Genomic DNA, 144,179 nt, shown 5'->3' on the forward strand with positions numbered 1-144,179 from the left:
ATATGTGGTGCTGATTTTTTTGTGAGCAAATTCATTATTTTTGTGGGTTTTGAAAGGAGCAGAGGGATGAACATGGATCTATTTCCTTATCATTTAGCGTTTATATTTTTTTTATTTAGTTTTTAATGTAAAAATATTAGTTTTAAAATACATAACATTCAAACAATAAGGATAAATAAGTTTTAAAGGACTCTCCTTTTGTAAAGTTTTTTGAGTTTCTTTGTTGCTCTTCTTTGTTAAGCTTTAGTGCTGCTCTATCTTGTTCTCTTTTTAAGGCTTTTTGAAGTTTAAGTATGGTACTTATTTTTTAGAACTTCGAAGCCTTTTTTTGGGTTCTCATATGGTGCATCCAATAGCTGCATCAATTCTATAGAATGGTCGACAATTAGAGATTGTTGATCATCCCTATTCTCCACTTGTTATTTGTGCATAATATATGGAATGTTCCCAAGTCCACTTGTTGTTTGTGCATAGTATATAAATCTCTCAATATTCCAAAATCCACTTGGACCCCATTGAGTAACATGATCATGCTGTATGGGCGAAATCAAGTTACTAGAGTTGTGTATACAACTTGTGGTACATAAAGATTTACAAGAAATTCTCAAATATTTCATAACAGGTTTCTAAGCATTAACCATCATGGGCAATACTGGAGATGATAGGGGGCTTCAAGTACTACCATAGTTGGAGGTGACAATATGATTGATGTGGAGCCTATTGATTTAGTCATACCCATATCATTCTTCAATGTGGATGGGATGAATCTGATAAGGAGGATTTTAGGGATAAGGGTTATGAGGAAATGAACAAGGTTGGGACCAGGAGGATAGTTCGTCTGAAGAGGTCATTCCTGTTTGTGATCTACAAGCCAAAACCTTACCCCATGGAGAAGAACCAGTTTTAGCCATGAAGTTTTTATCTGAGTATGCTGCATATATCTTCTACAATGGTTATGCTTGTCGCCAAGGCTTTAGTATCCGCTGGAGTAGGCCAAAGAAAGATAAAAACAAGAACCTTTGTATGCGAGACTATGTGTGCTCAAAGGAAGGCTATGTAATCCAAGGTATAAAGGAAACAAATGCTCTCGTCCAATAACCAGGGAAGGATACCAAGCAATGTTAAGGGTGCAAAAGGTGGGGAATCAAAAGTGGGTTATAACTAAATTTGTTGAGCTACACTCCCATAAGTTCACATCCCCCTCAAAAGTACACCTTTTGCGATCACATCGATGCATCTCATTCACAACCATGAATTTGATTAAATCACTTGGTTCTGCGAGGGTTGGTGTACACAATATTATGCAAATATTAACAGAGCATGTGAGTGGGGCAAAAGTTCTAGGCTTCACTCAAACAAACATCCAAAACCTTATCCATAGCACCTGAAGAAAGGCAAGTGTCAAGGGGAGAGATGGAGAGGCTCTTTTGGCCTACTTTCATGAGCGTGTTGAATCAAACCCAATGTTATTTTATAGAATACAACTAGACGAGCAAGGCCAAGTGTGGAATGTGTTATCGATTGATTCGTGCTCACAGATCTCATACAAGCATTGTGGTGATGTAGTCATCTTTGACACAACATACACAACAAATGCATATCATATGCCTTTTGCCCCCATTATTGGGGCTAACCACCATAATAACAATAGTGTTTTTGGGTGTGCATTGGTTAGCCATGAGACAATAGAGTCCTTTGTTTGGCTCTTTAAAAACTGGTTAGAAGCTATAGAAGGACATGCACCAAGATGCATCATTACTGACCAAGATGCATACATGGTTTCTGCTAATGAGGAAGTTTTTCCAGAGACATGCCATCGATTGTGTAGGTGGCACATATCATGAAAATTTCCAAAAAAGTTGGGGCATGTGGAGTGTAAACACCCAGGATTCTTGCATGAGCTTTGTAGAGTTACCGATTACAATGAGACAATTACTGATTTCGAGGAATGTTGTTCGAAAATGGTAATGAATGGTTAGATACCCTGTATGGATGCCGTCCTCAGTGGATTGATATCTATATACCAGATGTTTTTAGTGCTGGTGCATGATCTAGTCAAAGAAGTGAGTCCATGAATAGTTTCATTAAACAATATGTGAATTTACATACCAACTTTTCATCATTTGTAAAGCAGTGCCAAAAGGCCATTGATGTCCTATATGAGAAAGAGAATTGCATGGCAATCATGGCATTCCAGATATGAAGACAACATTCCCATATGAAAAGCAAGCAGCAAAAATGTATGTCAGAGGTATAATTAAGAAATTCATAGATGAGATTATGAAGGTACCTCCCATGGTTGTAGAGGCTATTGTAGTTGAGGGGCCACTAATGACATACAAGGTATATATGTATGGAGTCAATTGGCCACAGTATACTGTGCTATGCAATGCATAAAAAATGAAAGCAAATTGTAATTGTCACCTATATGAGCATGCTGGTTTTCTTTTGCTCATGTTTTAAAGGTTTTCTATTCTCCCAATATAATGCACATTCCCCCCATTACATCAGGAAGTGATGGACTAAGGAAGTTAACAAGGAGATTGTATTGAATAGTGATGGTGTTCATACTACGTTTGACTACAAAGAGTCTCAAATAGCACGCTATAATAATTTAAGTAGAATTTCTTTTAAAATTGTGGCAAGTGAGTCAAATAGTGAAAGACTTGGACATTCACAAGAAATGCTCTAACGGTGCTTTATCAAATGGTGGAAAGGAAGACATTGGAGTTTGAAAATGACGTTACAAATTGAACAACCGCAGCCCAAACCACAAGCTCCAATTACCAAAAAAAAAACTGTCATAATTAACAAAATCGATTGATATTATTTTGTTTTTAATTAACAAACTACAACCCAAACCACAAGCACCAATTACCCAAAAAAAGGACAAATTTTGATAAACAAACCACAAGCACTAATTACCCAGATAAAAACTTTCTTAATTAACCAAATCAATTATATTATTTTGTTTTTGATGAACAAACCACAGCCCAAACCACAACACAAATTGAAGCAAATATTGATAGAACATGAAGGAACCACAACACAAACTGAAATTTTGTCTTTTGATGAAACAACCACAGCCCAAATTCAAGCAACTATTGACAGAACACAAATATTGACGGAGTAAATATTGACAGAACAAAAAGGAACCACAACCCAAATTGAAACAAACCTCTTAAGCATCGCTCATACTATTTCGACCTGCAACATCGAGCAGTAGTCCACCCATCTCTCTCAAAACTAGCGACGCCATCCATTTGCAAGCCTAACTCTCCTTTATTGAAGCTGCAATAGTCCACCCATCTCCCTCAAAACTAGAGATGTTCTCCATTTGCAACTCCATTATTGCAGTGGCAGTAGCCCACTCCATCTCTCTCAAAACTAGTGATAATTAGCAATACCCTCCATTTGCAAATCTAACCCTCCATTATTGAAGCGATTGAGAGAGAGACTTGAATTGAAGCGATTGACAGAGGGGTAGGGTTCTTGCGGCTTCCTTCATTTGACAGAGGGGTAGGTTCCTGCGGCTTCCTTTCATTTGACAAAAGGTTTGGTTCCTACAACTTCCTTTTATTATTGGAAGAGCATGAAGCTTTTGATAAAAGGTCAGGGTTACTACTGGTAAGGATTGACTGTTAGGGTTACCGCGGGTAGGGTTAGAGAGACACTTAAAGAGAGAGAGTATGGTGCGAGACTAGCGTACCGAAAAAAAAAGGGAAGGGTTACCAGCTGAGAGTTGGTTCTTAAGTTTACACCTAATTTTGTGACATGGGAACAAGTGTTATCGTAGCCATTCCTTTAGATCCGACAGCCAGAAAGCAACAATCACATATTTTTCTATATGGGTGGGGTCACATAGAAGGTCACCGATTTGTGATCAACCCTTTTGGTAAGAATGAAGTCAAAGATTTCATCATGAGGCTCGGTAGTACTACTGCCAAGTCTCCAGTCCATTCTCAAAACCCATATGATTAGTATGATTACAAGCCAGTTCAAGTGAAATTTCATATAAAAACAAGAAATGTATAAATAAAATAAAGCTCTAAGAACTGGTGGAAACTAGGGGATCTTTAGACCTAGGTCAGCAATACCCACCAATTTTGGACCTACTCAATGTATTTTAAAGGGAAATTATCACAAATATACTTAAATTTTAGCTTAATTGAAAAAAAAACCCAAGTTTCATAAACCTCGTCTACACCCTTTTTCCTCATTTTCGATTTTTTTTTATCAAAATAACCTTCACGGTAGTCATTTTATAGTAATACATATTGCAAGTTATACAGTAATTCAAATACCTTAATAACTTGAAGTAATATTATGGTACTTTAAGTACCGTAATACTTAACGTTATTTTTATGACATTCTTTTTACCGTAAGAAGTTGAAGTTTTATTACGACACTCAAAGTGCCGTAATACTTTCACACTCTATATACCTTAACCCGAATCAATTTTTTCCTTTGCGGTTATGATTCTACTGTTATCGGGCTCTCAACCTTTATGGCTCTCAACCTCAAGATTTGTGACGTTCATTGTCTGACGGTCTCTCTCCCTCAATTCCGTCATCTCATCAGATGTTTGAGGTAAGAATCTTTCTCCAAATTTATATTGTATCTTTATTTTTTGATTCCACATTTCGAGCCTACCGTGTGATGATCGATTGTATTGTTTTTATATTTTAATCTTCTTTTCTTTGAACTTGTTCAGCATTGTGCTTTTTTTTTTTTTTTTTTTTTTTTGTACTTTATTCTAATTTTCTCGTATTCATTTATGCAATGGTTGAGGATTTATATCTTCATCATTTGAGACAACCAAATTCGGGATATGTACTCACACCTAGGGCTTAAGCTCTTTTGTGCATTTTGTGTAGTAATGAATGTGATTAAACCTACTTGATTCACTTGTACCAAAAGAGTCTAGTCAGCTGTTCGTTAAAAATTGTGATTAAACCTAATTGATTCACACATATAATCTTTTTTATCTGTTAATAAGTATAATATTCCTATTCCAACTTTTGGACCAATGATATTCAGTAGAGCAATCGACTCATCCAATTCATAAATTGAATAAAATGAGTGATATAATAATTGAAATGTGAGTCCCAATTTGAATGTGAATCATGATATAGTAACAACTTCAATGAGTTCTGCATTTTCAAATCATGTTTATTAAAAAGATGTTGCATATCAATATAGTTCTTCTAAATTGGACCCAAAGAAAATTTAAATGTTAAACAACATTGTGGCTAAAATTTGATCAGGTGTGCAAGCATGCAAAATTGTTGCCTGTCCTTGATCAGGTGTCTGATAGACTAATAGTTCTTTTTTATAGTGTTCTTTTACTTTGAATGTCATTGGTCAGGTGTCTGATAGGCTAATAGCAGTCTATTTACCATGAGTTTGTTGTTTATGATGGCTTTTTGAACAGGGATCATGGTAGAAGATGCACTCCTCCCTGGAGGTACTAAGATTCCTACATTGTTGAATATATAGAGAGAATATATATCACAAAAGATCAGGGAAGGAGATGTATGCATAACTGTTTCCAATTACATTCTTTGTCTATCATGTTAGCTAATCAATTTATTTATTTTAGTATCTGAAATTACAAATTTCATTTCAGGATTAGGAAAATCCCCTCAGGATTGATGAGAAGCTCAATGCAGCTTATTTTCGACCTTTAACAAACAATGATTAAAATGATTTGGTCCGAAGATCAGGATTGTATCATTTGACCATAGTATCGATGACTCACCGCAACCGTAGCACATTGTCTACTATTATCAAGAGGTGGCGCGTAGAGACGAACACCGAGCACTTCAATATAGACATCGAAGAGATGATACCTACTCTTGAAGATGCATGAAAAATTATTTGGTTAAAGATGACTGGTGTAGCAGTAACTTTGAGAAGAGTGGAGAACTACGAGGATTATATAATCTGCATGATATGACAGCTGCCACTTGGTCGTAACCATTATATTATCTGGCTGACATGGTTGAGGAACACTTTTAAGCTGCTGCTAAATAACTATAACCACAACACCCTTTTACGATACGCCTGTGCCTACCTCTTATATCTAGTGGACTGCACAATCTTTGTGAATTCCACATATGGTACGATGCCTACATTATGTTTACAGTTTTTTGAGGATATGGAAGTAGCTGGTCAGTATGCATGGGGTGCAACTGCCCTAGCTTTTTTGTTTCAAATCTTGTCAAAATTTGTTCGTCTTGGTCATCAACACCTAAGTGGATCAGCCACTCTTTTACTAATAATGCTAGTTTATTAATGTTTTGATATTTTTTTAAAGTTTGATAGATATTTTTTCTTGTAATTTTTACTTTTTATACATGCATTTTAGTGCTGAGCGTACGAGCATTTCAAGCGTACGAGAATGGGATAACGCTCACAAATTTCATTTTGTGGGGGGACATGAGATTGATAACGCGCAGATAAATGATGTTAGTATAAAATAGTTAGCATTGATTTTGTTTATTTATATTTTAATTAAGTTTTGGTGAAGGTTATTTTACTGAATTTTTTTTTTTTTTTGTCATAGGTCATATGGACCCCATATGATGATTATCCTGACCCTATAGAGGAAATTAAAGAGGATAGAGATTATGGGCTTATTGTCTGTCAGACTGCTTTATGTGGTACATACCTCATATGTGGACACATTTGTGAGGGGTGCATGCCAAATCATGTGCTTCGGCAGTTTGGATTTCACCAAGGGATATAAGTAGATCCCTTGCAGTGGGAGATGAGGGAGAGAAGGGGGAAGATGACTGACAATTGGGCAGATGAGTTTCGAAGTGAAATTGATATATGGACAAACAAGTTAGATTATATTTGTTAAGGAGATGAAGATATATTCAATAACACATAATAATACATCGAGTGGTACAGACTAAGGACTAGGCCGCTAATCCATAATCCATTTAGGAAACATCCCTCCAAATATACACCTCAAGGTTATATTATAATGACGAATATAAAATGGCAATACTATTTGATAGCTGTTGTTGTTTTATTTGGAACATTTTAATTTTAGAAGTCTCAATAATCTATTTTCATATTTCATATGACTTGATGTAGCCTAGGGACATCAATCATGCGTCATGCTGCCCAACCTGTACGTGAAGGTTATAATTCAAGAAATTGAGGCCTAGTTGGGGAAGCATTAGAATTGCTGAAAATTTATGACCTAAAAGCTATAGGGGATGAGGATGCATATAAAGAATTGGAGTTGGATGATGAGATGGAAGATAACATACCACCAATATGGCTTCCTTCTCGACTAAATGAGGAGCCAAGTAATATACAACCCATCCCCATACCAGTTCAACCAAATGAGCTTAGATGACAGTTATATCCTCGTGTGGCAAAATGGGAGGAGAGCGGCAAGAGAGCAGCTCAAATATAGAATTGATATCCATGAGCATTACAGTACCCAAAAGACCCTAATGTTCTAAAACCCTCTTGAATAGTTGTGGTTGGAGCATTATGATCTTTTAGATACCATAATGCTCTACTTGTTACGGCAATTTTTTTACTGTAAATATGTCCATGAGCATTACGACACCCAAAAGACCTTAATGCTCCAAAACCCTCTGCAATGTTTTTGGAGTTTTGAGCATTACGGTCGAGTACCGTAATGCTCTAACACTTCTTTATGGTAAGTGAATTACCGTAATATTTATTACTATAATTCTTTTACGGTAAAGATATCCATGAGCATTATGGCATTATTTTCAATGTAATGCTCATGGGATATCTTTACGGTAAAAATAATACCAGAAAGAAATTAGTTCAATTTTATTTTTACATTTTTTTTTTAAAGAAAAGTTTGAACAATCACATACCACATTACATTAAGTCTTCTTTTATAAACAATCTCACATACCACACATTAAAATTGAACTTAATTGATCTAAACAACACATAAAATTGAATAAGCATGATTACATACTTTTTAAAAATTGAACAGGCACTCATCAAAATCAACTACTTTGGATATTTCATTAATTGAACCAAAAAATCATAACAGCATGCACTGACCTCTTTACAAATTCAGACACAAAATGACATATAAAAAAAGATGAATTGGCACTAATGGCCGCTTTACATTATTTCATATACTTGATTTACATGTCTTCCGGATATCGCCCACGACTCTACATCGGCTATGCTTAAGAGGCCTGATATCTTTGTATTATGTTTGCTTGCATTATTTCTTTAGCTGACCTGCAGTTCACCTTGCAACTAACGGCATTACTGTTGTATAGACAATCTTTGGTAATTCTAGTGCTTGATAGTGCATCACGCACTGGGTTGAAGGGAAGAGAATATGCTCTACGGTCCATTTCAATTATGAAATAAGCACCGCAAAACTCTGTAACATCTTAATGCCTATGATCTATAGCGGCGATCGCATGACTACACGGCAGCCCACTAATCTGCTACACCCGCAACTGCATGTATGTGTTGCTAGGTTAACAACATATTTTTTTTTGCATTGATCTCATATATATCATCATGTGCCCATATGAATGTATGAAGGACTCTGAACTTATCCCTCCTCATATCGATTACCTCTTGGGCTTCGTTGTAAACACGCCGCTCCATTTTAAGGACATGGCCATCTTATTTGAAAATTTTCCCATGAGCTTAATCCTTGGGTATTGAAGGAGTTTAATAAGAGGCTTCTTCCGAGCTTTTAATATCCACCGTTTATATGATTCAGAGATGTTCAATGTAAGATGATTGTATTTACACGCTCGAAAATATTTGTTTGCCTAATATTTCAGATGTTGTAACATGATCCAGTCATAGGCCTCAGTATTTGCACTCTTAATCTTTGTCATGTACTTATCGAAGTCTGATATAAACAATGCACATGCAGCTTTCCAATAAAGCTTTGTGAGCGTAGAATTTCTATAAGCCTTTTTGAAATTATCGGCAAGGTGCTTCATACCTTGTTCGCTGGTTGGGAATACTTTTTCAATTGCTGCTTGTAACCATTGTTGACGATCTGAGATAATAGTCATCGCTAGCAAATCAGGCCTCTCTCAAAACTGCTCATTGAGATGCTCTAAAACCCAAGTCCAACTTGGTGTATTTTCACTCTCAACCACTGCATATGCTATAGGAAATATATTTTCATTCGCATCTACCTCAAGTGCAGCCAATAATATTCTTTTGTATCTTCCCTTCGAAAATATCTCATCTAGTCCCATAAGTGGCTTACAACTATACATAAAACCATACAAACATCGACGATTGCCTATAAATGCATGCTCAAACCTATCATAGTCATTTGTTTGAATAACCGTTACAGTTTTAGGGTTAGTGATTCAGATTTTATGAAGGTACTTAGCAAGATCCTCGTATGCCTTCATGTGGGAACCCTTATTTATCTCTTGTGCAACCTCTTTGCCCCACCATGCTTGTTGGTAAGATAATATGATACCGTGATCATGTTGTATATTACTAACCATATCTCCAGGTGTCAGATTGGGCATATCATTCAAACGGTCTTTGATCTTGCTTGCCAGCTAATGGCTTCGGGCAAATGGCTGATGAACCCTACCTATTCCGTGGGCACATGAGTGCATATTTACAAACTTTTTCATCCTGAAGAAGTTTATTGTATTAACCCTCCAAGAACGCACTTGCCATGAATACCCATCTGCAGCACACCTTACCCATACACATCTATCCTTGCTTTTTGTAAACTTCATATTGAAATTTTTGATTTGGCATAATCAATAAGGTGATTACGACATTCATGTATGTCATTAAAATCCTGACCCTGTTGAAGTACAACTTCGTAACGGTTAATCCTGAGGGGGCTTTCTATTGAATCAATATCGTTGATATGCCTCTCGATTTCAAATCATGCTTATCTTCTACACCTATGCCAACAACACCTTCGCTGTGAACTACTTGCTTTGGTGGGGAAGTGCTGTCGAAAAAAAATTTTGGGACAAGTGAGAATTATCCTAACCCATAACAAAATATTGACAAATAAAAAAAATAATGAATTTCATTGCAAACTTTTTACATGACCAATCTTGATGGATCATTCTTAGGCACGGTTGGTGGTCGATATTCAGTACAGTTTGACTCAATAGGTCTGTTTGATACGTACATAGCGATGGGAGAAGACCCATCCATCATATTTGCAATATCGTCATCATCTCAATACGTATCATATTACTGTTACTTGGTAACCCTGGGTCAATATACCTAATAGTCATGGTACTAGGGGCATAATTTGATACTTTTAATAAGTGATCCTTTACTTGGTCAAATGATGGGATCCCCCTAAAAAATATAACATTTATGTCCCCACCGTCATAAAAAATACATCCATCATTAGATTTCCTCTTGCAAAAACTACCAAAATGTAAAATGATTTTCACTCAGTAGTCACCCATTGTTGCGTACAAGCTCAATCACTTCATAAAAATTTCATATGGAAATAAATATAAAATACTATTGAAAAGTTTCAAAATACTTACATCAAATGAGGAGGTTGCATTATAGAGGGACATTAGATTGCAATACAGATGCCACAATATAAATAAAATTACCATGACCAACCCAACTACATCAAGTACTATAGAAAAACAATATTTTGATGGCCAACCATTAAATAAATCTAAAACTTATTTATGCAACAATATAAATACATCTAAAATTTATTTATACAATATTTTAATAAAAAAATTACAATGGCTAACCCAACTACATCAAGTAATATAGAAAACAACATAATATTTTGATGGCATACCTATAAAATAGTGTTGGTGTGTATATTTGATGCTCACGAATTGAGAAATAGCTCTAAGAGACCTCGTTCAAAGATTGATAAATAATAGATGAGAGGATAGATAATGGATGAGAGAGATAGAAAATAGATGAGAGAGAGAGAGAGAGAGAGAGAGAGAGAGAGAGAGAGAGAGAGAGAGAGAGAGAGAGAGAGGGCTAAGGAAGAAGAAAATGTTTAAAGAAATCGTGAAAATAGGGTTTTATGATAAAATTTGTCAAAAAACATTTGTACCGTATAATCTATGAAAAGTATTACGGTAGTTTGAGTACCGTAATTGGAGATATAACGACATTAAAAGTGCCGTATAAGCAAATTACGGTTAAAGTACCGTATAAAACATGCTAAACATTACGGTATTTTTATTACCGTATAAAATTTGCTAATCATTACGGTACTTAAATTATTATAATGTTCTTCATGATAAAACGACTACCTTTAAGGTTATTTTCGTAAAAAAAAAAAAAACGAAAATGACAAAAAATGGTGTAGACAAGGTTTATGAAAGTTGGGGGTTTGTTTTCAATTAAACTAAAATATAGGTATATTTGTGATAATTTCCCTATTTTAGAAGGAAAAAGCTACTAAAAGGACACACTTATAATGAATAGTAATATATGTGTAATCCCAACCGTGAGATCTTATTGTATGCTTAAAAATACATATCACCATTAGAATTTTAATTTTTTTTTATACAAATTGGATCGAGATGAAATTTTGGATGCATATACTTGACACCACCGCGCATCATATAAAAATATTAAAATATATTTTCAAGAATTTAAAATGACCAAATTACTCCCATCATTTTTAGGGGAATTTTGGTCATTATAAATTTTTAAAATATTTATTGTATGTTTTTATTGTGTACCTTATTTTTAAGAACACAAGCTTAAAATTTCACTTAAAGAAAAGCTTAAAATTTAAATTGTGACATGAATTTCAACTATCAGATCTAATTCTAGAATTCCACCTATACTAATATTAATTGTAAATGCCACCTTTTGGTAGTTTTTTTTTCCTTTCTAAAATATTGATAAAAGATAATCACAAAAATATGGATACCACGTGGGTGTATATCCCACTGAAGAGAGAAAAGATGGAGCTTTCTCCCATCCAATTCCATTATTATTCCCCTTAAGCAAGAGAACTGCTTCATCTCCACCGTCCACTATTGAGAATAGAATAGGGAGATTGCATGTAATCTACCGGTAACATAACACTTGAAACACAGCATACAATACCTAAACATTAATGGAATTATTTCTTAATCTTACTCCTTTCCCATTTAACGTTCCAACAAGATTTTATGCTCCCACACGAGCATATTGTTCATCCACCATCTAGTAAAATCCTATATAGGAGTATTCTGGGACCTCGGATATAATCTCCTCAATCTAGCGACTAACCTAAAAAAAAAAGGGAGACCATATTGCATGTATGCCTCAAAACATAATGTCCTAAGATGAACAAAGACCATACAACTTGTTGGTGAGAATTATATGAACCCCTTTAACTTGAATTTGCCACAAATGCCCCCCAATACTTTTTTATTCACACTATAGACGTCATTACCATTTTTCTTTGCACTGACATGCGCTGAATCTTTTAAGGTAAGCTCAACCTTGAGAAAAGTTCTTAGAGCCAAGGTCAGGCTGGCTCTATAAGAATTGAACTGGCCTTAAATTTAAAAATTTTTGTGTTTGACTAAGCGGGGTTTTTTTATCCAAAGTGACCTAAAATATTCACCCAAAGGTTGATGCAAAAACCTATCGCAAAGTTATGGTACGAATAAAAAACTATTAGGGGGTGTGCCTGTGTATGAAGCTCGGTGAAGGGAGGGTTTTATGTGATTTTCCCTTTTTCATTATCAATTTGGTAATTCTAAAGTGGATCTCGAATTCTTAGATGGGTAAGAGTGGCCATTTAGTATGTCGTAGGAAGAGAGAAGTTAAGCGGAGGATCTTTCAGGGCCATGGTTCAGAGAGAGAAGTTTATTATGAGGGACGGTCGGCTCATAAAAAGGGAGGAAAAAGTAACAGAGAGTAGCTACCCTTGTTTTGACAAAGCTTTTGCTGAAATTTGACAGAATAATTCTTTTTTAAGTCTCTAGTAAACAAAGCAAAGAAGAATGATTGAATAAGGCTAGGAATTTGGCTTGGGTCAACTTCTAACCTTGTCAAAAAAAGAAAAGAAAAGAAAAAGTTATTGAATAGGTCTTACCGAAATCCGTCATTTTATATCTCCAACCCTAACAAATGCTGTCTGCAAGCTTTTTGTGTAATACTTGAAAGGATATTATGATAAAGCACGGTGTGTATATTTTTCAAAAAATTCTTTATTTCTACACCGGCAAGGTCATTTACAGTGTTCAACTACAATTAAACCACTCTTAAAAACAAAAATAAAATCCATTCTCAATTGTTACCCCTTCAAATACTATTCTTTTATTCAATAAACAAAACTAGACTTTTATTACTTTATGGGAAAAGAAAATCAAAACGTAAATAAATATTTACAAAGGTAAAATTGTTGGAGATTACCTCAACCGGGCTTAATACACACCACGCCGAGTGTCCTCCTTGCAATGGTGCTCGGGATCTTTAATCGGTACGTTGATTTCTCTATTATGGCAAAAATCCACTCAATGGCTTAATCTTGATCAAGCTTCTTAGTTTGATTTTAGAGGGATGAGATATGTATATCAAGAGAGAGGGAGAGATCTACTAGCAAGAGGTTCACCCCTTTGCTACCCAAAAAAAAACACCACCTAAGCTTAAGCGTGCCACCCAAAGAGAATTCCCCAAAGAGAAAAAGACACCCAATACAACTTGGAGAGAGAGAGATAAAATTGGGGTGTTCCTCAAAATTGGGACACGACTATCTTTGGTAATCTTTCCAGAGAGAGCTAAATTTTGAGATAGAGAAAGAGAAAATCCATACATAATTTGTTAAAAGGGGAGACCTCCTTTTATAGATTTTCTATGCCATAGATTTTGCCTCAATCCGTAAGGTCAAATCTCAACTGTCGATTTAATGAGAGTTGTGAGGTGAGAGATTTGAGTCATCCATCTCTTTGATCTACCATCAAGATTCAAAGAGATGAGCTAGAGCCTTTTCCCCCTTTCCTAAATCAATTCCCATCAAATAAAGAAAACTTATATTTTAATATATCAAATACTTAATTATTGAATCGAGATTGTCATTAAATAAAAAAAACTTATATTTTAATATATCCAATCATTAATTATTGAATCAACCAATCTTGATTCAAAGACTTAATAAATATCTCAAATATTCAACATTATCATGACTATACCCAAAGATAAGCCAACAACAAGAGATAAACATTCTTCCCAAAAAGAATATATGAATGGGTAGGACGCGCCACCTATGTGGGCCCCACCTAATCCACATGTATGTAAACTTTGGACCCCATATTTTATGAAGGTCCGAGTAAAAAATATTTTATTTCATATTTAAAATTTTTTTAAATCTTATATTTTATTTAAAACATTGAAAATTTAATTTCACTTAATTTATAAATCCAAATGACAAAAATAAAATCTAATAAGATTCCAAAAAATTCAAATAAACATTCTAAAATCAGATAGCATAAAATTAATTATAATTAATTAATTTTGATGAGAATCGGATCCATTAGATCTAGAAAATTATCAATATATGGGAATACTCCATCTTCAACTGCGAATCACAATCCGCCTAGCTTTCTCAAACTAGCCCAACAATTCCCATGACCGACAGTCCACTGCAGGGGTTCATGATTAGACCACCAAAGTCAATTAATAGAGTAGAAGACACAATTCCAGTTTATAGATTTCAAGTTCTTCCCTAAAGACAAAAATCATGATCCTCCAGATCATGATGCAATCATGACTCTATGGTGCATAAGGTAATCTCTCGCACATGTACACGCTTCACCCTTATTGGTAAATTTCTAAACAACTATCTATGTACATGCGTATGATGATATAACGATGAGGTTTTAGCCATGTCTCTAAAGGCTATTCATCACACGTAAGAGCTACACAGTCACTTGACTTTTATCTGGACATACTTCGATATCATCAAGGGATAACCCACTAAACCCTTCTCGGTAGATCCATATGCCCAAGTATCTTGGGTTTTTTCAAACCTCGACTGGCCTAGCTCATCGAGTCTAATCCGAGTATCAGCAAATAACATTTGCCTAATATGGTCTACGAAAGAACCACACTCTCACTGAGTTTATGTTTCATTTATTAAATATATTTTACACAGTCTCTTATAAAGCCTTTAAAGACTACATAAACCCAACAACACTGGTCACAAATATGGGATTATTTCCATGGGCTAATCAGGTTTCATATGAACTGATGATCAAAAGTTTGAGGAACAATGATTGATTTTAGAAAATATAATGCATTGGAGATTTAATATACTATCTGCAGTTTGGATGGGCGCTAAGCATAGTCAAGTGGTGAGGCATCTCAACACCTAAGGATCTTCTGCAACTACTTTTTACAATCAAGACATTCATATTAAGCGAAAACACAATCCCGTCACCAAACAATTAATATGTCATTACATTGCAAAATAATGAAGGTCAACAACACAATTTAATAAAAAAAATGTTGAAAACATTCATTCACTTCATGGATGAAAAAGAACTATAAATGGTTACAACAGGCTACTGTGTTCTTCGCAAAGTCACTTGGTGTGACAGTAAAAGGCTCGGGTAGCCAGCACAAGTGCGAGGGTTCGAGTCTTGAGAGCGGCTACTTTGTGCATAAAAAGCGAAAAGTTAGAACTGTCTCTAGCTTACCCCTCTTGGGGCCCTGCGTAGGCGGGACCAGCACTGGGTTATGGCCCTTTTTTACAACAGGCTTACTATCTCCTTCGCAATAACTTCAAAACGTCTCCGACAAGATGCAGTGATCCTGTCACAAGAACCTGTGATGATAAAAGGAATTATTGATGATGCCATTACAATTCCCCATAGAGTGTAGACGTGTTAAACATTTCAAAAGGAACTTGCCCAGTTTTAATCATAATTAGCAATTCCTATAAATAACAAGCACCACACTCAAAGAGAAAAAGTGATTCTACTTGTTATGTACCTTTGGTTATAGAAAAGAATTTAAGCCCAATTGAGATATCATGTCTGGCAAGCATAAACAACAAATAATTCAAGGAGTAATTGAAAGAGTGAAAGCATATTTTTTACCTGAAGCCTGAGGTTAGGATCTCCTTTGACACATTTCCTCAACCACTCAAGTGCCACCGGTAGTGAAGGTATCACTGCACTAGAAGTGAGGTTGCTGCTTCTAAGATTGCAGTTCAGAGGATGATCCTCACCTATGAAATCATAAGATGGTGGAAGCAACTCTGGGTCACTCAACTTTGGATTCTCTTCAAAATTTGCATCTGTTTTTTATACATAAAATGAAGGGATCCATGAATTTAGTTCAATTAATTCCCAATTGATTGACCAGGGATGAATCTCAAATCGGTAAGAATTTAGGGAATTTAATCACCTGTTCCATGGATAATTCTCTCCCAGGTTTTTTGGAGTCTAAATTGCCATGATAAGTCCTTAGTCACATCAGAAGGTATTGCCGACATAGCAGAATCAACCTTACTATATGTTGATAAACTTGGCACCAAAAGAGCTTTGGAGAAGAGGACACCTGAACATGTCAAACCCTCACAATCGGGCAAGAATCTACATTAATCATGCACCATTCTTTCAATAAGAGCCACATCATAATATATTGTACAGAGAGATGTGATGCACACGCAGATGGGACTGAAAATAACCCTCAATATGCAGGATAACAATAAAGAATGCTTGCTGTATGTCTCCAAAAGGCAGTGTACCTTGTGCAGCACAAATTCTGACGAGTTGCGGAAGTAGGAGCTGAGGGTCTCTCACTTCCATGCAGTTAAACAAAAGAACCTAGCCAGAAAGGACAAGCATCGACGTGACCAGTTAACATATTTTACCTAACTATGCAAAGTACACCTTTGAAAATGGAAACTTGGCAATGAAGAACAAGAAGGTAGCAAGAAATGGCATATATATTAACCTGCTTTGAGATTTTATGAGATTTATCCAAATTGTTTGGCTCATGTTGATTGTTTAAATTTTGCCAACTACAATCAACATTGCCATCATTGCAAAGATATATATCCTCCCTTACAGCACGAGCGAACCACCTTGCACAAACTTCCATACTTTCAGGGCTATGTGCTCCATCCAAATAAAATATCAGGTCACCAAAAGAAGAGTTTTCATTCCCTTCACAAGATTGAACCAAGGGATAACGGAAAATCTGGGCACGGCCAGATAGACATGCCGTTGAAAGACCTCTTCTAAAGGCCTCTGGTAAGTAATTGGATTGGTCGTTCACCTGATTATTAGTCCAGAGAACATAAGAACAACATAGGAAGGTGTCAAACTTCAAAATAAATAAAATAAAATCAGCACAATAATGAGAAGAGGGGCTTCAATGGAACAGACAGTTGTGAATCCAAAGTCTTCAGAGTGTCCAGTTCTTTCAAGCCAACATTTACAAAGTGAAACAGCAAGTCCTGCATTGATTAATTGATGATCACCGGCCAACCCAAGCTTTAAACCACCTAACTTATTTAAGTCAAGTGAAGAAGCTACATGGAGGGGAATCTGCATCCAGGAACAAAAGTAGAATCATTTATCCAAGCTCTAATCCAAATTATGGTTGATGTTCAAACAAAAGATTAAATACAAACTAAATGAGATAACAAAAAAAAATTTAAAAGGAAAAAAAAAGACAAAAAGTAGCATTGCAAAAAGCTGCAAAACATCTATTCATGCTATGGATATTTTTAAAATTATTTAAAAGTTCAGTAATTCAACCCAGCTTACCATCAATTCTGAGGCCCTCTTTTGAAGAACATCCATTGCTTCTGAGGCTTGAATCACTGTAAATGCTGGCACACGAGGCTTCATGGATGGGAAACATATCGATAGTTTTCAGACTATAATAAACAACAAAAAATTGAAATGTTGATATGCATTTTTGCTAAGCAGAAAATTGCAGACTACTAGCTGCATTTACTCAAAAAGTTAATAATACTTTACCTTGAATATCCCTGCTTTTTCTGAAGCAATTTGTCCCAAGGTATTTCCTGCATAAAAATTCATTGATAGTTTTGGAAATAAATCCCCATTATGTGCCCTCTTAATATTTTCAAGGAATTTGAATTCACGGGAAAATTTTTTTTGTAGAATTTGTGGCTTTGTTAACCAATTATTGTGAGGTCGAGGAAATCTAATTAGTATAAATAAAAAGCATGCAACTTTCAAAAAATTGCAGATCTATTTATCCAACCTGAAATTTTGAACACAAATTATCATGGTATTTATCAGAGTCTGTGCGGAGCAAGTATCAGAGTGAGATTTGAGTGAAAAGAGTATTTTCTTTGCCTTTATCATTGCTTCTCAGGAGTGGCCGATCTGTGAAGGTCAGTTCCTAAGAAACCACTTCCCCCGTGTGTAACTCTGTTAGGCTAATCTCTCCTTATACACCTAAGTACATTTAATCGTCTCTCTACACACCAGACCAGTACACACACCCTTCTCTTTTTCTCTATTGAGTGTCTTCCTTAAGCAAATATTCTTGGGTCTTCCTCTCTATAAACCTTCTCATTTCACTTTGACTACTACTCCCACCTTGTCTTGTTCTCTGTGCATCTTCCTTGTGGGAAGCGAGAGGTTTGTGAAAGCAGCAACTTCTTTTCCCTCTCATGGGAAATTAGTGCAGGAATCACCCCTTCCCCTTTCCCTTTATCGGTTAATTTGGAGCCACGCTACATACCATATTTTGATCCCTTGTCCAACCTCCCATCCAACCACTCCCTTCACCTCCTCACTCTCTACTATTACTCGGCTTGCATAGGCCGCTTTTTCTTCTCAATCTTGTGAATTTCCTCACCTTTTTGTCACTCTACAGTACTCAACCACAATGCACCTCTCCCTCGTAACCATGGGTTTGTCCCCCAGCCTACTGATTATAAGAAGTGCAGTAATTGGCTTTTCACAGATAATTGCATTGTGACGTGGATCATGAATTCAGTTGAGCACAAAAAAGAGTGCAACCTCACATATCAGCTCGTTGCAGAAGTCAGCCCGTTACAGAAGCTTTGTGGGATTACTTAAAGAATATTCACTCGATATCCCTATTTGGTCTATCAACTTGGTAAAGCACTTACAATCATAAGTAGGCTCCACGTAGGGTTGTAAAAGGGTCAAGGCAGGTCCAAGTCACCCTGACTAGGATTAGACTTCATTAGGTCCTAGTTAGACTCAGACCTGATCCGACATGTCGAGTAGGGTCCAATTGTATATAAATATGTATAATTTATCATATAAATAATATTATATAAGGGGGTGGTTTGCATAAGGTTGCAACCTTAAACAATCTAATTAAGGCACACCTCTAAATTTTAATTTTGATATAAAAAATTCTTAGGATGGCTTGAGAATCTATTTTCATTTCTAATTATAAAAATTTAAACTCTAAATGGTTCAAATCAAGTAGATTTATAAACAGATGAAAATCTTGAAAATTGACAGTCCAGATAATGTGTTGCAAGATACACTATTTTGCTGACTCGAAATCTTTTTTTCTTTTCATATTCATACATCTCGATGTCGAGACTTTTCATGTTCATATATCTCGATGTCGAGATGATCAATTAGAGGGTTTTTCAACATCCAGAGAACCTTTTATGATGGATTTTTTAGCTACATCTTGAATTCTACATTTTAAGGTTGCAACCTTCTACAAACTTTTTCCTATATATAAATGTATACGGATATGTATTGGGTTGCCTCAAGTCGTATTGGCCCTGACCCAAGCCCAACTGGACTTGATAAGGTTAGGGATGGACCCAGACCAAACTAGGTCAAATGGACATAGGGTCCATAACCAAGTTGGGCCGGCCCGACCCGTTTGATGCCCCTAGCTCCACATGCATGCTTTGAGGCTTCAAGCAATTCAACCTCACAAATCACCCTAGTGCCAAAGCAACATGGGATTACTTAAAGAAGATACACTCAAGATCCTTTTTGGTATCTCGACTTCGTAAGGCTCCCCATTGTTTAGGCACTTTCAAACTGCTGGTTCTTGCAGCTAGCTTCATTCAAAGCAAACACAATCGCTCCATGTTTGTTCCTAGAGAGAGGAAAAGAGAAGGAGGAAGGAGAGAGTGAGAAGACCTACAACAAGTAATGGCATTTGCATATTTTTAATATATGTTGAAACTTCATTTGCAGGAACAATTTCAAATAAGGACCTTGGGAATGTTCCTTATTTACTTGGGCTCGAGATCACTCGTTCTACACGCAATACGTACATCAGTCAACAAAACTACACACGTGATCTTGTTTCAAGTGCTAGATTGATTGATGCCAAGGTTGTTGATACTATCATGGATCTCAATGTCAAACTCTCTACTCATGTTGGATATATCCAGACTACAATGTATGCCAGGCATGTAGGCTCCCCTATTTAGCTCTCCACAACATGCTCCGATATGGCATATGTTGTCCATGTGGTGAGCCAGTTTGTTTCAAACCCTTAATGGTCCCCTCTCAATTGTTCACCATTGTGTATTCATTAGCTCATCATTGATCATGAAGAATATCAGGAAACAAGAAACTATATCCAATTCAAGCAATGAAGCTGAGTACTGCACTACAAACTCTGTTGCCATTGCCAATGAGGTAGTCTGGGCTTGTGCTCTTCTTAATGATTTTGTTATCAACACTTCCAATCCTACATCCTTTTACAAATATAATCAAAGAGACATCAAAATTGCGTCTAACTTGGTGCGTCATGAGTGAACAAAGGATATTGATGTGGATGGCCGTTATGCTTGTGATCGCTATCTTGGCGGTACTTTATCTCTCCATTACCTCTCTTCTACTAAACAGAAGGCTGATATTTTCACCAAACTGGTCACTCAAATGGGACATAATTTCTTGTGGACACGCTGATCTTTTAAACAGAAGGCTGATATTTTCACCAAACTGGTCACTCAAATGGGACATAATTTCTTGTGGACACGCTGATCTTTTGCTCATGCTAGAATCAGCTTGAGGGGGGTAATGATGTATAATTGTGTAATAATGAATAAATTCAGCTTGAGGGGGGTAATGATGTATAATTGTATATTATCAAATAAATACAATTGTCTTATATTGTCATTACATATCAGTGCAGGTTTTATTCTAACCTAGTAGGGTTCCATTATTTTTCTCAAAAGATATTTGATCGAAAGAGCATCTCCCTCCCTCCCTCCCTCCCTCCTCTCGTGCCTTCATAGCTAAACATCTCTCTCTCTCTTCATTTTTTATTTTTCTACGATTGTTTGTTGCAAAAAATGATTATTTTGTGGTAGCATGTGTCGCTTCTTTGGAGGACGCTTAAGTTCGAATCCCATGATTGGGACATTGCTCTTCAGAAATTTTCCTACTAAATATATGATGAGTTTTCAATATTATTGGTACGAGTTTCTGCTAGAAACTTGGTATGACTTTCAGTAATAATTGGTACGAATTCCATGGATAATTGGTAAGCATTTCTAGTAGATAGATATTGTTTCAATTTTTTTATATTTGTATGATAAGTACCCGAAATAGTTTTGTCCACCAGTAAATGACCCAGGTAACTATGGACAAGCCAAAAACCTGGCTTGGCGTTGATCTAGAGCTAACTTGCTATTTCCATGCGCAATAGTGCCGATCACCCCAGCTCAATAGACCATGACAAGAATGTAAAAGAGATCAGTATTTCTCCCATGAAACAAATGCTCTGCCCTCCCTCCCTCAAAGTCTCTTCAAGATCCCCTTAAAATGCTGATTTTCAGCTTTTGAATAAATGTTAATAAGAACTTGAGTTCTTATCAAGTGTTCTGAATTTTTTTTTATCATCATCATCACCATAGCCTTTTCCAAATTCATTGGGGTCGGCTACACGAATACTAGTCCGACAGTCTAATCTATCAAAGGTCATACCCTCAATGAGGCCATAAGTCTCCATATCTTTTTATGCTACTTCCAACCATGTCCTTTTGGACCTACCCCTTGCACTTTTCACTCCTTCCACTTGAACTAACTTGTACGTCCAACAAGTGTTATACTGAGTTAGTGCCACACATGGCCAGCCCACCTAAGTCTATTCTCTCTCATCTTATCGACTATTGATCCCGCACCTAAATTTTTTTGAATGGATTTATTTTGAATGCTATCCCTTCTTCTCTTGCCACTCATCCATCTCAACATCCTCATCTTCGCTACACTCATTCTATGAATATATTGTTTTTTGTCCGCCCAACATTCTGCCCCATAGAGCAAAGCTGGTCTCATACCGTCCTATAGAACTTGCCCTTCAACATTGTTGGTATGCGGTGATCACATAAAATTCCAGTTGCACATCTCCACTTTGCCCACCCAACTCTAATTCTGTGTGCGACATCTTCCTCAATCTTTCCATTTTCCTGTATTATCAGTCCAAGATATCGAAAGTGTGGTTTTTTTATACTTCCTGGCTGTCAATCTTAACTAGTTCCTCGTCTCTACTCCTATTATTACTAAACTTGCATTCCATATACTCTGTCTTAGTCCAACTAATTTTTTTTTTAAAAAAATTAAACTATGTTCTAGAATTTTTTTACGTCATCCAAAAAAAATGAAGTGAGTCCTAAAATAGATAGAAAGTCCAATTCATTAATAAATAAACAAATAAAGACGCTAGCTAAGGCCCATCCAAGTTCTTGGGCTGAAAGACCAAAACCAGCAGTAATTCCAGTAATATGGGCAGGAGATCATAAAATAAAGCTCCAAATTGCTCCTTTAGTTACATAAAAAAAACATGTTAATCTTTAAGAAAAGGGTTTAATTCAGGCCCAAAATGATCTTTTGGCTCTAAACAAGGATTTATATTAGTAAAACAGCCCAAGGGCCAAAGAACCATTCAAGTCATGCTAAATACCAAGGGGTGGTTCAGGCTTAGAGTTGACCATGTCAAGTGATTTTTGTGTGATTACCCCCAGCTGTCTTGACCAATAGGTTAGGTCAATAATTGAACCAGAACTATGGGGAAGACAATTTGCCAGTTTCTTGACTTGTATGGACTCATGCAAGTGAGTGGTTCATCAGTTCTTGAACAAGAGTGTTATCCTCTTTGCTCCTCTACACATTTTCTGAATGATTAGATTCATGCAATGGGTAGCACCAAGAATTAAAAGTGAATACATTAATGATCACTACAATACATGTTACTTAAATCTTACAATCACCGGAATTATCATTCCCCACTGCAACCTCTATATGACTTTCATCTATTACAGATAAAGCAAACCCCTAGCATCCAAGACTTTATCAAAAGTGTCAAGGATCAAACAACTGTGGTACATAGGGAAGTCACGTAACAAGTATCAATCCCGTGTTTCCACTTATTAACATAAAAAGCAAAATTCTTTGACTAATTTTTTAGCTTTCTTCTTTGTTAGGGGACAAGGTAAGCAATGGTTGATTTAAAAATGTATATGACTTTCATTTGTGGCTTTCCAAGCTAACACTATCATTCAAGTGGTTTGATGTGATCTAGTTATATACTGAATCAAGTTCTAATCTAAGGGTCACAAGTTTTATGATGGATCTGGTGACACACTGAAGTGAATCCTAGCCTATGGTTTGACATGTTTTTATGCTGAATCTCTGACAGGATGTAGATGCCGATGGCTAAATTGATAAGGACAACATTAAGCATGAACATAACTGGTTCCAGCACTGCCAAATCATGAGTTTTAACTTCAAATTATCAAGTGACTAGTAAATAAACTTGGACTCCTGTTGACTTTCAATGTTGCCCTTCAGGACCGGTCACATTACGTAAAGGAATGATAAAGGTAAAGGAAATATAAATGGGATGAAGGCATGAAAGAAACTTAAAAGGCCCACTTTTCAAGAAACATATAGAATAAAGTAAAGAAAGATCTTAATAGAAGCTTAATGAGCTATTCAACCATGCACCAGGATTCTCCCTGTATTTTACTTATTGGAAGCATAACAGGAATGGAGTAATTTACAAGTTTCAGAGTTTTAAGGATTCTCTGGATTTGGCTCATTGTTCATAAAATTTTGTTTTATTCATGAAATATCTTGATTTTGGAAGACAATGCGTTACTTATTCCTCACACGATTTTAAGAACCCACTGACACCATAGCAGGTCCCAAGCATGCTTTCTATACAGGTATTCTAGCTACTAACATGCATGAGCTAGCCAAAGTCATGTGAGTATAGTAAATAAGAAAAGCCAGCCATTGACTAGCCCAGGAGAAACAATGTTTGCAACTGATATGTCAGGTTTTATTCCATTCAGATGACTTGGCATATTTTATTTCCATCAAAGATTCATCAGCACTTAAAAACAATCATATCAAATAATTTGCGCATAGCTTTTCAGTTCTTCTACATTCCAGAAGTTATAGAAACTTATAATCATTTCCAAAGAAAACATATGCATTTCTGAACAAGCAAATAATACTTTTAGAGAAAAGAGGGTACCTAATATTTCCATATGATCCATTCCTAGAGAAGTTATCCCACAGACAATAGGTTCTTTGACCTGGAAAGTTGTTTCACTGAAATTAAATAATATTTTAAGTTTATTTATTAAAATGCTTTAGTTCCTAAACACGGACAGTGCACATTGTTTGAGAACCACTGCAAGTTCGATAACAAATTGAAAAGGGTTAAGACTGTTAAATGTGGGCATTGAAGAAAAGAACTCATCACTTGCATAATATAGGTCATACACACTTACCACATTAGTCGAGTCCAATCTTCCACCCAACCCCACCTCTAGGATTGCAACATCGACCTAAAACCCACAAAGCAAATGACTTAACATGGTTACACCATTACAGAGATTGCAACAAATCGACACAAAAGTCCTATTCCAGTATGACAAACAAGGAATTTGGACAAAATTCTACTGTTGAAGTCAATTGAGTTTCATGATGTTGGACTTTAGGGTTCCAATCTCATTGCTCATATATACAATTAGCATAGTTCTAATTCAAATAGGCAAGTAATTGACACTACAATTTATGCAATTCTAGCCGATGAACTTAAATATAATACAATTATGTCTACCACCTAGCAAACATCTGCTACAGTGACATGCTACAATTGTCATTTGAAGCTTTCCAAGAAGTTGCAAGACTGTCTTCAAGTGTTTGAACGCATTTTTCAGCACCTTGGTCCTTGATGCGGAATAAAGAAGAAGCAGGTCAATAAAGCCTACAAAACAGTGGAAATTTCGACAATCACAAAATGGCCCCAGAATTGGTCAAGATCTTCATCAGCACTCCAAAAGTCCACCTACCAAGTTTCATCACACTCCGACATGTCTAAGGCAGTGAACAAAAAGAAACAATTTTGGAAAAATTGGCCTCTAGCACCCTGAAATGGACCCTGTAACAAGAACTATATTTTTGGTGTGTCAAACAGTTGCGGGACCACCTCCATTGGATCCGGCACGGTCGAAAACCCCTATGTGTTTAGTTTCGGCTTAATCAGGCACACTCCAGAACAAAGTTATGGGTAAAATACCAAAAAGGGGTAGGCCGCACACTATTCCCGTGTAGCCACCCTGCATCAAAACACAATTAAAGGTGGTTGTTTTCACAATCACGGGCAATGACTTTCGGGGCCCATATCTTACTTGTTCCGAGTAGCGTGGCTCTCAAATTTTGTGAGCGTCTCGTCAAAACGAGTGTTTTGATATGTAGTACGCCCCTTAACGATGCCCGAGCAGGGAGAAAACCTAGAAAGAAGTTGCTGATCCGTGAAGAAAGTTTGCAAAGAATTCTGCAGCAGCACGCCTCACTCCGTCGACCAAATCACAACGCTTACATACCCGATCAACATGAAACCAATTGCATTAATTGCGTAAGCTCCGAAGCGATCTCTGATCCGAACCTTGCGTACGATGAACGGTTGGATTTCACACGCGAAGGCGTTGAAGCTGCTGTAAATTTTGGCCGCCAGACTTCAAGATTCCGGCTACAAACTCAAGACGACAACATCTTCATCTGAACACGAAATTGAGTTGTGCTTGTTGCAACGTCATCGTGATGGCATTCTTAGTGCAATTCAACGAAGAAACAGATGAAAAACATCAAAGAACGAGCGCACTATCGATCCGAAGTTTCAAGATTCATCCAAAATTCAAGTCTCATGATCATGGCTCAAAAACATGATTCATGGCTCGAAGTTGGTATCAAATCGATCGACATGCTGAGCCCTACAAGAAAACAATTATCTTTTGATTAAACGGCCATCAAAGCAACCCTGGATCAGTCATGGAAGATCACGCAAGTTCTCAAGCAGCACCAGGGACTGTTCTGAAATTCCACACATTGTTAAGCAAGGGCAAAACAGTCCTTTTGTACCCATATTTAGAAATTCTTTTAATTCAATTAAATTGTAATTATCTTCAATTCTAGAAAGTTTTTGGGCGTCCACCCATGTTTGGGCCCAATTCTATATAAACATGCAGAGCTTCATTGTTAAAGAACCTTTGGTTCATTTTTTCCATCATTCAATAAAATTTTCATTCTTGCTTAAGTTCGTGGGTGTATCCTTGAGAGAGAGAGAGGAAAAGGGCCGGTACCTCACGGTAAGGCAATTTTCTCTCTCCTCTATTCACTCTCGTCTCTCTCTTTCTCTCTTCTTTTCTCTCATCTCTATCTCTCCCTTCGTTTTCTTCTCTTTTTCTCTCTTCTCTCTCCTCTCATTTATCTCATGACTAAGATGATGGTCTAAGTCCCTTCCAAGGCGGCAGGCCTCATAGCCTGCACGAGCGGTAAGGACAGTCATTGCCTCTTTCTCTCTCTTCTCTTTCTTTCTCTTATTTGTCTCTCGTTCTCTCTCCTCTTTCACAGGCGGTGGAGGCGCATCACTGTCTGCAATTCACTTCTTTGTTCCCTTCTTTTCTTTCTCTTTTTACCCTTGCGATCCTGTATGACCACGAACTTCCTCTTCCCCCTTCCCTGTGGTCCCTCACGACCACAACTTTCTCCTCTCCCTTCTTGCGGTTCGGCATGACCACAATTTCTCTCTTTTCTTACTCCTTTATCCCCTGCACGTCCACCTACTCCATATGCACCCTCGGGTCTACCTCCTCTATCTTTTCTTGGTAGTCCCTTTCTATTTTTTATTTTTTTTGTCTACCTTCACATCATTTCCTTTTTGTGCACCCTCGTGTTCCTTTTTCTCTCTCATGCTTTGTGGTCCCGCGTGACCACTATTCCCCAAATCTTCATAACTTAGCGCCGTTTGTGCAATTTTCTTGCCATTGCTGCTCGTGTTAACCAATACATATTGTCGTTCGTGTTAACCAAAACCTATTGACGCCCGTGTTTTAATTTAATTTATCTCTATCTTCTTTATTTTATTTACCTTATTTTTCTCACCTCCTTCATTTTATTTCATTTTCTTTTATCTCATTTTATTTTATTTAATTTATTCAAGTTATTTTATCCTACTATCCCTTAACTCTATTTTTATTCATCTATTTTATTTTAATTATCTCATCTTATTTTCTTCCATCCCTTTTATTTTATTTTACTTCATTTTATTTATTTCACTTCACTTCATTCCATTTTAATCCTAATTCCATTTCCTAATTTTATTTTATCTTTATTTTTGTTTTAATTCATCTCTCTCATTTTTATTTCATCCTGTAACAAGGTGGGGACCTTGCCCCACTTGTCGGTACTTCTAATGTGTGTGTGTGTGTGCAGGAAAGGAGAAACAGGTCAAGGGAGGTGATTCCAAACCGACCATAGGCCAGGGGGGCATTCCAACATGATCTAAAAGGGCGCCTACGCGAGCCAGCCCGAGCGTGTCACGGACCCACGCGAGGTAAGTCCCGCCTCGCAACCCTAATTCCTCTCTCACCGGTTGGTAATACTTGCCCTTCTTCTTGTGCAAGGTTCCCGAAAGAGCGACCTCAAATCCCAAATTCTCTCGAAACCCGAGATACGTGCCGTCAGATCACCTAGATCCGGAGGGCGAGATCGAGACACCTAATCAGCTTGGCAACTCCACTGGGGCACCCTACCCCATCGTTAGATCGTTCTTGTTTGACCTTCCTTTCTTTTTATTCCTGCTCACTATACACATACCTTTTTTGGGGTTGCTTAACCCCTTCATCCGAGTCAGGGGTTTCGTGATCCCCGCACTCGGGAGTCTTCATTTTCCGCGAACCTTGTTCCAGACGTTTCTCCTGAGCATCGACCCTATGTCGCGCTCCCAGGTCGTCACCTAGATAGAGGTGAGGATGGACCTACAAGTCCCTCGCTCCCTACCTCCTTCCGCCAACGCACCTTGCATTGGTGGTGCGCACGCCACCACACACAGCATGCACCCTGCTACCAGCAACTCACTTGCCGGTCCCACTGCCCGGGGCAGCTCGAAGGCCACCCCTCCCTCTCCCGCGACTGACAGTTCAGCTGTCGTTGCTCGTGTGGGTCGCCACGAGGCTAGCCCCCCCATTCTTTATCACTTCGAGCCCCTGTAACAAGAGGCTCGACACCAAGAAGAGGTGGCTTTGAAGCCACTGCCTCCCACACACCCACGAAAGCTAGTGAACCATCCATGCTAGCCACACCTAGGGGCAACCCTCAGGTTACCTCAGGACACTGTCAGGGAGCAGGTCTTCTTGAACCTAACCTTGCACAACTTTTGCATGCACATTGCACCACTCGAGGCAACCCTCAGGTTACCTCGAGACACTGTCAAGGTCCGGGTCTTCTTGATCCTAACCCTGCACATCTTTCGCATGTACACTGCATCACTCTGGCCAACCCTCAAGTTACCTCGGGGCACTGTCAGGGTGCGATTCTTCCTTGACCTGGCCCTGTACACCCCTTGCATATGCACTGCACCGCTCGGGGCAGCCTTGTTGTTGCGTCTGCCCAAGCACACGAGGAGGAACCTATTGGTCTTTCCTCCCAGCACGTGTTTGCTCACTCTGTGAGGGATGGTCACACGGCCATTCCTTCATACGCACATGCTCGCGGCACCAGGCCTCTTAAGGCCGGACACGATACTCGAGCCATGGTTGACCTCCAGGTCACCCGAAGTCCTTCTGCAGAGGGCGCACACACGCCAATCCAAGCACACCTTTGCACAGTGCACACACGCACGGATCTAGCACTCCACTCAGTCCCAAGGGCAGTCACATGAATGGGTTGGAAGAACAGTTCGCCTTCGCTTGACGACAGTTCTACCCGAAAATGGGGCCGAGAGACCAAGACATTGAAAGCCCAGCTCAGGGACAAAGGAAAGAAAGTGATTGAAGATTTCCCTTCCAATGAGGAGAACCCATTCGCCCCTCTCATTCCCCTCGATGTGGATGATGCGAGGAAAGCATCAAATGAGGAGAACACCAAAACGGTTACTCGGGGCATAATGAAGCCGGTTATCTATGAAGATCCAAGCTTGACTCTAGGTGAAGCGAGCCTCCAAACGGGGCAAAGAGCCAGTCTGACCCCAGTGACCCCATAAATCCTGAGCCAGTTGAGGCATCACCTGATCAAGCTCCGGAGCCCCTTTCAAGTCGAGGCACCGAGAGCAAAGCCTTCTTCGAGCAAACTGAACTCGGAGCAGCTCATAGACCCGAGTCAGCTTCCCCTAGACTCCTGATGAGCCGGAAGGCACCGCCGCGAGGGTAACTCAAGTGAGACGGAAGCCGAACCCGCCGAGGGCGTTGCCCATGATCCCTTGGTGGTGGAAAGTTCAAACTATGAAGGGATTGGTCTTCTTCCCATAATGCAAGAGAATGATCCACCAGCACCTCCGAAAGTCTGCTTCAACATCCCAACTCCCCGAGATGAAACTGAAAAGAGAACCGATACTGTTGAGCTGCTTCAAAGGGCTGAAAAACTCATTGTTGAGATCGATCTCGTACACAAGAATGGGACTTTGCCATTGTCCATCCTTTCCCGGCCTTCATCGGGATTCGCCCTAGAATCTCGGAGAAGTGATGAACTCCCGTTTCCTCTGGATGGTTCTAATGATGTGGCCTCCCTCACCCTCTCTCATCCAGATGTTCTTACCTTTGATAATAGTTCGTCACTCTCATTCGAGGAAAGTCATTCCCTTGTACTGGATGGGATGAGTTGCACTTCCCCTACGGGCAACCCCACTGATATGGCTCCGCCATGCCCTGAAGGCACCATGATTCCCCGCAAAGCCAGCTACATGCTTCCCCCATGTCATGCGTGCTGCATGTGTGCTCTTGACGATGACAGTAAGGGCTCATCCTATGAGGGTTTCACATTCCTGTTAACTGATGAAGAGCTCAACTCTAATGGGGCGACATCCCTTGTCCTCATCCACTTAATGACTCCTACCTCTGACGAGACCTCGTCACTCTCATTCGAGGAAAATCATTCCCTAATAGAGGATGAGATGGTCAGCATTCCCTTCGCTGATCACCCCAAGGAAATAGTGCCTCCAGCTCCTGAAGACACCATGATTCTTTATGAGGCTGACCACATATGGGCTCCATGTCTTGAAAGTGTTGTGGCTCCATATGAGGACGATAGCATGTTCTTCCGATATCTTGAAAAATGCTCCCCCAATGATGATGATGTGACCTCATCGTCTTATGAGAGTTTCACATTCTCATTAGATGATGAGGATGCCTAAGCCTTCGAAAATGAAGTAGGCCTGAGGGAAGGCCCAATGACTCTCGCCAATGATGTTGTTGAAGCAGCAGCAGTCGAATTCAAGATTTTAAGCTCTGAGGCATGTAACGGGCAAAAAGAAGAAGAGTTCTCAAGTATGGCAGCTGTTGAACCTATAGTGATCGATGAAGTACTAAAATCCTATGAAGACGAGATTGCGCAACTCAATGCCACATTGAGGCGATTACGAGGCCGGCAAGAGGATTACTCCTTTGACAAGTGTAAGATCCCCAAGCTGCTTGAGTCTCTCCTACAGAAAGGATGATCGAGCTACCCGTGCCGAAAAAATCCAGGGAACTTGAAAGGGAAAGCAAGCTCAATTACTGCCAATATCATAGGAAACTTGGTCATAGCACTGAGGAGTGCCGGGCGACCAAGGACATCATCCAGAACTTCACAGACATGGGAAAATTGAACTTGGGTCTGACTCCACGCATGATCCAGTGCCACACAACGGTCTAGATGCACGACCCTAAACTGCATGGTCCAAACAATACAACCTTAAACTGTAGCAGAGGTCTAGTTGCACGACCTTAAACTGCATGGTCCTAGCTGTATGACTTTAAAACTGCATAGCCACGGTCTAAGCTATAAGACCCTAATTTATTATAGCACACGTCCTAGTGGCACGACGTTAAATTGCACAACATACAATCTCGAAGGCAAGACCTTAAAAATGCCCTCAAGTCTCGACGGATGACCTTAAAACACGCCAAATTGATGGTCACAGTGGCATGACCTTAAACACGATTCCGTAAAAAAAAAAAAAAAAAAAAAGAGAAAGAAGAAGAAGACAGACATGACGAAAACCCTCAAGGGCGTCATGGGTAAAAATATCGAAAAATAATGACGGACACGGTGTGCACCTTAAGGGCCACCATGGGTAAAATATTTTTTTAAAAAAAAAAAAAAAGAAAGAAAAAGAAGGGCATAGTGACAACTCGCAAGGAGAAAGAAAAAGAAGGGCATAGTGCCCGAAGGGGGTGCGGTGAAAACCCTTCGGGGCACTCACTCTCAAATGTTAGGCGTGTTGATCCTCCCCTAAGGGTCATTAGGAGTAACAATGTCAAACGTCCCTGCGGCAAGACGTTAAAACTGTGCAACATATAGTCCATTCGCACGACTATAAACTGCTTCCTGTTCCTACATGTCTCCATGGGGTTACCGCATGACATATCTCCTACTCATCCCCTACTATATCCTTCTTCACAAGCCCCCCGTGAAAGGATGTAACCCCTTCAAGGTGTCCTCCCTAATCAAGGTGTACCTCGATTGTGACGGTGAGGATTCGAAGCAAAGCATGCAACCGTCTCAACGATAAAGAGGCGTACTACAATTCCAACTGTGAGATTCCAAAGCATGCGATCGCCTCTACCAAAGCTATATTTTAAAAGAGGTGTACCACAGTTCCAACTGTGAGGCTTCGAAGCAGAACATGCAACCATCTCATAAACAAAGAGGCGTACCACAGTTCTAACAGTGAGATTCCAAAGCATGCGATTGCCTCTACCAAAGCTATATTTCAAAAGAGGTGTACCACAGCTCCGACTGTGAGGCTTCGAAGCAGAACATGCAACTGTGTCATCAACAGAGAGGTGTACCACAAAGCCAACTGTGAGATTCCAAAGCATGCGATCGCTACCAAAGCTATATTTCAAAGAGGCATACCACAGTTCCGACTGTGAGGCTTCGAAGCAGAGCATGCAACTGTCTCATCAATAAAGAGGCGCACCACCGTTCTAATTGTGAGATTCCAAAGCATGCAACCGTCTCATCAACAAAGAGGCGTACTGTAGTTCCGATCGTGTGACTTCATATCATTTCTCCTGATAAGGCTTTTCACCATCGAGCTCCCATTTCCCCAGCTGAAATACACCATTTGTGGCTCTTTAAGCCTCCATCGTGCACCCTAACTGAACATGACCCCACTTCTTGTCATGCGTGCGCTTATGTTAGACCTTGTTATAACTGAGCATATTCTACCACTATCCCCAGCGAAGTGGTACCCAGGTCGTTCAACCCAGGCCATAACTCTAATCCCTAGTAGGAGTCACACCCGTATTGCAGCCCATTATCCGCAGTGGAGTTCGGGTCATTTTTACCATTGCAATCCCATGAGGGTTTGCTTCCCACCTAGGTGGCCTATCCTCAAGGAGTCGGGTTACTTTCAATAAACTTATTCTCTATTGGTTCTATTTTTTCACCTTTAAGGGAGCCACATTTGTCCCATTATCCCCAACGAAGTCGGCTTTCCCATCTAAACTCCCTTGTTGGCCTTAACCATTTTATCCCCAGAGAGTCAGATTGTTGTCTACCAAAACCTATTCCCATGCAGCTTCACTTACATGGCGACCCATACTGTGGTCCATACAGCATGACCTTAAACTGCATAGCTTTGGTCCACACTGCATGACCTTAAACTGCATAGCTTTGGTCCGTGCTGCATGACCTTAAACTGCATAGCTTTGGTCCACGCTGCATGACCTTAAACTGCATAGCTTTGGTCCACATTGCATGACCTTAAACTACATAGCTTTGGTCCACGCTGCATGACCTAAACTGCATAGCATTGGTCCACGCTGCATGACCTTAAACTGCATAGCGTTGGTCCGTGCTGCATGACCTTAAACTGTACAGCTTTGGTCCACACTGCATGACCTTAAACTGTACAGCTTTGGTCCACGCTGCATGACCATAAACTGTAGTGTAGGCCTAGATGCACGACCCTAAATTGCACGGTCCAAACTATATGACCTTAAACTGTAGCGAAAGTCTAGTTGCATGACCTTAAACTGCATGGTCCTAGTTACATGACTTTAAACTGCATAGCCACGATCCAAGCTATACGACCCTAAACCATAATGCATGTCTTGGCCGCATGACGATAAACTGATTTGCACAAGTCTCGAAGGTATGACCATAAACTTGCCCCCACAAACGCGCACACACCTTTTACGTGCATCTTCACGCGCATCTTCCCTAACCGACCCGTTCATGTGCGCGCACCACCTTCAATACCTCCCCAATGAGTCCATTCATATCATCCTCCATCATTCCTCAGTGAGTCTCACCCGTGCTCACAAACGGCGAACCATCCCTCCACCCATACTCGTCGTAAGATAGGGGTCACCACGTCTCATGTGCCTTTCATGCATCATCCATATTTCATAGGTAGCCTTGTGCCATCTCCCCAAAAGTGAGCTAGAACCACTACCATACTCACTCCATGGCCTCCACAGACTGCCATTCATCACCATCACCGTCCAGCTGTATGACCTTAAACTAGAGTGCACATCCTGATCGCATGACGTTAAAAGGCTTCGCACAGGTCCCGAAGGCATGACCTTAAACACGCCTTCACAAAAAAAAATATAAACGGGTATGGTGTATACCTTAACAAGGGAACGCCATGAGTAAAAATGGCGAACGGGCATGGTCACGAAACCATGAGTAAAAGAGTTTCGTGAATAAAAGTCGAGCACAGTAAAACCCGAAAGGGCATCGTGAGTAAAAATGGAAGAATAAGGGTGGACATGGCCAAAGGTTATGGGTAAAAAAGCCCCAAATAAAAGGAAGTTGATAAAAACCGTCTCTACGGCGCCGCTTCCCAAGTTCAAGTGAAAATCTGTAAATGACGCTTAGACCAATAAACAGGTTGATGCAACATTCGCCTCAACAGGCAACTTCAGCACACACTCAAAAGAAAAAATCCCTGGCGTCGCAATACCAGGACTCAAAAAATACAAGTTTCAAAGAAAATATTCCAACAGTCTGAGTCTAGTTGCAAAAAGGACTCGAAGAACAGAAGATTTGCCAAGAAAGCAAGTCTCATGAAGAAGAACATTATTCCCAGGAGGTTACGAAACGCACTCCAAGATTCTGGAGACAACTTGAGAAGGCTAAGTCAGCCATGACTTTGGACCTACTATGTAACAACCTGCTAGCAGTGGGTAGGGGTTATACCCAAAGCTGGTCACATCGATAAACTGAGGTACCCTACTCGCCAAGGAACCAGCCATGACTTTGGACCTGCTGTGTAACGACCTGCTAGCAGTGGGTAGGGGTTATACCCAAAGCTGGTCACCTCGATAAACTGAGGTACCCTACTCGTCAAGGAATAACTGCTGCACGACGCAGACAAGGGCAGACCAAAAGCTCTTTTGTTGTCCATCCAAGATAAAGAAACTCATACCAAATGGGAACAATGCCCTTCGACACGGCACTCAATTGCCAGACGGGTCTGATTCTGACTGACGAGGTCCGTACAAAATCCTCAGCTTCAGAATCACAAACAGTCCACACAAAAGGTGAGGACTTCAATAAGATCCCTCAAAAAAGTCTCTTCTCCCCCTAAAGTCTCCACGGACGGACCTGCAAATAATGCATCCCTATGTCTGAGCAGCCTAGTTGCACCATTGTGTGAATCTCCTTGGCGTTCGCGTGGTCTTGTGGCTAGGAAGAAAAAAGTAATAAAGCCGTAGGAAATTTTCCGAATGTCGTCCCTCTCGCTTCTCTCGAAGAACAACATTCGGCGGGGCAAGTAGTTTGAACCCATTTATTAAGACCTTGGTCCCTAATGCGAAATAAAGAGGCAGCAAGTCAATAAAACCTACAAAACAGTGGAAATTTCAACAGTCTCATAATGGGCCCAGAATTGGTCAAGATCTTCATCAGCACTCCAAAACTCCACCTGTCAAGTTTCGTCGCATTCTGACATGTCTAGGGCAGTGAACAAAAAGAAACAATTTTGGAAAAATTGGCCTCTAGCACCCTGAAATAAACCCTGTAACTAGAGCTATATTTTGGTGTGTCAAACAGCTGTGGGACCACTGCCATTGGATCCGGCACGATCGAAAACCCTTATGGATCAAGTTTTGGCTTAATCAGGCACTCCAGGACAAAGTTATGGGTAAAATACCAAAAAGGGGTAGACCGCACACTATTCCCGTATGGCCACCCTGTACCAAAACACCATTAAAGGTGGTTGTTTTCACAATCAAGGGCAGTGACTTTCGGGGCCCATATCTTACTTGTTCCGAGTCGCATCGCGCTCAAATTTTGTGAGCGTGATCGTCTCGTCAAGACGAGCGTTTTGATATGTGGTACGCCCCGTGATGATGCCCGAGCAGGGAGAAAACTAGAAAGAAGTTGTTGATCCGTGAAGAAAGTTTGCAGAAAATTCAGCAGCAGCACGCCTTGCTCCGACGGCCAAACCACAACGCTCACATACTCGATCGACATGAAACCAATTGCATTATGTGCGTAAGGTCCGAGGCTCTCTCTGGTCAAAACCTCGAGTACGATGAACGGTTGGATTTCACACATGGAAGCATCGAAGCTGCTGTAAATTCCGGCAGGCGGACTTCAAGATTCCAACCAAAAACTCAAGACGAAAAAATCTTCATCTGGACACGAAATCGAGCTGCGTTTGTTGCAACGTGATCGGGACAGCATACTCAGCGCGATTCAGCGAAGAAACAGAAGAAAAACATAAAGGAACGAGCGCACTATCGATCCGAAATTTCAAGATTCATCCAAAATTCAAGTCTCATGAGCATGGCTCAAAAAAATGATTCATGGCTCGAAGTTAGTATCAAATCGATCGCCATGCCGAGCCCTAAAAGAAAACAATTATCTTTTGATTAAACTGGCATCAGAGTAACCCCGAATCAGTCATGGAAGATCACGCAAGTTCTCAAACAGCAGTAGGGACTGTTCTGGAATTCCACACATTGTTATGCAGGGGCAAAACAATCATTTTGCACCCATTTTTAGAATGTTTTTTAATTCAATTAAATTGTAATTATCTTCAATTCAAGGTAGTTTTTGGGCATCCACCCATATTGGGCCCAATTCTATATAAACATGCAGAGCTTCATTGTAAAAGAACCTTTGGTTCATTTCTTCCGTCATTCAATAAAATATTCATTCTTGCTTAAGTTCGTGGGTGTATCCTGGAGAGAGAGAGGAGAGAGAAGAAAAGGGAAAATACCCCTCAGTAAATCAATTTTCTTTCGCCTCTTCTTTTCTCTCTCATGTCTATCTCTTTCTCGCTCTTCTTTTCTCTCATCTCTATCTCTCCCTTCTCTTTTTCTCTCTCTTCTCATTCTTCTCATGATTGAGATGATGGTCTGAGTCCCTTCCCAGGCGACAGGCCTCGTAACCTGCACGAGCGGTAGGGACAATCATCGTCTTTGTCATCTCTTTCTCTTTCTCTCTCTTTTCTTTCTTTCTCTTTCTCTCTCTTCTCTTTCTTTCTCTTTCTCTCTATTCTCTTTCTTTCTCTCTCTTTTATCTTTCTCTCTCATTCTCTCTCCTTTCACAGAAGGCTGAGGCGTATCACCGTCTGTATTCACTTCTTTTTGCCCTTCTTCTCTTTCTCTTTTTACCCTTGTGGTCTTGTATAACTACGAACCTCCTCTTCCCCCTTCCCTGTGGTCCCTCATGACCATAACTTTCACCTCTCCCTCCTTACGGTCTGACATGACCACAATTTTTCTCTTTTCTTACTCCTTTATCCCCTGCACATCCACCTGCTCCATGTGCACCCTCGGGTCTACCTCCTCTATCTTTTCTTGGTGGTTCCTCATGACCATCTCCCTTTCTATTTGTTCTTTTTTGTTTTTTTGTGTACCTTCACATCATCCCCTTTTTGTGCACCCTCATGTCCCTTTTTCTCTCTCATGCTTCGTCGTCCCGCGTGCCCCAAATCTTCATAACTTAGCACCATTTGTGCAACTTTCTTCCCATTGCCGTCCGTGTTAACCAAAACCTATTGTCGCATGTGTTAACCAAAACCTATTGGCGCCCATGTTAGCCAAAATCTATTGTCGCCTGTGAAAACTCTATCCTATTGCCGCTTGTGAAAACTTTATCCTATCGCCGTCTCACCTCACCCCACTTCATTCTCTTCTACGTTTTCTCTTATTATCAACCTCACTTCTCTTTCATATATATAAAACGCAATGATTCCCTTTTTAATACTATTTTATGTTACCCTCTTCCAAGTGTCAAATCCTCCCTCTCTTCCTCTTAACCAAATCATTACCTTCTTTTTTATTATTATACTTCCTTCATCCCATTACAATAACCAACCCATTCATTTATTTTATTCCATTAAAACGTTCCCTCTCTCTCTTAACTAACTTATTAATCTTATTTTATTAGAACATTCTCTCTCTCTTAACTAATTAATTTATTTACCTTATTTTATTCAAACATTCTCCCTCTCTCTTTTAATGGTTTCATCCCATTTATTTTTATTTTTACTTTACCTTCCCTCATGTCACCCATTATACCTTGGTTCACGTTATCCAATTGCTTCATTTATTTTTACTTTATTATATTTATCTTATTCATTCATTCTATCTTCATTCATTTCTATTTACTTTATTTTATTTTATTTTATTCACTTTATCTCTTTTTATATTATTTCCATCACCCCAGTTTATTTTATTCATTTCATTTATTTTATTTACCTTACTTTATTTTAATTTATTCTTTTACCTTATTCTATTTGCCCCACTTATTTTATTTTAATTTATCTTTATCTTTTTTATTTTATTTACCTTATTTTTCTCACCTCGTTCATTTTATTTCATTTTATTTTATTTATTTTATTCAACTTATTTTATCCTACTATCCTTTACTCTATTGTTATTCATCTATTTTATTTTAATTATCTCATCTTATTTTCGTCCATCCCTTTTATTTTATTTTACTTCATTTTATTTATTTCACTTCACTAATCCTAATTCCATTTCTTAATTTTTATTTTATCTTTATTTTTCTTTTAATTCATCTCTCTTATTTTTATTCCATCCTGTGACAAGGTGGGGACCTTACCCCCTTTGTCGGTACTTCTAATGTGTGTGTGTGTGTTTGCAAGAAAGGAGAAACAGGTCAAAGGAGGAAATTCCAAACCGGCCATAGTGCAGGGGGGCATTCTAACGTGATCCAAGAGGGCGTCCACACGAGCTAGCTCGACCATGTCACGGACCCACGTGAGGTACGTTGCCTCACGACCCTAATTCCTCTCTCACCGGTTGGTAATACCTGCCCTTGCTCTTGAGCAAGGTTCCCGAGAGAGCAATCTCAAATCCCAGGATCTCTCGAACCCCGAGATACGTGCCGCCAGATCACCTAGATCCGGAGGGCGAGATCGAGGCACCTAACCATCAAGCTTTCAATCATTTATGCCATCAAAATGGGGCCAAATCACGTCAAAAATAAAGCAAAGAAAATCAAAGCTATCACATTGCTTTGAGCGTCATTCAACAAGACTAGCTATAGCCCAAATGGTTGTGGTTTTCTATACAAAAGTCAGACAAATTAGGTGGTGAGTTTCGTTTCACATGCTCCGAATGCTAGAAAGGAGAAAAATGAATTTCTAGGCTCCAAACACCCTCAGGGATGGGCACAAAAACTCGAAATTATGCATATTCACTTAGGGTTTTCCAGTTAGAAAGAATACAATTATTCTCGTTTTTAAGAACAATTGTTACCTTCCAATGGCCCTACCATTTCCCACCTACAATACACCGACGACACAATACTCTTTTCGGAAGCTTCGGCACAACAGGTGGATACCTTGCTCCGCTTCCTCAATTGCTTCCACTTTGCTATTGGTTTTAAGGTTAAAATATCCAAGTCTAAGATGATTGGGAATGCCTTAGACCCCCAAAATACCCAGGCCTTTGCTGACAGGTGGGGTTGTGAGACTGATTCTCTTCCTTCTACCTACCTTGGCCTGTCCCTGTGCTATAGGAAACCTAAGAAAAGCCAATGGAGCCACATCATAGAACAATTTGAATGAAATTTGGCCACTTGGAAGGGTCTATACCTTTCCCAGGCAAGCAGACTCACCCTCATCACGGCCACTCTTTCTAACATCCCTATCTTCCAGATGTCTCTCTTCCATACGCCCGCCTCGGTGGTTCAGCGTCTCGAACTCTTGATGTGCAACTTCCTGTGGTCAGGAGTTGGGGAATCGAAGAAATATCACCTCATATCTTGGAGTTTGGTTTGCAAGCCCAAAGCCTTGGGGGCCTTGGGGATTCATAGCCTCTAAAAGAACAATTTGGTGTTGTTGGGCAAATGGTGGAGGCTAGCAAACTAAAGGGGCCCAACTGTGGAACCATTTGTTAAGCCACAAATACTGCCTCTACTCCTCCTTGTGGTCACTTCTTGCTAGGGCTTTCCACTCTTCCTGGGGGGTTTGGAAATCCTTGCTCCGTTGTCTTCACCTTTTCAAAGCCTTTATTCGATTCCACCCTAGGGAGGGGACTAGAGTTAAGTTTTGGTCAGACCTCTGGATCGGTCACCTCTCTCTATTGCTTCGCTTTCCTAACCTTTTCAGCCTGGTTAGAAATCCTACTGCCTTGGTGGCCAATCTCATTGTGCCGGCAGGGAAATCCTGGGCTTGGAACCCCGGTAGACAACTCCGCAACGAAGAGGTTTCCGCTTTCTTGGAACTCACATCTCTCCTCCACTGCTTCTACTTTTCCTCCTGAGTGAGGATAGAATGATTTGGTCCTCGGCCCCCTGGGCAATCTTCTTTGTATCTCCTTTTTTTCACCGACTTTCTACCTCCTCAATTGTACCTCCCCCACGCCAATCCATCACCCCTAAAACCTGGATTCCTTTTATTCCTCTAAGGTTCCAGATCTTCAATGGGGTTGCCCTGTGGGAAAGAATTCTATATGTGGATCAACTCCAAAGGAGAGGCTTGCAAATCCCAAACCGATGCACAATGTGCTTGAGGGAGGAGGAAACAAAATAGCATATGGTCATTCACTACAGTTGTGCTAGTCAACTTTGGAAGGACTTGCTCCAACTGTTTGGCCGGTGGTGGGCGACGTTCGAATCAGCACCACAGCTCTTCTACCAAATGCTTTTCTTATCTTGGCCTAAATCAGGCGTTATGTTTTGGAAGGCAGCTGTCGTGGCTACCTTATCGATGATCTGGAAAGAATGTAACAACCGAATCTTAAAGGAAAAGCAGTCTCAGCGGTAGACCTTAAAGGAGATTATCAAATCCATGGCAATCTTCTAGGCCCAACGACAATTGTTTCTACCTCCTCTCCGCATCTACTACCTCAACTACACCACCACCTTCCTTCACCACAGGCTCAGACTTGTGTCCTGCTCTTCCCTCTGGAGAGCTCCAGACATCGGCCAGTCAAAAGTCCAAACTAAACTTTGATGGGTGCTCTCTGGGTAACCCCGGTCTGGAGGTCATAGTGGGCATCATCAGGAACCACAAAGGAGTCTCCCTTTTCTCCTTTGCCTCTCCCATCGGCCTTGTGGATTCCACCACGGCAGAAGCCCGGGAGCTTTTGAAAGGCCTCAAAAACTTGAATCACACTTGGCATTGTTGTGGACCTCACAAGAGGTTGCTCCTCCCTGGAGACTCACGGCAGTGTTTAACGAATTTTTGACATTTGATGGCATATGCAGGGCAAATGGAAGCATACCTGGAGAGAGACCAACCAAGTGGACGACGAACTGGCCAAGGAAGTTGCTTCCATGGTGATGTCCAAGCCTTTTCGCTGCTGTTTTTGCTTCATCATCCATCTTCTGTAATACGGCTCTTATGCTTTTATAGCATTTTTGCTATCTGCCACATCCTCGGTGGCTGTATAGCGCTCCCATTTTTTGGGAAGCTTTTTGTACCATGTGCTCTCTTTTACTTAATACAATGTTTACAATTAAAAAAAAAAAAAAAAAAAGAACAATTTTTACCTACTTGTGAACAAGAACTATAGAGAGACCTGTACTCAAAGAGAGAGAGAGAGAGAGAGAGAGAGTAATTTTGGATCTTCATCATGCAGTTTCCTCAAAAATTATCCCTACCTGAACTTTCAAAAATGTCCTCGCCTTACAGTGAGGGAGAGCACAAGGATTTGAACCCAAACCATGGGAAGCAATGGGTGGACTAACTGGAATAAGGGTTGCTATAAACTTCCTATAGGAAAATCACCAATAACTTCAAGAACATGTATTGAGGGAGAGCACATGGATTTGAACCCAAACCATGGGAAGCAATGGGTGGACTAATTGGAATAAGGGTTGCTATAAACTTCCTATAGGAAAATCACCAATAACTTCAAGAACATGTATTGTTGAGAGTCTCAATAGCATCAAAAAGGTAGTCCTAGCAGCTTGAGAATAAGTTCATCACAGAAGGATAGGGCTTCACTTCCAGAAGTTATCCCAACCATAAACCATCAAGCATACTAGATTTCAACAAACCAATGTGTCACTAATTAGTCTCTCTAATCATGTCTATCACATGAAAAGCGAGAGCCCATCATCAAATCCTATGAACCCTGTCACCTGCAACACTCATCAAACCTTGTTGGTGCCATCACCTACAGTGAGGCAAAGGGAATTAACTAATACCAAGAACAATGATAGAACAGAGCCCATCAGTGTATAAAAAAGCGTTAGGCAGGTCCTAGGCGGTCTGGGGCGTCCAAGCCGCCTAGCCCCTAGGCGGGTGACCAGAACCTGAGCGGTTGGCCAGTTCAAAAAAATATACCATTATACCAAATTACCAATATACAATATTCCAAATCCATGTTGAAAAAAGAAAAAAGATAGACATCGAGAAGAGAATTTTGATAATCCATATTGTTAAAATAGTAAACTGTAAAACCATACAAGTGTGTAGGATACAAAAGTCAACACTCAACACAACAGAAATATACAAAAATTTAGAAAATACACAGTCTAACAAAAGTCAACACTCATGACTCAACACAATAGTCAACCCTCAACACCAAGAGGCAACAGTCTTCAGTCGTCATCATCATTCATCATCATCATCATCATTAGAAGGAATATCAATACTGCAAGCCTCATCATATGCATCAAAGTCGAGGCCATCATCATCAGAGCCATCTCCCTCTTCAATATAATGCTCGTCCTCCTCTGTTTCTTCTGAATCTGCCTCTTCCTCTTCCGCTTCTACCTTCCTCTTACTAGTATGTGCAGTCTGTGCAGATGAGGCCCTAGGAGTCTTGGCTGCTCTACCATTTTCTTTGTGCTTCTTTGAACTCAAATATTGTATAATTTTCCTTTGAGAGCCTTAGGAACATTTTTACATGGGGCAACATCCCCCTTAATACTTGTTTTTTAAACCAGAAAATGCCCCCCATTAGTATCATTTTCACAATAATTACATTTAATACGATTTTTATCACTTGGATTCGGGTTATAACCATACTTCTAACCCGGATCACCACTCCGACTAGAACCTGGAAAAGATACTTCAATAGAACAAGGCTTACTTTCATCCTTTTCTGGTTCTTCTAAATTCAGAAGATGCCTAATCTCATCCCAAACTGCGTCAGGAACCTTTGTACAAGAAGCAACATTACCTCTAACACCAGCAAGGTGTTTTTTGAATCGGATAATACCCCTATTGGTATCTCTTTCACAAAAATTACACCTTATACAATTTTTATCATTTGGTTTTGGGTTGTACCCATACTTCCAACCCGGATCACTTCTTCTAGAAGTAGCAAAAATAGATCCATGACAAGGATTTTGTTCTTGTTTTTGTTTTACAGAGCTCATATATTGCTTAATCTCCTCTCTGATAGCTTCAGGAACATTTTTATAAGGGGCAACATCCCTCTTAATACCGACAAGATGTTTCTTAAACCGGTTTATGCCTCCTTTTGTATCTTTTTTACAAAAATTGCATCTAAAGCAATTTTTGTCATTTGGATTCGGATTGTATCCATATTTCCATCCCGGATCTTCACTCTGACTAAGCGATGCATCTAGGCCTTCTGGATCGCCTAGGCGCTGGGCAGTCCGTTTTTTTGAACAATGGAGCCCATAATGTGCTTCATCATCAATTCCAATGAGCCACGGTGAGTCCAACACTCCAAACCCATGACGAAAATCGAAATGAAGATAGGATAAAAAACCACTTAGCTGAAAAAATAAATATACAAAAATTTCAAACCACAAGTAGTGCACAACATGTTTTGGTTAAAAAATATAGATATCAGACTAACACAAACCGTTCGAAAATTCTTCACATAAACATTAACTTAACAGCTGCTACATAGAGAAACTAAATTTATGACAGGGCTAGCGTACCTCCCAATCAACAGTTTTCCCTTAGTTTCACGTGATAACACACTTGGATACAATTTTCTCCATTCTCCAAATGCCACCCGTTGTAAACCATAGTCACATATAAAATTCCAAATCGCCACAATTCAAGCCAAAGCTTCTCACCGAAAAGCATATTGCTGAGGCCCACCTCATACAAGCCACGAAGGTCGAAAAATATTTTCCACTGATATTAAGTAAGATCCTCACTGATTCTTTTTTGGGGCATGTGGCCTAGCTTGTGGGCCACCTTTGCCTACCCATTGTACTTAATCTCTCTCTTAATACTACAGTTAGCCGCTTCAAAAAAAAAAGTAAGATCCTCACTAAAATAGAACTAACGATGGAAACCTTGGTTGAAAGTTCCCTGGGTTTGGGATTGGCGTCCGTACAATGAACAAGAGAGGGAACGTGATCCTTAGGTTTATGGGAGCGAGTTTGACTGGCAAGAATCTAAGCTCCACTACACATTAAACGAGGCTGTCAAGTACAGCTAGTACAGATTTTCTTGGTTAAGGGATCGAGGTTTCCATTTGTCATATAATGGGGTTCTTCTTGTTCTCATATCAAGATTCTTCAAGTATAGGAATCAAGGTCCTCAGTTGATTGGCCCTAAGGTCCACAACTACCGTTGCTTAAGGGAACGAGTCCAATGTGTATGTCATCCTCTAGTTAAATAAATCTATAGCCCCATATCTATACATCACATGCTTAAATGCTACTTGATAAATGCTAAATACGTATATGTCCATAGTTCCTGCTCCAAAATCCAATATGTACATATGAGCGTATGACAACCTCTAAGTAAATAAATCCATAATGCCCTATTTCTTACTTGATGCATACATACTACTTGATGAAATATTAAATACTTTTAGGCACATTATTATATGGTATATGGTGCATAGTCCAAAATGTAATATGTATGACATCCTATGTTTAAATAAGTGCATCAAACCATATTTTTATGCAACACATGCCTATACGCTTGATAAATCTAAAGAGTATGGTCCTTAGTCCAAAATCTAATATGTATGGCATACCCTATTTACTTACATGCATATTACTAAAATTTGATACATCAGGTGCCTATATACTACTCGATAAATACTAAAAGTATATATCACTCTATTAGATAGTCCATAGTATACTTATGTACTCCATTCTTCTTATATATACACTCCAAATCCCACTAGAGCTATAACTTTAATAACATAGTCCCTCGGACCACCAAGATATTCTGTACACATAAATCTAAAAAATAATCTACAAGTACACAAATTGGATTTTTTCTATTATTTTAATCAACTACATACTTAGATCACCAACACGCACCCCCCAACCTTACCTGCCCAATTCCCCCTCCCTCTATGTTAACCCTTAGATCCAAAACCAGCCCGCACAGCTCCGTCACCATTAGTTTGTGGTCATCATTCTGATGAATCTAATCGTTCCTCCCAGCTCTCCCACGTTACAGGAATGTGCACTTGTGCTCTTTTCCTGTGTATTTTTGTGACTCTTGTGTGTGCATAAGAGAGAGAGAGAGAGAGAGATGAGTGTGTGTAGTAGAGAGAGAGAAAGGTGTGTGTGTGCACAGTAGTGAGAGTTGTGTGTGTGCGCACTAGAGAAAGAGAGAGAGTTGTGTGCAGTAGAGAGAGTTGTGTGCATAGTAGAGAGAGAGAGACTTGTGTGCAGTAGAGAGAGGAGTGCGCAGGGTGAGAGTAAGAGCGAGGGAGAGAGTGAGAGTGGAGAGATAGTGACAAGAAGAATGTTTTTTTTGTTGCTTTTCGTATATATTTTGTGATTTATGCCATAATCAGGTATTTGGATTGAAACACAAATTTTGCATGGGCTTCGTCGATGCATTGAATTTCTAAGATTTATGTGATAAATCTGGATTTAGGATCAGAATATGAATCTTGTGTTGGTTACTTTGTCTTGATTTGACATTTTATTGGATAATCTAGTATTTGATCAAAGCATGAATACTGAATTTGTTGCTCTATTATAAAATTTGTCATTTGCATGACTACTGAATTTGTTGCTCTGTTATAAAACTTGGTACTTATATAAAAGGGGAGGAGAGAAAGAGGAATAGGAATTGGGAGAGAGAGATGTAGGAATACTGTGGAACTGAATTCATGTGTTTTTTAAAGTAGATTCCACATATATAGAACCCAAGATTATAATGTACCAAAACCTTAGACCATGTTTGATCAAAGCGGGAATGTATTTCGAAATGGTACTGGAATCCACTAATGGTTGGAATGTGATCCCCTTTATTTGGGAGCGAGATCCCAAAATTGAAAAATGGGAGTCCCTACGAGATCCCTAGGAGGAACCGTGGGATTGAGGTCCCAGAGTGGGAACGCCATGCTACCCCCATGATTCCCTTAACTATGGTCCGTACATGGCAGGCAAAGGGATCGAGATGCCAAACTTTCAAGAAGTGCTTTGCTTATCTACATAGCAGCGAGTTTCTTACCAAATGGTATCACATTAGGCCGTTATTAGGATCGAGGTGCCTAAAGTTCACTTTTCCCTTATATTCTAATTTGGTAGCAATTTCCAATGAGCAATATATTTAACTTTTACCAAATTTACAAAATTCACACCTACCTACAACAGTTACCTGTGTATGCACACATCCTCATTTTTTGGCTTCACTCAATTGGAATAGATGGCTTCCACTCGCATATGGAATGATGATTATATTTAAGAATGTTGTGATACATTGTTTACAAAAAATGAAATACCGTGATAGGTAAGCTTTCCTTTGCAACACAAGGAAAAGGGAAAGATATTGCGGTATATGATTTTTCCCAATGGCTCTCCAAGTTACTCCATCACCCATAAGGCAACCCGATAGAAGTCCTTCGAGAGGAGGACATTAACTAGCCCCAAGGAAGTTAAGCGTAATGATTGTGACTTAACTTCTCAATATAACCGCAACACGACTAACTTTTGAATATCCTCCTCACCGACATTACACACAAGTCACATTTCAAAAGGCGTGCATAGTTGTGTATTGCAAATATGTAGGAAATCATGGTGTTCAGAAAGTTTTTAGGCCCACAAAAAATTGGAGATCCACATTCCATGATATATGAATCAAGAAACTTTGCCTGTGAAAATCACTCCCAAAGAATAGGATACTCAGTTCCAAGTTGGCGGAACCATGGTTCTACTTGATCATGGAACCATGATTTTTGGTATTGGGGATTTGGAACCCATTTACATGGAATTGAGTTCCCAAAATTGACAAATTGAGATCTCAATTATCAAGGAATCGAGTTTCCGTGCCTCGGAGCGTAGGATCGAGCTCCTAGAGCAAAAGCACACCCCTCCTTAGAATATCCTGGTAACTAAACATAATTTAGACATCCTTTTCACTTAATACAAATAGGGGGTCTCTGCAATGTGCCATGTATTTACATATATCGCTATAGGTGTTACAATACAGGCAAGTCAACAAGCATAGGAGTTATATTCATTATGCATGACTAGTACATCCCATTATGCATAATTGTTACAAAACTGTTACAGCAAGAAAATCATCAAATAAGCTAGGATATTAAACAAATTATCACTACATGTAGGTTTCAATAATGGGCATGAGGCTCATAATAATTATTGCAGCTTTCTTTAAATGGGCGTGGAGCCCGTAACAGTTACCACACTCCCCCTCAAGCTGGAGCACGTATATCATAGATGCCCAGCTTGTCCAAAGTATCCTTTAGTCGAACTTGATTAGAGGTTCTCAGATCGAACAAATGTAGTCCATATTGTCGTTGAAGAAACCTTTTTCTTACAAAGTGACTGTCGACTTCAATATGCTTGGCTCTTTCATGAAATACAAGATTTGAAGCAAAATAAATAGCAACTCGATTATCACAATATAGAGGAATTGGAGCTGATACATTAACACTCATCTCTCGAAGATGAGATGGAGCCAAATAATTTCACATGTAGCACTTGCCATTGCTCGATACTCGGCTTCCACTGAAGATGCAGCTACAACACTCTGCTTCTTACTCTTCCAGGTGACTAAATTACCACCCACTATCATAAACTAGCAACTAGTTGATCATTGATCAAGAAAACACCCAACACAATCTGCAAGACATAAACCTTGTACACCAAGGTGACCATGATCTATACAAAGTAGCCCTCTCCATGGGGCAGATTTCAAATAAAGTAAAATGCGATAAAAAATGTTCGAAAATTTGCCCGCTCGACCGCCTAGACCTTGTACACCAAAGTGACCATGATCTATACAAAGTAGCCCTCTCCAAGGGGCAGATTTCAAATAAAGTAAAATGCGAAAAAAAAAAGTTCGAAAATTTGCCCGCTCGATAGCCTAGTAGTCGCCTAGGCGGAAATTTTTTAAAACCGACTAGGCGCTAATTAGACGGCCTGCATCTAAGTGCTTAGTCGGGTAAGGCGCCGCCTAGGCGCTACAATCTAGATGCCCACCTAGGTGCCGCCTTGTGACAACTTGAACAAAAGGCGGAAAAGGGTCTCGATGAGGGTAAAAAAATGTCCTTTTCCCCCCCTAAGAAAGGGGAAAAGGATTTTGGGGGTATTGTAAACCCCCAAAACCAAAACCGTGCCTTTTAGGGAGAGAAAAACTTCCCAAAAACCACTCTTTTGTGATTTATCAAAAGATTGATAAATTCTTTATTTTTTCAATTACTTTCCAAAACAAAGGCAATAGTTCGTGGGTGGATTTGAAGCTTCTAGTGCTGATTTTGAGGCCTTTTGGGGACCCAATATACGATGTTTACACAGACATAGATTTGATTTTGATAATTTTAAAGCATTATAATATTTGAAAAAGGGTTTTGATTTGATTTTGCTACGAAATATTATGTTTTGAATCATGTGTTTTTATTTTACTTTTTTTTCTTTTACGGTGTATTTACATGTTTGTAGTTGAAAGATTTTTTTTTTTTATTAGTTGAATTTGTTTCTTATTTGGACGATAAAATTGGGCATATATCGTATTCTTTTATGAATAGTTGATTCTTTTTTTGTACAATGTGTGATGTTTCGATATTCTATTATTTTTGTTTTACTTTATTTCATAAATTATTGATTATGTGATATCTTAATGAGTTAAGCCTTATATGAAAGTGAAACTAAGATTTTATATATTCATTTACGTCTTCTTGTAAAGTAATATTAAGTCTTATTGTCTAAAACTAACATCTTAATAATATCATATATCTTAAATCCTTAATTATATCTTGAAACTAACGACTTCGTGTATTGTTTCCAGTCTAGACTTCTACTTTCCTGCAATGACATTTGGGATTTCAAGCATTTTAATGTCTTACAATCTCTTTGAGACGTGTCTGTAAATATGTTATGTGTGTGATTCTAATATTATATTTACATCTATTTCACGAGGTGTTTGGCGCTCTGAAATCGCCCTGAAAACTCCCTAAGACTTAAAACCCTTCCGTACGAACTCTTTTGTTTTTTTGGTTTAAGGGGGGAGGGGTTTCAATTTTTGTGAGGCTACCCTATTCCTGAGCGGGTGCCTAGGTGGCCAAGCACCCAAAACGCCTAGGCAGGAGCCTGCGCTTTCTTGAACACTGAAGATAAACAACCTCCAAGGGATGGGAGCATGGTGAGGCGATAAATTGACTTACCACGCTTATAACATATGCAATGTCTGGCCATGTAACAGCTAAATACATAAGTCTACCCACTAATCTTTGACATACACCAGGGTTACTCAGAGGCCTTGATTGTTGATCATAAAATTTGTGGTTAACCTCTATAGGAGATCCTACTCGTTTGGATCCAAAAATTCATGTGCTCTATTAATATAATGAACTTTGGAGAAATTTAAAGTTCCTTATTTATTTCATAGAAGTTTAAGATTAGGAACAACCCTATAACGCTACGGAGCCTTATTTAAATTCACATAAGGACCTTGTTGTTCAAGTAAATGGAGCTCGCTCCGATAAACTTTATCTCTCGCTCATCATTTTTCCTATTGCGCTCCCTAGGTTAAGAAGCTCAAAAGCTTGCGCTCGGGAACTTTGTTTGAAAATCAGAGGATCTCACTCTCAATGTTATAATAATTGATCCCATCCAATAGAGGAATTGGATCCCCAACACACATGGACCGTGTTCCCTACGTTTGAGGTGTACAAACATTGATCCCATAGGGATTTACAGGATAGTACCATCCCTGATGATCTTCCCAACAACTATATATAGGGCATATTGCCCCATGATTTGTATTGAGTGAAAAAGACATTTTTTTTATCTTGTGCTTGAATATTATTTTCTCTATCATCTCTCAATCTTAACATGGTATCAGAGTAGGGCTTGAAACCCCAATATATCCATTACTTCTGGTGACCCTAAAATCTTGTTTTTTATTCCTTCTTGGGTTTGAAGCTGTGGTGTATTAGTAGCCTCGTATTTACAGCAAGATCATCTCGCTTTTCTTTACCAATAAGTAAGTTTTTATCCCAAACTCCTATCTTTTTCAGCAGCCTCATGTTTCGACCAAATTCACATTTGAAATTAAGGAATTAGTACCATGAAAAAAAGTCTTAGGGTTTCAAGTTCGAAAGAGAAGGAAAATGTCATAAATCAAGCACGATATTTCCATTGGAAGCAGTAAAGCTAACCACCTACAATTGATGATCACTACAGTTAAGCTAGATAGGGCAAACTACTTAGAATGGCCCCAATCTACCAAAATGTTCATAGGAAACTGGAGAGAAATGACTTATATCATAGTATGACCTGATTCGTTCATTCCATGCAGCACGTATCAAGAGGGGGTTGCTGTTTCTTAAGACTGCAAAGGATATATGGGAGGCAATAGCCAAGACATACTCACAACGAGATGATATGGCTAGGATTAATCAATTGCATCATGAAATAACAAATTTGCAGCAAGGAGAAGTGACTGTGGAAGAGTACTTAGGGATACTAAGTTATAAGATGGAAGAAGTACACCAGTGTCAGCATATTAATCCCACTATTATAAGCCAAGTAACAAAGGATATTTGAGTGCTTAGCAAGCCTAGATCCTGACATTGAACTTCAGAGTACAAGTTATAAGAAAAGACAAATTGCAAATTGCCCTCTCTTGAATCAGTCTATAATAGTAGAAAGGCTATTGTAGAAGGACAAACCCAAGCATCCATCCGGAACAATCAGCCTTAGCAACAATCTTCGAGCAAGGAAAAGTAGGTACAAAAGGACCAAATCGTGCCTCACTCTCCTGCCAAAAAGGAGAAACTCAAATGCCCCCATTGTGGTAAGAGGAGAACACACCCAAGAGCACTGTTGGGACTTGCATCCACACTTGAGACCAGAACTAAGAAACTCAAGTGCCCATATTGTATCGAAGAGAGGAAATCTCAACAACACAACCCATTGTATCCGATCCAAGACATTAGACCATATAAGATTTACAGTAGTAGTTGACTGCTCTCAAGGTTTCACTCGACTCTAAGATACTGGTAGAGCAGCCAATACATTTGAAATTGCAAACCATGCCTCCAATTCCACCTCTTGTACATCCTAGATCATTGATTCAAGGGCTAGTGACCAGATGGCTGGTAAGAAATTGGTTTCTTGTCTTTTTCTCCTGCTTTTGGTGAAGTTAAGCTTGATGATGAATCCATGATCAGTGCCTTCTGGAGTGGTACATATAAACTTTAATCATCCTTGTCCTAACCCTCTGTAATACATGTGCCTTCTTTTCCTTCCAGTCCTCTTTCTTTTAACAGCCTGATGAAACAACTAAACTATAATGTCACATTCTGCCCCTCGCTTTGTGTTTTTCAGGACCTGAAAACGAGGAAGACGATTGGTGGCGGTCGTAAAGACAATAGGTTGTATCTGTTCAATACGAGAAGCACTTTTACTGCTCTCAGCTCTAAGTCTCGAAGTCATGAGCAAGTCCTCTTATGGCACACCCGCTTAGGCCACATGCCTTTGAAATCCTTATTGTTTCTATACAAGTTTGTTTCTTTGAATATTCCTCAGTTACAATGTGAGATCGGTCATTTGTCTAGACATTGTAGAACCTCTTTTCCTTCTAGTGAAAATAATAGTTCTAAGCCATTCCATCTTGTTCATTTTGACGTTTGGGGGCCTACTCCAGTAATTTCTATGTTTGGATATCAATCTTTTATCTCATTTATCGATGACTCTCGTTATACTTGGATTTATCTCATGAAAAGTAGCGATGAAGTACCTTCAATAGTTAAAAATTTCCAATGGTTCAGACCTAAGTAAAAATTATCTGTTCTGATATACGAGAGTAATTATACAATGGGTTAAAAATTTAATTTCTTGAACAAGGTATAGAAACTCAAACATCTTGTTCTTGTACACCACAACAGAATTTTATGGTAGAACGGAAAAATTGACACTTGTTAGAAGATGTGAATGGCACCTTAATAGAATGAAGGTTCCTAAGACATATTGGGATAAAACAGTTCTTACTGCTGCCTATATGCTCAATAAAATGCCTAAGCCTATTCTCGATGGTGTTTATCCATTCATATTTCTCCACCATGCATTTCCTATGCTTTCTCTTCTACCAAAAACATTTGGTTGTGTGTGCTTTGTGCATACCTTAGGGCCGGTTAGGAAAAAACTAGGACCAAAATCCACTATATGTGTGTTCATAGGATGTTTAATCTCTCAGAAAGGATATGAGTGTCACAATCCGGAAACTAAAAGAAAATGTCTCAAAGGATGTTACCTTCTTTGAGAATATAACTTATTCTTCTTTCCAAAGAAATTTGATATTCACTTTCACCTTCATTTTGTACATACCATGCTCTACTTCATATGTTCCTATCCCCACTAAAGTTGCAGATGCATTGGCTCATCCACAATGGAAAGTGGCCAAGATTGAGGAAATGATTGCCTTAGAGAAGCAACGAACTTGGGGATATAAATGATCAGTGAGAAGGACAACCTATGGTTGGATGTTGCTGGGTTTATACCCTATAGCACAAACCAAATAGTTCGATTAAGAGTTACAAAGCTTGTTTGGTGGCTAAGGATTTTACACAGTTATATGGGGTTGACTATAATAAGACTTCTGCTCCTGTAGAAAAATTGAAATCAGTTATCTATTGCAGTAAATAGGAAATGGTCACTCCAGCAATTAGACATGATGAATGCCTTTATTCATGGAGATTTGCAAGAGGAATATATGCGGCATTACCACTTGGATTTTATCCTTAAGGGGTCGTTTGGATACCTGGAAATATATTGTCTGTGAAATATATTACTGGCGTAATACATTACCTGCAAATGGATTGTTACTGTTTGGGTAGTATTTAGATGCAACTTGGGAAATACATGGCTACTGTTTGGCTATGTCTAAACGAAATATGGAAAATGCATTACCAACATTTTATCAGCACTTGCCTATAAACTATTATTTCTTTCTTCCTTTTTTGTCACAAAATTCCACTGAAATGCGGAATTTAAGTCATCATCACATCAATCCAAAAAGATTTTTTAATAATAACATCATCACCATTCCAAAAAGATTTTTTAATAATAACATCATCACCATTCCAAAAAGATTTTCTAATAATAACTTGTACTATTCTAAAATCATCATCACACAACTTCTTACTTATTGTGCATGCCTTTGGCACTTACATGGAATCACATGTCTTCTAACATGATTAGACTTTGCTTTCAACATGATAAGTCATTGGAATAACATGTTTTTATTGTGATAAGCCTTATTTTTATTTATATTTTTAGAAGTCTTTCAAATGTCTATCTATATAATTTCAAATAAGCAATAAATTTACAATACCAAATTAAAAATCTTTATGGTACAAGTTAAAAAATGAGAAGAAGTTTAATTTGTAAACTAGAAAGTTTGGTAATTGCAGTAGAAAATTTTGAGGTATTGGAGGAAACTAAAGAGGTATTTTATTTCAGTTGAGCTTTTACTAATCTCTTATGAGGATTATGCTGGGTGAAATTTTTTATTGTAATTGTATTGTGTAATTTCTTATGTTGGGTGAAATTTTTTATTATAATTGTGTTGTGTAATTTCTCATTGATTAGATATGTTAAGGAGAATGGATATGCTAAGGAGAGAGGGAGAATGGAAAAAATCTAGATGGGCTCTCTTTAAGTCCCTTATGCAAACCAGTTATTAGGGTTCAAGAGAGAGGGGACAGGCTTAGAGAGGGAGGGAGCACCTATGGAAACTGAGTAGGCGGGTTGGCATTTTATTAAGCTAGGATAGGGCAGAGAGACGTACACGAAAGATTTTTAAAAATTACCCATCAAGCGTGTAATAGATTTTTCATCTTTTACCACGCGTAATGTGTTTCATGATTTTTGGAGAAATCTCGAGTAATCTCTTTCTATTTCTTTACGATAATGTGCACCCAAACGGTGGAAATGTCATATTTCCTAGTAATCGATTGTCATGTAATAGATCTTCAGGAACCCTAACTGCCCATAAGGGGAGAAAGGAAAGGTCAATAAATTGAGAAAAGCTATATATGGGCTGAAACAATCACCTCAGGCTTTGTTTGAAAAATTTACTACGCCAATATGTATGTTTGGATTTCAAAAAAGTGTTTCAAATCATTCTGTATTTGTTAAAAGAGATTATTGTTCTACCACAATACTGGTAGGGTATGTGGATGATATAGTGCTCACAAGAAATATTGATCACAAGATTCATAAAGTGAAAGATTTCTTGGGGTTTTTTGACATCAAGGATCTATGTTCATTGAAATACTTCCTTGGAATAGAGGTGGCCACATCTAAACGAGGAATCTTTTGTCTCAAATAAAGTATACTTTTGATCTCTTCAATGGCGATAAGTCAATTCATTAAATAAATTATGATCCTTATAGTTTTAACTTTTAAGTACAAAACTTATATCATATTGCTACCATCTTTTTCTTTGAATGGCCATGTTCTAAGAAAATATAACCCAGAACTAATATATACATGAAATAATTTGCTTTTTATTATTGCTTACTAGTTAAGCAAAGGAAGATGGAGCATTTGTTTCGGAGGATGGTATATATATATATATATATATATATATATATATATATATATATATATATATATATATAGAGAGAGAGAGAGAGAGAGAGAGAGAGCAACAACCAAAAGTATAGCCTTGCAATCTATCATTATCAAGCTTTTGCTTTTACATCCACTAGTTGGTGGGATCTGGATGCCATAATGCTAATCATTGGAACAAATTATCTATGCATGTAAAAGCAAAACTATGTGTAAAGTGTAGAATATAAATTATCATAAAATATTATCGGAGGGACATATATATATATATATAAAGAGAAATGGTGGGATCTGGATGCAATAATGCTGATCCTTGAGTTCCAATGTAATGGAATCTAGATCTGACAACTCTTAGGATCGAGAACCCTATCACTCAGCAATTAGATCCTATACTAGCCAAGAACACAATAACATACTTAAATTATCATAGATTATTACTCGAGGGATATATACATATATATGAAAAAGCTAAGGTCAACCCACTAGCCGATGGAATCGTGTAAGCCCAACAGCCTAGATTCAATCTGAGCCAATCCGACGATCACGACTGCATTTCATAATATAATTTTAATATTTTTTATATAAATCCAAATAACATGAACTTTGGGACGTCCACTCTTCTCCACCGAGAAGCACCTAATAAAAATATCAAAAAAAGAATTCGTAAAAAATAAATTAACCAAAATAACCCTAAAACTTTTCAAGGGTATTTGGGTTTAATATTTTTATTAGATTCTACTATTTTTAAAGAATAGATGATCCAAATTTCGAGTGATTTGGATTTGTAGAAAAACTTAAAATTCAAATATGAAATATAATTGTGATCATTGGATTGGCCCAGATTTAATCTGGGCCATTGGGCTTACACTATTCCATCAACCCATGGGCTGACAGTAGCTTTTTCCATATATATATATATATATATATATATATATATATATGATTGGCCCAGATTTAATCTGGGCCATTGGGCTTACACTATTCCATCAACCCATGGGCTGACAGTAACTTTTTCCATATATATATATATATATATATATATATATATATATATATATGTATATATATAGATATATATACAGAGAGAGAGAGAGAGCGAGAGAGAGCAACGTCCAAAAGTATAGCCTTGCAATCTACTTTTCATTATCAAGCTTTTACATCCACTAGATGGTGGGATCTGGATGCAGTAATGCTGATCCTTGTGTTCCAATGTAATGGAATCTCGATCTAACGATTCTTAGGATCAAAAACCATATCACTCAAGAATTTGATCCTATAGTAGCCAGGAATACAAACACATACTTAAAGGAAACTCGTTCCCTTGAAAAAAGAAGCAACATCCAAAGGCCAAAAACCCAAGGTCTGAGAGATCCACTCTGGGCGCGATAGAATCGAGACCCTAGAAGGGATCGCCTATCAAAGTAGGCAATCCTGGTAACTATGGCACTATATATACACATATCCATATGGGAGTTACTATACAATTGGATCAACATGAATAGGAGTTACAACCATCACGCATGTCTGTTACATGACGATTACAACCCATTATGCATGAGTGTTATAGCAAGAAAATCACCCAAAAAAGTAGGATAGTACACACATTATTACCACATGCAGGTTTTTCATGATGGCCATGAGGCCCAAAACAACTATTGCAAGTTTCTTTAGTGGGCGTGGGTCCCACAACAGTCACTACACTTTATAATGACAATGATGAACAATTAGAGGAAACACCAATGCCAAATTAGAGGAAACACCAACCAAAATACTATGGTAAAAGCTGATCGTGGAGTCTATAAGATCCAAACATCTAATGTGGTAAATCCAGTTTCTCAATAACTATCTGGCTTGTCAAACTGGAATTAACTTGGCTGAGTCACCGAGTCAACTGGCAAGATATAGAAAACTAACCAAATGAAGGAAGATTCAAATGTTGTAGACAATGCTCTGCACATATAAAAATGCCAATGCAACGATCGAGGTTATATGTACTATCTGTGACAGGAAGAATAATATCAACTTGTGTATTTTCTTAAGCGTGCGCATTAGCCTTTCACCCTCCAGTCCACAACTACATCACTCAAATTAATCGCAGGAAAAAGTTCAAATGATACAAGTGAATGATCCACAGCATGGCAAAGCAAGAAAGAAAAACAAAGATCATGTGACAGTTCAAATACCAACTACATTTACAACAAAAAAGAACTTCTGATTAAATAGGAATGAAGAAGAAAAACTGCAATTGTTTCACCCTGAATTTTTGCAGTCTTATGATTTTTGGAATACTTAATGACAAATGAACTACTATAAAACAAAGCTAACAATGACTCTCATTTACATTCCCCACAGACAAACAGATTAACTACTCAGGCGTTAGATCAGTAAAATTAAACATAGTTACCTTTTCAGATGTAAATATCTTAAATGCCAAAACTGTAAGAAACTGGAAAAGTGGAGGCATCGGCAAATCCTCAGTTACGTTTTCCTATAAGAAATGAACATAATGTTAAAAACATTTAAAATCTGAGATATTTTATCCTGCTTGAAGGTTCAATGTTATCCAAATGTGACATCTTACATTCTTACTACATGAGAATCACATCATTCAGGTTTAAAACCCAAATTTTCGAGATCATACAAATAGTTTTTCCAATATTCTTAGAAGAGTTGAAAATAAAAATAATACCCATAAAGAACCTTCCATCTCAGAACTAAGACAAGAAATAAATGAGGTTCGTAATGAACTAATAAATCTGAAAAATAGAGTCCAGATTATAGAGTTAGCCTCTAATCAAATTGAAAATAGTCCTGTCAATACTGATGACGAACTAGAATTTAACAATATTATAAACGATTATAAGAATCCTATGCCTCTTAAGACAGAAGAATTTTCCCCTAAGGTAATTGATGAACCAGAATCTTCTAATACAACCCAAGATTGTAATTATGTTAGTCTTCTTGACAAAGTAATTACTCAGAAATGGTTTACCATGATAAAAATAATCGTCCATAAAGAATATAGTTTTCAAACTCTTGCTCTAATAGACTCAAGAGCAGATTTAAATTGCATAAATGAAGGTCTAGTCCCTACTAAATATTTTAGTAAAACCACGCAAGTCTTAAATAAGACAGATGGCAGTAAAATGGTTATAAACTATAAACTTTCAAATGCTGCGGTTTGCAATAATGGCAACTGCTTTGAGTTCCCCTTTATCATGGTAAAAAGATTAAGCCAATCTGTAATCCTGGGAACTCCATTTCTAAATATGCTTTACCCAATAAAAATTGATAATACCGGAATTGAAGCAAATATAGAAGGACATAATGTGAAATTTGAGTTCTTCGAGAAACCTAAAATTCGAGTAATCAGTAATATAAAAGAGAAAATTTCTAATAAAGAAAAGTTCTCATACTACCTTAAAGAAGAGGTAAAATATAAAACAATAGAAACCAAGCTCCTACTTCCTGAGAATAAAAGGGCGATAGAAAACCTAAGAAAAAATATTGAAAAGGAAATATGTGTTGAACTCCCAAATGCTTTTTGGAATAGGCAAAGGCATATTGTTTGCCTACCTTATGAAATTAATTTCCATGAAGAAAGAATTCCTACCAAAGCTAGACCAATTCAGATGAATCCCAGACTTTTGGAAATTTGTAAAAATGAAATTGCGGATTTACTTAAGAAAAAACATATTAGGAAAAGCTCTTCTCCTTGGAGCTGTTCAGCATTCTATGTAGAAAAAGCTTCTAAAATAAAACGAGGGGCTCCTCGATTGGTTATAAATTATAAGCCACTCAATAAGGCCTTAAGATGGATAAGGTATCGGATTCCTAATAAAAGAGATCTGTTGGATAGACTTGTTAATGTTTGTATTTTTTCTAAATTTGATCTAAAGTCTGGTTATTGGCAAATCCAAACTGCTGAAAAAGATCGATACAAAACTGATTTTAATGTTCCTTTTTGGCAATATGAATGGAATGTTATGGCTTTTGGACTAAAGAATGCCACTTCAGAGTTCCAGAATATTATGAATGACATCTTTAATCCTTATACTAAATTTATGATTGTTTATATTGATGATATCCTAGTATTCTCTGAAAATCTAAAACAGCATTTTAAACATTTAAATATTTTTGTCAAAGCAATCAAAGTGGCTGGTTTAGTAGTTTCTGCCAAAAAGATTAGTCTTTGTCAGACAAAGATAAGATTTCTAGGACACAATATCTTCCAAGGAAGAATAATCCCTATTGATAGAGCCATTGATTTTGCCAATAAATTCCCAGATATAATTAAAGACAAAACTGAGCTCCAGAGATTTCTTGCTTGTCTCAATTACATTGCTGATTTTTACAAAGATTTAGCTATTGATGCTAAACCATTATTTCAAAGATTAAAAAAGAATCCTCCTGAATGGACGGATGTGCATACTTCAACAGTACGAAAAATAAACATAAAGGCTAAAGAATTACCCTGTCTGACACTATCCGACCCTACTGCTTTCAAAATTATTGAATGTGATGCTTCGGAAAAAGGGTTAGGAGGGATTTTAAAACAAAAAATCTCTAATACTGAACAACTGGTTCGTTTCACTTCTCGAGCTTGGAATCCGACCCAGCAAAACTATTCCACTGTTAAAAAAGAGATCCTAGCTATTGTCCATTGTGTTACAAAATTTCAGAGCGATTTACTCAATCAAAAAATCCTAATTCGCACGAATTGTAAAGCTGCAAAAGACATACTCCTTAAAGATGTCAAAAACCTTGTCTCCAAACAAATTTTTGTTCAATGGCAAGGTATACTCTCTTCCTTTGAATTTGAGGTTGAACATATTAAAGGCACCACTAATTACCTTCCTGATTTTTTAATTCGTGAGTTTTTGCAGGGGGGACAAGAGGAGTTTACCAAAAAAGGGGAAAATGGAAATAGTTCCTATGCCAAGTAAAGTTGTGGCAACATCATCATCACCACCAATAACCCCAAAACAAATAGTCAAAAAACAAGCCCAAGATATCACATTTTCTCCTGAACCAATAGCTATAAATACACCAGGAGAAAAGAGTAGGTTCATAGAAACCTCTTTCATAGCCATTACTATAATAGAAGATAATCATAAAACCAAGGACCCAGGGAAATAGCTGCTACATATTTGAATAACCACCTACACCCGAATAAAGGAGACAAAAGCCGAGAATGGTATGAAACCATTCTCCTTGAAACGGGATTTATTACTTTAGTCTATTTTTATATGAAGAATACTAATATGATAGCATATTCCAAATTCCAAATAAGGAAAATAATTTCATACAAAGAATGGGGCACGGACCCCTTAAAACCTAAAAAATTGCAAAATGAAGGTTTCAATAATAAATATTATCAATATTTTGAATACATTAAAGCATGGCATGAGGTCTTTGCTTTTCAAAATAATATAAATTCCCATACATGGTTTATACAAATAAAAATACCAGTAATAGGAGATTTCCCAAATTGGTTCAAAAACTGGTTCCAATTATGGGGATCCGGAACAGAAATGCTGCCACCTAAGATTCAAGCTTCCCAAAGGAAATTCATAGATCACAATAATAATAATCCCAATATAGATCTCCATATGTATTTTATGGCTTTATACCAGATCCCATGGATCATGAAATGGTCCTACCATATATCAGATGACTATACAAATAACTGGAAATATATTCCTGAACTAGGCAGACAAATATATATAAAATGGTGGGACGTTTACGAAAATGAAGCCCTAACCCTTGATATAAAAAAAATGAGAAAGGTACCATTTTCATCCCCTGATACAGAAGTGAAATGGTGGACTATGTAAATAAGCTTCGCCAACAAAACCCTACTACAACCAGAGAAGAGCTCAAAAAGAAATTGCTACAGATTTTCGATGAGGAAGAAGAAGCCATGTCTACTTCAACTCAGAATGAAGACACTTATGAGCAAGAAAACAAAGATATGGATTTCGGAATATCACAGTAAATGATATCACAATACACAAGACGGAGCAACTGCAACCTAAAAGCACACGAGTCTTAAAATGCCGACAAAATAGTAAAAGCCAAAATAGTTATCAACAGCATCTTTTCACCTTTTCCTGTTCATACTGACAGCATCTTTTCACCTTTTCCTGTTCATACTGACAGCATCTTTTCACCTTTTCCTGTTCATACCAACAGAATCTATTCACCTTTCCCTGTTCACATCGACAACATCTTTCTCCACCAACACCTTTAAGTCCCATCCAGCATCACCGACACCTTTAGGTCCCATCCAGCATCACCGACACCTTTTAGTGTCATCCAGCACCAACAAAACTTGAAATGAAAAATGTGGCGTCCACAAGTTATAAAAGAAGGAAGGAGGCCATTCTTCAAGGCATCTGGAGTTTTCTCTCTCCGTAATCTTTCTGCAACTCTATTCTCTCTCTGAAATCTCTCTGCAACTCTACTCTCTCTGTAATCTCTTTGCAACTCTACTCTCTTTCTACTGTATATCTGGTGGTGTATCCAGCCAACCAGATCAAATTTCTATAAAAGGATAAGAGTGTTTGTGTATTAAAAATAGTAAGAGTGGGAGTGTTACATGTGTGATTGTAACTGGGACTCATTACCCAACTACTGTCCGGACGAGTGGAAGTTGTTTTCCAGTTTGTGGAAGTGTCATATGTAAGTCATTTGTTTCTCTTCTCATGTTATTTGTTCTTCTTCTCTCATGCACTTTAAAATAGTTATTTATATAAAATTCTGCCATGTTATTTATGTGAATTGGATCATCATTAATATATCGACTTCTTTGTGGGTTTCTGCTTAATAATATTTATCTTTGCAATACTGTCAATTTATCTTTAAAATTCCTTTTCATATATGTTTCCTCTGTTTGTTGTTATATTTTGCTTATGTGAGCCTTCGTGATACCAGAAGGCGCACATAGAATGCTGAACAGCTCCAAGGAGAAGAGCTTTTCCTAATAAGTTTTTTCTTAAGTAAATCCGCAATTTCATTTTTACAAATTTCCAAAAGTCTGGGATTCATCTGAATTGGTCTAGCTTTGGTAGGAATTCTTTCTTCATGGAAATTAATTTCATAAGGTAGGCAAACAATATGCCTTTGCCTATTCCAAAAAGCATTTGGGAGTTCAACACATATTTCCTTTTCAATATTTTTTCTTAGGTTTTCTATCGCCCTTTTATTCTCAGGAAGTAGGAGCTTGGTTTCTATTGTTTTATATTTTACCTCTTCTTTAAGGTAGTATGAGAACTTTTCTTTATTAGAAATTTTCTCTTTTATATTACTGATTACTCGAATTTTAGGTTTCTCGAAGAACTCAAATTTCACATTATGTCCTTCTATATTTGCTTCAATTCCGGTATTATCAATTTTTATTGGGTAAAGCATATTTAGAAATGGAGTTCCCAGGATTACAGACTGGCTTAATCCTTTTACCATGATAAAGGGGAACTCAAAGCAGTTGCCATTATTGCAAACCGCAGCATTTGAAAGTTTATAGTTTATAACCATTTTACTGCCATCTGCCGTATTTAAGACTTGCGTGGTTTTACTAAAATATTTAGTAGGGACTAGACCTTCATTTATGCAATTTAAATCTGCTCTTGAGTCTATTAGAGCAAGAGTTTGAAAACTATATTCTTTATGGACGATTACTTTTATCATGGTAAACCATTTCTGAGTAATTACTTTGTCAAGAAGACTAACATAATTACAATCTTGGGTTGTATTAGAAGATTCTGGTTCATCAATTACCTTAGGGGAAAATTCTTCTGTCTTAAGAGGCATAGGATTCTTATAATCGTTTATAATATTGTTAAATTCTAGTTCGTCATCAGTATTGACAGGACTATTTTCAATTTGATTAGAGGCTAACTCTATAATCTGGACTCTATTTTTCAGATTTATTAGTTCATTACGAACCTCATTTATTTCTTGTCTTAGTTCTGAGATGGAAGGTTCTTTATAGGTATTATTTTTATTTTCAACTCTTCTAAGAATATTGGCAAAACTATAATCTTCTTGAGTACGTACAAGAGGAGAAGAAGGTTTTTTATTTGTTTTAGCTATATTTAGATACTGGACCAAAGCTTCTCGCTTAGTCTCTGGATCAGTTATTTTATCGATTAGATCTATGATTAGGATTTGTTCTTTTGAAAGAGTATTACAAAAACATGTAGTATCAATATTATCAATGTCAGAGTCTAAACTGCTCAGAATCAATTCTTCGTCCTCTATTTCTCTTGTTAACATTTTTATATCTGGATCAAAAGAACTTTCAAAAGATTCTTCTTCAATTTGTAATATACTAAACAGTTGCTCTTTGATAAGGTCATCTATTTGTAAAGCATCTATTTTCTTCTTGATTCTACATTTATTTTTATAATGACCTACTTTTCCGCAATTATAGCAAATAGGAATTTTCCTCTTTCCATTGCTTTTAAAAGAGGTATTTTTGGGGGAAAACTTTTTAGAAAATCTTTCTTTTGTCGAAGGTTTATTGCACCTCACCTTATTGATATATTTTTTATTTTTGTATCTTTTTTTATCAGAATCTCTGGAAGATGGTAGAGTATTGAACCCAAACTGTTCGCAAAAATCTCCTAATTCTTTTCTTCCAGTCATTCTTTGTTTATCAGGCTGTCTTTTTAATTTTAGATCTGTACAGGGAGCAAGGCCTTATGCACAAATTTCTGCTGACAATTCTCCTAGTGTATATAAAGAGTATGGGATTATTCCTCCAGGTTTATTTTTTAGGCGTGTTTTGACTTTTTCAGCAAAAAGATGAGGTAAGCCAGATATGAATTTTTATTTCCAGTGATCGGACTTACTGTCTTTTCTAGAAAAAAATCGGGAGAAGAATACATCTTTGTACCACTTATGGGATCATGTTGGACACCTTAAATTAGAAAGCAGGTCTTCTGATCTAGCATCTAATAACGCAGTACTCCCTACAAAGTGGAGAGTAATTGTATATATTAAAGTATTGACTGCATCACTTTTAGTATTTATTATATCTAGACCCAATTCATTTTTAACTACCCATTGTTTAGTGGCAGTTAATATTTCATTTTTCGTATTTTCATCCATGTGGAAATCCCACCAACCTCTCAGCCATTCTGTGAATCCACAAATAATGGCTTTGGCTATTTCTTGGTCATGGTTTCCACTTATCTTACAGGCAGTAGCATACATGGTCATATGCTTCATAAGATCAAGAATCTGGTTTTCTGACATGCCATCAATATTACAATTTACAATGGATCTTCCAGAGTAAGATATAGAACTTGTAATTAAATCTTCTTCAAACTGGAGATCTACAGGGGTAGGCCTAGGATAGTACATTCTTGTTTGAGAAGTAGTCCTAAACTTTTTCCCACAGTCTATTCGATTTATTTCAAGACTTTCTGTTTTAAAAGCTTGTTCTATTTTATCAAGTTCATTATTAGGAAAGGGTTCTTGTTGCAGGACCATAGCTCCTTGGTCAGAGCTTGTCTTAGAAGTTACTCCCTTTTCTTTTATATTTAACTTTGCTAGTTTTCTAACTAGCTCATCTACTAATTCTTTATTATTATCCTTCTTTTTTATACCTTGAAGGCTGAACTGACTTTTATTAATAGTTGGAGGGGGTTTAAACAGTAAAGCCTGTTTACCTTCCGATTTCTTATGCTCCATAGGGTTTTCCCGTGGGCTACTTATTATATTTTCAATCCTAGTTGTCTGCCTTCCAATGGTTTGTAAGCAGATTAGTATAATTGTTCTGCTCAATTAGATGTGGAATGGCATCTATTTTATGTGTATGGTGATCCGTTTCTTTAGGAGAAATTTTATAAGGTGAAGCCTTAGCTTCGGGTTCATCTTCACATTTCCCTTTCATCTTAAGACTTCCTTCAGGGGGATGAATGGATTGTAATTCTTCCCCTTCAGTGGTATAAAAGGTTTGATACTGGTTCTCAACAGTTATGACCAAATTATGGGATTTTAATGTCTTTTTCCCTAAGAATATATCTTAACCATTCAAAAAACTTTATATTTCTCTTATGTTTTAATATGAATTTATTGAATTTATTATGCAACGCATCTAATAGGTTTGGGGGAATTCAGCCAGGTACCAATCCCGGATGTTCTTATTTTCATCAGACAGGAAGTCTTGTCTTATCCATTCTTTATCCATTTTAAATACTTTTTCTTCTATTTTTTCTTCTTAGAGAGTAAGGATATTGTAATCTAAGTCAGAAGGCGTTGGTTCTTTATCTGGGGAACTAGGTTCCTATATTCTATATACTGGTTGTTCGACTTGACTATTTGTTATAGTCAATCCTTCTACTACTGATCTCCTATGATTTTGCTCATGTTCTGACTATGGAACAGAAGAAGTAGAGCATGAAGGAATTCTAGAAGGGCCTTCAAAAATATTTATTCGAGTCCGTCTGTTTGAATTAAATTGTATTTCTACATCCCCATCTGGGTATTCTATTATTTGTTCGGGTTCTCGATTCACTGGGATTCTAGACTGTTGATTTTCACAGTGTAGAAACCATTTTTTAGGGAGTCTAATCTAAGACCAGGCCATAGACCTTGGTATAACAGTATTAGATTTTTTTCATATTAGTTTGGTATAACACCGTTTGCCCTTTAGTATCTATCTGAAGTGCATTTGAGCATAAAGTGTTCATCACTTTATAGCATATCTTATAAACTAGAGCAATATTTTGGGATCTTGAATCCATATCGAACCCTTGGGTTTTTATATTTAAGGTAAGAACTTTCAAGAGGTTCAGATCTGTCAAGGCTACCGAAAAATTGAGGAAACAATTGAAGTATATAGGACTGTTACAAAGACTTGATTCTACTATTCCAAGTAGAGAGTCTAAAAATTTATTATTTCGCTCGTCCCTTAGGCAAAGAAGGACCGAGTTATTTAAACCAATTCGAGTAAGAGGTTTTATAGCAATTTGGACAAGTCCTATATGCAAATATTTTTAACTCTTATTTTTGTGGTCTTGTATCATTCGATTTGAAAGAAGTTGGAAACTATTCTGCTCATTGGTGATAGAAATACTTTGTTCTACAGTTTTAATGGAAAAACTTGTTTTAAATTCAAAAGTTCCTTTGCCGTAACATTTGATGCTGGAACTTTAGGAATATTCCAATTCTGAATTTGTTTTTCTATATTATGTATAGTTATTTCTTCTCTATTTCTTACATGCAGTGCATTATTAGAAGAAGAAGTTGTCCTATTGGATAGAGTCCCAAGGAAATTTGCCATTTCTGATAATCTTTGATCACTGAGTCAGTCGGAAACAGTCCCTGTACCTTTCACGGCTCTTCCTGGCCTAACGATAGTTGGGGTCACGACGACTTTTGGTGTCAATTTAGTTATCTTTTGTGGAAAATTTTTCTTAGTTTCTATTCATTAGAGCAGTATTTTCTACAATTCACCACTGTAAGTCGAAGGCTCTGATACCAGAAGGCTCACATAAGCAAAATATAACAACAAACAGAGGAAACATAGATGAAAAGGAATTTTAAAGATAAATTGACAGTCTTGCAAAGATAAATATTATTAAGCAGAAACACACAAAGAAGTCGATATATTACTGATGATCCAATTCACATAAATAACATGCCAGAATTTTATATAAATAACTATTTTAAACTGCATGAGAGAAGAAAAACAAATAACATGAAAGAAGAAAAACAAATAACTTACATATGATACTTGCAGAAACTGGAAAACAACTTCCATATATATATATATATAGGAAAATGCTGAGGTTAGCCCATTAACTCATATCAACAAATGAACCCAACAGCCCAGATTGAATCTAGGTCAATTTGACGGTCATGACCTCATTGGTATTTTAATTTTAATTTTTTTTCTACAAATCCAAATTACATGAAATTTAAAATGTCCATTCTTTTCATTAATGCGCACCTGATAAAAATATAAAAAATAATAATTCGAAAAAAAAATTGAACAAAATACCCTTGGAAAATTTTGGCGGTATTTTGGTCAATTTATTTATTGAAGCTTTTTTTTATATATTTTTATTATATTCTCCAATTTGTAAAGAATGGACGTTTAAAATTTCATGTAATTTGGATTTGTAGAAAAAATTTAAAATTCAAATACGGAATGAGATCGTAACCGTCAATCTGGGCCATTGGGCTCATATGTTGATATGAGCTAGTGTGTATGTGTGTGTGTGTATATATATATATATATATATGGAAAAAGCGAAAAAACGAAAATGAATAGTGTTCGCCAAAACGAAAATGAATAGTGTTGGCACCGTCACGGACTCGTTACGTCCGTGGCGGTTTATTGAACGAAGCTGCAACGGACAGCAAATGGTCCGTGGCGGTTTCCATTGATTTTTCGAGCGCCACCAACATAGCCGTCACAGACATGCTATGTCTATGGCGGTCAAAAAATCCTTGCCGCCTGAAAAAAACAGACGACGATGGCGCTATGGACGAGATCACTATAGCATCTCCGCCCATAGGCATTGCGTAGATGCTTCTTATATATATATATATATATTCAACTATGTTGCATTTGAACTCCCGGTCTGCTCAAGTACCATTTTGAAGCACCAATACATTGAAACATTCAGCCCCAAAATCTTGATTTGAATTTCCATTCCATATTAATTTTTCATATTCCCCAATTTTCTTATGAATTTTGGTCGTCGTTCCAAACTGGTAAATATGGTACTCCATCCCAAGATCTCCTCATATTTTAGCATCCAATACCTCTACAAACGTCTCAAGCTAAGTTTAAGGAAGGAAGAAATGTAAAATAGACAACTGCATAGCCAAGGTAATGTAAGATCAAATTTTAGCAGCTTCCAAAGAGAAACAGCTTTGCCTAAATTGCAGAAGAATCGAAGCATGAAAGTTACCCAATCTGTCAAAGCACATAGAATTACCTTTAGTTTGCACCAACAACCCCAAAAGTACTGTAGAAACTTATCTTCAGATATATCCAACCTAAACAAATTGAGTAACAACATAATCAAAGCATCAACAGTCAGATGTTTGCTCTTCAAAATATTGACTAGCTAAAAAAGAACCAGTCAAGAAACAAAGGAAATGCCAAAACCCATCATTTTATCGAAAAAGCAAACATTATCATTGTGAAATAAGAGTAACAAGGTGGTGAGGAAAACGTAATTTACAGGAAAGCAATGCAAGAGAGCAGAACGATAATTGGAAACTGTCACTTTGGAAATGCATATGAGCATTATGAATGCATAATACAATGATGTTATGGTCGCATATTACAATGGTGTTACAAAAATGGAACTCAGTATTAATGCATATTGTTCTGATGTTACAAAAATAGAACTTATTGTTAAGAAATTTCAGAGATTCAAAGTTTACCACTTCCCATCAATAGCCTTGTTTTGCCTTCAATGAAAAGGGACCTCAAGATTATCTAAAATGTGGAGAAAACAATCCACCAAAAGTACAAAGAAGACATTAAGACTAAGCCAGAACCAGCACCAACAGGAAAAAAAAAATAAACAAAGAAAGAACACGATAACAATAATATTTGTGGAAAATGATCCTATAAATTTGTGAGGACCCGGACTTTTCTAGCACGTAAGAGGAAGCCTCCGTGCGTGCAAGAAGAATGCCGCCGTGCTGTAAGAGGAAGCCGCCATGCTTGCAAAAGGAATGCAGCCGTGTGTGTAAGAGGAAGCCGCCGTGCGTGCAAGAGGGATGTCGTCGTGCGTGTAAGAGGAAGCCGCCGTGTGTGCGAGGGATGCCGCCATGCGTGTAAGCCGCCGTGCATGCAAGTGATACTGCCGTGTGTGCGAGGGATACCGCCGTGCATGTAAGCCACCGTGCGTGCAAGTGATGCCGCCATGCGCGTTGCTGACGAGAGTGAATGAACTTCTATGAGTTCCACGTGGCACATGTACGCCACTTGTATGTCACAGTAAGCCACCTGGATGCCACTTGTAGCCTCTTGCATGCCACCTGCCTGCTGCCTCCCCCTCTTTGCATATATAAACCCCCTTCACACCCCTCTCAAGAGTTTTGCTCTCTCTCACAAACTCCCTTTCAAACACTTAGAACTTTAGGCTTGGCCATCCTTGGAAGCCTAGCATTTGAGGGGAGCCTATGTGGGGAACTTGGAGTTCTGTTGGATACATGTAAGTAGATCTGGCATCCATGACTTTGTTTGATTGCTTAGTATGAAATCTAAGTATGGATGTGAATGTAATGGTAAATGTGTGGGGGATGAATGTTAATGAAATTATGCTAGGTTGTGCCCTGTTTTTTCAGAACTGTGACTCCTATTGGTGTGATAGTTTGAGTCTTGAAGACATCTCTGTTGATTATCAAATTTTGTGGGGAAGTACCCCTTTGAGTCTATTTTAAGGGGGAAAAGACCCCATATCAATATCTATTTTAATTGGAAAGTTATGAGCCATTGCTAGAACATGCCAGAATCATGAAAAGAAATTCCAGAAACTTTGCATGTTTTTGTGCATGATTGTTCACTGACCAAATAGTGTTAGAATGAGCTCAAATCACTTTTGAATGAAAGATGAGTGAGTCTACTTTAAAAATAGTTTTGGAATCAAAACAAAATTCCCTACGCCCCTTTTTCTATGAAGATGTCACTGTTGTGAATGCAGGAACATTTCCAGGACTGTTACATGTTTTTGTGTAAGACCGTTTGCTGACCAATTCATGTCAGAATGAGCTGAAACCACTTCTAAATGAAAGATTTATGAATCTATTTTAAAAATGGTCTTGAAAGCATGATCGAATTCTCTGTGATTCGAAAGTTATGTTCGTTTTTCTACGAGGATACCACACTTGATTTTCTGCTGAATTTTCCATAACTATCACATGTTTTGTGTAGCATCGTTTACTTACCAAAATGCCTCAGAATGAGGCCAAACCACTTCTAAAAGACAGATGCGCGAGTCTATTTTCAAAATGGTTTTGGAACCATGATGAAATTCCCTATGGAGTGGAAGCTATGCTCATTTTTCTAAGAGACTGTTACATTGACATTTCTGCTCTGTCATGAAATTAGCGAATGCTTATGAAATATTGAATGTCCATGGTTGTAATAAGACATGCTTATGAAAATAGTGAATGCCTATGAAATATTGAATGAGTATGGTTGTAATAAGACATGCTAATGAAATTAGTGAATGCTTGTAAAATAGTGCATGCTTATGAAATATTGAATGTGCATGGTTGTAATAAAACATGCTTATGAAAATAGTGAATGCTTATGAAATATTGAATGAGCATGGTTGTAATAAGACATGCTTATGAAATTAGTGAATGCTTGTGAAATGGTGCATGCTTATCAAATATTGAATGTGCATGGTTGTAGTAAGAAATGCCTATGAAATAGTGAGTGAGCATGGTTGTAATAAGACATGCCACAGATGTGATATGAAGCACTATGCAATGCGTCATACATTGATAGTGTGATATGTTATGACTGAATGTGATTTGAGGCATTACGCAACGGGTCATCCATTGGTAGTGTAAGAAAGTTGTGCCGGCAGTTGAGAATCTTCCCTAACTCCCCATGATAGGACGGGAGTTAGGATTTGAATGTGAATAGTCGGGAGGGTCGCCCCCTCCCCCAAAATCTGTATGGACACTACGTCAATGGTCATCCATTGGTAGTGTAACGCTCTCGCGCTTGAAGGGCATAAGGAGAGGGTCGTGTCTTGCAAGGCCTCTACCTATCAAAAGCCCCAAAGCGCACTGGGGACTGTATGTGTGTGTGTGAAGCAATTACGAAATGGGTCATCCATTTATCATTGTCTTTCCTCCTAAAGAATAGTAGAAGTCTTAAGCCATGGAATTGGCTTGGCCTGATGGATAAGGCTTCTACTTTGGGAATAGGCAACTTTAGGATTGTGTGTAGTTAATATATGTTTGCCTGAATTTGTTGATCTGATAAACTGTTAGCTCATATGATATCTCATATCTGATTTGTGCTTGCTCTGCCATGAAAAAAAAATTTCTCACAACATGTTGAACTGTGATGCATGACCCCATATGGTATAACCTGCATGAATTCTGGGGATGGCTATGAATAACTATGTATAGGCAGGAATGCATGGTGCTTGATCTACTTACTAGGCTTCATAGCTCATCCCTTTGACTTTCTTCAATGTAGAGTGATTACTCGCAGTTTGAGGACGGATGGTTGGGTGACCGTGATTGGCGGTTGAAGACCCACACTTGACGAGAAGCTTCCCTTTTGATTGTAGGTGTTAGATGGCAGTTGGCCATACTATTGTTTTGTTGTAAAGCTTTGTATTCTGTTGTTGGGCCTTTAGTGCCCTGAGACATATTTGTAATAACTTGAAGCTCTTATGTACACATTGGTTTTAATTTGTTTGGCTTTGGTTATGGTTGTGACTGGAGTTTTTGTTTTCTTTCGTGGTTTGCTTCGATTCCTTCTTTTCAAAAGCGTTGAGCCCATTCCCACCTGAGTGGCATTCGCTACCTCTGATCACGGTTCCACACCCTGTTACCCTCCGGCAAGTACGGTATGGCTTCAGGGGGCAGGACTGTGACAAAATTGATGAAAACGATATCCAGAAGTTTGATTTATTATAAAGTGTACTATGATATATAGCTTGATAGAAATGCTATGATCATAAGCATTATCCCTGCCATAAAATGCATGGCCAGTGATGGAGAGACATCACAACCCTTAAGAACATGAAATGACCTAAGGGGCCACTCCCACTCTCCCTCCATTGTCCATCAATTAATTGGACAATGATAACTAGTATTGGAAAATTGGCATGTCCAGTCTCGTCTAAGTTACTCAGACTCAGGAGGCTGTCGAGTCTGGATCCAAACTCATGGGAACCAGTCAGATTTGAGTCCAAACCAAACAAATGGGAACCAGCCAAATCTGGCCAGTTCCCAATATTTTATTAATTTCATGTTTGGAGCCAGCGATTCTCTGACATGTGAGTCAAGCCTGTCAAACATGACTCGAGCTCGGGACTCTAGCAAGTCCGAACCAAAGTCTATGTAGTTTAACACTGGTGATAACACTATTACCACATATTTCTATAATCGCATTGATCATATACTATGCTTTCCCTTGGTTTCTTACTTTTTGATGAGAACTATCAGATTCATCTTCTTGAAGAGCATATTCAAGTTACCTTCCACATATACTTAATACTCAAAGTCCTTTTAGTGAATTGAGACTAGATAACACATTAGGTCATTGTGGCAGAACTGAAAGGAGTGGCAATGTAGAAGTACAAGTTGTAACTTAATACTCAAAGTCCTTTCAGTGAATTGAGACTAGATAACACATAAGGTCATTGTGGCCTAACTGAAAGAAGTGGCAATGTAGAAATACAAGTTGTAAATTCAAAAAATTATATTCTTTTATTTTATTAATTGCTGGAAATTCTACTTACATGTGCAACAATTATAATAAAATAGGCCTACTACAATCTAGGATCTTAATAACTTATTGCCAAAAATAAACCTTATTCAAACTGGATAAAACTTCAACAACTTTAGGAAATAAAATAAACAAGAACAGCAGTAAATAAAAACTAAAAATTAGTATGGGAAGACTTACTTTCGTCTAGGTTTACCCCCTTAGGGCTTAGAAGACCCCACACCCGATCACCTAATCAATGGCGCACTTTGATCCTAGAACCTGCTAAATCCACCAATTTGAACTGGGAAACAACTCTGGGACTCCCTCTCTAAATGTTATGGGGCAAACAAGGGTCACAATTAGGGTTTCACTAAGAACCTTTCTCTACCTAGGGTCATGCCCAAGTGGCACCTCCCAAATTTATAAGACAAAAGGGGTGGGAGTGTCCCCCTCCTTGACTCTTCTTTGAGGTGTGTGCCACCTGCTAGAGAGGAGAGAGAGAGAATGATATGGAGAGGAGAAAGAGAGAGGGGAAAGAGATCTGATGCGTGTAATAAGGGGGGGACATCCCCCCTAGCCCCTATTTATAGGCCTCTAGGGCTTAGGGAGTCCCATTCAGATTAGGAGTTCAACACTATCTAGGATTATTAAGCAATCTGTGAGGTGAGATAGAAGATTTAATTTGAGCCATCTCCAAGATCAGCCATCATGATCTAGAAAAAATCTTTAGGAACCTTATCCCTTGATATTTGACTTATATACACTTCTAATCAATCCAGAACTTTGACCAGTCAAACATAATCTTCTAGAATTCCTTTTCTCTCAAAAAGGGATAATAAAGAAGTCAAAACAATTCAAATTTGGTCAAAGATAAACTAGATACACTTAAAAGATGTTCTTGAAGAATATTTTTTAACCAAATATTTTCGCTAAGAAAATATTTCATCAAAACAATAAGATATTTCTTGAAAAAACACGTGCCATAAAATTTTGGGGCGTCCCATTATGAGGGACATGTGACACCCCCATGTGGGGCCTACACGTGTGGGGTTGGGCCCATAGCCTCTCCATGTCGGTCCCACATCATAAAACAAATATCCAATAGACCCTTGCAATCATTAAAATTTTAGAAATACCATTTTAGGGTTTTTTAATCAAATTAAAATATTTCCAAATTCTGAAAAAATCTAAAACTCACAATAACTTATTTTTAGCAAAAAACAATATTTCTGGAGTTTCACAAAATCTAAAACATAAAGAAATACAACTAAATAACAAATAAATATCGAGGCACTCCAACTGTGCCATGATATATGATCCACTATTGTCTTCTAAAACTAACCCAACGAGACCCATGACCCGTAGCCAAGTGCAAAGACTCATTATTGGCCCATCAAAGTTAGCCAATAAACAGTGAAACCATAGTCCCAGTATGTGAATTACAGGTTCCCAATGAAACCATAGTCCCAGTATGTGGATTACAGGTTCCCCCTTAAGAGCAAGTCAAATACACACATCACTATAGTGCAAGGGGACGCTCTCTCGATGCACATGTACACGTGCCCCTCTATATAAGTTTGCTTTTCAAAATGAGGTTGTAATACGTACATGCCGTGCGAGTTTTGTTGAGGATATGGCCCTTCCTCCATACAAAGAAGACCACACTCCTGATCTACAATCGTCTTTGGGCATCTCTCCACCCTCAACAAGGGATGAACCACAATAAACCCTCAACGAGTGCCACATGCCTAGGGGGTAAGGGTTTAGGATATGACCCTGGCCATAGACCACCCAACCCTAGGTCAATCAACCACAGTACACTCCCATTAAAGTACACAAATCACTATAAATAGTTTTATTTACAAGCTCTCTAGGCCTTTAAATGCCACAAACCCCAACATGAACAAGCCTTGCTCCATCAAAATGTACTCTGCAAAAAATCATTCTAATATTATAAACTATTGAGCATAATTGAAGCTTCAGCGAGAGGAACATTCAAGAAACTCAAGGGGCCAAATCCACACTAGAGAGAATGGCTAACATGTTTTGGGTTACTATCATGACCAACACAAAAGATCCTTAGTATCACCATCAATGTTATAGTTCTAGTTTACAAATTGTCAGTAACAAACTTGACTATCCTCCTAAATTCATGCTAAAGATTATCTCTACAAGCATAACAATTGGTGAATCTTGACTCCACACTTATTGAAACTAGTTTCTAGATTTATGGAAGTCTAAACACCCGCCCCCCCCCCGCCCCTCTTCTTTTTTTTTCCTTTTTGTTTTTTTATGAGAAGTGATGTTTAGGAGTTTTCAAGGCATCAACCTACTCGAGCTAGACACCCAATCTCAAGCTATAGTCATCATTTGTGGCATGAAATGACCAATAGAAACCAAAGTGGTGGTCCACGTTCTCTACTTTTTTTGAGTTGTATAACTTTCGGTCCACATTCTCTATTTAATTCTTCAAGTTGCATTGTATTGATCCAATGGAGAGATTGCAAATCCAAGATGTTATAAATATAATGTAAACATGCATGTACGGCATGTTGATCAATGAATGGCATTGAGACATGTATTGTTTTCCTTTCACTACCCTCTCAATTCCAAAGATGCAAGAATCTCGATTCCATATTGTTTGATTCCAACTAGTTCGGAAACTCGATTCGAAAGAGCTAGGAATCTTGATTCCATCCATGTACGAACGTCGATGCCAAAAATAGGCATCTTACAACGGGTGGCGATTCCACGCTTCCAATTCCTAATCGCTTCAAGTAACTATGGTGTGACTCTTAGGTTAAACCCTAAAGTGTAGTTGGGTATCTTCTAAACCACTATGTCTTAGAAGATTAAGTGAGCTAAATGCCCTCTAGAGGTCATCACCTTCTAGGAGGACATCTCAGAGGGATTCAGGCAAATGGGGATAGAAAACCTTGTGAGATAGTTTTCAAAGATCCTAGTTTCGGGCAAGATATTTTCATGATAGTCATAACTCATGCTCTACGAAACCTTGAGAAAGGTTATGGAATACCTCTAAATAATAAGGTGATTACAGGAATGTTAGGGTCATCGGGAGTAATTTGATAGAAATGGTCAAGAAGATAGTGAAACTATCTGTAATGAGCTCTTGAATCTAAAACCTTGCCATCTCAAGAAACAGTAACATGTAGCATCTGGAAGAGGCAGCATCTGCTCTGGGGATATAGGTCATATGAGAGATGGCCAGGTACATTGTAAATGTTTTATTCCACATGTTTTTGGAAGGTCCTTGCGCATGTGTGTTACTTTAGTGTTTTTAAATTCGACAAGTCAGGAAAAACAATGAGTTCTGGATATTGAAAGGTGCAGTTTGCAAGCATGTGTGTTACTTCTATTAGCAACTATTTCTGTTTAGTGAACCTAAATTGCAAATAAGGATATATTTGGGTAAATACTTTGTTTTATAATTAGGATATTCCAGGAATTAACATTTCTTTACATTGGAAACTAGATCGGAGAATACTTCCCATATGTGGCACCTAGATTTGACATGTGATTTGTGTCTCTATGGCTCGCACGGTTCGAGTTTTTTACCAGCATGGCCCCCCACTGGCCTTCGGTGCCATGTGGTTGGTAAATGGGCCAAAGATAGTGAATGGAGGCCATTAGATCTCCTAGTGGACGTGTGATCCAATTTGGTATCCTTAGGTGATTTGAATCCGTGGAATCTAAGGTGGCAGTTAGTCAAAATATTTTGGAAACCTAGTTGACTACAAAATTTGGAAAGTCAAACCTAGGTGGTTAGGAACTAGATCTAAGTTGGGATTGGGAAATCTTTTTCTGGTAGGAGTTACTTATGAAGAACCCAACTAGATCCAGAAGTCATATAAAATATCTAAAAGTAATCCACCTAGAGCTTGAAGAGCTCCAAGAGATAATGGTGCATCATCCACCTTTGATCCATGATGGTTGGGCAAGTATCAAATGACTTAGATTAGCCCTCAAACACCATGAATCCCCCAACAGAATTAGAAGACAATTTCCCATTATATTATCCATAGAATCCACTCTATAAATGGTATCCAGCCCTTTATCAATGAGTCTTTAGCTTTTAAAGAGAGTTCCAGATGAGGAAACCTAGGGTTAGGTCAAATGGGAGGTTGAGAAAATAAAAAGGGGGAATCCAAAAATTCAAATTTTTAGGTTGCGGGAGAGAAAACAAAGAGAACGGTGAAATGCATGTCGGTTAGAGTTAGGGTTCATGATCTTCAAAATCCTTGATCCAAGGGATAGAAGAAACCTACAACTTGCAACCCCATGATTTTTTCCGTCAACCACCACAGAGAAAATGTCTTCCCCCTACAAGATTTTGGTGAGTGGTGAGGAGAGAGAATGTCAGGCACACTCATGGGGGTCATGTGAAGAATTGAGTGTTCTTCAAATATGCTTTGTGTTAGAGATCTAGGGGTGAAGAAGTGCATGAAACCTAGAACACATACCTGCAACCATTTCACTCAAAACCAAGTGAAATGAAGGGAAGGGAGCTTGTATTCTAGAAGGTGTGTCATCGATCCAGGGATCCAGCGATTGTTTGAAGTCCTAGGGGGTGACCCTATGCAAAATATGGTTTGCTGATTTTCCTGCAGGATTGACTGGTTTTGGAGCACATGTTTGAGGACGTGGCAGCAACATTTTCTAGCAAAAATTATGTTTATTTTTTTTGTTTTTAGTCTAGTTTCTTGTATCGAAACATCAGAACAGGCATGTGTAAGACCAGGGTGCTACAGGGGCGTGAATAAAGAGTACACTTTCTGTTTTTTCTGAAAAGTATTAAAAGTTGCACCATGTCAGCTGGTCAAGCCACCCACAAATACAAATAAAAGAACTCAAATATAACAAAAATCAATCTGACTCCATGTAATACTCCATGGTTGAGCGAAGTCCATTGCAGTGGCATTCAGTTAGACATATCAGCCAAAATATAACTATTGAGAACATGTTTCAGTGAATGATACTGCAGTTAAATTCCTACCCATTGATACGGTATCTTTCCCTGACATCGATTAGGTGTGGCGAAGTGAAGAGCCCAGTTCGAAATCCACATTCTCGTAAAATAGCCTCTGAAAATGTACATGTCGAGCCCTAAATATATTTCACAAGAACGACAGCAATAATATGTTAGAGGAAGAGAAAGGGAAGATTGGCAAAAGGAGTAATGAGAGTAAAAGAATATAACTATCGAGGCGTGCTAAGACGGCATTATTTTTGCCAGGTGGGGCTAAAGCTGCCCTAAAGTGGCACCAGAATTGGGGGCATGCCAAATTTGCAGGGTGCAACTCCAAACAACAGAACCTTGCTTCTGGGCAAAATGCCATCTAAAGCAGGTTCTGGCTTTGGTGACAACCTACAGGACCCAAATGGCAGGTTCTTTTAATGCTGCAGGAATATCTAAACAGTGTGCAGGTCAATAATGAAGTCCTCAAGGCTTACATACAGGTTTTTATATAAGAAGCTAGTTTCTAAATCATATAAGCATCCATGCTATTCCATTTCTTGAGCCAGATGGGGATATTTATCACACATCCTTTCACTACTTATTTTATTAAAATTATTAAATTCACGGTTATCAATGTAACTTCATGTCTTCTATCATTAATTATTGTACTGTAAATTTTCAGAATATGCCATTTCATGAAAGCTCCTTTTTGTTCTCTTGTTTGTAAAAAAAAAATAATAATAATGAGTCTCAACAATAAAACAAAAGTACTTTGGCCAAGAAAAATCACAATGCTGCCACGGCAGAGCTAGCAATTGAATAACAATATAAAAAGTCTTAACCTATAGAACAATTAAACCTAAATCTGACCATCACAACCACATATTTGATCTGGCCAAATCAATAATTGTCCTAAAAACAGTCCAAAGAATTCTAAAGATCAGCAAATCTGACATGAAATGAGTGCATTCTATTTTGTCGCAATCAATTATCTCTGAAACAAAGCTGACAACCTTCCCTTTAGTCCCAGCAACATGAATAACTTTAAGCGCAGTAATTGGTTCTTCTAAGTTTAGTATCTGGCATAACAACAGGCAGATTTAGACTTAGCAAATCTTCATGAACACAATAACTGAAACCGACATAAGTAGATGGAGAAATGAAACTACATGTATAAGTGGAAACAAGATATATTTTTATCATCGATTTTTGTCCATAATAAAAGAAAAACATCATACTGCTGAGGAGACTATGAAGTTCTCAGTGTATAAATGCAGGAATAAACAATACTTAGAATTTGAAATGAAGCCCTTACATATGACAACCGCAGTTAAGAAAAAGCCATCTTGATAAAACTAACAAAAAGACACTACATGAATGCTAGCAATGGGAGCATACCACGCTTTGAATAAATCCCCCGCAGAGAATTTCCAAACAGCACTGCTTATGTCATGATATTACTACGTCAAGTAATGAATAATGTTGATGATTGTACTTCACAAAATTACATAAATCCTGTTTTCTCTCAGCTATACAAATCCAAAGCCTCATTAAATCCTACGAACATAACAAAATGTAAAAGTACTTCAATTACGTACAACAAAATCCTGGAGTTAACCCACACCAGTCTTCAACTAGATCAGTAAATTGCTTGTTTATGAGAGGAAAGAAGTGCTTCCAAGGAGAATTGCAGGATTCTCACTTGGTGGTAAAATTATAAATGACCAGTATGAAATCAAACATTTTGCATTATGCACAACAATTACTAGCAAACAGCTAAATAGGTTGCAGCTAAGGCTAACTAACATGCATTTCGACTTCCCAACCAAGCTAAAATAAACACAAAGTAGCAGCCTCATCAGCATATTTAAGAAAGATTCTAAAGTTCCTATGGTGAACCTCGCTTGTGAAATAAAGGAAGTGAGCAGAGGAAAGGTCCCAGTTAAGGGGCACTTTAGCTATTGCTGAATATAGTCAAGGATTTGAAGCTCAAATGCAAACCAGCCAACATGAAGTAGAAATTATTATTCCATTTTTTTTGAAAATGAACATGAAGTAGAAAGTTATTACTACAATTCTCTAATTCATCTGGTTTGAAAAAAACTTCCATTTAACTTTTGCTTTTGGCATGCTCTGCAACTGTGTTGAAGAAGATAATCATCTAGTTACATTACGCAGCAAATAAATACGTCCAGCTTTAACCGCATGGACCACTCAATTTAATGTTGGGACACCTAGTGACCATAGAAAAAAGGATTCTTGACACAATTAAGAGAAATTTTCCTAGGGAATCATTGGGCATCTTATCCATCTATTAGAAAATCCATTCTAAAAAGTACACAAGAAATCCAAGTCCACATGATCATAAACATCTTCCATGTTCAACTATATAATCATCCGAAGCGTTCTAGATCTTCCTCAGCAATCAAATAGTTCGACACTATTAGCACCTAATGGAAAATCTGCATCCTTTGAAGAAAGACCTAATGTTGTAGGGTATTTTTGACGCACTTGTATCCCGGTACAAATAAAGAGGAGACTATGGCAACCTAGGCCCGCAGGTACCAAAAATGCCTATGGACTATGCATAGTTTGAAAAATTTTCAAAACGCCTAGGCCCGGTCTAGGGGGGTGCATAAGGCGTTTTGCTTCAAGGGACCCGCCTAGACGGTCTGGGTGCCGCCTAGCGCTATTGTCTGAGAGGCCGCCTAGGCGCCGCCCCGTGACAATTTTCGGGCGGCGGAAAAAAACCCTTAGGTGACGGTAAAATACATAATTTTTTCCCCTTAAAAAAGGGGGGGGGGGGAAGGGTTTTAGGGGGTAATTTAAACCCAATATACAATCCGTGGCCTTTAGGGGGAGAAAAACCCCTCAAAAACCATTATTTTGTGATTTCTCGAAAGATCAATAAATTTTATATTTTTTCAATTTTATTTTGTGAAGACAATAGTTCGTCGGTAGATTCGGAGGTTCTAATAGTTGATTTTGAGAACTTTTGACGACCCAATAGATGAGGTTTGCACCGACACCGATTTGATTTTGATATTTTTTAAGTATTATCATATTTGAAAGAGAGTTTTGATTTTATTTTGCTACAACAAATTGTGTTATGAATCATGTGTTTTTTCTTTTACTTATTTTTTCTTTTACGATATATTTACATGTTTGTCGTTAAGAGATTGATTTTTTTGGTGATTTATTGATTTTTTTCACACTTGGACAATGAAATTGACATATGGTATTCTTTTATTGATTTTTGTCGTCTATTTCATGATCACGAGGAGTTTGGGTCTTTAAAATTGCCCTAAAAACCCCCTAAGGCTATAAACCAGCCCTAAAAACTCACCTACTTTTTTATATTTGGGGTGGGGGGGGTTTTGATATTGTTGAGGGCTCCCTGTCCGCAAGCGCCTACCTAGGCAGCCAGGCACCCAAACCGCCTAGGCGCCCGAATCCATTTTTTTGAACTTTGGGACTACGGAAGCTCATGACCAAATAAGCCTAATTTTGAAAAATTTTGAAAAGGTGTTATCCTGGCCTCAAAAAGCATGAGCGGGTGGCATTTGATGTCCTAAACATACACATCAAGTTTCATTTCAATCAGATAAAGATTCGGCAAAACATAACGAAATTTCATTTGCAATGTTGCTCTCTAACGTGCACAAAATACTTCATAACTAGAGCTATACTGCCAAAGTCTCTGGTGAGCATTAGACCACCACAAATGGACTCAGAATGCCCAAAAACCCCAGACTACCAAATTTCAGCTCATTCGCTAGGCCCCACTTTCCTAAAATAAGTAGGCCTTATACTATTCATGAGGAGCCTCAATGGAAAATGTGTTTTCTACATACGGGATTTCTTGGAAGAGTCATATCTTTCATCGTAAGGCCAATTGACCCCAAATTTCAGTATGTTGCTCATCTCATCGAGACGCACGTTTTGACATATGACACGGCCCGAGATGACGCCCAAAACGGAAGAAATCTTAGAGAGAAGTATGACCGGAAAGCATGAAATGCAGAGTTTTTCAAGTATGACATCCCTTCACTCCCATGATTGTTTCTCGAAGCCTAGGTGTTGGATAACCTTGAGGTCGGGTCCGTTGCGACCCTCGAAGGGCTTCGATTTGAGGTAAGATTTGCTCAAGATCAAGGCCGGGAAGACACCTTATTCTCCAAAATAGGCATAGTTTTTAGGTCGTCAAAAACCCATTTTCCTTGCAAATCGAGGGACTTTCATTGCAAAATAATCACGACTTCCCCTTTGATTTGTGATAAGAAAGATGACCAAGAACGCGACGAAACATGAAAGATCGAAGATTGAAAATCTCAAGTTGATAAGTTTTGGCCGGATTTTGGAACCAAGGTCAAAAGATCGATTCAAGGCTCAAATCTTATATCAAAACGATCACCTTGCAAAGACCTACACTTCTATGGTGTTAGATCCTTCAGAATGTCATCAGAATGCACTGAAAATAGGCTTGAACCATAGCAAAGGCAAGAGGCCCCTTTGAAGGGATGGTTTTATCATTTTCACAATTCTATGGAGGGCCAAAATGCTTATTTTTCATAAAACAAAATTCACTTTTAATTCATTTTTATTGTATTTTTAGTCAATTAGGATTACGTTTGAGCATCCACCCATGATTTTGGATGACTCTATATAAGCATTTTTACTTCATTTGTAACCTAGAGTATAAAGAAATTGTAACAAGGTTGGCTAAGTTGAGATTAAAAATCAAGCATTTTCCTCTTTGAGCTTGTGTTTTTTCCTTCCTTCACAAATCAAGAGAGAGGAGAGAGAATACTTTTCTCCTTGAGCTCATACCCTTGGACCACCAATCCCTACCCCTAGACCATAGTCCCCACCAAATCCCACTATACTCCTTAGAACATCAATCACTACCCCTAGACCTTAGTCCTCACTTAATCCCACTATACTGTTTAGACCACCAATCTCTACCCCTAAACCATAGTCACCACTTAACCCCACTATACTCCCTGCATCAAAACCTATAGACCACCAAAGACTCATACACTCCACACTCCATACACCCTTAACCTTCACTCCCCCAAACCCTTAGCCTCACACTCGAGCACTCAAAGGATCGGGACCGAAGCTAGCACCCGGGCTCAAGCCACCAGCTGGCCACTAGGTACCTAATCATTCTCTTCTCTCTCCTCTCTCTTTCTCTCCTTCCTCTTCTTTTCTCTTTTCTTCTTCCTTCTTTCTCTTCTTTCTTCTCCCTTTTCTTCTCTCTTCTGTCTCTTTTTTCCCTCTATCTCTCTCTCGCTTTCTCTCTCCCCAAGCCGGCGACGCCCTTCTTCCCCCCTTTCACTCTCTCTCTCCTGCTTTCTCTCTCTACCTAAGCCAGCGGCACCCTTCTCCTCCTCTTTCACTCTCTCGCTCCCGCTCTCTCTCCCTCCTTCTCTCTCCTAATTCTCTCCCCCTCACTTTCTCTCTCTACCTCTCTTTCTCCCTCTTCCACTCTCATTCTCTCTCCTCCTCTTACTCCACTCCCTCTCATCTCCCTCTTCTCACTCTCTCACTCAACTTCTCCCACTCAGACTGCTACATTAAGAGGGGCTCTTTTGAGGCACATGTTACTGCAGGTACATCCCCTAATATAGCGACCTTAAGAATCCTCTAGGGCATCTAGGCTTCGGTCTTATACCCTTATCGTTGATTTTGGTAATACCTTGTATATATATATATATATATATATATGTAGACCTTTATGTTAATATAAGTTGTGAATAGAAGTCTGAAAGTTTCTGAATGGAAAATTCGTTTTGGTGCAATATGTAGTAAAAAAAATTCGAATTTGTTTTATTCCTTATGAATAGACTGTCACATCTCAAGAATTTTAGTATTATAAAACTCGGGGTGTGACAATTATGGTTTCAGAGCATATGCAGGAGGAAGAATGTATTGTTAATGCCTTCTCAAAAATGGAGTTGGGTGCAAAAAGACTATAGTGTAATGTCTCCTCAGAAATCACACCAAGGACGATGAAGGTAAGAGAGGAAGAGATGGGAGACAATTAGTCACTGTATTCAACAAGAGGAGAGAGAGCTATGATGGATGAGAGAGAGAATTTTAAAATAGGAGAGAGAGAGAGAGCTTCTTTTTTTATATATAAAAGAGAAAGTTTCGTGAAAATGGAACACCTCATTGCAAGGTGATATAAAAAAGATAAGTGGGGTGCAAAGCTGCCATGCTAAAAAAAAACATTTGAAGTAAAAGATGGCGTACCTAAGGTCCACCCAAATAAGGTTGGACCATCAAATGTTATGAAATGGTATATTAACAAATTATGGTATATTAACAATAATATCGCATTATTTATTGTTAATCATTATTTACGTTAACAATATAGAAGTAGCAATATATTAATGGTATATTATAGAATTATTACTATTATTATAGAATTCTATAATTATTATATAATTATATTATAGAATTCTATAATATGCCATTAATATATATATATATAGTTTTAAAATATACCATTAATAATAATTATAGTAATAATTCCATAATAATTATCGTAACATTTCTATAATACACCATTATAATTATATAATATAATTATATAATAATAGTAATAATTCTATAATATACCATTAATATATTGCTAACTCCATATTGTTAATGTAAATAATGACTAACAATAAATAATGCGATATTATTGTTAATATACCATAATTTGTTAATATATCATTTCATAACATTTGATGGTCCAACTTTATTTGGGTTGACTTAATCATTTGATGGTCCAACTGTATTTGGGTGGACCTTAGGTCCACCATTTTCTACTTCAAACGTTTTTTTTAACATGAAAGCTTTGCACCACACTTATCGTTTTTATGACATCTTGCAATGAGGCATTCCATTTTCATGAAACTTTCTCTCTCTCTCCTATTTTAAAATTCTCTCTCATAATAACTCTCTCTCTCTCTCCTCTTGTTGAATACAGTGAGTAATCGCCTCCCATCTCTTCCTCTCTTACCTTCATCATCCTCGGTGCGATTTCTGAGGAGACATTACAATATAGTCTTTTTGCACCCAACTCCATTTTTGAGAAGGCATTAATAATACATTCTTCCCTCCTGCATATGCTCTAATACCATAATTGTCACACCCCAAGTTTTATAATACTAAAATTCTTGAGATGTGACAGTCTATTCATAAAGAATAAAACAAATTCGAAATTTTTTGACTACATATTGCACCAAAACAAATTTTCCATTCAGAAACTTTCAGACTTCTATTCACAACTTATATTATATACCTTCATGTTAACACCACAACTGTCACATCCTAAGAATTTTAGTATTATAAAACTTGGGGTGTGACATACCTCCTAGGGGAGGTAATGCCGAAAGGCTGTCTGAGCGTCGAGAAGTCTCTTCTTCTCTCTTACCTCTCTCTCATTCTCCCTCTTCTCCTCTTACTCCACTCTCTCTCTTCTTCCCTTGCTCACTCTCTCTTCTTCTTTCTTCTTCCTTTCCATCTCTCATTCCACTTCTCCCACTCAGATTACTGCATTAAGAGGGGCTCTTTTGAGGCGCATGTTGTTGTGGGTACGTTCCCTAATATAGCGACCTTAAGAATCCTCTAGGGTATCTACGATTCAGCCTTATACCCTTTTTGACGATTTCGGTAATACCTCCTGAGGGAGGTAACGCCGGAAGGCTGTCTGAGTGTCGAAAAGTCTGTCCTTCTCTCTTATCTCTCCCTCTTCTGCCTCTTCCCCCCCCCCCCTCAATTCTCTTTTTTTTCTTTCTCGACTCAACCGCTTTTGACTTCTCCACTCATCACTCATTACTCTTTGTGAGGCTCTTCAGAGGCGCATGTTACTATGGGTTCGTCCCCTAATATAGCGACCTTAAGAATCCTTCAAGGTATTTAGACTTTGGTCTAATACTCTTCCGTCGACCCCGGTAATACCGCAAGGGGGAGGGTACACCGGAAGGCCGTCAGATTGACGAGTGATCTCTAGCCCTCCTCCAGTTTCTTCGTAGCCTTTCCTCTTCTTCTTTTCTATCATTCTTCTTCTTCTTCTTAGACCTCTAACCCTTAAACCTCACAAACCCAACACCATCACTTTTAACCTCAAGGACGAGCCAGGGGTCACCAACCCTCTTTGAGCCATTTGAAAGTGTGTGAGCCAAGGTGCATAGCGCAGTGCAAGAGAGCCAGAATCAAACCAAGCTAAGCGGCAGGGGATTTTCCGCATTGTGATCTAAGAGGGCTCAGTGCCTGGGCGTATCACGACCCCATCCCGTGAGGAGGTCCTACCTCACACCCCAAATCTTTCTTTTGTTGGTTCTAGCCACACACACGCACGTGGTTTCCGAGAAAGTGATCCCGAGCTGGGTCCCACACCGAGTCCCTGGCTGAAACGAGATTCGAGGGCCGACCACCTAGCTGTAATGAAAGATGGAAAAGGGTATAATCTCCCTACTTTGAACCTAGGCAGTGATCATCTATAAGCTAGAACTAGAATTAATCAGTAAACAATTTTTCAAATCCTCCACCCGCTCTCCACTATGATCACAACCACAAAAGAAGTGTCCACACCCTTTTTTATGTTGTGCTCATGAAAGGATTCAACACATAACAAAAACAGTCACCTCACAAGTAACTCAAGGTCCTGAGCTGACCAGACAAAAGCCTGCAGGATGATGCACTTCCCATAGTAAAACCAGTCATATTCACCTCCCTCATTTTTTATTTTTCATAAATAGTCATATTTAGCTATTCTAGAGCGAAGAGTTGCCTAGTTGGGATAGTGTAATGGCTAATTTGTGAAAAACTACAATCTAAAAGGGCCATTTTATTATTGGGTGGCAATTGATCCAAATAACACCTAGTATCAAAAAGGTTCTTGCCATTATATGAACATTTAATAGTTCATTTGAACACTACTGACATTTTTTTTCAATATCTAACCAACCAGTGAGAGTAGAAATATCTTATATTGAACAAGGATGGCAAAACGACTTGACCAATAGCAAAAACCAAGTACATATTTTTTTTTATAACAAACCGGCTACTTATGAGAATTGAAAACTTTTAGACTAGAAAATGGGAAGTGAACTATCAGATCTTGCAATCCAAAAATTGTCCTTTCCATGCTCGGTATCCTTACAAAAAAATGTCTAGACCTAATTAAGATCTGTACATAATTAAAAAATGGACGTATGTCGAGGACACTAATTCCTCTACAAAACTAAACTTCGAAACAATTCCTAATGAATAAATACCACAAAATTCTAGCTTTAGAATCAAATTTTTATTTTACAATTTTTAAGTACCTTGTTCACTTTCTGATATTATTTAGTACCATCTACCACAAAGAGAACAGAAAGTTTGCAATACCATAGCAGTTAATAACTTAATATGTAACTAATGGAAGTTCTAGAACTTCTTTCTCATTGTACCAGATCCAAAAAACAAAGGAAAGTAACATAGTATTTCAATAACTTCATGATTTCTAAAATTGCATGAGAAATTATAATCAAGAAAGATAAGCGAAAATACAAAGGAGAAGAAACAAGAAAAGGCTTCATGAAATATTGCCATACATGGTTAACATTCTCAAAAAAATATTGTCATACAAATCAAAAGAATACTAAAAAGTGCTTACCTTCAGATATTTCAATATAAAATTAAGCTTTTCATCATTGTATTTCCCATCGTTATTTGATCGAACTCTACGTTTACGAGAGATGAGAGAGGAAAGTGCTTCCATTGCAGCTTCGTATGAGGATGAAAAACAAGTATTGTAAGATTGAAATTGCTCACCACCATATTGCTCCATCTCTTGGGCACACTAGGTGCCACCTGGCAACAATAATAAAGATAAATGCTTGACGGCATGGAAATCTGTACAAGATCATGATTTCAAGCAGAGGAAGCAGCATAAATACAACGGCTAGAAGCTAGAATGAAACACATCAAGATATTGTTTAAACGTAAACAGAACCAATAAATACTGGACAATTCTCAGAGCTTTCTAATATTTCTAAATCCAATCTTGACTACAGAGGAAAATGTAACAAATAAGCATTTAAAAACTAAGCATCTTCTCATAGCTTTTGTGTACTTGCATGAGTAGATTGCAGGAGCTCTATTCTCTGGGCATACAATTTAAGTGTTCTGCTTAGGACTGTGATGGGGCTATGATATCACCAAGGCTAACAGATCTTATGGCCCTAAACTAAGCTTTCTATGCTTTTACAATCTTTCTTGGTTATATGCAAAATAATAAAGAAGACTAACACAGCCATAATTCAGCCTCTTATATTAAATACGTAGAAAACCACTTTAAAAAAATACATGAATCAACAATCATAGACTTTAAATCACAAACCGATGTGGAGTCCCTTACCAACTTGTTATTTCCAAAGTTCTGACAATGACAAAAGATGATAGTAGTCAAGCATCAACTTTATCTTGTAATTTGAAAAGCAATTAAAGACTCAAACTTTAATAGAAGTGACCAGAGGAGCAAACAATATTATCCATCCACAGTTTCAATACCATTTATGATCGCCATCAGAAACGAGGCTGTAAATAGGGGGCGGGGACTTTTTCCTCTTTAAAAAGGGGGAAAATGACTCGAATGCACCTTTCTAAGGGCATTTTGCACCCTTAGAAAGGGGCGAAGTAGGAGGGTGCCTAGGCTAGGTGCCATCTAGGCAACCCAAGTAGACCCCAGGAAGGCCCGCCTACGCCTAGGTAAAGCACTTAAGCCCTTAAGTGGAATGCGTGCTGTTTTTTGCATCTATGATCAGAAACACATGAACTTTTCACCTAGGGCCCTTTTTTGCAACAGTTCATTCTGACCTCACGAATCAATTCCATCATGGGACTACTGTTATCCTTGCTGGATCCATGATTAGAAATATTGAGCTTTTCACCATAGTAAGGCCTTTTTTGCAACAATTCATTCTTACCACATTAATTAATTCCATCATGAGACTAATATTATTATTGCTGGAAGTAGGATGCAATATAAAGTATAAGATCTTCAAGGAACTAAGCACGGAACCTTTCTTTTATTTCTTTCTATGAGCTCCAATAGATTTACAAGGTGAAGAATCGTTGTGATGATTATTTTCAAATGCTAGGCCGGAGGCTTATATCATTGCTAGAGGTTTCAAGTTTCAACCAGCAAAATGGTAATGACTATGACATAGACCTTGACACCCTCTGGTAATATAACCACCATTCGTATCACACAAAAATGCATTGCCCACAGTAACATGCAAACCAATCAAGAACAACAACAAAACTAAAAGAACATGGAAAATCCGAAGTGGCTGCCTACATTTGAGATTTAGTTAAGAAACCATTTAAACCAAAATTCCAGGGCATTAGATACAACCAGGAAGCTCACAAAGACAGAAGAATATGAAATATTAAGGAATGCAGCCTAAATCTTAAATACCTGCGAGTTATAGAGGACTTTAACAGAAAAAGTTATTGGGTGAGAAAAAATATTTAACATTAAGAATAAACGAAAAATTTATGCAATATAAGCTGCATTACCCACTATTAAGTATGCAGACGCTGGCATAGAAACATGGAAATGATGCTCCGTTTGAAAGATTTCTGGTGTCTCTTAAACTAACATTAAAATACAAGATAAAGGAGTAGAAAATGGATCTTCTTGCCCACCAAAAAATAGCAGAAAAATACAACAACCAACAAATGTCCATTCCGAATTTGATTTCTCGGTTTTCTTAATTCCTTGATTTCCCCCATTATTCATTAGGCATCCTCATACCACTGTAAATTCTCTCAGATGAGATGAAATCATTCTAAATTCTCTCAGATGAAACAGATTGGATTCACTTTCTTTGAGCACTGTAGCTACACTTTTGAATCACTGAAAAATAAAAATAAGCAAAAAAGTCGAGTTTCTATACAAGGGCCTGAAAACTGAGGACTGGAACTCTCTCTATTCTCCTTTGATATCAAACCACGAAAAGAAAAGTGAGTTGCAAAATGAAAGGCATGTACTTCTGCATACCTAGCTTTGCACTTTGCCTTCCATCTATTACTGCATCGCTCTCTCTCTCTCTCTCCTGCACGTTGCCTTCTATCTATTACTGCATCTGTTTCTCTCTCCAGCGCACACTCTCTCCCTCTCTTGGCGTGTAATCCACTTCATGTTTCGGTGCATGTTCCGGATTTGCTTTCGTCTCACGCTTGTCGCTTGCATCAAACTCTGATCCTGCCGATAAAGACCGGAATGGACGGCCGATATTCTCTAAAAGGAAATATCTCCGTATTCGGATTCCTCTCTCTAAATATTTTTTGAGAAATTTACCTATATAACCGTTATACTTTACGTTATTACGGATGTACCAAATTGTTTCTGTTATCTGTTTTTGATCTTTTATAACGTTATTTTAAAAAAAAATGCGACTTTACCTTTTTTCGGGTGTCGAACAACCGAATTGAAAGGTTTTTTGAATGTTCAACATCCGAAAATAGCTCGAAAGTTTAACGTTTATATTCCCATTTTCGGATATTCAATATCTGAAAATGTGACTACCAAATTTCAGAAGGTCTCTGGAATTTCGCAGTCATATTTTCGAATATTGAACATCCAAAAATGGTTTCAGATGTTGGACATCCAAAAATGTCACATTTTCAATATTTTCGGATGTTGGCAATGCAAGCTTTATGAAATGTGACTGATATTGTAAATCATGTTGATAGATCTCTAAAGTATTAAATTATGCTTCTGTAAATTCTTATTAAATTCGTTTTCCCCCAAACTTATAATATATATATATATATATATATTCCGCTAAGAAGCGAGAAATTTTAATGCGAAAATTATCAGTTAATCAAAAACCTAAAATCAAGAAATTTCGAATGTTCAACATCTGAATTCAACGTATTTTCGGTCCTTTCAATTCTGTTGTTCAACACCCAAAAAAGGTAAAGTCGTCTTTTTAAAAAATTTGCGTTATGAAAAGCAAAAAAAAGACAGACATGTAATAACAGAAACTATTCGGTACATCTATAATAACGTAAAATGTAACAAATATATGTGTAATTTTCCTCTTCTTTATAACTAATCATGCTTTATGGTCTTATTTAGAGATTTTTTAAGTGAAAAAACTTCGTAGAGTATATTAATAGAATTTTGTGGACCGGTATTTTCTATGTATGAAAACTAATGGAGATAGTTGTATATCAATGAATTAGTCACTAAGCAGTGCATAGCTAATCAATTCAATATAATTTCTACTAAAAAAATAGGTTTTAAAATCAATCTTAAGTAAATTACTGTTTAGGATAGTGCGACTTGTCATTTTTATGGTGGTGATGTGTTGTGTTACTAGTTCAATTTGTGTTAAAATTATTTTAAAGTAGTATTAATCTCAAGTAAACTACTCATGTGCCTATGTTTTGCTGCCCATTCAACTTGTGTGAAATTTATTTTAAAGAAGTTAAAATGATTGTTTCATTATAAAGTTCAAAGGAGCATGTGCGTTGGATAGCTGAGAAGTTGTAAACAGGAAGTTCTTACTATGGTATTGTTAGACTATATTGTTATTTTATTTTTAATTAATTTTATAGTAGTATAATGTATTATTTTTATGTTGACATTGTGTTGTGCTACATGCTCAGCTTATGTTACTTATTCCAAAGAAGTCAAAATGAATGAAGAATTTATTTGAATTGGATATATTATTTCATCATAGATTTTAAAAGGGCATATGTATTAAACATGGGGACTTTACGCTTTAATTGTGTAATAGAAAAAAATAGAAGTTTTTTTATAGTGGTCATGTATGACTATATTGTAGGTTTGTATGTTATTAATGTTATGTTTTTTCAGTCAATTGGATTTATTATTCAACTTTTAAAAGGTATTAGTTATAATATAAGTTATGAATGCATATGTATCACTTTATAGGTTATATATATTTATAAGTTATAATTAATAACTTAACAAATTAAATAATTTTAATTTATAGATATATTTCAGTTAAATTTATTAAAGATAAATAAATTAACAATCTTATACAGATATAATTTACAACACAATAATTTTTATGTTGAATTATACATTCTATTGATTTAAATAAAGTTTATTATATAATAAATAAAAAGTATAAAATTAATTAGAATCAATTAACCGCATATAAATCACATAAATGAAAATGATGGTCGAACTACAGCTTAACCCATTGATTCTCCTTGGAAACTATCTTTTTTTATCGAAGTTCGGCTCATCCACAAAACCTCAATTATTATTGAACATGGGATCGTCAACTCCATTTGGATACCCGGCAAAGATTGGTGTTAAGTTTTTCAATAATATTAAGTAAAATACTATTCAGAATAGTGCAATATATCATTTTTATGGGTGCACTATGGTATGCTACCCACTGAACTCGTGTAAATTTATTTTTAAAAAGTTAATATGAATGTAAAATTTATTTAAACTGAATATATTGCTTCATTATGGAGTTTAAATAGTCATGTGTGTTGCATGGTCTAGAAGTTGAAAAAAAGAAGTTCTTTATTATAGTTTTGATAGACTAAATTGTAGATTTGACTTTAATTAATTTTACAGTAGTACAATGTGTCATTGTGTTGTGATATTCGCTCAATTTGTGTAAATTTTATTTTAAAAAAATAAATGAAATATTAAATTTATTTAGAACTAGTTTAGAAAATCATGATTCCAATTTTGTAAGTCGAGCAATATTTTTTAAATTAATTAAAATCAATTGAACCCCACAAATAAAAAATAATGGTTGAACTACAACTTCACCTATTGATTCTTCTTGGAGTTGTTTGCAGTACAAATCGGGGAGATCTTCGACTGAAGATCCCTCAGATCTGAACACCACAAACTCAATTTTTTAAGAGTGATAGAGAGTGGGGACAATCAAATTCTGATTTAGGGACAATCAAATTCTGATCTAAATCCTGATTTACTCAGAAATGAGCAGATCTACTCTCAGATCAGTGGCAAAGCCAACAATGATCCAAAATACGAAATACAATATAAAATGTAGTAAAAATTATTTAATTCTAACAAAAATAAAAATAAAAGACAAGAAATACAGAAAGAATAAGAAAATACCAGACCGGGCCAGTTGCCCCCGGACACCAAGGCTTCCAGGCCTCGCCCATATCAGGAGCGGCTGAGTTTATGTTGTGCATCCTCTTTAGCTCTCTTCAGGTTTTGACCATGCCTTGGCTTGGTTGGATGTCATTCTTAACCTAAGGGTTGTAGGTTTAATGACTTAAAGCTCAAGTCTTCCTAGATCTAGGTTTTTCTTAGGTCTCACAATCTCAAGGTTTTCTCTAAGAACACAAGCTAATAAGGTCTAACCCCCGAAATAATTTTTTTATAGGTTGAAAATCATCTGGAATGGGTAACAAACCAGAACCAAAAATTTCCCAACCTGCACTGCCATTTTGGTGGTCCAAGGCTTGGACTACACTGGTAGTGTCGCCTAAACCAAAATGGTTTAGGTTCAACGAACCTCACCAAAAATGATTCGAGAGGGGTTGTCATGCAGAAACTGCTAAATCTACTCAAAATTGTCAAATTCTAGTCTGGGGTGTTTTTTGGGCTATTAGGATGGTGCTTACAAAAAATTAGCCGATTTGGGTCAGTCTAGGTTGGGCGACACCTGTTGTGTCGCTGCCCATACCACATATGTCCGGAATTGGCAAATTCTTGTCTAGTCTCATTTTGGGGCTGTTGGGATGCTGCCTACCAAAAAATAAGCCGATTTGGGCTAGTTTAGGCTGGGCGACAGCACTGGTGACACTTAGTCCAAATCTGCCCGGAATTGGTAGATTCTTGTCTGGGTTGATTTTGGGGCTATTGGGTTACTTCCTGCAAAAAAATCAACCGATTTGGACTAGTTTAAGCTATGGGACACCACTGATGTCACCCAAACCAAATCTTCTCAGCATCGGTAGCTTCCAATTCTGTGGGGATCTACGAGCTCTTATGATGTTGCCTGCCAAAATTTGGGTCAAAATGAGGTGTTTTGTTATTTTAATAATATTTTTACAAAACCAGGATGTTTTGCAGGATTCTAGATCACAGGGTAGGCAGTATGGACTATGGTGGTCTATGGTCTGGGGGTTTATTGTGACAGTGTAGTCCTAAGGATGTTTATGGTTAGAAAACCATCGAATTTGCCACTTCACAAAATGGGGTGCCTGCAGTTGCTCCTCTTTGGTACTCCATGCCCTTCGAGGGACATATGAATGTCAAAGAAGTAGACACTGCTGACATTTTAAATTTACATGATGTCATGTGGTCAGATGGCACATCAACTTTCCCTCCAAGGCATTGTGCTCCCCGCTCACCACCTAGGACATTTTCATTCTAGGGTTTTCGATGTGAGCTATTTCGATGAGTTACACAACCTTGGAACTCAAGTTGGATTTTCTGGCTATGCCACTTAACTTCAGAGGTTTTCATTTTTAAATTCTTGAACCTGACATTTTCTTTGATTCCCTTGTTTATGATGAAAATCGGGCAGATCTTCCGACAAAGATCTCTCGGATTATGACACCCTAAACTGATAAAAATAATGAGGTAGAGAAAGTGGGACAAATCAAATTCAGATCTAAGGCCAGATCTACCCTGGAAACGAGCCTATCTGATCTCAAATCTGTGGCAGAGCAACATGATCTAAAGCATTAAAACACAAATTCAAAGCAGCAAATTGACCAAAACTAATCAAAATAAAATCAAAATAGTAAGAAGAAGAAGAAAGAAAGGGTAAGAGAATAATACCAAACCAGGGCGAATGGCCTGGGACTCCCGAGCCTTCGAGGGCTCGCCCGTATCAGAACCAACGTCTTCTTTACCTCTGTGATTCAGATGTTAATCAGACAATCTCTGGTTGAAAAGGGTTGTTGTGCCCTAAGGATGGTTTAGAACTAGGGTTCCCTAGGTCTAGGTTAAGGTTTCTCAGGCTTAGGGTTAGGGTTAGGGTTTTCAGATTAGGGTTTCAGGCTTAACCTTCTATGAGCAAAGGGGCTAGGGTTTCAATCTTTCTCTTAGAAGCAAGTCTCAGTCTCTACAAACAGCCATGATTTTCACTTTTATAGATTGGGAATCAACTCAAAGGGAAAATTTTCCATCATCAACCAATTGCTAACCCTGGACTGCCATTCTAGGGTCTCATGTCAGTGGTGTCGCCCAGCCAAAATTGGTCAAATTAAGGAAATTTAACCTAAAACAGCTGGAGGACCTTTGGCATGTAGAAACTATCGTTTCCAAGCAGTCAGAGCTGAGCGCCAGTGTCGCTCAGGTTAGGACTGCTCAGAAATAGAAATTTCCAGTGCAGGGCAGATTCTGGTGCTATAAAGATGCTGCTTGTAAAAAATCGTCCATTTAGACTAGGCTGGGCGACACTGGCCAGTACTGTACAAAATGGTAGATTCTTGTTCAGGACTGATCAGTGAGTTGTCTTGCCAAGTTCAAACAATTTCAGATCAAATTGGGTTGGGGACACTAGTGGTGTCGCCCAATCTAGGCTGGGCAACACTGCCAGGTCGCCCAGACCAAAGTTGAATTTGTTGTTTCAAGTATGTAGTTCAGGTTGTTGTTAAGCTCCCCGAGAAAATTTGGGTCAAAAGGAATTATTTTACTATTTTTGGTGATTTTTTGGTAAAACATGGCGTTTGCAGGACTTTGGGTGAAAACATGGTATTTGCAGGGTTCTGAGTAGGCAAAATGGTTCTGGGTCACAGGGTAGGCTGTGTGGACTATAGATTTGGGTTTACTTGGATTATGAGGTCCTAAGCGTTCAAGAAACCACATAATTTGCTATATTTAAAATGGGACGTCTACATCCCTTAGAATTTCCTAAGGTCTTCTATACGTTTTACTTGAAAAGGTTTGCCTGGTTAATTCTGAAGAGAGAGATGATGCGGTAACGCTATAATCATTATATACGAGTGTCCAAGCTCATTTATTTTCAAAGACGTTTTTGCAATTTTGAAAATAGGGAGAGTTTTGAAATAGAATCTGAAGCTTTGGACATGTTACGATTTTAACAAAGAAATTAAGGTTTTTGAAAAATACAAGACATATAGTGAATCCTTTCGAAAAGACAAAGATATTTTGAAATACAAATTTTTAGTTAGCAGTTTTAGCTCTTGCAACCATAGAGCCCTCTAAGCAGTTTAATGTCATGCAGCGATGGATAGATACACCGACCTTTTACGTCATACGGGGGCTAGACAGATACACCCAACCTTTTATATCATACGGGGCTAGACATATCCTGAATACACCCGACCTTTTACGTCATATGGGATTAGACGGATGCACCCGACTTTTTATGTCATACGGGGCTAGATGTTTTCTGAATTGACCCGACCTTTTATATCATACGAGGCTAGATGTTTTTTTAATACACCCGACCTTTTACATCATATAGGGTTAGATGGATAAACCCGACTTTTTACGTCATACGACGCTAAACGTTTTCTGAACTGGATTTTCACTGGTAGTTTAGGCTCGTGCCACCAAGGAGCATTTTATTTTTGAAATTTTTTGAATGATGATATTTTTTTTGAAATTGGTTGGCAGTTTAGGCTCATGCCACCGAGGAGCATTTTTTGAACTTTTTTTTAATTAAAAGGTTTTTCATTTGAAATTGGTTGGCAGTTTAGGCTCATGCCACCAAGAAGCATTTTTTAAAAAGAAAAGTTTTGAAATGAAATTTTCAAGGAATTTTTTTTAAAAAAAAAGGAGGGTCTTACAGTTTAACTACTTGTGATCCCTTTGGTGGACATTTATTTGATTTATTTATTTATTTAAAGATTGATGAAAATGGATTTCCTTGTGAGATCGTGAGGGCCCAAGAGACTTTGAAGATTCCCATGGTCTTTGGATCTCTCATCCAGTGTTTCGTAGAACCATGAGGCGTTCGTTGGGTTCTTGCCAGGCTTCCTTCTTGGAGAGGTCTCGATGTTCTTCCTGGAGTTCGTTGAAGTTTCTTAGGTCTCCAACTCATGTCACCTTCTCATATCGTCTCATCTTGGTTCTGTTGGGAGCCTGTAGGGATTAAGAGGAGCCTCCATCCTCAGGGCCCACTTATGCAGGATTATTGTAACTTGCAAGTACCTATTTGTACTTGAGGTTTTGGATCAGAGGCTCCTTTTTGGATTATATATATATATATATTATCCTTGTTTCCCTTTTCAGGTTTTCACCACGTCCTTTATTTTCAATATATTTTTCTTTTCTTTTTCTTTTTTTTTATTTTACCTGTGGTTCCTATTTCAGGTTTTCACCACGTTCCCCCCCCCCCCCCCCCCCCCCTTTTTTTTTTGAGCCCATTATGGATAGTATTTCTTAATATACATCGCATTAAATGGGTTCGTTGAGTTCATACCCCTTCTGATTTTTTATTTGGTAAAAATTTCCTATATGCACTCAGGTTACCACGAATGGCCCCTCCCAATTAGGTTGGAATTTGCCCAATGGGTGTGGATTTATAGGAACGTGAAATTTGGTATGTCGTTTCAATTCTATGATGGTAAGCTACGATATTATGTGTTGCTCATAGTCGTCTTTCATCGAAACTATCGAGGGCAACAACTTGTGCTTCCATCTTTTGTTCCTCATCAAAATCATTATGAATAAGCACTCAGAGGGACGGTGTCTCAACTTCAATGGGTAGCACAGCCTCCATACCATACACTAATAAATATGGGGTCATGCCAATAGGAGTATTCCCATTTGTTCGATAGGCCCATAAGATGTCATTTAACTTTTCGTGCCAATCTTTACCACCTTTTATCATTCTGTCTATAATTCTGAGAAGCTCTTTGTTTGTGGCATCTGCTTGTCTGTTTCCTTAAAAGTAGTAGGGTGTGGAGAATTTCTGCATAATCCCAAACTTTTTTCACACCTTAATGACCCTTTCAGTTTTGAAGTTGGTTCCATTATCAGTAATGATCGATTCAAGAATGCCAAATCTGAATACAATGCTATTTTTTATGAAATGGGCAACATGCTGACCTTCAATTTTGACAAATGATGCGACCTTAACCCATTTTGTGAAGTATTTTATAGCCGTTAGTATGTAACAGTGGTTGTTCGAGGCTTTTGGTGAAATCATTCCGGTGATATCAAGACCCCACATGGCAAAGGGCCATATGGACGGTGTTGAGTTAAGTGGTACAGACGGTGCATATATGAGGTCTTCATAAAACTGAAATTTGTGACACCTCTTAATGAATTTCCAATAGTCTTCGGCCATGATGGTCCTATAATAGCCTTGACGCCTGATTTTTTGGGCTAAGCAAACTGCTCTAGAGTGACCTCCTTCATTGTGTAATTCAGTTTACACTTTGGTTGAGGCATTACAAGATGATGCCATCAAAGGATTACTTGAACAAGCGGTCATCTCTTATTAAGAAACCCATAGAAAACCTTCAGAGGACTTCCTTATCCTTTTTGGTGGCTCCGTCAGGGTATGACCCATCTTTCAACAGGGATAACAAATCGTGGCATTATGGTTTTGCCTTGACTAGTGCGTCTGAGGCCACAAAAGACTTTTCATCATCGTTCTCATTTTCTTATTCTATTTCTTTTTCGATCCTTGGTGGGGAACGGTCATGTTTATGCTTGATGTAAAATGGCAACGTGGTGACTTCTAAAGGGATATCAGCCATCGAAGCAAGGGTCACAAGGGTGTCAACGAACCGATTGTTTTCCCTAGTTACATGTTGGAAGACGATTTGCTTAAAATATTTTATCATTTTTTTCACCTTTTCTTGATAGAGTTTGAGATTTTCTTCTTTGAAATTCCAAATCCCTTGAACTTAGTTTTTGATAAGCAAGGAGTTACCAATGACTCGTATTTGCTGGATTTTCAGTTCCATGACATTCTCGAGCCTGGCTATCAGGGCTTCATATTCAGCATTGTTATTAGTACATGAAATTCAGTATGATGGCTGTTAGTATTAAAATCTTTTCAAGTGAGCATAGTGTAACTCTTACACCTAACTCGTATTCATTCATTGCACCATTGAAGTATAGCTCCCAAGTTGAGTCATTAATTGTGAAGAGGTCCTCATCAGGGAGAACAGTATTAACAGAGTGTTATCTATCAATGTGTGCTCAGCTAAGTGGTCAGCAATGGCTTGTCCTTTAACCGATTTTTGAGTGACATATTCAATCTTGAACTCGCTCAATAGCATTTCCATTTTGCCAAACGTCCGTTAAAGACTAGTATTTTCAATAGATACTTGAGTGAATCTATTTTTTAAATGAGCTTGATTGTATGAGATAAGATATAAGGTCTTAATTTTTTCATAGCCCACACAAGCATTAAGCAATGGTTCTCCACATCCGTGTATCTCTTATCATACTCGATCATTGTTTTGCTGATGTAGTACATGGTTTGTTCTTTTCCACGATCATCATATTGTCCTAACATTGGCCTCATGGTTTTGTCTTCCACATATATGTATAGGAACAAGGGTTTGTCTGGATTAGGAGGACTAAGGACGGGAGGTTTGGTTAGGTACTCCTTGATTTGGTCGAACGCCTCTTGTCATTCACTGTCCCATATGAATGGGGTATATTTCTTAAGGAGCCTATTGAAGGGTGCGCACTTGTCTGCCAGTTGTGAGATAAAACTCCTTATGACTTGTATGCGACCTTCAAGCCCACAGATTTCTCTGATGTTCTGGGGAGGGAGCATTTCGATGATGACCTGTATTTTAGATGGGTCCACCTCAATGCCCCTTTGGCTTATTATAAAGCTTAATAATTTGTCGGATTCAACTCCAAACGCACATTTATGTGGATTGAGTTTGAGTTGATGTTTTCAGAGTCTTTAAAAAATGGTTATTAGGTTAGTGAGGTGATCGGACCTGACCTTTGACTTTACTATAATGTCGTTGATGTAGTCTTCTATGATGGTGTGCATTAAGTTGTGGAAGATGGTAGTCATTGCCTGTTGATAAGTCGCCCCTGCAGTTTTTAGGCCGAAGGGCATGACACGGTAGTAGTAGGTTCCCCATTGTATTATGAACAATGTCTTGTTTGGTCTTCTTCTTCCATGCGGATCTGATTATAACCCAAGAAGTCATCCATGAATGACAACATCTTGTGCCCCGCAGTGTTGTCGACCAAGGTATTTATATTTGGTAGGGAAAATTTGTCTTTGGGAGATGCCTTGTTCAGGTCTTTATAGTCAACACACACTCGAATTCTTTCTTCCTTCTTGGGTACCACCACTATGTTGGCCAACCTTTCTGAGTAATCGACATGGATGATGAATTTTGCCCTGGGCAGTTTATCGATTTCTTCTTTGATTTTGAGCTCAAGTTGAATCTTTTGACGTCAGAGTTTCTGCCTTACTAGCTTTGCCTCTTTGTTGAATACTAGATGATGTTGTACCAATGTGGAATCTAACCATGCATATCATCGTATGATCAAACGAAGAAATCAAGATATTTCTTGAGAAAGAAAATCATGTTTTTCCACTCATCAGGAGATACGGAGGTTCTAATGTTATTAACCTTCGGTCCTTTTCGGTTCCTAGGTTGACATCGATTGTCTCTTTGATGGTAGCGGTTGGTCCACCATCGAACCATTTCTTGAACTGCTCAACATGGAATGTGTGTTCATCAGGTTGAGGGATTTCTTTAGACTCTTGGTTCTATTGATCTTCGTCGGGGTCATCCGATTCATCATCTTAAGTGTTTTGTACCATTAATAGGCTACTATGAGTGTTTGTCGTTTTTGAAAATTCTTCTTCATTATTATCATTTTTATCATGTTTTGAATTTTCACCGGTATTTGAAATGTTACAAGGGGTGTACCTTATAGAACTCGTGAAATATATATTGGGGATTAGACGCGCAGAGTGGCCATCCTGCGCCTATCTATTTTTTGGCAACGGGACTTGAAGGTGCTGCTGGTATGCTTCTATCGATTCTTGAGATAATGGAGTGATTGACCAATTCCGTCCTTGGGATTGAATAGGTGAATGAGCATGATTGGTTGTGTCATAGCCAATTCTGTATACTTTCAAGTCCAGGCCAGCAAAAAGGTCTCTAAGTCCCAGTTCTTGTGTGTGCTGAGGTGTGGAAGGAGAATCCTCCATTGTTGGGGAATTAAGGATCACCTTTGACCATTTCGAACGACGAGTATCGAGGATCGAGGCTTTGAGTGCCTCGAAATACAAAGTTCGGATGGCATGAAGACTTCATCTATATTTGAAATAAAGTGAGTGAGCACCCGAGTCCTCTTAGATCTCCATTTTCAGTTTTAGCTTGGGGTGATTCAGAAATCACCTCTGTTATGCCCTACCCTTGACTTCCCAAGCCCTAGCTTGGTTGGAAGTCTTGGGAGAAGGGCATGTGCCAAGCTTCGTGGAACCTAAAATCGTATTAATGTTGGCATCGAATGATGTCTTTCATTAATGTGGAAGTTTGAAAAAAATGAGAAATAGGGTCGATGGCTTATAGGCATAAGGTGACACAATTAGCTTGCTTGAAGGAAACGAACATAATTTCTCTAAGCTTAGCTCCCACTGCTAGCTTTATGTTATCTACACTAGGACTCGGAAGAGGAGAGTTCAGCACATACCTTGGCAATGACGTTCTTAATTGAAAATTTGAGGCACTGATGGAGTGTAGAGGCTACCATGAGGTTCTCATGCAGCCACAACCTTCCCAGTAGCATGTTGAATGAGGGTTTTATGTCCAAGACATAAAACTTTATCACTTGGACGAAAGGGCTGATCTTGAGAGTGAGAGGCAATATGCCTTCAGCTTGTCTCTTGGTCCTATCGTATGTAGCGATATTGAGCTGACACGGCTCGAAGTCATCTGAGATCTTGTATATCTACTTCACCATTTTCATACGTTTTCATAGGATGCCTTGTTGTCAATGAGTACCCTTCGTATCCCATAGCCTTGCATGAAAACAATGATGTGCAACAGTTGGACGTGAAAGCAGTTGAAGCTGACTGTGATATCTTCATCCGTGAATACGATTGACGTTGGTGCCATCAATTGGTTGATCATTCCTCACAACTCAACTGGTTGTGTGTTGCACGGGCTGTGTGTCTTGGGGAGGACTTTCTCAATCTGAGCCCTATGCACCGGTGAGTTATTAAGCGACTCCAAGATGGAGATTTGAGCCTGGATCTTTCCAAGCTGAGTCGGTAGATCATAGGTGGTTACAGATCTTTGGGATTCTTGGTTCATGATCTGTGATCCTTGCTAGTTGTTTGGACTTCGAGGTGTTTCCTATTCTTATTTTGAGGATATCGGCCACCAGTTGGATGGGTTGAAGATTCGTCCTCCTCGGGTTAAGGAATCGACATCACCAACCTGAAGCTCGATAGGGGTTGCCTTAGTAAGCGTAATGGGAAACTTTGGAGCGTTGGCCCCCTGATTTGAGGATGATCTCTTCTCGTTGATCCTAACTACTTTGATTTCTAACATATCATCATCATCATCATATCGGTCAAACTTAGGTGGGCCATCAAGATTTTGAGGTGAAGGGTTCCCATTCAGAATTGCCCTAGAACAGGTCAGAATCTTCCTACGCACTTTAAAAGGTCACATGCCAAGTTTCGTCTCAATCTGACATATCTAAGGCAGCGCCTACTAAGAAACAATTTCAGAAAATCAACCTCTAGCACCCTGAAACGGACCCTGTAACTAAAACTATATTCTCGATGTGTCAAACAGCTGTTAGACCACCACCATTAGACCCGACACAATTGAAAACTTCTATGGGTCAAGTTTCGGCTTAATCAGGTATTCCAAGACAAACTTATGAGTAAAAGACCAAAAAGGGGTAGACCACATGCTATTCCCGTGCGGCCTCCCTACACTAATCTCCATTAAAGTAAGCTGATGTGCGCAGTCCCACGCAGCTATTTCAAAGGCCCGTATCTCACTCGTTATGTGTCAAATGGCTCTCAAATTTGGTGAGCATGTTCGTCTCATCAAGACAAGCGTTTTGATATGCAGCACGACCAGTAATGATACTCGAGCAGGGAGAAAAACTAGAGAGAAGTTGATGATTCATGATTATAGTTGCAGAAAGTTCAGCAACAGCACGCCTCGCTCGAGCGGCCAAAAGACGACGCTCGCATACCCAATCGACTCGAAAGCAATTGTATTACATGTGTATGGTTCGAGGCTATGTTTGGTCCGAACCCAGGGTAGGATGAACAATTGGATTTCATAAACGGAGGCATCAAAGCTACTGTAAATTCCAGCCGTCGGATTTCCAAATTTCGACAAAAAATCCAAGTCGACAAAATCTTCGTCCGGGCACAAAATCGAGCTGTGTTTGTTGCCATGCGATCATGACGGCATGCTCAGTGTGGTTTAATGAAGAAACTAAAGAAAAACATCAAAAAACAAGCACATTATCGATTCAAAGTTCGCAAGATTCATCCAAATATCGAGTCACATGATCGCAGCCTAAAAACACGATCCATGGCTCGAAGTTGGTATTAAATTGATCACCATACTGAGCCCTACAAAAGCACAATCGGCCAAAAAAAAAAACAATCATCTTTTGGTCAAATGGGCACTAGAGCAACCCTGGATCATCCATGGAAGATCACACAAGTTCGAGGGCAATAGCAGGGACTATTTTGGAATTTCATATATTGTTGAGCGGGGGCAAAACAGTCATTTTCACCCAATTTTAGAATTTCTTTTAATACAATTAAATTGTAATTATCATCAATTTATGTAGTTTTTGGGCATCCACCAATGCTTGGGCCCAATTCTTGTAAGTACATGCTGCACACAATTGTTATGAGAACCCTTGATTATTCAAGACTCATCAATAAAATTTGAGAGTTTTCATGTTCAAATTGTGGGCACGTCTTGGAGAGAGAGAGATGAGAGAGAAGAAAAGGTCTGGTACCCCTTAGTGAAGGTAATTTTCTCTCTCTTCCTCTCATCTCTCTCTCCTCCTCTCGTATCTCTCTTTCCTCATCTTTATCTCTTTCTCTCTCCTCCTCTCATCTCTCTCTTCTTGTCTATCTTTCTTTCATATTTCTTCTATGATCTTCTTTATCCACTTTCCTTCTTTGTCTTTACCTTTCTTTTCTCTTTCTTCTCTTTCCTACTCTTTCTCTGTCCTCTCTCCCTCCTCTCTGTTCATGCATGGCGGAGTCCATCGTCTAGCAAGAAGAGTTCTTGCTTCAAGGACAGAAACAATGAGCTGGGCCTTAACCAGAGTGGCGGGTCAGGCCTCTGTCAAAATTACCTTGTCTAAACTTTTATCATAGATGGCGAAAGCACATCGCCGTCCATGTTCTCTCTCTTTTCTTAATCTTCTGTCATGGACAGCGGAAGCACATTGTTGCCCATGTTTCCTCTCCCTTCTCATTCCCTAGTCATGGACAGTGGAAGCACACCGTCGCCCATGTTTTCTCTCTCCTCTTAATCTTTTATCATGAAGGACGAAAGCACATCATCGCCCATATTTTCTCTCTCCTCTTAATCTTCTATCATGGACGGTAGACGCACATCGCCGCCCATGTTTTCTCTCTCGTCTTATTCTCTATCATGGATGGCGGAAGCACATCGTCGCCCATGTCTTCTCTCTTTTCTCTTAATCTTCTGTCATGGATAGTGGAAGCACATCGCTGCCCATATTTTCTCTCTTCTTATCCATTTGTCATGAACGGCGGAAGCGTATTGCCGCCCATGTTTTCTCTCTCATCTTAATCTTCTGTCATGGACGGTGGAAGCACATCGCCGTCCATGTTTTCTCTCTCTTCTCATTCCTCTATCATGGACGGGAGAAGCTCATTACCGTCCATGTTTTCTCTCTCTTCTTGTTTCTCTGTCATGGGCAGCGGAGGCTCTTTGCCGCCCGTGTCTTCTCTCTCTTCTTGCCCTTCTGTCATGGATGGCAGGAGCTCATCGTTGTCCATGTTCTTTCCTATCTTTTCGCTCATCGCCGCTCATGTTCCCTTGCTCTCTTCTCTCTCTTTCTTCTTCATTCTTTTCCTTCTCTCTTTCCTCTTTCCCTTTTTCCTTTCTCTCTCATTACTCATCTTGTCTTCTTCTCACATGCATGACATCGGTAGTACTGTGCGTATTTCTTTCTCTCTCTTCTTTCTTCTCTCTCTCATTTGACCAAAAGAGGCTGAGACAAACATTGCCATGGTATTCTTGTCGTCTAGTAGTATTGTCGCTGAGCTGGTCTTAATTGTCGTGCACGCCTTACTGCCACGATAGGCTAGCCATTGTGTCAGGCTGGTCGATGATCGTTCTGGTGTCTAATAGTATTTTGTTGTGCCGGTCTAGTTACCGTGCCCGTCTCGCTACCACGTCAGGACAATCACTTGCTAATCCAGCTGTTGCGTTAGTCTCGCCACCAAGTTAAAATTCCTCTGATCTACCTCTTTCTTCTTCTTTTACTTACCGTCTCACCCTTTTCTTCTTTTGGATATACACATCTATGTACATTCGTTCAAAGACAAGGTGGGGTCTCTTTCGGCCCACTTGTCTCGTAAAATTAACCATGTGTGTGTGATTGTAGAAACAAGAGAATACAGGCCAAGGGAGACGATTACGAACCAATTTTATGACTTGGGGGCTTTCCTGGTGATCTAAGAGGGCATCCACATGATCCAGCTCGAGTAAGTCCCGAACCCACCTTAAATTCCTCTCATATCGGTTGGTATACTTGCCCTTGCTCCTGAGCGAGGCTCTCGAGAGAGCGATCTCAAAGCCTGCGTTCCCCTGAAACCCGAGATGCGTGCTGCCCGATCATCCAAATCCGGAGGGTGAGATCGAGGCACCTAACTATCTGTATTTTTGGCTGTTGTGGCTGTATTTTCAAGAAGAAGATTTGTGAAGATACCCATCTTTTGATTAGGCTCTTTAATGGGCTGATTTTTTGGTGGGACAGTGATGTCTACCCTATCGATCAACCCTTGAGTGACCTGTTTCAAATAATAGCATTTTGGGTGTCATGTACATGATTTCGATGCCATTTGCACCACTTGCTCTTGTCCGTGACTTGGAATGGTGGCTTGGATGGTGCTGGGAGGTAAACTATGTTTTTAGACAGGACTAGTTCATGCACGTTTTCTAGTGGACCTTTGAGAGGAGTGAAATTATCCCCTCATCTTTAGTTGTTATTTTGAGTGTTGGCTCAAGGTCAACCCCTCTGATTTTAGTTTTGATAATTGCACTGAGTGGCTGAACCTAGAGTCGGCCCGTTAATGACAATTTCATTAACTTGACTAGAAGTGTTATCCTTGTTGTTGTTGTTTGTCTTGTTTTGGGGAGTGCTAATGGGTTTATTCTCGGGCCTAGTGTTGAGAGGTGTTCCTCTAGCCCATTCATGGTATGCCACCCACTCAACCATGGAGTAGAAAGAGTAGGGGATAAGGCCATGACTGAAGAAGGTCCCTATTTAGGAGCGGCATTTTCTAGGGTCATAGAGATCTTGGCCGGGCTTGTGAGTGGACATTCGATAACCCGCATTGCTACTTCGCGGAATTGATTGATGAAGTCCTCGAAGGATTCTACTGAGTTTTGCTTTGTTGCGTTGAGCTCTCCCAGGGAGAGAAGCCTTCCTATCAATCCACGGTAGTGGGAGATGAATAGGTTGAACATATCATATGAAGTGATGTTCGGTTGAATACACATCATTCTTCGATGTCAGTTCAGAGCCTCACCGGACAGTGTTTGCAAAAATATGGCCTTCAGTTGATTTGGCCTATCTCATAAAGCTGGAATGGAGAGTAGGTATGCATGAACATGAGTATCTAGATAGCTCTTCCCGTTGACCTTGTTTCGGAATTATGAGATGACGGATCCAAATGGAAGGTCCTCCATGCCTCAGAGGGTCTCATAAACATAGGCCTTCTGGGATCAAACTTTGTGAATGCCTAGTCTTACAAGCATGTCTTGCATTATTTCACGGTGTCTTCATATAGGGTATTCGGCATGATGGTAGGCCCATCAGTTGGTGGGTTCTCAAGTGTAGACTGATGAGTCAAAGCTTCGGGTAGAGGCTGAGTCACGTGGACCTGAGGTTGGTGAGCTGTCGTCATTGGGGTGGTTTGATATACCTGGGTCTGAGGGACGTATTGTCTCATAGGTGTCGCCACAGGCTGAAAGAATTGCACGGTCTGTTGGACCTAATGGATTACTATGACCGATTGAAGAAATCAGTTGACTCGATTGTCTTAGGGATTTCCCTACAGCACTAAATAGGTTTGGAATTGACCCACGTGCTGGGGTTTGGGCAGTGTAGCTTCAGTCAATTAAACTTTGAAGTGTAGCTTGGATACCTACATTACCTAGTGGTCGGTTCAGGTTGATACGTATGTTTCGTACAACGTTCAGGTTATCATGAGCTTGTATTATGGTGGCTTGAAATTGTATTAGATCCCCTAGACCTATGTGGGTATTGGTTTCGAGACCTTTTGATTCGATGCCTCGATCTCACCTTCCGGGTCAGGTTGACCTGGTGGCGTGGTTCTGGGTTCGAGATGGACCCGGACCTGAGACCGCTCTCTCGGGAACCACGTAAAGAAGACACGCGCAGGAATATCAACCGGTGAGATAGGAATTTAAGTCATGAGGAGGGACATACCTCACGTGGTTTCATGACATGCTCAAGCTAACTCGCATTGGCGCCTCTTAGATCATGTGAAATGCCCTCCTGGCATGTGGCCGGTTCAGAGTTGCCTCCCTTGACTTGTTTCTTCTTACCTGCAACCACACACACATTAGAGTACAGGCAAGTGGGTTTGACGACCTCACCTTGTCACAGGGTGAGCAAACACGTGTGTGTACTCAAAAGAGGATGAAAGAATGGTTAAATAAAGAAAGATTATTAGAGATAGTATAATTTTTTTTAGAGAGAAAATAAAGAAAGAGAAGGGCAGGGTAAAGAGAGAGAAAATGGGTGAAGGAAAAAGAGAAGATAAGTGAGAGAGAGAGAGAAGAAGTTTGATTGGGTGGTTAAGCTAACACAGCACAGAGACTGGCACTATGACTGATCTGATGCGGCAACTAGACAGGCTTGGTAACTTGACCGGCATGACGGCTAAACTGCTCGACGACAAAATCAACATGACGGCTGGTCTGGCACAACGACTGGTCTGACACGGTAGGTAGAATGGCTTGGTAACGTAACCGGAACGACGGTTAAACTACTCAAAGACAAGACCGGCACGACAGCTGGCCTAGTGCGGCGGCTGGTTTGATGCGACAGCTAGACGAGCTTAGTAACTTGAGCTGCATGACGACTAAATTGCTCGACAACAAGACTGGCATGGCAGCACAAGGATCAGCCCACCCTCTGGTCAAGTAAGCAAAGAAGAGAGAGTGGAGAGAGGAGCTCAGCACTATGCACTGCCATGTAAGACAAAGAGGAAAGAGAAAGAAAGAAGTGTCACGACTGACAATGTGTGCTGCCGTGTAGGACAAGAAGGCGGAGAGAAGAAATGTCACGCTGGGTGGTGCTCACTACCGTGCGAGACAAAGAGAAGAGGGAAGAGAGAGAGGGTCGTGCTCGACAATGTTCGTTGCCGCGCATGACAGAAGAAAGAAAGAAAAGAGAGAAGGTTGTGCTTGGCAATGTTTACTGCCATGCACAACAAAAAAAAGAAAGAAAAGAGAGAAGGTAAAGAAGAAAAGAGAGAAAGGAAAGAAGAAGAGAAAGAAAGGAAAGAAGAAGAGAGAGAAAGAAGAGAATAGAGAGAAAGGAAAGAAGAGGAGAGAGAAAGTAAAGAAGAAGAGAGAGAAAGGAAAGAAGAAAGAGAAAGAAAAGAAGAAAAGAGAGAAAGGAAAGAAGAGGAAAAAGAAAGGAAAGAAGAATATAGAGAAAGAAGAGAGGAGAGAAGAGAAAGAAGGTCGCGCTCGCCAGTGTGCACTACCGTGCATGACAGAGAGAAGAGAGAGAAAGAAGGGAGAGAAAGAAGAGGAAGAAAAAGGTCACGCTCGGCAGTGTGCACTGCCATGCGAGACAGAGAAAAGAGAAAGAAAGAAGACAGAGAAAGAAGAGAGAGAAGAGAGAGAGGAAGAAGAGAAAGAAAGAAGAGAGAGACAGAAGAGAGAGAGGAAGAAGAGAAAGAACAAAGAGAGAGACAAAAGAGAGGGTAAAAAGAGGAAAGAAGAGAAGGAGAGAAAGAAGAGAGAGAGAAAGAAAGAGAGGGGAAGAAGAAGGTCACGTTCGGTAGTGTGCTCTACTGTGCGAGATAGAGAGAAGAGAGAGAAAGAAGAGGAAGAGAGAGAAGAGAGAGAGAAAAGAGAGAGAGAAAGAAGAGAAATAAAGAAGAGAGAGGAAGAATAAGGTCACGCTCGATAGTGTGCACTACCGTGTGAAATAGAAAGAAGAGAGAGAAAGAAGAGAGAGTAGAGAGGAATAAGAGAGAGAAAGAAAAGAGAGAAAGACGGGAGAGAAAGAAAGAAGTGAGAGAAAGATGAGAGAGAAAGAAGAGAGAGAAAGGAGAGACGAGAGAGAAAATTACTTATAGAGACCAAGTGTACCCACTAAGATCTTCTCTCTCTCTCTAAACCGTGGCAAACAAAAACTCAAGCAAAACGAGAATTTTTAATTGATGAAAGAAGGCCTTTTACATGAACATGGTACGTGCTTACATAGAAGTTGGACCCAAACATGAGTGTACAATCAATTTTTGATCTAATTAATGAAAATTAATGATTAAGTTAATTAATAAAATTTAAGAAAATAAGGGTAAAATGATGATTTTGCCCCTTACCCATAAATCTTGAAATTCCAAACAAATCCCTTCAATGGCCATGCAATCTCACGATCTTTCGGGATTCGTTTGGGGTTTTTCATTCTTCATCCGACCAAAATATTATCCTTTTCTTAATCGGCTTGGGAAGACGATCGTTTTGATGCCCATTTCGAGCGATGGATCTAACTTTCGAGCCACGATCATGTCACGACAAAACATGGGAAAATGTGTAACTTTAGATTTAGGGCCCGTTTTTCAATATTATTTGCTGATTTGTTCACTGTAGCATGATGAGCAAGTCGCCATGATCATTCTACAAAAAGAACGGCTCGATTTGGTGCTTGAACGATTGTTTTCCAAATTGGGAAACTTTGGCTGGAATTTGGATCGTGGTGACTGAAATTTTCATCCTTAATTTCTGACAAATCCGACCATTGATCACGCACAAGGTTCGACCCGGAGGAAGCTCTCAACCTTATGGTCGTAACGGGTTTGACCTTGCTTCGATCCGTTGTGCAAGCTCCGTGATGCGGGCATTTGATCCAGGAGACACGTTGCTGGAAATTTCCTACTACTTTTGAAACTTTCCAGTGAACTTCTCTTTCCGATTTCTCTCGGCTCGGGCCATGTTACCGTGCGTACCGCATATTAAATCGCCTAAGTTGATGAGACGAATATGCTCCCAAAATTTGGGCTCGACCCAACTCGGGATGAAGAAGATACGTCCATGTGAAGTTTGCCCCCAAAATTGTGAAGCACAGTTTCCATTAATTAATGGAAACTGGTTCACCGAGGGTACACCGTAATAGTGTATGACCTATCCATTTTAGGTAATTGGTCATAACTTGCTCCAGAAGTATCCAAATGCATCAAAAATTGACACTCGGGGCTTTCGAACGTTCTGAATTCAATGGCGATGGTCTGGAGATGATTTGACAGTCCAATAATGGTGCTATAGTTCAGAGTCCATTTTTAGCACGTTAGAGGCAGAATTTCCCGAAACTGTTTTGTCGTCTGCACTGCTTAAAACTCGTCAAATTGCACCAAAACTTGGCAGGTGTTCTTAGGAGACCCTTAGGCATGATATTGAACCTTCTTAGGCCATTCTGAAACTTTTGGAAATTTCACTTCTAGAGCAGGGCTTATTGATCTACGACTTCCGTAGTCCACATGTATTTTGGTACTTGCAAACCTAGGTCACGAATTGCTCTCTCTGTATTCACACCGAGGATACAAGTGATGGAAAATGATGGCGAATAGCTTGCCCCACCAAATTTTGTGCTTTGAGAGAAGCGAGAAGTACAATATTCGAAAACAAAATTATTCCTTCGACTTTATTTTCTTCCTGGCCACCAGATCACACGAACGCCAAAGGGACACTCGTGAAAAGCTACTTCCCAGAGGGTTGAATAAGGTGCTCTGATGGCTGGGGACCTTGTTGTGGCCCTCAGACGTGGAGACTTTTGGGGGATGTGTTTAGAGTCCTCACCCTTATCAGATGTACACGATGCCTTTAAGGTCTTCACCCTTGTCAGACCTTTTTGCGACGTTTTTTGCTGCTACACCATGTTTGCCTTGACAAGCAGGGTACCTTTGTGAGCCCCATTCTGTCCAGCCCAATCGGGTGCTTTTTATTGGTTGTCCTAAATGTTTGGTCCGGCCAGAAAGGGATTTTGGCGAGGCGGCCTTGAAAGGGATCTACCCTGGTTACTGTGGGCAGGTATTGATCTGATTTGACAGTTTCTTACCTGTGAATGATCTGGATGGATGAGTTTAACGTCTACACCCCGTTGGACGTATGACAGGATGATTTTAAAGTCCACACCCTATTGGACGTATGACGGGATGATTTTAAAGTCTGCACCCTATTGGATGTATGTCAAGATGATTTTAAAGTCTACACCCTATTAGACGTATGAGTGGCATTGTTTGCAGCCTCGCTAGGTTTCTTGGCCTGGCTTGACAGTATCTTGTCTGTGAATGATCTTGTTGCATATCAAGGTGAGTGTTGCATCAACCTGTTTCTTAGTCCGAGGACGGTTTTCACCAACTTCCTTTTAATTAGGCTCTTTTGCCCATGACCTGACGGCCATGTTTGCCCTTTTTCCATTTTTACTCACGGTGCCCTTTCAGGTTTTTACTGTGCCCGGGTTTTATTTACGGAACACTCTTACTCATGGTTTCATGATCATGATCGTCCGTCATTTTTACTCATGGTGTTCTCCTTAAAGGTTTACACCGTGCCCGTTTTTTTTTAAGTTTTTTGTGGGGGCATGTTTAAGGTCATTCCTCCAGGACTTGAGCGAAGCAGTTTAACGTCATACAGTCAGGACATGCACTATATGTTAGGGTCATACAGCTGGACTGCGATGGTGGATGATAGCCTGTGGAGGCCATAGGGTGAGTATGGTGGTGGTTTGACTCACTTGCGGGAGATGGCACGAGACTGTCAGTGGATGATGGATTGTGTTTGTATGGAAGGTGGATAAGGGGTGGCCCACTAGCTGTCGGTGAGTATGGATGGTGGAATGGCTCACCGTGGTTTTGTGAGCGTGGGTACGAATCATTGGGGACTACTGAGAGTTTATGGAGATGGACTTGTTGAGAGGTAGTGGAGATGATGTGGACGTGTACGGAGGCATATTTAAGGTCATGCGACCGGGACGTGAGCTAAGCAGTTGAACATCATGCGGCCAGAACATGCACTATAGTTTAGGGTCATACAGCTGGACCATTGTGCTAACTATAGTTTAGGGTCATACAACTGGACCGTTATGCGAAGTAGTTTAATGTCATGCGGGATGTGTACTATAGTTTAGCGTCATACAGTTGGACCGTTGTGAGTCGTCATGAATGTAGGTTGCCAATGAGGAATGGACCCACTGAGAGATGTGAAATGGATGAGGCTCCATGGGGAATAGACCTGTGGATGGTGGTTGACTCACTGGGGATGAAATGGCAGAGATCATTTATGGGCAGTGGGTTCAGATGGTGATGGTGGCTCAGTGAGGGACGATAGGCGGAAGCGGACTCACTGGGGATTAGGAAGTAGATGTGAGTCCCTACGGATAAAAGATTAGGGCATGAATGTGACTCCAATGGGGGATGGAGAAGTGATGAGGGCCACATATGGGCACACAAACGAGCCGGCTAGGGAAAGCATGTGTGGAGGTACATGCAAAAGGCATGGGTGCAAAGGCAGAAGGGTTGCGCTCGATGGTAGTCTGTAGGAGACAGATGTGCACGACAACAAAACATGCACAACAGTCAACGTATGGAGACGCCACAGCAGTGGATGTCAAGGTGCACATGGCAGCAGAACGCACTCGACAGTCTTTGTAGAGGGAACGCTCTCGGCGATAGGCGCACGATAGTTGAAAAACACGCTTGGTGGTGAGTGCCCAAGTTGGTGAATGCGCACCTGCACTGCAGTGTACGCACACATTGATAAATGCACACGACTGTGAACGTGCTTGGCATCATGTGTGTGGCAGCTTATAGTGAGAGGTGTGCTTGACAACAACATTTAGCGGAGTAACGCGCTCGACGGCATGCTGTGGTTTGGGCTCAGGCCTAAACCTGACCCGGCCCGGCCTATCGCTGTTTGACCTCCCGGATTTGAGTGGGATTTCACTTTGTGCAGAGCAGTTTTGGGAATTATAAAAGGGAATAAAACCCCTTTTATCGTTTTTACCTTAGTAAAATATTTAAGCTTTTTCCTTAAGCGACAGTGCAGGGATTCCGGTGAGGGCACAACGTACCAGAGAAGCTTTTGGCAGTGGAGCTCAAGCATTGTCGAGCAAGTTCCGGTGGAGAGATTCTGTCAAGAGGGCATGTAAAAGGAGTAACTCGGAGTACTCACAGTACCCACCGACAGTTTTTCGGTCGAGTAGGTACCATCCTTTCAGAGGTTCTCCGGTGAGTTGCAAGAAAACTCTAGGGGAGACGATGTATTGCGGAGGGTTTCTAGCAGACAGTGCGCTTGAGTAGTATTTTTGAGGGAGTTTTTTTGACTGAGGAGAACGTTTTCCGGGGACAAGGAAGCACCGAGAAGAAGAAGGGAGGGCTTGGAAGCAAGCTGTATAATTTTTTGATGAGACATGAGTACTCAGCGAGAAACCAGAGGGGCTTGAAAGGGTCGTATAGAGTCGAGAGGTCAAGCAGTCGAAGGGTCACAGGCGGCCGAAAGGTTGTACAGTAGAGCTTGAACAAGGGCCATACGATAATCTCTTGAGAGCATAAGGGTATCATAGATGCTGAGAAGAGCAGGGAGTTTTCTCAAGTGTCCAACCATGTCATACTTGACTTTGTCATCATCAACCTTTTGAGCTCTTGGTTTCGCCACGGGTTTGGGTGGAACGGAAGGATGTGAGGTAAGTTTAGGTAATGGAGATTGGTTTTGGGGTACCGGCTGACTTTGCTATGCGACCGGTGTGGATTGAAGAGTTTGTGAGGATTGGGTAGGTAAAGATTGTGCCGCCAGACTTGGTGCCGACTGGCCAAGCCCTGTGGATCGGTTAGATTGGGCAATAAGGGTAGGTTTTGGTAAAATAGAGGTTAATGGAAGATGGTTGCGTATATGGAACTAATGGTGATCCTGAGAACTTAAGGAATGGTAGAATGGTCGATCTGTTAGGGTAAGGGATGAGTGGCTGACCAGGGTACTTTAAAGCCTCAATTTTTGCACAGGTGGTTGTAACTTCTTGCCTGAGAATGTAACTTCACAGATCTGCACCATGTGGCATGCTTCATGAGAATGGAAGCTCTGCCCTCTTGACTTTTTCAGCCGTTGCTTGAAGTCATCCTCAGGAGGCCATTGGGATTTCTTAGCCTTGTGATTCTTGTATTGCTCGAGAAGCTCTTCGATAGTGGGAGGAGACTTCGCGTTGGCTCTAGACGTCAAGGCATCAGCAACTGACACGAACCTAGCTGCTTGGGCCACCGTCTTTTTCAGCTGCTTTCGATGTCGCTTACTAATGTTGCAACTTTTCAGCTCCTTGTCAAGAGCCTCAAAGTTTGGGCATTGGCAAGTTGACCCTGCAAAAGACATGTTAGCAGCAGAAGAAGAAGGGTTGGAAGAATCGGAGATAGAAGAAGGGGGAGAGCTTTTAAGGTCGTCACTCAGATTGGACCGATTTGGGTAGCTTTTAGCATCATCACCAGAATTGGACGTGTGTAGGGAATCTTTTAGGTCTTCACCTTGGTTGGACCGTTGAGGGGTGCTTTTAATGTCGTCATCCTTATCGGACGTGTTGGGAGCCCGAGAAGAGGAAGACTCAAGAATGTCTTCTTGACTGGATTGTGGGTTTTGGTCAGTACAAGAGACTGATTTGGGGAGGAAATCTTGAGGGGTCGGCAACGGAGGAAGGGGCTTGAGGAACTCGACCTCCGTCTGTGGTCGAGGGAGTTTCCTCTTTCGATGAGCAGCTCTTGGTGCTCGTCTCCTTCTATCATTTTTGGGAATGGAAGCAGGCTGACAAGGTCACGAGACTTAGGGGCCGGCCTTGCTTAGCGAAAGACCTCTCTCTTCATGGATTTCATCCTGCTTCTCCCGCGATGGACTTGCCATGGTTGGGAAGTTGAGGGTTCATCAGGGTCAAAAGGCTTGGGCAACGCATCATCAGAGGGGATTTGGGTTTGAGTGACCTCTTGTGTTGATAGTCCATTGGATTGAGCATGATCCTCTAGAATCGAGATGACAGAGCGTCCTCCTCGTACTTTCTCTAACATTATAGCTCGAAATCCGAAGCACCCTTCTAAGTCATGACCTCGTAGCTGGTGATATGGGCACCAGAGGTTCTTAGTCCCTTGAGCAAGGCACCTGGGCTGTCTTGATGGCTTCGGTGTGATGAACCCTACTTGGAGCATCATGCAGAATAACACCCGAAGAAGATATGATGGTAGTTCATCAAGCCGACATACTTGCTCGACTTCTTGAACTGTCACTATGTGAGACGCTTCAACTGCCCTGAATGCTTTCTTGAGGCTATCGAGCTGTATATGGCCCTTTTGAATGAAATCCTCAATGTGATCCTTGAGGGTGATGCAATCCTGAACAGGATGCCCCAACATTCTATGATATGCACAATACTTCTTGTGGGTGGCAAAGTGAGCATCTTCTAGCCTTTTCACATCGGGCAAGGTGTTCATCTGTTGCTCAATCAACATTCGTAGTAAAGTTGGGACCCACTCTCGATCGACGCTGTAGACTTTCTTTTTCTGCTCCTCCCAATAGTCCTTTCTGTAGAGATTGCGAGGTGGAGGCACCTTATTGTAGGACTTGGACTTCTGTTGGCTTGCCTGAGGTGTCCCCTGAGTGTTTGCAAGGTTCACCCCCTTAAAGAAATCCAAAGTTTGAGGTGAAGCCTTCTCGGGGTCTGATATAGTGATAACAACACCAATTACTCCTTTCTGTTGATTGCCCCGAGAATTAGGACAACCATTACTAGAACTTCGATTGTTTTCCCCATTGATGATAGGGTTTGGAGTTTGCCATGATGCTTGAGAAGGCTATCTATCCAGACCGCTTTGGAGATCAGAGCCGATATAAAGGTCAGGTTTGACGCTTCAACATGCAGGGAGATTTCCGACCGCATGTTGTGCACACATGTTTGGATTGCATCAATTTTTGGCATGGGGGTAGCTTGATATGCAACTAGATCTCTCCATCTTGCTATGAACTGATCGACTGGCTCATCTGGGTTCTGGGACAATATGAGAAGCTCAATGGTCTGGAATTCTCTTTCAACCTCATGGAAATGCTTGTAAAACAATTGTTCCATTTCTTCCTAGGTCTACACTAAGTTCGGAGGGAGTCAAGCATACCACTTGAATGCTGACCCATCAAGGGTTTCAATGAACTGACAGAGAAGAAGCCTCCCATCAGTTGCTATCTCTTGACATACCGAGTAAAAGTGGGGAATGTGCTGATGAGGTGAACTCGTGCCGTTGAAGAGCGGGAGTTTCCCTTTCTGGTAATTTGGGGGAAAAGGGAGTTGGTTGATATAGGAGGGATATGGCTTCTAAGAAAGAGTCGTAGCTTGTACACTCAGAGTCTGTCTTCATCGCAAACTGTGAGTGACCATGACATCGATGTAAGCTTGTGAGACTTGCAGAGAAAATGAATGGTCATGCGCAGGAGGTGATTGCCTTGGGAGCGGATTAGATGGATGAGGAGAATTAGCTTCCTGGTGAAATGAGTTCCTAGCAAGTCGGGTACTTTCCATTAGCTCGATCTTCTCCATCATCTTAGGTATCATTGGTTAAGTGCCTCAATCTCACGCTTTAGATCTAGGTGATCAGGCGGCACGTGTCTCGAGTCTTTGGTGGACCCGGGACTTGAGATCGCCCTCTCAGAACCGTTATCAAGGGTAAGGGTAGGTATACCAACCAATGAAAAAGGAGTTTTGGTGGGTTCAGGACTTACTCAGGTTGGCTCGTGTGAGTGCCCTCTTAGATCACGAAAAAGGCCCCCCAGCTACTTAAGCTGGTTCAAAATCGCCTCCCTTGACCTGTAATCCTCCTGTTTTTCTATACAATACTTCTATGGTTAATTTGTAAGACAAGTGGGTCAAAAAGGACCCATCCTTATCTTGGGGTAATGCACGTTCATGGGAGAAGGCGATGTAGTGCAAGGTTAGACGAAAGGTAGAAAGGAGAAGAGAACTTGACGGAAGGGCGCGACTAGCATATGACGGGTAGAAGTTGTCAACTCATAGTGGTAGCAAGACGGGCATGGTTCAAGGACCAGCATGATGGCAATACTACTCGGAATAGAAGTCGACGTGTCGGCGCTAGGCTAGGCCTACCCCAAACAAGTGAGAAGAGAGAAAGGTGGAGAGGAAAGAACGAGATGGCGAAGAGAAGGGGAAAGGGCAATGCAAGGAGGCAGCGCATCCCTTGTGGACGGTGCTGGCTCCTAACAAGGCACGCGATGATGGTTTCTCCTAGGTCACACAACGATAGGCCTAGGACACAGGGGGAACGGCGATAGGTGTGGGACGTAGGGGGAACGACGATAGGCACCGGACGCACGAAGGAATCTCGCAGACGGTGATGAGTATTGTCAGGGCCTCTAGCGGGCAGCGATAGGCAGCAGAGGAAGACTCTTACAGGCGGTAACAAACTGCACCATCTAGGTTCTTCATCGACACATCAAAGCTATGTCTGCAGGCAGTGATGGGCAGCGACGTTTGCAGGCAGCAATGGGCAGAGTCGTCTACAGACTTCACTGAGAGAAAGAGACAGACGAGAAGAAGGGCAGGGAGACTCATGTATGGTGTTGCCATCATCATGCACGACCTATGAGACCAAGGGAGGGGCATGCACGACACTCACTGCCGTGCAAGCCTCTGCGAGGGACTCAGACAAAGAAGAGGGACCAGAGAGGGGAGAAGGGAGAGAGAAGAAGAAAAGAAAAAGAAGAAAGAAGATTTACCTCAACCCTAACGGTACTGATCGAAATTTTCTCTCACCTCACCCTCTCTCTCAAGCGTAACCCCACAATGGTACATAAGAAAAACTTATATTAAGTGAAAACTCTCTCTCGTATGTGTATGTGTCAGCCTTCTCTCCTTTCTACGTACAATGGTGGTACGTATATATAGAAGTATGCCCCAAACATGGGTGGATGATAAAAAGTAACTCTAATTGCTTGAAATTAAGATTAAATTGATTTAAAAGAAAGTGGAAAATAGGGTGCAAAATGACAGATTTGCCCCTTCCCAACAAGTTGTGGAATTTCAAAACCGTCCCTGTGTTGCCCTAGGACTTGCGTGTTCTTGCATGGCTGATCCAAGTTCGTTTTGGCACCCGATTGATCGTAAGAAGATTGTTTTCTTCTAGAGCTCGGTATGGCGATCGATTTGATATCAACTTCGAGTCAAGGATCGTATTTTTGGTGCACGATCATGTGACTTGAATTTTGTGTAGATCTTGAAACTTTGAATTGATAATGTGTTAGTTCCTTTATGTTTTCATGTGTTTTCTTCGCTGAATCACACTGAGCATGCCGCTAGAATCATGGGGCACTAAGCACAGCTCGATTCCGGGGCCGAATGAAGATTTTGCAAGTTTGGAATTTTGGCGGGAATCAAGGATTTCGGCGAGGAAATTTACAGTTTGTTCATTGACTTTGTGTGCAGAATCCGACTGTTCATTATGTACGAGGTTCGGGTCAGAGATGGCTCGACACCTTACGCCCGCAATGGATTTGGTCTCGCGTCGATCTAGCTCGCGAGTGGCATGATTTGGTCGCTCGAGCGAGGTACGATGCTGCTGAATTTCCTGCACTTTCTTCAAAGATCAACAACGTATCTCTAGCTTTTATTTGCACTTGGCTATCGTCACGAGGTGTGCCACATATCGAATCGTTCGTCTTGACTATACGAACTTGCTCACCAAATCTGAGCACGATCTGAAGGGGGACAACTGAGACATGAACGTTGAAAGTCACTGGTCGTGACTGTCCCTTTAATGGTGTAGTGTTGCAAGGTGGCCGCACGAGAATAGCGTGTGGCTCCTCCTGTTTCACTCTTTCACCTATAACTTCTTCTTGGAGTGTCCGTTTGGGCTAAAACTTGACCCCGGGGGGTTTTCAACCCTGCTGGATCTAATGGTGGTGGTCCCCATAACAAATTAAGATGCTGAAAATGTAGCTCTAGTTATAGGGGTCCGTTTCAAGGTGCAAGAGGTCGATTATGCTGGAACTGTTTCTCAAGTCTACACTGCCTTAGACATGTCAAAATGTGACGAAACTTGGCAGGAGACTTTTGAGAGACCTCATGAAGATCCTGGCCAGTTTTGGAGCAGTTCTAAGACTATCAAAATTTCCAGTACTTGCTAGGCCTTTATTGAGCGGGGGCCTCATGTTGAAAAATACCTTCCAACAACATGCCTCACCAAATGTTGTGCTTTGAGAAAATTGAGAAGTGCAATCATTAGGGAAGTTTGAGGGATCTTCATAGAGTCCACACCCACAAGAGACTATATGTGGTTCTAGAGCATGAGGCCTTTGTCAGGACCTCCTCGTACAAAACCAGGCCTTGTTTGAAGGCCAAAGGCTACGAACCTCTGGTCGACACTGCTGCTACACTAGGTTTGCCTTTGATGTGTAAGGTATCCATGTGGGTACCGTCTAGCGAAGTCCAGTTGGGAGCTTCTGACCCGCTTGAAAGTCTGGTCCCTTGCTGGCTAGAGGGCTTTGTCGAGACGTACCATGAATCATGTGGCAACCCTGGCCTTGTCAGTCTCTTGCCTTCGTAATGGACCTTAGCATTTCTGGAGGGATCTTTTCTTCATCGTCCTCACCCTCAAGGACTCTCTTTGGTTTTGGAGCATGAGGCCTTTGTCCGAACCTTCTTGTACAGAACCGGGCTGTTTTTGAAGGCCAAATGCTACGACCCTCTAGTCGGCACTGCTGCTCCACTAGGTTTGCCTTTGATGTGCTAGATATCCCTGTGGGTCCCATCTAGCAAATTCCAATCGGGGGCTTCTGCCCCCCCCGAAAGTCTGATCCCGTGCTGGCTAGAGGGCTTTGATGAGACGTACCCTAAATTCTGTGGCAACCCTGGCCTTCTCAGTCCTTAGACTTCGTAATGGCCCTTAGCATTTCTGGAGGGATCTTTTCGTCATTGTCTTCACCCTCAAGGACTCTTGTTTTTGCTGAACTGGGGAGATCTTATGAGGCTCTCACTCCTTGACGAGCCGTGGAAACTGGGGAGATCTTGTGAAGCTCTCACTCCCTGAAGAGTTGTGGAAACTGGGGTGTCGGCTGAGATGGTGGAAGTGCCTCAACCTGCTTTGTCGGTCCAAGCACTCTTTCACGAGTTTTCACTTGAAAGGAAGAAGTGGTGCCGTGAAGACGGTTTTCACAAACTTCCGTTATTTTCGGGCTCTTTTACCCATGACTTTGTGGTCATGTCCACCCTTTTCATTCATTGTTGCTCACGGTGCCCTTTTGGGGTTTTCATCGTGCCTGGATTTATTGTTCCACGGAACTCTCTTACTCATGGTTTCGTGACCATGCCCATCCGTCATCTTTACTCATGGTGTTCCCTTGTCTAGGTGTACACCATGACGTTTTTTTTTAGAGAAGGCATGTTTTAGGGTCGTGCCTTCCAGATCTATACAAAGCCTTTTAACGTCATGCTGCTAGGATGCGCATTATAGTTTTAGGGTCATACAACTGGACCGTAGTGGTAAGGAATGACAGTCTGTAGAGGCCATAGAGTGAGTCTGGGGGTGACTTTGACTCACTTGGGAAGGTGGCATGAAGTTGCTTATAGAGCGTTGATTGGATGATAGGTGAAAAGTGGTGACCCATTAGCTGGCGGTGAGATGTCTCGCCATATGGTGAGCATGGGTAAGACTTTGGGGAATGAAATGAAAGATGGTGAAGGTGGCCCGCGCATACGAATGGGCAGGCTAAGGAAGACGTGGGTGGTGATGCACGTAAAGGGTGTGTGTGTGCACGTAGACTCACTAAAGAGGCAATGGAAGTGGTGTACGTGGCCCGCGCACATGAATGGGCCGGCTAGGGAAGACGTGTGAGGTGATGCACGTAAAGGGCGTGTGGGCCTAGGTGGGCTCACTAGAGAGAAGAAGAAGAGGGTATGCACGGTTAGGGAAGACGTGCGTGGTGATGCGCGCAAAAAGGGAGGTGTGCGCGCACATGGGGCATCTTTAAGGTCGTGTCTCCTGGACCTCGACGAAGCAGTTTAACATCATGCGACCAGGACGTGCACAATGGTTTAAGGTCATATAGCATGGACTGCTGTGGTTACGTAGTTTAAAGTCATGCAACTAAGACCGTGTAGCTTAAGGCCGTGCGACTAGCTCTCCGTTACAGTTTATGGTCATATAGTTTGGACCGTGGCTATGCAGTTTAAGGTCATGCAGCATGGACTGTGTGCGAGTCGCCAAGTCAGTAGGATTGCATGGGGGTAGGTATGTAGATAGAAATCTGACTCCCTGGGGATAAAGATAGTTAAGGCTATCCACATGTGAAGAGATGTAGATGGAGGTGGTGATCCTATGAGGGGTAGTTAAGGGGAAAGGCTTCATTGGGGATTAGGAGGGCTAGTGTGACTCCATGGGGATAATGAATATTGATGTGCATGGAACTCCGAGAGTCTAGGGCACGAATGAATCCCCCCCTGTGGGTTGATGGGAGGATGTCTCTAACTCTCTAGAGATGATGGGATGAGTACAACCCTTACATGCATCTAACTCCATTGGGGGTTCAGTTGGAGTTATGCGTACACGTTATAGTTTTATGGTCCTGTAGCTTGGACCATGGCTGTGCAGTTTTAAGTCATACAGCTAGGACCATGCAGTTCGTGGTTGTGCAACTAGACCTCTGCTACAGTTTAGGGTCATATAGTTTGGACCGTGGTGCTGCCAAGACGTGCACTATGGTTTAAGGTCACACAGTTGGACCATGGTCTTAAATTTAAAGTCATGTGACTAGGACTTTGCAATTTGAGGTCGTGCAACTAGACCTCCACTATAGTTTAAGGTCATGCAGTTCGGACTGTGGTCATACAGTTTCGAGTCGTAAGATAAGGACTATGGCAATGCAGTTTAAGGTCATGCAGTGCGGACCATGGCGATGCAGTTTAAGGTCATGCAGCGTGGACCATGGCGATGCAGTTTAAGGTCATGCAGCGCAGACCACGGCGATGCAATTTAAGGTCATGCAGCGCGGACCATGGTCATGCAATTTAAGGTCATGCATCACAGACCATGGAGATGCAGTTTAAGGTCATGCAGCATGGACCATGGCGATGCAGTTTAAGGTCATGCAGCGAGGACCATAGCGATGCAGTTTAAGGTCATGCACTGTGGACCATGGCGATGCAGTTTAAGGTCATGCAGCATGGACCATAGCGATGCAGTTTAAGGTTATGCAGCACAGACCATGGCAATGCAGATTAAGGTGATTCAACGTGGACCATGGCGATGCAGTTTAAGGTCATGCTGCACGGATCATTGTGATGCAGTTTAAGGTCATGCAGCACGGACCATGGTGTTGCAGTTTAAGGTCATGCAGCGTGGACCATGGCGATGCAGTTTAAGGTCATGCAGTGCAGACCATAAAGATGGAGGGAATAGAGCAATTACTAGAAACTGGGCTTGCTCAGGGGTGAGGTTGTGGTGTAGGGAATGAGCTTCCTAAGGATATGGCACGATGGTCCGGAGGGGAGCGTCAGGGCTTGCATAAGACGCTAAGTTGAGCATTGGACCCAGGTGATGGCGTCAGGTCCCTTGGTGAAGCACGAGGCAGTAGCCCTTGGCCAGACATAGGGTGGTAACTCCTTGACGGGGCGCGCGTCAATAGCCTCATGATGAAGTGTTCGGTGGTAGTCCCTAGATGAGAGGCGCAGCGACAACCTTCTGAACAAAGCACGCGGCACTAGTCTCCTGGACGAAGTCTTGACGAGGCTCGCGACGATGCTGCTTCAGGTCTCGGGCTTGGCTGCCCCATCCCGGCCTTATCGCCATCAAGAGCTAGGGACTAAAGCATCATTCTAAGTTTGTGGGGGTGGGGGGGGGGGGGGGGGGGAGTCTTCGGTACTGCGGGGTATAAAAGGGGGGAGAGACTGCACATTACTGTTTTACCGAAGGGTAAAATAGTAGCAGGGCTTTGTTTTCTTAGAGAGAGAGAGAGCCAAAGCTCTTGGCGAGGGTTTTCTGGTAAGCACTTCCAGGTCAAAACTTGTAGAGAAAGGGCCTTAGGGAATTTTCTGGCCAACTTAAGGAGGTGTGAAGCTTTGCAGCATGCTTGTGAACAGTTTTCAGCCATCATCGAAGCTTTTTGAGCAAGGAAGAGGATCTCTCGGGGCCTTAGCAGAATTTGCAGAGGTGCCCTGCCGAAGTTCGAGTGCTTCTCCGGTCGTTCTGCGGCTAAGTGGGAGGTCGCAAAGAGCTCAAGGGGCTTTGCCAGCTCTCTGGTTGTCGAAGGAGAAGGAGAAGGGGCTGTATTGAGTTCACCAAAATTTTAGCAGAATTTCGGTGAGCTTTGGTGGACTGTTAAAGTGGGAAACCGGGGAGAAGGGCAATCCACAGGGTCGTAGGGAAGCTTTCGGGAATTTTCGGTGGTTTTTGCCAACCCCAATTATAAGCAGAAGGCAGGAGAGGGTTTTCCAAGTATTTTCCGCGATATTTTCAGCCATCAAAAAATGGAAAAAAAAAAAACAGGGTCAGACAAGAGGTTTGAATGGAAAGGTGTTTCTGACAGGGGGAAGCCACGCCAGTAGGGGAAAGAACAGGGTCAGCCGAGGGATCCCGGCGGTCGGAGGTGTGTTTCTGACGAAGCGCGAAGGATAAGAGGGAAGGCGAAGGGTTGCAAGAAGGTAGACTGTCGGCGTGGGTAGTAGTTGGGGGAACCAAAGGGGCGTGGGAGTCAACGTCCCTCGGTAATTGGGAAGAGCAGGAACCGAAGTACTTCAAAGTCGTGCGTGACATTAAGTTGCATGGGACGCCGCCTTCGCACGTTCCTAGGCCACACACGATGATTGCCATGCTTGGGGTTATGAGGCTCGTGGCGATAGTCCTGCGTGGCATTAACTTGCCCGTGGTGGTGATAGGACGCAACATTGTGTTGCGCCCGGCGATGACCTCGGACGGCAACACTCGCGAGGGTCAAGAGTGATGGAAAATAGGGAGGCCTTGTCACCGTAGTGTGTGGGAAGCAAAGTCCTTTGGCACAACCATGAAGTCCATGTTGTTTTATGGAAGGGCATCCATTGTGAGCAGGGTATGCCCTCCCTCATAGGCCAGTTCCTTGCCCTCTAGTCTGCCTTGTATATTTGATATACTCGTCAGTCAGATGACTTGAAGCTGACTCAAAAGTGGTTGGCTTGTTCTTTTGGCTTGTAACTGTTTTCCTCGGTGGGACCGAGGCTAACTTCTCCAAGTGGTTTTGCCACTTCTTCATGGGACATGCATTTCTTTGGTGGGTTGTAGGCAGCGGCATGTCCTTAATTGCCTTGATTTTGACTGGCTCGATCTCCAGCCCACGATATCTCACGATAAACCCTAATAATTTTCCTGAGCGTACGTCGAGGGCACATTTTAAGGGGTTCATCTTTAGCTGGTGACGCCGCAACCGCTCAAACACCTTTTTAAGGTATTGCACGTAAGTGGCTTTTATTTCAGACTTTACTACCAAGTCATCCACATAGCAGTCAACCTCCTTGTGAATCATGCCTCTAAAGATGGTTGTCATGGCTCGCTGGTATGTGGCACTGGCATTCTTTAGCACAAAAGGCATCACAGTGTAGCAAAAGACACCTTTTGGAGTTAAGAACGCAATGGCCTCCTCATCCTCTGGTGCCATCCTGATTGGGTGGTAACCGGAATAATTTTCCATAAAGGAGAAGATTTGGCAATGGGCCGTGGAGTCAACCAGCATCTCGGTGAATGGCAGGGGGAAATCGTCCTTGGGACAAACAGTGCTCAAGTCATGAAAGTCGATGCAGACCCTGATCTGGCCATTCTTCTTCTTGACTGGGACGACATTCGCCAGCCATCTTGGGTATTTGACTTCACGTATGAATCCACCTTGCCTGAGCTTGTTCACCTCGGCATCGATCTGCATCTCGAGGTCGGGCCTAAACCTTCTTGACTTCTGCTTCATAAGTTTGATGGTGGGATCAATACCAAGGCGATGGACAATAATCTGGGGGTTTAGACTAAGAATCTCATGATAATGTGAGGCGAAGACGTCTCAATTTGCTTGAAGGAGGGAGATATAGCTTTCTTTCTCTTTCGTGGACATCTTTGTTGAGATTAAGGTTGGCCTTGGGTCAGCCTCATCCCCCAGGTTGATCTTTTCCAGTTCATCAGCTGTGGCCTGACCACATTCTTCCCACTCTTCGGGAGCCTCTTAAAGTTCCTCCTCAGGGGACTCACAAGGGCTTTCTTCGATCTCGAGTGTAGTCAGCCGTGACCCTGACATCTCAACCTCTAGGAGGGGCACAATGTGGGGGAGGGCTGATCTTTGGTTAGTCCAGGCGATAAAAGGGTTAGCTTCAAGCGGGGGATCCATGGCCTTGTGATGGGGCTCACTTGACCCTTGCCCTGAACTGGGCGACGCCTCGTGCGCTTGGATCATGTGGCAGGCTTCGTGGAGGGAGGATCCTAGAGGTGGCTTGGCTTTAACTCGGGTTGTTAGGGCGTCGACGGCTGTCGACAATCCTGCTGCTTGGGCCAACATTTCTCTGAGGCGTTCTTGCTGCAGCATGATAAGGCTGATGTCTCCGAACTCCCTATTTAAAGAGTCGAAGTCTGGGCATCGCCGAGTGGTACCTGTAGAAGAAATAGAGGAGAGGGAAGGAGAAGAAGGGTTAGATCGTTTTGGGCAGCTTTTTATGTCGTCGCCAGAGTTGGACGTTTGCAGGGGGTATTTAAGGTCTTGCCCTGGCTTTGACCGTTGTGGGGTGCTTTTAACGTAGTGGTTTTGGTTGGCTCTTGGGATATTGACGACTCAAGGCCTTTTGCCTGATTGGATAATAAGATGAGGCGAGCTATGCCTAGGATGAAGTCCCGCAAGGTCGGTAGCGGAGGAAGGGGTCTAAGGAATTCTTCCTCGGTTGACGGTTGAGGAAGATGATTCCTTCGATGGGTCGACCTAGGTGTTTTCCGTCTCCTTCAGGATCCCCGAGGGGGTGTTTGGATCGCCCTTTCAGGCTGATGAGAGGCGGTAGCCAGGCGGACTGCCTCGTGTCTCAAGGACTTAAGTCTGCTTCGCCCATGGTAGACTTCCCAGGGCTGAGAGGTCGAAGGCCTTGAGGAGTCAAGTGCATACTCATGAGGGGCCTGCAGTGTGACTTCTCCTTGAATGGGAGCAAGGCCTTGGACGTGTTCTGGAAGAATCGCCCAGTCGATGCGATCTTGCTGGACTTCCTCTGCGATTATGGCATTGAACCTGGAGCAGTAATTGAGTTCATGGCCCCACACTTGGTGATAGGGGCACCTGAGTTTTTCGTGCCCCGGGCGATGCGTTTCGACGACCTGATAGACTTGGGGGTGACGAGACCCTGGTGAAGCATTGCTTCGAAAAGGGCCTGGAGGGGGTCTTGCTCGGCGCTTCCCTGGGCTTGCCTCGGGAAGTCTTCTTGTGCAGGCGAGAGAGGGACTCGAGGATGTCTTGGTGAGTTGCCTTGAACTTTCTGGCACTGCTGGATCTTTTCAGCCAATAACTTATGGAAGCCAGTGCACTCGCTGACGTCATGGATTCGTATCTGATGATATGCACACTGGGGCCGGATCTTTTTTGTTTTGGCACTGAGGCCGGAGTTTTTTGTTTGGCGTTGGGGTCGGAGTTTTTGTTGGCGCTGGGGCTAGAAGGAGTCAGAGTTTTGCGTTGGTGCTAGGGCAAAATTTTTGTGTTGGCACTGGGGCCAGAATCTTTGTTGGCACTGGGGCCGAAGTTTTGTGTTGACACTGGGGCCAGAGTTTTGTATTCGTGCTGGGGCCGAAATTTTTTTGTTGGCACTGGGGCCAGGGAGTTTTGTTGGCGCTGGGGCCAGATTTTTTCGTTTTGGCACTGGGGCCGAAATTTTTTGTTTAGCATTGGGTAGGAGCTTTTGTTGGCGCTAGGGCCGGAGTTTAGCGTTTTGGCACTGAGGTAGGAGATTTGTTGACGCTGGTGCCAGATTTTTTTTTTTTGGCACTAGGGCCAAAGTTTTTGTTGGCACTAAGGCTGGAATTTTTTTTGTTGGCACTGGGGCGGGAGTTTTTGTTGGTGCTGGGGTTGGGGATTTTTTTTGTTGGCATTGGGGTTGGAGTTTTTGTTGGTGCTAGAGCCATAATTTTTGTTGGCGCAGCGGCTAGAGTTTTGTGTTTTTGTTTGGCTCATGCGCCCTTGCATGTTTTCACTTGAACCAGGCGGAAGTGGCGCCACAAGGGTGGTTTTCACTAAGTCCTTTTATTGAGGCATTTTTACCCATGACGTCGAGATGGCGTCTGCCTTTTGGTTTCCATTTTTACTTATGACACCATTAGGGGTTTTCATCTTGCCCGGTTTTTGTGTTTTCAGGACACTTTTACTCATGGCTTCGTCGCTATACCTGCCTGTCATTTTTACTCATGGTGCCCTTGCGGGTTTTCACCATGCCCATTTTCTATTATTTTGGTGATTTTATCCGTAGCCTTGGTGGGCTATGTCCACTTGAAGCTCTTTTTCTTTTGCTCGCGATGGTTTCCATCGCCCCTGGCTTCTTCTTTAAAGGAGGTTTACTGGAGCAGCAATCCTCGTGGATGATGTGTTGGAGGAGGTGAGTGCAACTTGGTCACGCCATGTTCTAGGTGCGCGGGGCTCTTGTTTTTGTCGGTCATTGATTGCTGAGAACGACCCTTTGAGGAAGCGGATGCATCCGTGTGGAGGTTCCTTGACACAGGGAAAGCGGGTTGTTTTGACGACTGGCCTGCATACATGGGGGGTGACACCCAGAAAGCATGTTTGCCCAGGGATTAACGCACAAAGACGATGCGCTGATGACGAAGCCTCCGGAGATTAACACTCAGCCAAAGAAAGTGACGCTTGGGAGGCAAAGCAGCTGGAGATCCATCTTGTGCCTTGTTGATGATGACGCCTAGGAGGCGAAGCAGCTGAAGATTTTACCGGGGATGCTTCGAAAATAACGCCTGGAAGGTGAGGCGTCAGAAGACTTAAATAGTGGTCAAACGAGGCACCATTGTAATGCCATGTGCCAATGTGGTTGGATGCGGTGTTGTTCGGAAAGCGAAGTGCTTTGATGGAGGGCCTATAAGGAGGCGAGGCCAAGTGAGTGGGAAAGCAATTCCTCTTGTTGTTTTGAGAAACTTCCCTTCTTGTTTTCCTGTGTAGAGAGAAGAGACCCCTCCTTTCTGAAGCGTCCTCCCGAGAGGCCATGTCCTTTGCTGAGGTTGGCTCTCGGGTCTCAGATGTCGGACTGAATCTAAGTGTTGGGCTTCTGGGTGAAGGAGTTCGACACTGCGGAAGTGTTGACAGACCCATGCTAGATGGTGGCCCGGTGCCTTCAGGCCCCTTCTGTTTTCTTAGGCTCCAGAGTGCAAGGTCCAAGGCTATGTACAAGTTTAGCACTTGATAATAGGGGGTGTTGTGTGCTCGGATGGTGCAAGGAACGTGGTTCACCTGTCCATCTGGTGTAGTGGTGCTTGAGTGCAAGCCGAACTCTTGAGTGAGCTCAAAGCACGTGTGGGCTGAGGGGAAGTATTGCATACTTGAGTGGCGTTTCGTCGGTAGTGGGTGTGTCGTTCTTAGTGAACAGAGTTGCTCATCCAGGGCAGTAAATGCTGCATGAGCAGGTTGCGTCGGGATTGCACAATGCTTTGATTGTGTGTCCTTGATGCCTCCTCGGGGACGGAGCATGATCCTTCACACGTGTGGCACGTCACTTTGCGTTCCATTCGTACTTTCGTACCTCTGAGTCACGTGATGTTTTGCTTGTACGACGCTTTAGTTTGCACATCGGTTGTGCTTCCGTGCCGCGTTTTTACACGACGTGTTGTTTCGTGGGCCATTGGCATTCCCTCATGATTGGGCCACACATCACGCTGCCAGTTTCACGCAGTACGCCATCCTTCCTTTTTGGCTTTATAAAAGGGGAGCACAAGGGTAGTTCTTTTTCGCCACGGCTTTTTTATCCAGAGTCATAAACCCTAATTCTCTTTGTCTTCTGCCTGCACCCCCTTTTATTGTTGCTCTTTTGAGAACGGTCTCTTGCCACTAGACTTTCCTTGTCAGCCATGGCTGGTACGAGTTCTGCCCCTCCATCTGGTAAGGCTTCTCCTCTTTAATTCATCCTTAATCGTTCGACTGTCTCTAGGTCTCATGCTTTCTTTTCTCGCTGCTTGTTGAACTTTGTGGTCAGGGCTTCTCACCCTCTTCTTTTACTTCTTTACAGTGAGAGTTCTTGACGTGAATCAGCAGCCTCGTGAGGGAGAGCTAGGGACCGATTCTTACACGAGGGTCTCCTTGGGTAAGGGGACCTCACTTGGAAACCTCGAACCCACTCGGAAGATAAGATGGCCTTTAAGCATCACATATGCGGGAGCAAGCACCGAACTTTGCATGTATGGGGGTGCTGACGGGGAGCCTCTCATTCAGAGGGATGGTGTAACCCTTTATCATGCCCTACACAGGGACTTTGCCTGTAGCGAGGATATGCCTGAGGATGTTGGCAAAGCCGGGTCTTTAATGGGCCACCGATGCTCTTCGCTTTGAGGGAGAGCATCAATTTTGTGGCTGGGCATAGTACTTGGATGCTTGATGTCCTTGACTCCTTTAGTGACGTCTTGAAAGAGTGCGGGCTAGCCGCGACGTGTCAGTGCTCGGCTGGCTATTATGACTGCTGCTCCAATACCATCAAGGCTTTGTTGGAGGCATGGTGCCATAGGACTAACAACTGTCACTTGGATGGCAGTGAAACAAGAATCGCCCTTCTAGATTTATACTTCATGGGTGGCCTACCCCTGTTAGGAGAAGAGTATGAGGAGTTCATACCTAGTAGCTTGGCTATTTTTAGTGATCGCCTTATCAAGGGTAGACCGACCCCTTCTGGTCTCAACAAGTTTGAGATTTATCAGCTCTTACTCTCGGAGACCAAACTCAAGTCTGGCGGGGTGCATTTTGCAGCGTGGAGGCATTATTTCCATGGTAACTGCCAAGACGGCGAGGATGTCAGCTCGAGCGTCTCATGGGGAGATGACGCCGTGAAAGCGGAGGCTATTAAAGCTTCAAACAGAACAGTTACCCCTCCTAGGAAAGAGGGACGTGACCGAGTATACTTGACTGCTTACTTGGTCCTTTTTCTGTGCAAGTTCACCCTACCAGGGTGAGAGGTTACATCATCTGGCTAGGATGCTTCAACATGGCCTGCATGATGGCCCAAGGGACTGGCTTCGCACTAGGTCAGCCTGTTTTGTGCAGCATCTTCCATGGGCTAGGGGCTATTGCTAGTGGCAAAGCTCCTTCGAAGGAAAGCGGTGGTGAGGCCCTTATGGGCGAAGGCTTTCCTGGGCATTTTACCACAAGCTTCCGGGTCCATTATGTCTTTGAGTGGCTCTTTGCATATTTCCCGGGGATCAATGGTAACCTGTCAGAGGCTACCTACCCTCACACGTTAAAGATTGTCGGTTTGAAGGCTATACCTAGGGAGCCGGAGAGAGTCTACGAGTTTTTGACTAATGCAGCTTTTTTTGGCCAACATGAGTCCTTTTTCAGTGGGTGGCCCCTCTAATAGCATCTTCGTTGACACTTTTGGAAGGGCACTTGATGGGGCAACCGATACAAAGGAGGCATGTACCTCATGAGTGTACGGGGTTGCATTCTCCCGTAGAAGGGTGTAGGAGATAAAAAGCTAGAGGGCTATTTCCCTCTCCATTTCACGCGTCAGCACGGCCTAGACCAGGGATGCTGCGCTCCCATATTCTTTGAGAATAAGTATGGAAAAAAGGGGGTGTTGCATGACCCCGAGGCCCCAAGGACGAGTCGCGAGGCCTAGACCAACCTTGACATGATGATGGCGTGGGAGACTTGTCTTGACCTCCCAGGGCTAAGCAAGTTCGTGGTCCCTCATTATGGTCACGTGGGTCATGTGACCGATGAATACCAGTGGTGGTGGGATGTTGCCAGCTACATGTTTTGGTGCCTGGATCACCCATGACAGGAGATCAACAGCTCTAAACAAGACGGTAGGGCTGGGAAGCGCTTTACTCCTCCTTTCTCCAAGGTTTTCGAATTAGACTATTATCCTTCCAACTGGAAAGAGCTTGCCAAACCTTGCTCTTTGGACAAGGACAAAATCGGCATGCAAAATTTATCATTGCGAGGCGAGATAGAGTCCTTCTTTGATGACCTCAATCTCATATTTGTGGGGACGAGGGAAGGTGCGGTCTCAGGAAATGAAGAAGGGCCTACCCAGGGTTCGACTGCTCCGGGGGGAAATGGGTCGCGCTCTGGCCAGATTGACAGGACCAAGCGCTGCCCGAGGGTTCCTACGACTGTAGAGCCAATGAGTGTTCCTTTGAGAGAGAGGGAAGGTAGAAAAGGGGGAAAGAAGAGAAAGGGGGTGAAGAAATCGAAACCCACGTCCCCAGCCTTGGCGGGAGGGGCTCGTGTGAGCGAGAAGGGTTCGTCTACTTCGGACACATCTTTGACGTCTCCCCTTGTGAAGGGGGGTGGGGGTTCGTATAGCATTGACCCCACCTCTCACAACGACCATCTCGGCCTTGGTAGTAGGGCCAGGAACGACTGTGGCTCGACCCAGAGGATCAAGTCCGTCCTCTTCCAGTACGGGGCAGGCACTAAAAGGCCTTCCCTCGAGAGTTGAGGAGAAATCAATGCCTCCCGTCAACAACCGCAGTGCGTCTTCCGCGCATCCTACAGTGCTTGCTCTGGCTGTGCCGGGAGTGCTGCGGGAAGAGACACCCTCTTCGAGGGTCTCTCCCTCAAGGTTGGTGGCCATGCTAGCTCTCGAGTCATCAACTCCAGGGGCGTATGTGGGAGACCGTCCATCAAGGACTTTTGCTGTCACAGAGGAGTCCTTGGCCATCATTGTCAGGGATCCTCTTCGTGAAATCCCTCCTCTTAATGTAGTTGACTCTCCAGCTCCTCCCCCATCACCCCTGGATGCTAAGGCACTCATGGTGAGGTGGATGTTACGCTCTGGTCTTTAGGGAATAAAGGGGGGGCCTCTTTCAAACTTTAAGGAAAGGGTGGAGGCCTTTAGGGTCTGTACAGCCAGTCTGAGGGCTATGTACCCTGATAAGGAAACCTTCGACCAACTCGAAAGGCTGTTGTGGGATCTTACGGATTGGGGAGCCAAAGCCCACTTGTGCGAAACTGGAGTGCTGACGTCTTATGAGGAATGCTTGGCCGTTTTGGAGAGGAGTTTGGCCGGCTAGCGAGCCATTATGCAGAAGCATGCACAATCGAGAGTCAGACTCGTTTCTCATCAGGAGCGTCTTATGAAGGAGATTGTGAGTCTGTCTAGTGAGATTTGTGGCGTGGAGGATGAGATAGGGGCGCTGCAGGCTCTTAAGGCTACCCTAAACTCTCAAGGCTACCCTAAACTCTCAACATAGCTTACGGTAGAAGGCGGTGCACCGACAGTCTCGGGAGTTGGAGCGATTGGGCTCTGAGATAGCGGCAATCAGTGGTTTGGCAAATGTAGTTGGCCAGGACATTTCCCGGCTTAAAGAGTAGAAGCAGGCCGCGATGTGGTGAGCGGAGGAGTTAAGAGCGAAGATCGAAGAAGCTCTCGATTGTTTTTAAGGGTTTCTGCCCAAATTTTTTTGTATCCCTTTTGACACATGAATAAGATGGTTCCCTTTCTCTTTGTGTGCTCGCATGCTTAGTCCATTGATGTTTTGCTTTCCGCGCTCCTGCTTCAAACTTTGTTTCTCACCTTCGTTGAGAAGGGAAATGAGGGGATGAACTCAAAAACCTACTGAGAAGCCATTTTAATCCCTTCATGATTGTCATGAATGCTTACCAAGGTTTCGTTCATGACCTTTGCATTTTTTTCTGAGGAGGTAGTTTCAAAATCATAACGTCGTGACTATAGGGAGGCACGTTTAGAGTCTTGCTTCGAGACTGCTAGCAGAGCATGCTTTTAAGGTTTCTTACTCACATATGGTACACCCTAGATGGTCCTTGCAGTGATGTATTGACCTCCATCGGTAAAGAGAATTTGCCTTGGGATGAAGTCAAACAGGGTAGGAAGAGGGGGGTAGGATCCCGCCTCAATGAGGTGTTGACTGGTCACCACTGAAGGTATCGTCCTATCTCGGACCCTGCCCTGACGACCGGCTTGTGCGTGCAAGGAAGGAGGATTGAAGAGGATGGTGCTTGAGGGGAACTTCATCAAGTATCATGTAATGAGCGGTTTTGAGTAGTCGGGGGAGCGACGGATGTCTGTTTCCCTTTTTTGCCAACAGTGTTCTTGGACCTGCGTGTGTGTGCGTGATCCATATAGGTGTTTGCGACGGTTTTTGGTCCAACCCCTCGTGAAGCAGGGGGCTGAGTGTTTGCAATACTTGCATGTTTAGTTTGGGAGGCCTTAGGACCTCTAGCATGCAGGTACATTCGTTTGTGAGACCTTCGATTGTTTAGAAAGTCGTTTTCCCATTTGGTCATATCCTTTGGGCTGCCCCGAGCTACAGGGTTGACATGCATGGTATTGGTGGCATTAGAACCACCTGTGTTATGTCCGAGTCGAAAGAAGCCCAAAGCAGTTGAGGAGAGTGGGGTGGGCTATTGCCTGCCTTGTCTCGTCCGTCAGCATATGTGTATGTGTTCGTGACGGTTGCAAGGTCGCGCGGGCTGGCATAGAAATTGCCAGAGTGTGGTGTGTGCAGGGGCGTGCTAGCGCTAGCGACGCACAAATGAGGTTACCTTTTGGTTACCCACAGAGATGGTGGTCTTGTTGGGACCCACCGAGTGAAAATGAGTAGTGGTGCAAGGACCACGTTGAAGCTTGCGACTAGGTGGCGAAGGGCCACCCATATAATTAACATCAAGGGATTTCCATTTGATGTTGGAGGAGGAGGGACAAGGGGTCTGAGTGCCCGTGCCTTGAGTTTTCCTAGGTTGGACTAGAATAGCAGGGCCAGCCAGGTCGCTTGAGTAGGATGTGGGGGAGGCGGGATCAGTTGATTTGCTCCCCACAAGTAGAGTCTCAAATATGGGGATGTAGAAATCCCCAATCTAGACAAAGGAGGGATAGTGGGATCCCATTGCAATTTTAGAGAGAGAAAGAGGGGAGGTTGTTACTTGAAAATAGTCCGAGCCAACGATAGGGTGGCTTGTCCCCAGTAGAGTCGCCAGTTGATCGGGCCTGGTCTTCGCTTCGGTCCTCACGTGGATGGTGGCATGCATGTGCAAGGGGAAGACCCTCTCTCAAACAATCGCGGGGATCCGTGCATGTTGGGCACCTGTGGGTGTACGTGCGCATGCTCTCCAGAGTGCGGATAGGAACCAACAACGAGAGAGATTTTTACGGCAGGGTGCGCTCGAACGCTTGCCTCGCCATTTGGGGTTCGTGGGACATGCCCGGGCGGTTCACCCTCTTAGAACAATCACGAAGCCCTACAGCTGTCGGTCATCGCAGTTTGGATGGGGACTCTCTTCAGGTTTTCAAAAGACCTCTTCTCTCTCTCGCGTGCGACTGCAATGGGGCTCGATTATCCCTCCATGTGATGATTCCCTCGGAGAGGCTGGCTGGCTGATAGGAGGGTGTAAGAGAACCTAAGGATTAGGACTCGTGGGCTCACTCGGGATTGCGTGTCTATTGCGGACACAGGCTGCTGCCTAGGGCAGGCGACATGTAGAGGAGAAGAGAGAGAGGGCTCGAGATGTGACCCGGTTTGGGAGAGAAAGAGAATGGGTCCACGCACTTGGAGACATTTTCTCTCTCTGGGAAGGAACGGGACCGCACACTCAGGGGGATTTTCTCTTTAAAAATTTTTCTCTCTCCTCTCAATGGGATTAAGGGTCAGAAGCAAAAGACAAGTGAAAACAAGTGTTATGTCTTTGTTTTAGCGATGAATAGTGTACAAGAATCTGCCCTTTTACAAAGTGACTTAAGCTTGCTTATATAGAGAACTCAATGAACATGAGTGAATGCTAAAAAACGAAGCTTAATTACAAAAGAAAATAGAATAAAATCCCCAAATTAGGTACAATGATCAAAACGCCCCTAAAACCTTTATGCTAATGATGAAACCATCCCTGCTTGAGGGTCCTTCTGCCATTACCAAATATTGGAAGCTTTTCCATGAACTTATAGCGATGGTTCAACCGATTTTCCATTATATCATTAGTACTTGTTTGATTCTGAGCATTTTTATGCTATTTAGTCATGCTGAGGCAGCTTTTTTCTCACCGAGTGATAGTCCGACCGGATTTATGAACTTTGGTCGCTAATGCCATTCGACTTGTGATGCCCTGAGTCTTTGTTTTCTTTGCATATGAAAGAGGAGACTATCACAGTCGTTTTGCACCAAGTTTGGTCTGCTTTGGTCTTCATTTGTAGCATTTCCTAATTTGGGAGGCCACCGAAAAAAAGGATTCCGACAATCGAGCGGACTTGCGTTTCTTGCAACCTTGGGATTTGTGCTTATCGGACCATAGATCAGATACAACAATTATACCAGTTTGCAGCTCTTCACGAGGTGGTTGCATTGGACTCGTTTTCGCGATGATTCGATTTGTGGATCTGGAGCTATGCTTCATGAGGTTTGAGATTTATTCTTCTTAAAACCCTGATTTTTTTTATTTTGTGGTCACTGTATTTTTAGAACAAGTTTGACTTTGGGTTGCGCCATAGTGCATGCCCTAGGTAAAAATGATGGGGCTGATACGATCTAAAACATGTCCAAATTTGAGCTTTATCTGGTTCTAGACAAAGGTGTTGTGGGTCCTTGAAGTCCCTCTCGAGATGTGATGTTGTAGTCTCCGTTCATGGGGACTCGTTCAGTGAAGTCGCACTGCGATAGTGTAAAAAACATACTCATTTTGAGGCAGTATAAGTGTAAACCCCTTTTGGGTGGTCCTATTAAACCCAAATTTGGTCATCAAGGGTTTTTCGATTGTCTGAATGTAATGGCGATGGTCTGATACTGTTTTGAAGCCGCTAGCACAGGGCTACAGTTGTAAGGTCTTTCCTTGGCGCGATAACACTACTTCCATGTTTCCTGGTTTGATACTTATTTTGTGGATCAGTGTCTTGAGTACGAGCATGACCAAGCTGTTACCGGCCCTCCCCTTATTCATGCGGGAGATGTAAATATGTCAAAAATGACATATAATAACTGGTCCTTAGGTTTGGGAAGGTTAGGTTTGGAGTCAGGTGTAGAAAAATCATCATAGTCGCCCTGGGTGATTGACGTGATGGTCTTTGTCTAACTTAGTCATAGAAGCTGTCTAGACTTGACAGACTAAGAACTGATCTAGACTTGATGGACAAAGACATGATCTAGACTTGGGCCTTGCTAGACCTGATGGAGACCTAGGCTGTGGCTGGGCCGAATGCGCCTTGCAAGACTCGATGGGTTAAGGTTCGAACCCTAAACTAAGATGGACCTGGTCTAGTCCTAGATGCAATTCTTTATCTTGACCTAGGTTAGAACCTAGACTGAAATCTAGACTAGATGAGCACGAGCCTTGGCTTGGACCTAGAGGGTTTCGAATATCAGATTGGGTATTGACCTGAACTGGATCAAGGTCGGGTTAGGCACAAGCCTTGGATCAGACCAAAAGGGGGTCTAGCTAAGAATCTAAGTGTGAACCTGGTTCGGACTTGGACTAAGCTGGGTCCAAGCCTAAACTTGGACCTAGAGAGTTTCAACTTTAGACTAGGTGTGGACCCGATTGTGAACCTGGTTAGCACCTGGGCTGGGCTGAGTATGAGCCTGGACTCGAACCCGGAAGGTTCGACTTGGACTAGAGGTGGATTTGGATTGAGATCTACGACTAATCAACTCTAATAAGCAAACAAAGCACTCGGAAACTTTGCCCCAAACTATGGGTAGGTTAGGTCTGTGTGGTTTCTAACTACATAAATACGGCTAGGCTGAATGGGTCCCCATGTAGGTCTTGGCCACCTGTTAAAAGAATCAGCCAAGCCATACTATGTGTGGAGTTGCTTTGAGGCTAAGGATTACGGAGGGGCACTCATTGTTAAAGTTACGTGAATTCCAAACGTCTTAGCTCTCAAGGCTAGGTTCTCCTCACGACAGTTACTGCCAGAGTTTGGGGGTTTTCAAAAAAATTGCTGGTTTCCCAGGCTTCCCCGGTCTATTATGTGCACGGGTGTGTAAAGAAGCAAGCAAGTAAAAATAAAGTGGCAAGCAAACACAGAAGAAAGAGATATGAGCACTTGGCACAAATCGTGCCAAGTGAGGTGCGCTTTGAGTAAGAGTTTTGACTAATTTAAAGCATAGTTCAGGTGTGGGGGTAAGCACCCCCAAGAAGATGTATAGTTATGTAAAGTGGAACCAGGTACAGCTCATGCCTGGTTGGGTGTAGCCAGAGTCGAGGGTGACTCGATCAGGACATAGTTCGAACAGGGTGTAGGCAACCCTCGAAATAAGTTTTTATTTTTTTTGCTATATATATGTATTTTTTTTCCTTGATGAAGCAAGGTTAAACTAAGCCTGATAAAGCAAGAAAATCATGGTTTCTGACAAAAGTAATTAAAATAAAATGAAATACAGAAAGCAGAGATAATAAAAACCTGCCTCAAGAAAGATATTTTTTTTTGTATTTTTTTAACTTTTATTTTGACCTCAAAATTGGTGAACAGTAAGAGAAAAGGTCCTTCAATAGGGCTGTGGGGGCTTAGGATTTTTTTGGAACCTCTAAGTCTGGACAACATAGGTGATCTCTCCCGGGCGACACAGGTGGTGTCTCCTGGGCGACACAGGTAGCATCTCCCTAAACAGATAGGGTTTTGGGTCGTAGAAACATCGGAAACTGATAACAACACATTTTTGGGTCTTTTTGGACTAAGAAAAAATGAAAAATAGTAAATTAAAGAGATCAAATAAAAAATCGAAGCCTGCACAGGTTGAAACTGTTTAAGTTTTTCTAAGAAAATATTTTTTGGTATTTTAAATATTTTATTTTGATACAAAACTTTTTGTGCAAGAAGGGAAAAGGTTATAGGGAGTGGACTGTGGGGTCCCCAGCCTTTTCAAAAACCTTTGAGTCTGGACGACACAAGTAGTGTCTCCCGGGCAACATAGGGAGTGTCTCCTAGGAGACACGGGTAGTGTCGCCCCGGACATACAGGGTCGCAGCTGCAGAAACCCTGAGTCTTTGGTTACAGTTGAACTTGGGACTATTTTGGATAAAAAATCACCAAAAAATAGTAAACAAAAACATGTATTTCAGAGCTCGGATCAAGCTCGAACTGCTCCACGGTGGTTGCCAAACTATTTACAATGCAAATCAAGGAGATCTTCGACTGAAGATCCCACAGATCTGAACACCACAAACTCAATTTTTTAAGAGTGATAGAGAGTGGGGACAATCAAATTCTGATCTAAGGCCTGATCTACTCATAAATAAGCAGATCTGCTATCAGAACAGTGGCAGAGCCAGCATTGATCTGAACTACAAAATACAACATAAAATGCAATAAAATGTATTTAATTCTAATGAAAATAAATACATAAAAGACAAGAAATTCAGAAAGAGTAAGAAAATACCAGACCGAGCCAATTGGCCCGAGACTCCGGAGGCGCCTGTATCAACACCGGCTAGATTATGCCTTGCATCCTATTTGTCTCTCTTCAGGTTTTGACCAGGCCTTGGCTTGGTTGGATGTCTTCCTTAACCTAAAGGCAACAGGTTTAATGGCCTAAAGCTAAGGTCTTCCTAGATCTAGGTTTTTCTCAGGTCTCACAATCTCAAGGTTTTCTCTAGGCATACAAGCTAATAAGGTCTAACCCTAGAAATGATCTTTTTATAGGCTGAAAATCATTTGGAATGGGTGACAAACCATAACCAGAAGATTTCCTAGCCTGTACTGCCATTTTGAACGAAACTACCTGAGCAACATTGGTAGTGTCACCCAAACCATAATGGTCCAGGTTCAATGAACCTAGCCAAAAATGACTCAGGAGGGGTTGGCATGCAGAAACTGCCAATTCGGGGCAGTCGGGGCTGGGTGTCGCCCAGATCAAATTTGCTCAAAATTGGGAGATTCCAGTATGGAGTATTTTTTGGGCTGTTGGGGTGCTGCCTATCAAAAATCAGCCGATTTTGGTTAGTCTAGGCTTAGCATGACACCAGTGGTGTCGTCGCCCATACCAAATCATCCCGAAATTGACATATTCTTGTCTAGGCTAATTTTGGGGTTGTTAGGATGTTGCCTGCAAAAAATCAACCAATTTGGGTCAGTCTAGACTAGGCGACACTAGTGATGTCGCCTTGACAAAATCAACCCAAACTTGACAGATTCTTGTCTGGGCTGATTTTGGGGTTGTTGGGATGTTACCTACCAAAAATTAACCATTTTGGGTTAGTTTAGGCTGGGCAACACAACTAGTGCCGCTTTGTGTTGCCCAAACCAAATATGTCTGGAATTGACAGATTCTTTTCTAAGTTGATTTTGGGGTTGTTGGGATGCTGCTTGCCAAAAATCAACCAATTTGGACTAGTTTAGAATCAGTAGATTCTAGTTCTGAGGGGATCTACGAGCTCTTGTAATACTGCCAGCCAAAATTTTGGGCAAAACAAGGTGTTTTGCTATTTTCGATTTTTTTTTACTAAAATAGGATAATCTGCAGGATTCTGTATGACAAGGCAGGCAGTATGGACTATGGTGGTCTATGGTCTGGGGATTTACTGGGATAGTGTGGTCCTAAGGCTATCTATGGTTTAAAAAACCATTGAATTTGCTAGTTCACAAAATGGGGTGTCTACAGTAGTACATCTTTTTATTAATTGAAGTTCGATTCATTTAAAAAATCTCGTTCATCATTGAACACGGGATCACCAACTCCATTTGGATACTCGTCAAAGATTGGTGGCAAGTCATTTTATTTATCTTAAGTAAACTCCAGCTTGGAATAGTGCAATGCATTATTTTTGTGGTGGCACTATATTGTGCTCACTCAATTCGTGAATAATTTATTTTAGAGAAATTAATTTGAATTTAGAATTTATTTGAACTAGATATATTGTTTCATTATGGAGTTTAAATGGTCATGAGTGTTATATGGCTTAGAAGTTGGAAAAAAGGAAGTTATTTATTGTGGTTTTGCGAGACTAAAGTGTAAGTTTGACTTTAATTAATTCTATAGCAGTGTAACATGAGATTTATATGGTAGCACTATGTTGTGCCACCCGCTTACTTTGCATCAAATTTTTTTTTAAAAAAATGATCAGCGTATAGAATTTATTTAAAATTGCTTTAAAAAATTACAATTCTAATTTTGTAATTCGAGAAATATTTCTTTCTCAAATTGAAATTAGAATTTTATTATAATGATAATTTTTAATCTCTCCCGATCTTTGAGTACACTTTTGAATTTCAAAAGTGAATTAAATTGAATTTTAATGTGATTTTGACTATTTTTAGTTGATATGAAAAAATAATGACAAATCAATATTAAATATAATATTAAAATACCCATTTTAAAATAACCTATTATGGGGTTAGGGTAGGAAATCTTGAACTTGTTAGATGGCGATAGTGGATTCAAACAATGTTTAAAAAATTGGGCAAGTCAGCTCGGACTCAGGCAGTGGCCGAGCTCGAGCCCAAGTTGTTCCAAGTAGGGATCCAACTCGGGGATCTTAAAAAACTTCAAAAGAATTATAAAAAAAAATCCAAAAAAATAAGAAATCTATTTAAAACATGTTTGTTTATGTGTTTTATCATTTTGGTAAAGATTGGAAAGTATTTTAGCCATAAAAATATATTTTTACAATCTTCGATTCAAAATGAACAAAAGATTGTTTTATGGCATGCAAGTGACGATGCAAGAATATATTAAGGTTTTATTTTTCATTTTGAATCGAAGTTCTAATGTTGGATGCATGCAAGCGTTCCAGCCGATATAAATAAAAGAAAGTAAAAACATTTTTAACTGTATATACTTGGTTAGATCATATTGTCCACCTTCAATAGGTCCATAAGTTTTAAAAATTATTAATGGCTTATTCCTCAAATTTTTATTAGAAAATCTTTGTTTCGTTGAATGAATTTTGTAGAAATTTGGTTTTTTATCTCCCCATTTTTATGAATTTATAATTATAAATTCTTATAATTAAAATTTTATATTTACACTATTTTATATTTTAAAATAGAAAAATATCTTTGTAACCCCTCCCCCGCCCTTAATATTTATATCTTCTAACCCTTTAGACTAATTTTTATCAAATTTATTTAACCCAAACAATTCATATAGAGACAACCTTTTCTAAACTCCATCCACTCTCTCTTTATGTGATATTCTCCTAATTTTTCTCTTTCGCCTTGTTCCCCATGACTCTCCCCAAACCCCTTTTCTCTCTCTCCCCCAACGCAACCCTTTCTCTCTCGCTCTCTCTAAGTGTGTCTCCTACTCTCTCTCGTCCCATTAACTTCCCAAATCTCCCTCTCTCTCTCTCCGTTAACTTCCATCTCTCTATAATTAATGACTCCCTTAAATATGAGTTTCCTAACATTTCAAAATTTCTCAATCTTACATAAAACAAAGTAATACTCTAGAACATTGTTAGAAAACTGGGTGATCTAACTGTCAACCGCCTAGTTAGATCGAAACCAACCACTTTTTAGGTGGTTTTGGTGATCGACCAGTATTTAAAAAAAAATAAAAAAAAATGTATATAAATTCCCAAAAATAAAAAAATTAGATTGTAATGTATTTTTTAATATTATTTACAATACGATAAATATTAAAAATTGTTTTTCGCATTAATACTCACTTTAATTCAAAAATCGATTCGTTAAATTCTATTTTTTCATTAATTTTCAACTTCATTCGAATGTGTTTTGGTTTAATCATTCTTTATATGATTTTCATATTTTAGTATAAATTTCTTTTTTTTATATATTTTTAGTTGTTAACACTTTTTTGAACACTTGGAACTTACCCGTGTAGAACGATTGAATCAGCTGGTTTAACCGGTTAAACCGCTTCCGGGTCGATATCCGGGTAACCATTCCGATTTGATTTTGTAGACACTGCTCTAGAATGATTTTGTGTACTTTTGCCTCCCAAAGTGATTGAAGTGAGAATGGATGACTTCTGGGTACCTTCTCAAGAATTCAGTAAAATTCGACTTGCGAACACCCATTTTGCGCAAATAATCAAGTAACACTGCAACCCAAGACAAGGGAATAGTTGTCTATATCTTGGATCACGAGTCCCAATTTGTGAAAGAAATCGACGCGCTCTCTCATTACATCAGGCAACTCTAAACCTTCCAGTTCATCGGGAATTGTTCCGATTCCCCTCATAAACCATGGCCCTATTGCCTTGCTTCTGTCTTCATTTCTAGCGAACTCGATCTACTACATAGAGACAACTATCTACTGGGTTTCCTATCACTTTGGGTACTCTGTTTTTGGGACAATTCATCCAAAGTTGAAGAGGAAGGGTTGGGGGAAGCAAGAGAGAAGGGATTTGGGGAGAGTTAAACGATGTCTTTTTAGAAGTTTTTTGGGTTAAAAAAATATGATTAATATGATAAAGTTAGTCTAAGAGGTTCAAAGATATAAAACTTAATATTTCTATACCCCAAGATAAGTTTTCAAATATTAAGAGACATAAAATTGAAAAATATGGGAAAGATACGGATATATTTTCAAAGTCTATAGAGATATAAAACACCACCTTGTATCAAAATGTAAATCATATCTTTATATACTTTTCCTTAAAATTTTATTTTAACTTCATAAGTAGAATCAATATTACTGCTTCACAATGCTAGTGAGTTTTCCTATTAGCTAATTACATTGAAATAATAATTGTGCCTCACTTATAATTTCTGCTATATTTTTGTATTCTTATATCCAAAAAAATTTATGATTTTTTTATTCGTTGGTTGATACTTTTAATCACATGCAAAGCACGTGACTTTTACCAGTGTATCTCATTAAGCTCAAACTTTGAGAATCCATATTTTTCACCATGACGTACTTGAAAATATTAAAACAATATTTAATAATTTAAATATAAAAAAGATAAAAAAAAATGCCCTAATTTTTAAATTTTCGAGGAATTTTGTTTATTATAATTATTTCAAAATATGTTTGGTATTTGTTTTACCATTGTGAGATAGTGAAAAGCAGCGACCCTCGAAATTTGAGCTTACTCCAATGTATGAAAAAGAAAAGAAAATTAATACATAATATGCGCTATAAAAAATGAGACTTGAGCATAAATAAAATAAAAATAGGTATTTTAGTAGGGTAGGGGTCCTCTTCCTGGAGTAGGAACAGAACTTAAGACATCACATTGTGGATCCCAGCCACCCTAACGGCATAGCCTCGAACCCATTTGAGCATAAAATATTAAGGGTGGCAATGGGCCGGGTGGCCTAGCCAGGCCTTAAAAAACTAGGGCCTAAGCCACAAGATGTGGCCTGAGGCCTGGGCAACCACAACCCAAGCGTAGGGCCAGGCCGAGCATGGGTAAGGCTAGCCTGGTTCGACCTGGCTTGTTAGTAAATATTGATGGAGCGTGGATGAGATCAAACCCGATATTAGAGAAGGGGTGTCGTAAGGCTGGCGATCGTAGAGCCCGGATTTTCTATCCCTTCACATTTAGAAAGATAACAACTTTGTGCAACTGTACGCCTTTTTTATGTTGTTGTTTGCATCCTCTATCTGGCTCCATTTTATAGGGAGAAGAAGGGGTAACCGTTGTATTTCTCCAACGGGTCTCTGAGAAAACGAATGGTTCCCTGATTTTCAGCAGGTGTCTGAGAAAATGAGGGGTTACGATCATATGAAGATTAGACCATATAACCGTTGGATATATTTGATTCCTACAAATATAGGCTTAGACATGTAAGGCCTCATAGCCATACATGTCAACATCTCCCACTTGGCTATAACGACCGAGCATAATAAGTCACATGCATACTCTTACTTTTGAGTATGACATTTAAGAAAATATCTTTTCATAAGGTTTTTCTCACGCTTTTACGGATATGCCTCTCATAACAAACATTTATCATGAGGATTTTCACGCTAATGCAAATTTGTCCCTCATGAAAACTGATTGACTTAAACATTTTTAAGTCCTATTAAGCTAGTGTGCTCAGACAATAGTTCAACACTTTAACTCTTTGTTAATGGATCAGCGATCATATCTGATGAGGGCAAGTAACTAATAGTTACTTCACATATCTCAACTACATCCTGAATGTAGTGATATTGGATATCTATGTCTTCTTTTTCACCTATTTGCTCCACTTTGAATTAATTTAATTGTGGCTTGAATATCACAAAACATTTGGATTGGTCCGTCGATTATTTGCAGCTTCAAGTTGTCTAGGAAGCACTTTATCCAGACGGTAAAAGTACAAACAGTGATACATGCAATGTATTCAGCTTCTTGTGTGTACCTAGCTATACACCATTATTTCTTGCTAGACCAAGAAA

At 40.2% G+C, this 144,179-nt stretch overlaps 1 protein-coding gene across 44 annotated transcripts; it reads right to left on the reverse strand.

Annotated features, from left to right (window-relative positions):
• Positions 1 to 15,361: 15,361 nt before the first annotated feature.
• On the reverse strand, positions 15,362 to 89,416 carry DFC (DHFS-FPGS homolog C). 44 transcript variants are annotated; one of them, XR_016053067.1, is made up of 16 exons: positions 89,325 to 89,416; positions 86,934 to 87,130; positions 78,289 to 78,354; positions 77,312 to 77,421; positions 67,817 to 67,877; positions 57,262 to 57,345; positions 24,719 to 24,775; positions 24,460 to 24,520; positions 17,967 to 18,013; positions 17,751 to 17,828; positions 17,367 to 17,528; positions 16,933 to 17,256; positions 16,724 to 16,802; positions 16,381 to 16,568; positions 16,071 to 16,201; positions 15,362 to 15,796 (listed from the first exon to the last, which is right to left on the reverse strand). XR_016053067.1 is itself a non-coding variant. In XM_020666611.2 (16 exons), the coding sequence occupies exons 2-16, from the start codon at positions 87,105 to 87,107 to the stop codon at positions 15,734 to 15,736; spliced, it is 1,650 nt and encodes a 549-aa protein (XP_020522270.1). In that variant the 5' UTR covers positions 87,108 to 87,130; positions 89,325 to 89,416; the 3' UTR covers positions 15,362 to 15,733. The 44 variants fall into 43 exon arrangements, 24 of the variants coding, with proteins under 24 accessions (XP_020522270.1, XP_020522267.1, XP_088719620.1 ...); XR_016053064.1 differs by having other exon boundaries at positions 16,071 to 16,270; XR_016053109.1 differs by having other exon boundaries at positions 16,071 to 16,270; positions 16,381 to 16,533; positions 17,751 to 17,863.
• Between the last annotated feature and the right edge of the window lie 54,763 nt (positions 89,417 to 144,179).

The sequence above is a fragment of the Amborella trichopoda genome, chromosome 1, assembly GCF_054954075.1.
Source record: "Amborella trichopoda isolate Santa Cruz 75 chromosome 1, AtrichopodaSantaCruz75HAP2 v2.0, whole genome shotgun sequence".
Taxonomy (NCBI): domain Eukaryota; kingdom Viridiplantae; phylum Streptophyta; class Magnoliopsida; order Amborellales; family Amborellaceae; genus Amborella; species Amborella trichopoda.

What these genes read in the sequence shown, in the direction of transcription:
- DFC (XM_020666608.2), bottom strand. Translation starts at nt 87,107, where the DNA reads ATGGAGCAATATGGTGGTGAGCAATTTCAATCTTACAATACTTGTTTT. An exon ending in GGATCATATGGAAATATTAG is followed by an intron (nt 18,014 to 24,459) that starts GTACCCTCTTTT and finishes ATTTTTATGCAG; the next exon opens with GAAATACCTTGGGACAAATT. An exon ending in AAAAAGCAGGGATATTCAAG is followed by an intron (nt 17,829 to 17,966) that starts GTAAAGTATTAT and finishes CCATCCATGAAG; the next exon opens with CCTCGTGTGCCAGCATTTAC.